This window comes from Ixodes scapularis, unplaced genomic scaffold (assembly GCF_016920785.2).
Source record: "Ixodes scapularis isolate PalLabHiFi unplaced genomic scaffold, ASM1692078v2 PGA_scaffold4__175_contigs__length_147842914, whole genome shotgun sequence".
In the NCBI taxonomy this organism is placed as follows: domain Eukaryota; kingdom Metazoa; phylum Arthropoda; class Arachnida; order Ixodida; family Ixodidae; genus Ixodes; species Ixodes scapularis.
In genome coordinates, this window is record NW_024609879.1 from 132,868,294 (window position 1) to 132,980,807 (window position 112,514).

Genomic DNA, 112,514 nt, shown 5'->3' on the forward strand with positions numbered 1-112,514 from the left:
TTTGTCATCTACATGATGGCTTGAACAGGAAGCTGTATACAATATACTAGTTGCCAGGGGCATAATAGAGTCAATATAACAGGTAACAATAGAGTCAATAAGACATGTAACATGTAACAACACTGTCGTTCGCAGGGGCACACTAAGATAACAAAAATCACGACTTGTGGAACATTAAACATGTGGTCATGACTTCCGGAACATAAAAAAAGGAAGCAGTGATTTGCGGTTGATCCGTTTCAATGGAGTAGTGGTAACAGTCAAACGTGTTTTTATTCCTGTACAGGTTAGTGGTGGGCAACTAAGTGTGCACCCTGGATTTGCCGCCCAGTGGACTGCCGTTTCTCCGCCGCAGTACCTCAGTGGTGCTGGCTTTGGTCCAGCAGCCTATGGTGCTGGCATTGGCTCAGCAGCCTATAATGCTGGCATTGGCTCAGCAGCCTATGGTGCTGGCATTAGCCCAGCAGCCTATGGTGCTGGCATTGGCCCAGCAGCCTATGGTGGTGGTTTCGCCCCAACAGGTTTAAGTGCTGGCTACGGCCCAGCAGGCAATGCTGCTGGAAGATTCTTCTCTGGGGGCTTTGGTTCTGGTGTCTATGGTTCTGGCGCATATGGCACCACCGGTGGCCTTGGCTCAGGAGGCGACAATGGTAGACGTCAGAAGATCCAGACGTTCAAGAAGGAAGTTCCGCTTAAAAACTTCGGCGCCTGAAAACTGGTGCAGGTCGTCAAATAAAGACTGAGAGGAAACAAGAAGTTTTAGAAGAATTTCCAGCCCTATACTTTATTTTTTATTTTTTTGTTTATGGTTAGCACGAGAGTCCCATAAACTGCGGCAATACCCTCAGCTTCAGTTTTATTTGTTCCTTTTGTGTATTCACCAGAAATACCGAGTGAAGAAGTTATCTTGACTGTAGCGTGACTGATATGGTCTCTATAATCGCTCTCTCTCCACGTTGAGGCGTCGTCGGACGAGCTTCTTCTGTAAGGCAATCTCATGTATAGCTTTTACACCTTAAATTATATTCCCAACTACGCATGGTTTACACAAAGGTATTTGTTTCGCACTATATAGGATAGGTGGCAAAAAGTTCCTTTATACTGTATAAACTTACGCCTTTATGTCTGGAAACTTTTTTTTTTAAGATCTGCTCTTAGTCAATGATAGTGTGATTTAGAATTGCTAGAACCAAAAGAAACGTGGTTTAACACGCAGGGCGTGGAGCAACGTATTATTAGTACCATTTAATGATAGCAATGATAATTTATTGAATAATTACAGATGACAAAAGTATAAAACAATGGGGCGTTTGTTGTAGCTACGGCAAGCTTTGTAGGGCCTTCTCTAAATATTCGTGTGTCTACAGAGAGTGACGGTCTGCTTGCGCTCAAGCTTACAACCCCACCGATAATACAAACTCAGCTTATTTAAGACATTTTTGAAGAACACCCTCGTTAAAATTGAATTGAATTGAATTGAAGTCTTTAATTCTTTCGGATCAACCGAAAGGGGAACAGAGACTAAAGGCAGAAAATGCCTGACGAAGGTCTCTGTCCCCTCTGCAGTTCGTACATACGGCAGTATACTATACACTCGTGCAGCTGTAAAATATCAGCGATTCAAATAATGTCATGGGTTTATAATACATCATCAAGAGTGGATCGCAACTAGTAATATAGATTATAAAAGAAACTTCTTCACAAGTTCAGAGACAAAAACCATCAATTTGTACATGTATAAAAATGGCTATAAAACAGTGTCACTGTCTACCAAGAGTGTCCTCAACTTTTTTTTTTTTAAATTTAGAAAAAAGTTATTAAAATCCATTGAATTTAATAATTTGGTCACCTGAGAATCTTTAGTTTGCTTTCCGTAAGTTGTACGATTCTGTGCAGGTGGTCTTAAAGAGTACCGAAAGGTGTATCTATGCACTACATCACTTGTAGTTATATCATAAAGTTTCTCAGTTTTGATCAGTTGCATTAATTTGAAATCATAAATTTGGTTAGCCTTGAGTATACCCTGTTTTCTAAAAAGTGGCACAGATAGAAGGTCTTGCATATCTCCCGTGTAACTTTGAAATAGCCGCAAAATTGTCTTCTGTAATTTAAGAATCTTAAGAATCTTATTGTAGTTTGTGAGCGTTGTTGTACCCCCATACTAAAATACAGTAGCATAACTTTGAGTAAAAAAGAGTGTCATATATTTGTTCTTTTAACCATGTAGGGATCAGGTTTCTTATTTTATACAAACACCCAACTGCCTTAGAAAGCTCAGAAGTCAACTTATTAACGCTTGCATTCCAGCTAAGCTCCTACTTAAGCCAAACACCTAAAAGTTTTTGTTCGGGGACTTCTTCTATAATTGTTTTTCGAAATATAAAGTTATTGGAGTATTATCATGTTTGTTTATTGGAGCAACAATTGTATAGTTGGTTTTCTTAGAATTTAGTTGCAGTTTATTTTTATGGAGCCACACTGCTAGTTCAGCGAGATAGCTATTTGCCAATGACTCTAGGGATGCTTTGGAGGCAGAGCCGAAAATTGCGTTGGTATCATCTGCGTATATATTCAGTTCTGGAGATCTAGGAATAGCAATACTGTCATTTATATAAAGGAGGAACAACAAGGGGCCTAGGATAGAACCTTGGGGAGCACCATATTTTACTTCCAACGTGGTTGAGACAGAGTTGTTAACTTTGACGAATTGAAGGCGGAAGTCATGATATGAAATGCGGAAATCAAGAGATTTTAATACTTATCTTATATGGTCGATCTATGGTCGACTGGTCTTCAGCGTCTCAGTAAGGCTATCAAGTAGTTTTTGTTCCAAGTTAAGGTTCACTTGATAAGCCGATAAGGTTAGAGATGACGTTTCCACCCTTTGTCTTTAGTTTCTGGCGTCACAACCTTCCCGTAGACTGTTGCAAATATTTGCGCCCCGCCACCTTTGTTATGGGCTGTGAAACGCGAACTGCTCGAGGATGCACAGTGGGATGTCAGACGCAGTGCACGCACCCACAGCTCAGTGACTCGGCCTTTTTTACCTTAGAAATACCCGTTAAAAAAGTATATACTTTTTTTTAATTGCCGTTCAAGCGTTGTTATTTTTGTTTGCTGGGTTGTGGAACACTTTCTGAAGATGCGTTGTTGCTCTGTCGTGTGCCTCCTGCAATCGTAGAAGCTGTCAAATATTTTTCTTCCGTGTTCAGTGTTCTAACCAAATCAGATAAAACTGGGTTGTTTGCTTTGTTTCTCTTGTTTTCTCGAATTAGCTAACTGAGCAAAGATCAGGTGATTCTCCAGAACGCGTCAACTCTTAACGGGGTTCGTATTGGCAACCTGCAATGCTGTTTGGTTTGGCGCTATTTAGTGACTGAAGCAAGAAACATTGGGTCTGCTCGGGAATGGCGGCTGCATAGTTCAAACGTGAGCTATTACTATTGTGGTGCCCCTTATCCTATCTTGTGGAGCGAAAAATACTGGGTAGGCCAGGAATCTGTGAACGCATAACATGCCAGTACGCCGGAAGCTACGGCCCTGGCGGGCCAATCGGTACGTGACTATGTATCAACAGAGTGCGCTTTTACTACAAAGAAGTGTCAGGCTTTTCGCTGCGGCATGCTCCAATATGTGTGCGTTTCCCTCGTTTACGTAGCGCATTTCGAAGCCTTTGGCACGCAATGTGGGTATCGTTCACCCTTGGTCAAGTTACAACGAGACAGGGCATAACCGTGGGCTGTCACTCTGTTGGTACCGCCTGGCTGTTGCCGGCTGGCTATAGACCATTACAATGATGGCCTTCTGTGCTCTGACACCTTCGTTTACTGGGTTGTGAAGCCTCCTTCTGGGCATGTGCAGTTGCTCTCTTCGTCGCGAATGCGTCCACAACTCAATGACTCGGCAATTTTCGGCCTAGGTGATTTAGCGCTGTAGAGGTGTACATGCCAATGCTGCCAACCTTAGGGATTTTTCGCTGAATTTAGGGATTTCCCGTCACCGTTTCGGGGCAAAGAGAAATTTGTTCAAATCTAGGGATTGCTTTTTTTCATTCATGGCTTTCAGAGGGCTTTCGAGACACGTTCCTTCTCTTTTCTTCCTCGTGCCGGCCGAGCGCAGCGGGAAGAATGCTCCTTTGTATATTTTCGGGGTCAGAGAGAATGCCCCAGTGGTAGCTACAGTGATTTTTTTTTTTTGGAGGGGGGGGGGGGCACACAAGGACAAAGTGACAGTGTTTAATTATGTAAAAAGGTTTCTAACGAACCGCCCAACTGCAGGAATCTATTCTTAAGCTACTCCTTAATGTTAGTCTCTTAATATTGACGGAAATTAACACATTTTCTTGAAATCTAGGGAATATTTTGATAAAAATCGCGGAAGAAACGACCATGTAGGTTGGCAACACTGGTACACGCACTGCTTTCTCTTGAATCGAGATAATCTCCCCAGATTCTCGGTTGAGCAGGTTCAGCGGTAAGTAGTTTTTCTCGCAAATTAAGAAGGTAACGCGTTGTGCTTTGTTACCCATTCTTCCAAAAACCAGGTTCTGCCTTCTGTTTGGTCTTGCGTGCCTCTGGAAGCATGCTATGATAGTTCGCGTATAATAGTTCGCCAGGTAGCCTGTCCATGTTCTTGAGCAGGTAGAGGTTGATGTTAGAAACTTACCAACACCGCTGTAGCTCCAGCTCAATGAGGGATGTCGTATGTAAAGGTTACAAATAGGCATCGTTATCTCGTATCATGTTGTGGCAGGAGATTCGTTTGCAATAACTCTTCTTGATTTGTTGGTTGATAGAAGCCCGTCTTGTGAATGAAAACCAGGTTTCCATGTCAGTGCTGTATCAAGCAATGTGTCAAACCCAATTTGTTTTTCCATATTTTGCTTTGGTTGAGGAAAAAAGGTTCAGGTGCATTTAGCATCACATGATAAAATAATATAGGTTCATATCAGTTCAAGCCGCTTAATATTTGCATGCTAAGAAAAAAAACTGAAGGCAGTAAAAAGAAAGCTACGTTTATTTCTACCAAAATGTTAAATATTAAGAGATCGAAGCTGGAAACTGCTATAAGCTGTGTGGAAGAAAAGCGATGAGCCTTTTTGGTGCTAGGCGTGATATGCACTTGAGGAGGCAGGACCCGCAAAGCGGCAGCTGACCTAATTTTCGGTGCTTAATTATTTTTGTCATAAATAGAGTTTTTTTTTAACTCTTTTAGTTATTTTTTTTTTCTTTTTCAACTGAGCTTCCAAGACTTAAAACGTTATCCGAAAAAAAAATAATAAAAAATTTCCTGCGTTGCATTGCAGTTCGTGACATACTTATTTTTCTTTTCAACTGATGTCTGTTTGGTTCGGCTTCGATACTAGAAGAAATAATATTAACCTTTCTGTTCAATAATAATTCGCAAGAAACGTTTGTGTTTCCTGTTTTCGGTTCCGGTCCGGACCGATATCCTCCTATCATGTACACCTGGCGGCGGATTGTTTTTTTCTTTTTTTTCACCTGGAACCTCGAACCAAATTTCTTAGGGGCACAAATGAAAGCGAATTTAAACATTTATATTGCATACAATTGAGGAAGTATATTTACCACGCAAATTCAGCGTGAAACAAGCTCGCTTTTTTAAAACGCCCTGACGACAAGTTCACACGTTCCATTGACCGCGTGCTCTGCAATATTGTAGCCATTTAATAATAATAATAATAATAATAATAATGCATTTTATTTCCATCAATGGTACATCAATGGAGGAGACCATGGAAAAAAGCTGTGTCGAGACAGCTTGACGAGCCCATGGCCCCCTTATTGTAAATGAAATACAACCTTGGTGGTGCAAAAAATGGTACAGGAGCAAACATGGAGAAATTATACAAACATTATTTCGAGGCTAGTGGTCCATCACAGTTCGTGTGATTTTTGGTTTTTAACCAGACACATATAAGGGAGAGGTAACCGAAAAAGTAAAAAAGTTCAAATTGAGACATTTGGAATGCTTCCATCAATCGTCTTTTTATTTATTTCTTTTATTTTAATTTTATTTTAACGGAACTCGGTTTCTATTTGGACTCGCAAGATTGTGGAGACATAAAACAATGAGATCCGAGGAACTACAAGGTGGTCCATAGAAAAAAGAGTCGTGTTTCTTGGCCCGGGTAAATAAATCATGCATCGGAGGAAGCTCAAACTCCGTGAGAACTTGACGCTCGCGGTTGGCATAGAACGCTGAAGTCTGTAAATATGGCGTTGCCTAGGTAAAGCAAAATAATTGAGAAAAAAATGAAAAAAAGCCTTTGAGCTGACGTTTATCCAAGCTTAATATCGACAAAACAAGAAATGACATTGTGGGCGCCTGTAGCATCTATTTCGGTGAAAAAACTTGTCGGCCAGAAGGAAAACTATTTATTTATTCTCTTTCTCGCTGACCAGTTTATTGTTTGTTTGTTTTTTCACAGAAATAGATGCTACAGGCGTTCCCAATATAATTTCTTGATTTGACGATATCGGGCTTAGGTGGGCTTTGTCTCATAACAAAACTGCGCCTTTCTCAATTTTTTTTTTTTTTTTTTTTTTTTGATACAGGTAAAGTTATGTTCTCGAGCTTTACCGTTCTGTCCCAACCGCTTGTGTCACATTCTCAAAGAGTTTGAGCTTTCTGCGATGCGTAGTTCATTTACACGAGCCAAAAAAAAAAAAAAACGGTTCTTTTTTCTCAGGAACGCCCCGTATATTTTATTTCGCAAATAAGCGTTCTCTTTAAATGATGTGTGCAATTCAATTCTCTTTTTCAGAACGAAAAAAAGAATCATATGTTGTAGCCTGGCATTTTCATGCTCCTCTTCTCCGTTAGAGGATCACTAAAACACTTTCCGCAACAGTCAGTGGCCAACACTCAATTTATGGGCTCTAAGCATACTATAAAAGCAAACGCTACATTATTGAATGACCGATTTCTTTATTAAAAATGGTAAAGTTGGCATTCATTTTGTTTTTCTTTTTTATCGTCCTCTCGGAGCCAGTGGTGACGTTGTCAGCTCACTAGATCCTATATTAGCAACACATCCTGCCGACCGTACTATTTTTGTTAGGGATTTTAATTTGCCAATTTTAAAATGGGACGGAAATATACCATCCTGTGGAATTGCGTTCACATTTTTAATGTAATTAGTACATATGATCTTGAACAGTACGTTTAGACTGCGACACGTGAAGCCAATGTTCTTGATGCAATTCGATGTAATGATCCCAGTGTTGTTCAATCTGTGAATGTTTTGCCTAACATTAGTCATCATAATAAACTGCCAAATTGATTGTGCCTCAGTTGGTCCCCGCCAATCACGATGTTAAGACAGTGTACATGTACAGCAAGGCAAACTTTAACTGAATTATTAACGTACTAAAGGAAGAATGAGATATTTGGCAAGATCTTTGACTGAAGATGCAAATTCTTTGTGGATTAACTTTAATATCAACCCTTGTGGAGCAGCATATTTATTTTAAACATCTGATAGACGAGCCAACGCCTGCTGAGCCTTTAATTAAATCACTCGGTTAAAGGAGTGGTAAAACAACGCTCACGTATGTATAAAATAATTTTAAAAATCTTTGTGTCAACTTTGAGCTTTGTCTAGGAAAGCTAGACTTAGTTTACAAGAACGCCATATGTAACACCAAGAAGGATTATTTTTCTGGATTAGCCAAGTCTATCAGCTGAAATTTGAGAATTATCTTTAGAAAACTCGAAAGAAGAAATCGCGCATCATGAGCATTACCGATTCCAATGAAGTAATAACTGACAATTACACAAAGGCTAACCGTGTAAGCGACTATTTTGAGTCAAGGTCTTCCAAAAGCGGTAGCTACGGATTTTTCACCGACCCCTGCAGACCAGGTAGACAATGTAATGCCTTCAGGCATTATCACGACCGAGGGAATAAGGGCGTGTTTAGAACCCCTAAAAGAAGAAAAGGCAGCTTGCCCAGATGACATATCGCTCAAGGTACTAAGATCCTGCTCGTATATTGTCAGAATATACTTACGCAAAATATTTTGCAAATCTCTTGAATATGCACTAGTCCCTAAAGAGTGGAAATGCGTATTATGTACGAATTCATAAAAATTTATCAAAATCGTTTGTAGGCAACTATAGGCCTGTTTCACTCAGTTGTATATCGTGCAAGGTATTTGAGCATATTGTGTATGGTAATGTTATGAATCATTTAGAAGTAAATACTTTTTTCTGTCCAAACCAATATGGTTTTCGCGAATGTTTCTTTGGCTGCGCTAAATTAGTAGAAATTTATAATGATCTGGTTTGCGCAGCTAAAGACAAACTAAAAAGAGATGCACTTTTTTTTCAATCTTAGCACTAGTTTTTATTTTTATTTTTACTACTTGTCATTGCACAAAGTTAGCGCTCTTAATATTGCTATTATTTTACAATTACCAGATGGAAGGAGGATTAGCTTAGTGAGAGAAAGCAGTGCGTTGTTCTGAGAGGCGTGAAATCTAAATTTGTGGACGTAACCTCAGGAGTACCTTAGGGGTTGGTTTTGGGGCCACTATTATTTTTAATTTTTATTAACGATATAATATCCTCTATACTTCCTCTAATATCAAATTATTTGCGGATGATTGCGTCATTTACAAGACAACAAGTACTAAGTAGTGTTATTGATGTCGCGTGTTTGCAAGAACACTTAAAATGCATCAGCTTATGATGCCAAAATTGAGATCTACGTTTATACACATGCAAATTAGTTCATGTCCCATCTAGTAAAAAGACTCATAATATTGATTAGAAAGATATTATAGGACAAGACTCATTTCGCAAAGCATCTGAAAGTAAATACCTAGTTGTCATTCTTTTTCCGCGAACCTTTTGTTTATTCAGCACATAGCCATGATCTTAAATAAAGCTGCTAAAGTACTTAGCTTAGTGCTCCGAAACCTCCGTAAGGCTCCACAAATTATAAGAAGCGGTATATTATTCACAGGTAAGGCTACATTTAGAATAAGCAAGCACTGACAACCTGTCTGCCTTCGCTGACCCGAAAATTCTACCGGAAGTTCGTCAGCTACGAATTAGAAGTTTCTTTCTTTCTTAATTTCATTCTTCTCTTACTTTCTTTTTTTTTATTTGTTGCCCGATTGACCGGGAGGCGGGCAGAGACGAAAGCCTTGATGACTGACAAGATCTCTGCTCCCTCGGCAGTTGGCAACTTGGCAACTTGGCAACTTGGCAACTTGGCACTTTACAACAAAACAAATAAAAAAATTTACACCTCGGAAAGAAATATACAAAGATATGTACATTATTATGAAATAAGAGCTAACAGTGGCTTCAACAATAGTTACTATTGCAGTCAAATTAAAAGGAAGATACCTTTTCTAACATATGAAACCATAAATACCAAGCATAAACGTGACTTGCACCAAAATGAAAATCAAAAACCAATGTCACTGCCCACCAGAAGCGCCTTCAGTTCCTTTTTAAATTGGATCAGAGAGCAGTGAAAGTCGATTAGACCTTCAATATTGTTAAGGATGTTCGCCACTTGAAATTTGTTCCTATGCTTACTATAATTCGTGCGTATTTTGGGATGTCGTCTGATTTTGTGTCTAAAAGTATACTTATTTAGATCATCTGACGGAATCTCAAAGAGCGCTTCGCTGTGTATTTTTTGCAGTAACTTAAATGGGCACTGACAAGTCAAAATTATATTTTTTTTTTCCGAAACGATTGAAGACGATGCTTGGAAATTACCCTCAAAATTGGAAACTTGGGAACTCAGAATTTGTGAAGCAAAAAGACAATTTCCCAAAGCCGAATTCGAAGTTTCCGCGTGATCCGCGCCAGTGCAGTGATGTCAAAGATTGAGTCGTCCTGCAACTTGAGTTTCTCTCACGCCTCCGAACCGTCCCGACCCAAAATGTCGTGTTCATGTTTGCTAGGTTTGGACACTTTGTACGAAATTGGCTACTTTTTTAGATCTATGGCTACTGAAAATTGAGGCTGGCGACTTCGCTACTTTCTGGCTAATTTTTAACGCTGGCAAGTGTTATTGCAATGGACAACCCCCCCCCCCCCCCCCCCCCCCCCCCCCAGTCCGAACTTTGACAGTACGACACCTTTGCATGAACGTTTTGAGTGTTTTGAAGAAACTAAAGAGCAGTTGGGGCAAGAAGTTGGTGGAGAACCGCGGATCGGCAGTTAGTACCGCGTGTGCAGAAGAGCGACAGCGTGTTATAGCTTCAGCCGCTTCAGTCAATCTCATAAAGTATCCGAAACAAGAAATCACCGTAATAGTGTAACACCTAGCGATCAGCAACGGGTGGGTGATGTCGTCAAGCCTGCTACTCGACTTATACAAAAAACAAAAATGGTTAGTTCTGGAGATTGCTCCGCTCGCCGCCCATAAAGTGTCTGCGTGAACTTTCGGAACTACTGCACTTCATCTTTACTCATATATTTTATGTAGAACTCGCTGTAATGTACTATTTTTTCTTGTTTATGAATTATTCCTACTGCAGCAAAAAAGCGAAAACATTGTTGCTCTCTTTTTTTACACACACCAAAAATAATAACCGACATTTTTGCGCTGTTTGCGTGTGCTGGCTACTGCTTGGCTACTAAAGAAAAATCCTCGGCCCCAGTTGACTACTTTTTTGGCAACTTGTAAAATTTTTTTGGCTTGTTTTTTTTTTTCAAAGACTTGACAACCCTGGTCGTGTGCGCGCGCGTCCCGCGGTCAACCGCTCTCTTCCGTGCTTGTCGCCTATCGCTGTGCGAAGACGACGCATCACTTTCGGGTTTGAAGTTATTTTATAGAGCCCTTTGAGCGATCTCAAATTCTTTGAAACGGTGTGAGGACAAAGAGAACACGCAGTGAACTTTTCTGAGCGACGAGAACGGCCACGTCGCGTCGGTTCGGCGTGAAAGGCTGTCCCGGCGGAGTCACAGCCGAAACTACGGTACACAGACACCAAACCCAGTTGTTTTGACCGTTTGACGATTTCCTTTTCGAAATCTGAAAGGTCGTCGGGCACCTAAAAAAAAAAAAAAAAACACTTCGTCCGATTCCTCGACTTACCGATCACCCTCTGCTCCATGCGTCGAACGCCGCCATGTTTACCGAGGGAGGGTAAGAAGCTAGGAGGCGACATCACACCGGACTCCGATTTTCGGTATTCCAAAAAGAATGACCGTACAGTGCGTTCGCAATTGCGTTAAAAAACATATTTTGCGAATGGCGTTATTAAATATAATGGAAACGTCGCTTACAAAGCTAAATTTCATAATCGATTACGTCATAAATAAAAAGAAGCGAGGAGGTGAGAAGGAGAGAAGGGAGCCAAAGATTAAAAAGCCTGCGCGCGCGTAGGGAATTTTTTTTAGTTGTGGTGTTTTTTTTTTTTTGTTTGTCTATGCCTACAACTTGCATCGTGTTAGAAAAGAACAAAAAATACGACCTTTCGGGCGTTAGTGTTCCTTTAAAGTTATAAATTTGATTAACCTTTAGTAGATCATATTTAATGAAAAGTGGCTCTGTCGGAATAACTGGAAACATGCCGTTGTAATTTTCAAATATTTGTACTATTCTTTTTTGTATAATGAGCAGCCTATTTTAATTCGTTGACGTCGTCGTGCGCCATACTAAAATACAGTAACATGGTTTTGAGTAGAACAATGAATAATGTATATATATGTTATTTTAGCCATATATGCATAAGGTTTCGTACTTTGTGTATGCCTCCAACGGCTTGCGATCGTTCATTGCTTAGCTTGTTCATGTGGATATTCCAATTGAGCTCTCGATTGAGCTCGAATTGAGCTCTCGGAGTATCCTTGACTCCCACTAGTGCCAGTAATCTCGTGTATAGTGAAAAACATTCCAACTAAATATCGTTGCACAGCTCCTTTAAAGGAGCGGTGCAACGATATTCAATTGGAATGTTTTTAGCTTGACACCAGCTTACTGGCACACCTGGGACTCAAGGATACTCACACGCAACGCCACCGGCCAAGAAACTCCTTTGTTGCGCTGTAATTTCAAGGACAAAAGCGATCATTTTCATTCAATCTCTTCTTTGCAAAATTTCATGACGTAACGTGGGGATCGCAGTACTCCCATATGACGATATTTGAATGCTGTTCATAGATTGGACCCGAGCATTGCGTGGCCACTCGACTTGGGCTCGTGACAATTGCTAGCTCGAAAAGCATTCGGGTAGTGGCCCGTGTCCAATCGCAGCAACGACGACAATAGCCGAGCCATAACAATGTCTGGAACTCAGCGCGTGTCCTGCGCTTTGCCAACCCCAGCGCGTGGCTATGATCAACACTGGCGGCATATAATCGGCTCCAGATCACGTGGCCGCTTGTTCTGGCTGCGAGTTGATGGGGTGAACGCTGCTCGTTTTTCTTTAATTTTTTTCTGGGACTTCTATTGCGTAGGGTGAAAAACGACCGCGTGTTTCATAGGTCATTAATGTCAGGTATCCGTTCTAAGCGGTATTTGCGCAAAGTACAAAAATTGTTGCATCGCTCCTTTAATAGCTGTTATATCGTTCATGTAAAGAATAAATAGCAAGGGTCCTAAAATGTACCCCTGTGGAACACCGTATTTAACTTCGTGTGCGTTCGAAAGAATGTTATTAGTGTTAACATACTGCACACGATTTTGAAGGTAGTTTTTTTATTCAAGTCAAGGCGACGCCACGTATGTCATATAGTTGGGGTTTTATTAGTATAACATATTGTATTGTGTCAAAGGCTTTCCTAAAGTCTAGGAATAACCCTAGAGTGTATAGCTTACTTTCAATTTTTTTTTATCTTTTACATTACGGAGTGCCTACTCTACATATCTGGATTATTGAAAGCCATGCTGGCATTTATATGTTACATTAAGTTTTGTAATCAATTTATCTAGTCTGGTATTTATAACCATATGGAATATTTTCTGAAAGTATGAGCATAACTGGTATCGGTCTGTAGTTCTGTGGCACTTGTTCCCCGCTTCCTTTATAAACAGGAGTGACCTTGGGAATTTTAACCTTGTCAGGAAATATCCCTGTTTTTTAATGTACGATTTAAGATGTACGACAGAGGATGGCATACTGTAAACGACTAAATTTTCGTAAGGACCTCATTTTCGCAAATTTCGCGAGTCACCTACAATTCGCAAAAAAATACACCCCGCGAACAATTCTGGCAATATGTGAATGCTACGGAAGCTACACTCGATTCGCGAAAATTAACCCAGGAATAATTTCAAATTTTCAGCTTTGGCCCCATTCGCGAAAATTTAGGACCGCGAAAATTAAGTCAATTATAGTATATGTTTCGAAACATATTTGATGGGCACTGGGTTGAGGTCGTCAGTATTAGCGGCAACATTATTTTTTTTTAAATTTTATTTATTAGTTTTTTTACTTCGAAAGGTGTTGTTGGTGGCAGCATTGTCGTGTTTGGCAATGAGGTTATCGCATTTGTGTCGCAATACCGTGATGTAGTTTCGTGTATTAAAGGTGAACCAATTTCTACGAAATGCTTATTCATTAAATTCGACATTTCCTGGTCACTCACGTTAATATCGTCAGCAGTTACACTTTGCGTTCTTTGGGAGCTTCTTTTTTTGCAAGTGATAGCGTATCGTTGTGAAATCTCGAAAAAAGCTTGTCGTCTTGTCCTACTCAAAGACAAGATAAAACTAACTAAAACTCAAAAGATCTCAATTTTCGTCGAGCCACAAGAGTACGCGAAGCGTATGAACGGTCGGGAACTAAATTACTGCGTTTCGTGAGCAAACATGAGACAACACATATGCTGCTAGCAGCTGTTGTACATACGTCGAAGGAAGCCGAGACCCAAGCACACACGTATCGCTCCCCGACGTCGGTTGGGCTCGAAGATGGCGAACTGGGGCGTGCCATGGCGTTCACGTGATGTGTCAGTGACGTAGTTGACGAGCTGTCAGGCAGGACACGCCCGTTGGCCAAACAATCCATGGGCTCCGCTTTTCGTCCGATGGCGCCCTCTGGTGTCAGCGATAGTTTCGAGGTAATCGATTTTTTATACCGATTTTAATAATTGAAATTGGCCACGCAATAATGTAATGTTTCTTTTCTTTTTTTACTAAGCTTAGAGCCCATAGATTGAGTTCTGTCCGTAAGCTATAGACTATCGCAAGCATGGGTTTAGTGCCCCTTTGAGACATGGTTCACACATTTGACAATGATCAAGTGCTTTGCGTTCCCCTGTAACCACTTAACCTACTGGAATCCTTGCGCCATCTATGCGGAAAGCAAGTTCGTCTGCTTGTTGCACAGAACTTGCGATGATATCAGAACGCCCAGCTCTGATTGGCGGATTGAGACAAATAACGGCTAGACCTCAAGGCGTCTAACATTACGGTGTACGCACTCTCCTTGCAATCAAAGGCAATCAAAAGATGGCGTCGTTCTGACGTCACCTTAACCCCTGCGCAAGAAGCAGACGACTTGCTCTCCGCATTGAGTAGAACCTGGAACACTTCCGAACCTGCAGGTGTATGCATTTTATAACTTTGTGTGCATCATTATTCTACCATGGGCTTGAAATAATTCTGACAATGTTATGAGCAACTCCTTCTCACAGACAGCGCGGAGATTTGATCTTGCAGACGCCGCAAACAGTCCAGTCTTGTTATAGGCACACGCACTGTTTATAAATTATTAACAAGCATCAAACCGGCATGCGGTCCTGTATCACTCTGCATGATGCACGTTAAAGACCCTAGGCTAGCGGTTGTACTGCACTGGCTAAATTTCTCATCCACAGCTGGGATACTCGTCGCCCGTTGAGGCAGACCAAGTTGTAGGTTCTTTAAACATACACAAACCCAATATTTTTATTTATTTTTTAACAAGCTTGCGTTTGCCTACTACGAGAAATCACAGCGCACCTGGTCACAGACAAACGCGAATGTACACCAGCCCTGAGTGCGGATGTCATGCGTACCGTGTGTTAGTAAATAGGTGTTACAGGAGTCATGCACTGTACCACTCTAATGCTCTTGTGTTTTTGTTTTGTTTTTTTCATTTTGGCGCAGATTAAAGGCTTCGGCAGCATACAAACCATAGTATATGGTGTGCCCCCTCCCATCGTGGCTCCTCCGCTGCCTGTGCCCAATTTTGGTTGCAACGTAAAGGGAGCGCAGTGCCTCCAGTACGGTGGCCTGCAGCAGGGTAGCCTGCAGCAGGGTCGCCTGCAGCAGGGTCGCCTGCAACAGAGTGGCCTCCAGCAAGTTGGCCTGCAGCAGGGTCGCCTGCAACAGAGTGGCCTCCAGCAGGTTGGCCTGCAGCAGGGTCGCCTGCAACAAAGTGGCCTGCAGCAGGTTGGCCTGCAGCAGGGTCGCCTGCAACAGAGTGGCCTGCAGCAGGTTGGCCTGCAGCAGGGTGGCCTCCAGTATCCAGGAGCGTATGGGGGCTTCGCGGGAAAAGGCTTCAGTGGCGGCTCCAAGGGAGGCTACATCAGCGACGTCAAGGGCGGTTACCCCGGCGGCATCAAAAGAGGCTACATCAGCGACGTCAAGGGCGGTTACTCCAGCGGCATCAAAGGAGGCTACTTTCAAGGACCTGCGTTCGGTGACTACGTAAAAAGCGGGGGCACCCAGAAAGGCTACATCAGCGGCGTCAAGGGCGGTTACTCTGGCGGCATCAAAGAAGGCTACGCTCAAGGACCTGCGTTCGGTGGCTACGTAGGAGGCGGTGCTGGAGGAGGCATTACCGGTGGCTACGTCGGAGGCGGCGGCATAGGACAAGGAATATCTGGTGGATACGTCGGAGGTAGGGGCGTTGGACAAGGCATATCCGGTGGCTACGTGGGGGGAGCTGGCATCAAAGGAGCCGGTATCAAAGGAGGCGTGCCCGGTGGCTACATGGGGGGAGGCCAATCCGGTATCTACGTGAAAGGAGCCGGTATCAAAGGAGGCGTGCCCGGTGGCTACATGGGAGGAGGCCAATCCGGTATCTACGTGAAAGGAAGCGGTGTCAAAGGAGGCGCGTTCGGTGGCTTCATGGGTGGTGGCGGCATTGGGGGAGGCTACGTTGGTAGCGGTCTAGGAGGCGGTGGCTACGTAGGTGGTGGTGGCGTCGGCGGAGGCTTCGTTGGAGGCGGTACCGGGGGCGCATCCGGTGGCTTCGTAAAGGGCGGTATGCAACAAACGTACACAAAAGAGGTGCCCTTGAGCAAGTTCTAGAATACTGCGGTGAACAGACATGGATTTTCGAATAAAGCATGGGTGGGAAACGACGAGCTCGAAGAGCATTTCGTGTCGCACTTTTTTGTTCCCGGATCTGTAATTCTGTTATCGATTTCGACACTTGGGGCCCTAAACTCGTGAAGAGCAAAGTTGGAGCCGAAAGTTCGCGGAGCGCGCCGATTGGATCTCGGCGAAAAAAGCGCGAAGTCATCGTCGTGATAGGCCATTCGGTGCGCTCCGTCAACTTCGGCCCCAACTTTGCGTTTTACGAGTTCAGCGATCCTGGACTCATTTCAATTGCTGGGCGAAGAATAACGGTTGACATTATGCGAAGGACATGCTATTTTACAACACAATCTGTGTTGCATATCTTTGCACTTTTTTATATTCTCTACGAACATTACATCAGAGGTTAACAAAAGAACCTATGTAGCTGGCACAGCTCAACTTCCTGCTAAAGCGGCAAGACTGCTGCACTAGAAACAGCCCCTTATCCCGCTCTTATTACTGCTGGGAAATAAAAATGAAAGACGTTTACAACTCCCTGTAATGCCGAATTATAGCGCATCTCTTGAGGACGAGGAGGGGAGTGTACAGAGGGGACGGTATGCCCTTCCTCCTCATCCGTACCCTCTCCTCTTCCCTCGTCATCTACTCCTCCCGTGCTCCTTGCCTCCTCCCTCTTCCTCCTCCATCCTCCTCCTCTCTCTCTCCTCCCCCACCCCCTCCTCATCCCTCCCTCCCGCGCGGTGCATTATGGGACGTTTCCCATAATGCACCGCGCGGTTACGCCAAGAACGACGGCGCGCCGCCGACGCGTTACGGTTACGGTGACGCTGACGCGTTGTCGGTTACGGCGACGCCGACGCGTCACGCCGATGCATTACGCCGACGCGTTACGACGGCGACGCCGACGCGTTACGGTTTCGGCGACGCCAGCGCGTCACGCCGATGCATTACGCCGACGCGTTACGGTTACGGCGACGCCGACGCGTCACGCCTATGCATTACACTGACGCGTTACAGTTACGTCAATGGCGACGCCGACGCGTTACGGTTACGCCGACGGCGACGCAGACGGCGAAAGCGACACCGACGCCGCTCAAGCCGGAAACGGGTGCCAAAGAGCTGAGCTCTAAAGGTGCTTTTATTCCACCCAAATATGCAGTGGCGTACCAACTTGTTTTCAAGGGGGGGGGGGGGGGGGGGCAAATTAACCCCCCCCCTTCCCCCGGGTCGCATATTTTTACTATTTTAAAAGTGATGGACCGAACTTTTGCCGAATTTTGCCGAACTTTTCTGAAGATTCGGCACAGATTCGGCAAAAATACTGTTAACAGGTTTAACGTTGATATTTAGTCTTTTCTTACGAAAAAAATTTTTTTTTCTTAACTTAAGTACAACATGTAGTGCCTATTGAAACAGTTATTACTAAATAAGGTAATAATCTGCAAGATAATTGTATCGGTGTCGCTTTTGTGTGCTTACTTGCAATTTTAGTGCCTGCTTCCAGAAAGTGGCGTGACAACGAGGTTGGGTATAGTAGCCGGCGCAGTCATGAATCACGCTGAGAGTTTTGATTTTGAGACTTCATCAGCGCACGATGGTGCGGGGCTAGGCAGATAGGTGAAAACTCTTACGCAGAGCGCCTGCCAGGCCGCCACCACATGTGAAAAAACGAAACCGGTTTATAAATGTACAGAATATACACACTACAGAAAGTGCGTAAAAAGGAAAGAAAAGTAGGGTGAAAACATATATCACATTATGACGAGGATGCCAGCTGCATCCCATATATTCTGGCAAGCTCTCGTGACTCTGCCCCGTTTGACGGCAGTGAGCTGCGAGCACTGAGCTTAATTGTCCAGTTGTCAGTCAAAGTTTCGACTATACATCGTTTCAACAATGGAAAGGTAAATGAAAATCACGTTATCCGGAATGCACCGCATCATCTGTCACTTCCGCAGTGGACTGCGTAAATTACTGGTCGATCATCTGCTCTTGAGGCAAAAAATATTGAAGAGAACCATACTCGCAAAAGCTCACAAACGCACAGTTACCGCGTCGCCTATTCCACACCACGCCGTAACCGCTGGCTGTACTAAACCGTACGATGGTAACCGCGCGACTGCGCGGCGTCCATCTGCAATCTATGGCCTCGTGGCGTTCGTGCGCGTGCGCAGACATTTGCCGAATTTTTGCCGAACCTTTGGCGAACTTTCCTTGTAGATTTCGGCATGTACGGAACTTTGCCGAATCTGAAGTTCGGAAGGTTCGGTCCATCGCTTACTTTTACGATGCAGGTGATAGACCCCCTAGCAACGACGCTCATGCCGGATTGGCTGCATGCTCGGCAACGCGCGTAAACTTAAAAATTGGATTCGGACGACGCGTGTATCACTCAAAGGGCGTTAACCCCCTCCCTCCCTCCCTCCCCCCCCCCCCCCCCCCGCCCACGTCCACGCCGCTTCGCGGCCACAGCGTGCGGCTGCTAATTACAAAACTATCAACCCACTTAGTACCCCCCCCCCCCCCCCCCTTTTCTACCCCCGTACACACCGCTTTGGAGCCGGCAACCCAAGCCCCGCTGTCCCCCATACAAATCTGTAAATAGAGTCCCATGCGATTTAGTTCAGCGCGTCGATAACATTCATTTTCTCTTTTTTTTTTCAGTGTTAATCGTAAAAACGAAATGTCGTAAATATCACCAAACGCCCCGACAAAACAAAATGTTCGAGGAAAAAAAAAAAAAGTAAACCCACACCGTGGACAGAACCCGGGTCTGCTACGTATGAGGCAGACATCTTACAACTAAGTTACTCTCTTGCTTTGGAAACTCGCATTGTAACCACTGCCTATGTTGACGGCGGCAGCGCCTATCTCTACGAACCAGCCAATCCGGCCTGAGTGCCGTTTCTAAGGTTTTTTATCGCCTGCGCGTTAAAAATATGCCCCCCCGTTTCGAGGGGCCGGTGCCCTTGGTATTCCTTGGGCGCCGCCGGCCGGTATTTGCCCTGCCCACTGGCGGCTGTTTCAAGGAGGGGGCAAAACACATGCCTTGCCCCCCTACTCTGAGAACTGGGAAAACAAGCGCCCCCTTGCCCCTCCCCCCCCCCCCCCCCCCCCTCCACCGGGTTGGTACGCTCATGCAAATATGTTACGAAAAATATGTTACGCGTTTCCTTTCCTAGAAATTTCTTATCTGTTACATCTTCAGGAACAAAAAAATGCAAATAATGGGTTACTTATACCAGCAGCGAGTCCCACAACCCAATGTTTTAGTTGTCGCTGTCGTCAATGCGATTAATCTAATGGTCCTTATATGTGAACCGGCGACGACACACCACAGTCAGAGCGATGGCCTAGTTCCTACGCATTACTCGAATTAAAATCGTCATCAGACGGACTAAGTTGACAAAAAGCGACTCCGTAAATAAAGGTGCTGTCACGCTAAACAAGACACCGTAGGTATGTGTTTATTTATGTTCAAAAAGATAGAAATCCTACCACATCAATAATGTGACACTCAGGGCCATGAAGTCCACGTCACGGCACGCAATCCTCACATCTAAGAAATCACACTTACCCGAACGAATTTTGAAGCACTTTCAGCCAGAGCCTGAACGATTCTAGTATTTACCTGTTCCCATATTGGGGCGCGATGGTTCAACGACCGGGATACGAGAAAGAAACCGCTGATGATGAAAGCGGTCAGAGGTATTTTATTGAACAAAACATTTTCGAAGCAAGGCTGTCTTTCAGTTTATTTTAATGATTTAAGCACCCAATACCTGTGATCTACATTATACTGATGTGGAGCTACGATTGGACGTCGGCACTATACGTCATCGTACTGCGGTACATTGATAGCCAATCGGTGAACTGCATGTGTCAAAAGGGGTGCGCGTTGAAGTGACGGGAAATGCTTTATAAAGGAGTTCTGGCGTACCATCACTGGAAGACACACGACTCGGTACCAGTGAAAGCTAGTTCTCCCGCGCACGCTTGCCTTTCGTAGGAAAAGATGCAACTGCAGAAACTAGTTTTTACACTGTACCTCGTAGCCACTGTGGCTACAAAGACAACCAATGATGAGTGCCCTTTCTGGAAGGAGATTGTTCAGTTTCCTCCGTTCATGGACTACGTAGTTGAGTTCGCCAAGATGGGGCGTGTTGACATTGCTGTGCCTCCAGAATTCGGAATGGAGGAGTCACTTCACCTGACCTGGTTCCTCAAAAAAGCGCCCATTTCCAGCAGAATCCTGAGCACATCCCAAACACTCTGTGCCTCCTGGAAGTGTCAAGCGGTGGAGAATGACCGCTACGTCGTGCTCATTCCAGTCTGCAAGTCGACGCAGTGGAGACTAAAATACGACGTAGTCTCTACTCATTACGTGATATACGTGTACGTTGTTTGCACGGACCTGAAGATTCCTACCGACGTTGACTGGAACTTCATGGTGACCCCCCTCGACCAACTTCGGTTCAACCAAGGGAGTGGTGTATTCGTATTTTCTCGTAGAAATCGTAAAATCTGGCTGACCGAAAATCAGAAGGTCAAGTGCCTCAACTGCAGGCGGAAGGTGGATCCCCGTGAGCTCTTCAAGGACAAACCTCTTCGGAACAGCAAGATAACTGTTTTGTGCCGCCATCCCAACTTTTGCGAGAGTCACAAAATCGGGGCCCTGGAAAAGGTAATAGTTCACAGGAACGCTTCATTCCAAACCGTCCCTATCTTTAACTACGGCGAAAAAAAGAACATTTTCCTGTCTCTGAAAGCCTTGAGAGATCCAACCATGCTCTTGTACTCGCCCTCGTTTGCAGATAGGCTGCCTTTGTTCCCCAACTTGTACGCCCCCTGCTCCTACGAAAGCATTGGTTTTGTCTATTTTGTGAAGAACCGAGTTCCTTTGCCGAGAGAAATGGTACTTCTTTTGCCTTTTACTGCGGGCGTCTGGCTTGCCCTTTTTGGATCCCTTACTGTATGCGTTCTGGTAAGTTTCGTCATCACCTCAAATTCTTTGCGAAAAATGGCAAATGTTCACAGTTTGATTGCTCTCTTTGCGGCTTCGCTGCTGCAACAAAGCTACCACCTCAACGCGCACAACGTTCATAACCAACCGCTTAGAATCATTCTAGGATTATGGTCTCTTGCTGTGACGGTACTTGCAACCGGATTCAAAGGAGCACTCATATCCTTGCTGTGGAACGTTCCTCTGGATGGAGCAATTATCGAGTTCACGGCTGAACGGGGTCCGGCTTTCTGGGGATTCAATGTCTGTTTCCTCACTTCTCCTGAAGACTTCGCGGAGAGACCTCAAATCGAGAGGGGCGTCCGCGTAAGACCGGCAGCCGAGTGCCTAGATTCGTCCGGTAAAATAAAGATTGGGCCACAGGGAAAGGACACCTTTATCTTTCTCGAGGGAGCCCTGAATTCGACGGAAGTTTTCAAACGACAGCTTATCACGCAAGGTTACATTGAGCTGGAATCATTCCTTCCCAATTTTATCACAGGTCCCATGATTAGGTGCACATCTCCGTACAGGAAGGCCATTGGGAAGCTTTTGATTCAGGCATTTGAGGCGGGTCTCTTTGAAAGTTACAAGTTGAAGGCAGAATTCAACCAATCTGTGAAACGGCAACAAATTTCAAGACGTGAGATCGGGGAGGAACCAATGACGCTGACGGATCTACGACCATGTTTTTTCATACTGGGTACTGGAATAGCCTTTAGTAGCCTGGTGTTTTTGCTGAGTTGGATTGTGTACAATACAGTTACTAAGCGGTCAGCTGCAAAGCGGTGTACCACACCGCACGCCTAGTGTGGATTTGGACTTTTCAGATTGTAAAACACAATTGATTACGCTTTGGCCTAGCTACACCTGAATCAGAAGCTTTAAACACTTTCTCTTGAGGTGAAGAAGCTCGATCTCTGCCAGTATGCAGTCGCTTTAAATGTTGTCTCAATCGATGGTATTTTTCAATAATAGAACGCTTGAGACACAGTTCCATGTTAATTGTGTGCTGCACTAGCTATCAGCTATTGGATATATTAACGTGTTCTTCATTGTGTATTTGAAGTGTTTCAGCTGCTTGCCAAGTTACTATATTTGATATAGAAGTCAGTCTGTATTATTTTCTACCCAATAGTACAGGCCTTAAATTTCTGTTTAATACTACGAGACAAGCGACCCATTTACACCTGCTATGTCTTTTTGATGCCTCAAAAGCTGTTTGCACATAAAAATGCGCGAGCATTGAACATTTTGCTAGATTGCATATGTTGCATGAGTAGGAGACAACAGTCGTCTTGTTGCAGTGCCTTTGAATTTGGAAAGTCCAATTGATGCCAAACGTCGGGCAGCTTCGGTTATCAAAATTAAAAGCAACTGCACCAGCACCTAATATTAGAAGAAAATGTTCTTGAATAAGCGAACAGTTTCTGCATGATGCGTGTGTTATCACGAAATACCGCACCTCTTTGCTTAACAAGACAGTACTTGCTTCATGTAATTCATACATTTGACGAGTGTACGTGTGTTTACGAAGATGCATGTAGATGTGTTCATCTAGTTTTATTGCAATGCAGTAATTGCGGACGATACAGCCCAAATACTCGTCTGATAAGTAACCCTTCTTTGCTCTTCATAAACTTACACTGTTTGTTTACTTTGCATTACGAGTGATCCTTAAAAAATATGCTAGGTTTGTTGCGATAGAGTTTTTGTTACCTTATGCGATTCATTTTAGCGTATTTTCAAAATACATTTAAGAAATAGTCCTTCAGTTTAAACACTGTTGCTTTATTTTTTTAATTGCTTAAATGAAAATTGAAATAGTTTAAAAAAACACTCATTCAGTTTCAATACTATTAAACTCGTGCTTAGCATATAACTGACAAATGATTGCTTTGGGAATGGCCCTGCGGAAGCAATGTTTGGTAACCGCTGCTTTAGTGGCTGATGCATGACAGACATATGCACTGTCTAAGAAATGTGAGAATTACAAGGAGTGAACAAGTAGTTTACGACATCGTGTGCACTTGCAAATAAAAAAAAAATTCGAACTGACCTCGTTTTTTTGGGTTCCAAAAGCCTGTGCGAGTGAACTAAGAAATTTGCCATCATGTTTTTGCAAAGATATATCCACATCAGCCTACAGCGAAAACTGCATATCGAAACGCGGGCGAAGCTTAGTATCAAAAACGAAACGTTTCCCATTGAGCTATACGACAAGCAACAGCTTTTTATACCGAAGGTAGGCAGCGACACGGTGTTCATGAATGGGGTACCGCAAATTTGTCATTGTTTTGCTGCTCGGAACGCAATGTAAACGAAAGCGACGCGAGACGTTCGGTCGTCAGTTACCTGCATGCTCGCCATGAGCGAGCCGGGTAGTTTAGAACAAGTGCGAAGCTACACGAGGTCTGGATCGAGAGCCTGCATCACAGAGAGTTTCCAACTTATCGATCGGACTCGCGTGGTTTATGGGCAGCATTTGCAATACGAGCTGCGAGGAGGTGCCAAAAGCGTTGGTCGTCTGCGAACGGCTCCGCCTTTTTTCCCGCTATCCCCCTCGCCACGCGTACACACAGGGCATGCGCGCTAGCGACCGATCGCCACGAAAGGTGTCCGCCATTAGATTGCAAACGCTCCCCATGGTCTGAGATGGACCCTCTCTTCGATCTCGGCTCTCTAGGTCTCGATAGATACACCCAACAGCGCCTGGTAATTCAAAATCACAAAAAGCGAAGGAATTTGATTGATTGATTGATTGATTGATAACTTTTTATTTAAGACATAACTGTACAGAGATGTCCCAGGTGACATGGCAAAAGGCATAAATGCCTAACGGGGCCATGCCACCCTTTTGGCAGCAACGGTAGCAAAAACAAATAAATGAGGAATGACACAATTTCACTCCAAACTAAAAATCTATACAAAACAAAACAAATACATCACAAAACATGACGTGAAAGGACAATTGCTACTTATCATTCCAAGCATTTTGCTTAAAACACATACGGTTTTATTCCCCTGTAAGTAAGAATTCTTTTACAATATTTTTATATTAATAGAGTGATCGTACGCACTCCAATGAAGCTAAAATATATGGGTATTGGTCTAAATAGTCTGGTATCAAAAAACTCAACCTCTGGTCTCCATAATTCGTTCGCGAACGCGATTTTATTAATAAATGACACCTTAAATTATACGGGCTATCTTTCGCGTGGTACTTAGCATGGAACACCAATTTATCGAGCTGAAATTGCCGCCAAATTTCAAGTGATAGTTTATATTTATGTAGATCTCTTACGTTGAGTATTTGATATGTCCTAAAATATGGTGTGGCACTTTTAAGAAGTTGTATGTTACCAATTGCTCGCAATGCTCGCTTTTGTATGGATACAATATAGTCTAGATTTGTTTGGGATGTTGTTGACCACACTAAAAGGCAGTAACTTATGCCGGATTGCACAAGAGCAAAATAAATTTGACGTTTCACTTTTGTTGGAAGATAATATCTCAATCTATTTAAGACACCAACAGCTGGACAAAGACTTGTTCTCAAAGAATCAGTATGTGGCGTCCATGATAGATTTTCATGGAATAAAACCCCCAAGAATCGAATGGTTGAAGATGGTTGAATATAAGAGTCCTGGAATTTTAATTGCAAATTGGAAGGTGGTACCGTTCCTTTTGGTCTAAACAGTAAGTACTTTGTTTTTTCTATGTTTAAATAAAGTTTATTAGATCTAAGCCATAAGTCTAATCCCCACAACCACTCTTTTGCCTTTCCAAAGAAATCGTCGATGTCGATGAGGGCAGATCCATGTCCGCCAGCAAATAAATGTCGACACAACACTCCGGACAGCTACCGCCATCTATGAGCGACGGCGGCAACCTTTTTTTAGCATTTCCACTCTGGCTTGTCGATTTGCGGCCGGCCATTACTTCATTCCCACCATAGTGCAGCTTCGCTGGTCTTCCTTCTTGACAAGAGTTGAAAGGCTGAAAGTTTTCATTTGAATTTAGGATTACGACTGTTCTCAGCTAAAGCAGAGTCCCTGAATTACAAGGTCTAACTTTTTTTTCTTCTTCTCCATATTGTGTGTAGTTTTACAAATACACCCCGGCTCGAAGTTTTTTTGGGGCGTGTACGGCAAAACCGAAACTATCTGCTAGAGGGATGAAAACACTGATCATCAGCCGTACGGCTGCGACGTGACGTCACAAGGGTGGTGCGGTACGCGCAAGGGGGATAGTAGGGTAGGAGAGGGCACGACGTCAGCCGCTTAACCTCCACAAGCCATGCTCCCTTGACGCCTCGCCTCTTTCTCATTTTCCTCCTTACTCTCCTCACTTATGAGCCCAACATGACCACATCACGTGACCGTAGCTAGCCTTCGTCTAGCCTTCGATCTGATAAGACCTACCGGACGGAGCGCGCGCAAGCCTGCAAGGAATCCTTTTACAATCAACCATCTCGCACGTGACATGTCACGCGCACCAATCGCCAGAGAGATCTGCGGTCACGTTGGGCACAATATCGTTTGAACTTTTCATGACTAGGCTTCACCAATATTAAAACGTGCGCCCTCCTAGTACTTATAACCACCTTGGGTACGCAGTACAACCAGTCAGTCGCATCTCCACGGCAAAGTGACGTCACAAGGGTGGCGCTCCAGTGTTCCTTGACTAAAAGCTATCCCGCTCGTTGCCCGATATATAATCAGCTGGTCGCATCTTTAAAATCGGTTTTAGAGGACGACGCGGCTTCATTTTGACGTAATATTTCTGCTTTCGATCATATTTCATTTTGGTTTCGTTTTCGACGGAGTTGCCCTTAAAGGAATCAAACATCAGCAGCAGCCAGCAGTACAAAAACAAGTTTGCGCATTGTGTGGGAGGAAAGGTTTATTGTATTCCGCTAACGTGTAAGAAGGTATACATCGGCGAAACAGGCCGGTGTGTAAACGACAGATTACGGGAGCATGCATGCACCGTCAGGAAACTTGGCGGTGCACTGCGATAGGTGCGGGTGCACTTCTGTCTTAATTGATACTGAGATTCTGGCCAAGCATCATCAAAAGATGACTCGACAGATTGCGGAAGCGTTTTTTTTTTCATTTTTATGTACAAAGATGGGTGTGTCAGCACTCCCTTTATTTGGTTATTCGACAGTGAACTTGCTTTCATCAGCACATTCGACACAATGGTCAGTTGATATGACGTACGTGATGTAATATGATTGGATATATGTGGGCACGGCGGTTGGCGTCTTTTTTTCAAAATAAACGAGTTCAAAGTAAGCGCTACGTTTGTGTACTTCTTCCTGTCCATGTCTTTTTGCGCTACTTTACCCCTGTAATAATAATCTTTATTTGGGCTCCTTGAGTCGCGGGTGAAGGGGCAAAAGGTAAACAAACTTTACCTGACGAGGCCCCACCACCCTGTACATAGCTCAGCAGCATACAGTAGTAAACGCAAAGAAAACTATGGAGTCAATACCGTGTCCACAAAACAATATTCTTATACAAAAAATACAAAAAACAGTAATTATGAAATTACACACATCTAAATATTAATATACATGATAAGGCACTTCATAAAATTGACAGTAATATATTGCTAGGAATTTGTCGCTTACAAAGCCAAGTATCGGTTAACAAGGATGAATACAGAAAACAAAAAAAAACAGATAATCAGCCCCATAAATAGACAGAAAATGATTAAATAAACAGTTTCACAACACTATTGCCGCGCGCAGGGCTGAGAAAGCAACGCTCGGCCACGGACCCCTAGAAAGTTCCCGTTTATTCATGCAGCGCACGTAACTTCTATTATTTATATCCATGTATCTTCTGCTTTTGTTTTCTAGAAAGTGCGTGTTCATTCTCGCCCCGATCACGCGACGCTCGAGCCGCTTTCGCCGAATCTTCGAGATAGCGACGCACTCTAGATAAGAGGCCGCCCGCGACATTGTCGAGTCAGTCTCGCCCCAGCGTTTGATCGTGCTGCTTCGCCGCCTTCGACGCCCGCGACCGTCTGTTGTTATCTTTCTTTTGTACCCTTTTATTTTTGGCACAAGTTCGCCACATTAAACGTTTATTTATTCCTGTTTATTTCTTGTTTATTAGTCACCGCCCGTGACATTTTGGTGGAGGTGCGGGGTACTGCATGCCCGTGCAGCGCAGCCCTCCAAGTTCCCGCACTACAAGTCCGAACCCAAGCTCCCGAGGACCCAACGAAGACCAGATCGAGACTCGATCAAGTCGCCGAACCCAAGGGCTACACCCGGAATACGGACTTTTACCACCCAGGACCAGGCAGCCGACGATGGCCAACCAGTCGCAGACCCCCGCCGCTCCTGCCGTCGTCTACCTACCCGTCGCTCCTCGGACACCGGCTCCATTCCACGGCGAGCAGTACGAAGACGTCGAAGACTGGATTGACCAGTATGAACGCGTTGCCCGCCACAATTGCTGGACAGACGAGCAGCGCCTACACAATGTCTATTTTTCGCTTGAGGGGACTGCCAAGCACTGGTACGAGAATCATGAGTCCTCCCTGACGTCGTGGGACATTTTCAAGAACGATCTCAAGGCTACCTTCATCAACCACCACCGCCGAGAGAGAGCCGAGGACCTACTGCGAACCAGAACCCAGGGCCCCAACGAGAGTGTCACCGGCTTCGTAGAGGACGTTCTGCGCCTGAGCGCCCGCGCCGACCCTCGGGCTACAGAAGAGAAGAAGCTACGAATCCTCATGCGGGGCGTGAGAGAAAACATCTTTGGTGGCCTTGTCCGCAGCCCTCCGACAACTGTCGAAGACTTTGTCGCCGAGGCAACGAACATCGAGCGTGCCCTGCAAGCCCGAGCCAGCCACTACCAGAGGCTACCCGGCGTCAGCGCGGTTCCGCCGTCCGCTTGCGACCTTGGCTCCAGCATCCCAAGCATTCGCGAGATCATTCGCGACGTCGTCCGGGAGGAGCTGCGAAAGCTACTACCCGCCGCGGACCGACCAGCTTCGCTCTCCATCGCTGAGGTCGTGCGGGAAGAGGTGCAGAGAGCCTTTCAACCAGTGGCTCCCATCAGCGCACCAGTCTCCGAAGAACCCGCGCTAACTTACGCCGCAGTGGCCCGACGGCCACCCCCTCCTCCTCGCACCTATGTCGCGCCGCCTCGACGCCAGTCTCCTGCGCCGCAGCACGACCGACGCCGCGACGACCAGCCCCAGTACGCCAGCCAGGAGCCCCGTGCACCCCGGAAGACCGATGTGTGGCGAACGCCCGACCGACGCCCTCTGTGCTTCCACTGCGGGGAGGCAGACCACACCTACCGCCGATGCCCATACCGTCGACTCGGGCTGCGCGGATTCCACCCAAGCGACCCGCGCCCCCGGTTTGGTGAACGCCCTCGGGAAATCGACGAGTACCTGCGACGACCTCAGTCCCCTGAGCCAGCGTCCCGCCGAGAGTTCCGGTCACCGTCGCCACGACGTCCAGCCTCGCCGATGCACCGACCCCGACGTGAAAGCCTGTCGCCCCTCGCTCCACGCCGGGGAAACTAGGCGCGGCAACCCCTGGAGGTGGAGTTGCCGAAGACGACCGACGTAAAGAGCCTCCAAGAACGCCGGAGCGCTCCCACTCTCTCGACGCTACGCATCACAACGACGTCCCTGCATCGGTGTCCAACAACCTACACATCATTATCGACGGCCACGACGCATCGGCACTCGTGGACACCGGAGCAGACTACTCAGTCTTGAGTGGGAGGCTCTCTCGCCGCCTGCGAAAAGTGACAACGCCGTGGGAAGGCCCTCAAATACGAACCGCCGGTGGACATCTCATCACGCCAGTCGGGAGATGCACTGCTCGCGTCGAGATCCACGGTGAAACGTGCCCTGTGAAGTTCGTCGTTCTGCAAGACTGTTCGAGGGACGTTATCCTCGGAATGGACTTTCTCTGCGAGTATGGCGCCGTCATCGACGTCGCGGCAAACCAGTTGACGCTGCGGAAACCTGTTTTACCGCCGGTGGAGACCAACACGACATCAACCGCGATCCGAGTTATCGCCGACCATGTGAACCTACCGCCGCGGTCGAGTGTTTTCGTCACCGTTATAGCCGACGCAGCCATGCACGGTGAAGCTCTTCTGGAAGGCAGCGTCCAACTGCTCCTCGAAAAAGGAATTGGCGTCGCAAGAGGCGTAACGGATCTCCAAGAAAGACGTACAACTGTTCTTGTGACGAACTTTCGAGAGGAGCCGCAGCACCTAACGAGGGGTACCACTGTGGGCCACGTCGAGGAGCTTCAAGCGCCAGCGGTGGTCACCGCAATCTCCGAGGAAACCTCGTCGCCACAGCAGAAGAGCACGACGCCGCCGCCGCTCGACATTGACCCCGAGCTCCCAGCTACGAAGCGCCGGCAACTGATTGATCTCCTTGCCGAATACAGTGACTGTTTTGCCACGACATCAAAGATTCGCCAAACACCAATGGCGAAACATCGCATTGTTACCGACGACGACGCACTTCCTGTCCACCAGTCGCCGTATCGGGTCTCCTTAAAAGAAAGGAAAGTGATTCAAGATCAAGTCCAGGAGATGCTCGATGACGACATCATTCAACCCTCAAGGAGCCCTTGGGCGTCCCCAGTCGTCCTTGTAAAGAAGAAGGACGGAACCCTGCGGTTCTGCGTGGACTATCGTCGACTGAACGCCGTGACAAAGAAGGACGTCTATCTGCTCCCCCGCATCGACGATACGTTAGACCGACTGCGCCACTCCCGATATTTTTCGTCGATGGACCTGAAGAGTGGTTATTGGCAGATTGAAGTCGACGAACGTGACCGGGAGAAAACTGCTTTCGTCACTCCCGACGGACTATACGAATTCAAAGTGATGCCGTTCGGACTTTGTACAGCACCAGCCACCTTCCAGCGCGTCATGGACACCGTGCTGGCAGGTCTGAAATGGCAGAGCTGCCTCTTCTACCTGGACGATGTCGTGGTATTCTCACGAGATTTCGACGAACACCTCAGACGACTTCGAGCCGTCCTTCAAGCCATCAAGACCGCCGGCCTGTCACTCAAGCCAACAAAGTGTCGGTTCGCCTATGGGGAACTAAAGTTCCTTGGCCACGTCGTGAGCATCAAGGGTGTTCTACCTGACCCCGAGAAGACCCGCGCCGTTGCTGCATTTACGCCGCCGTCTGACAAGAAGGCCGTGAGAAGATTTCTCGGACTCTGTGCCTACTACAGGCGCTTTGTTCGAGACTTCGCCAAGCTATCCGCACCGCTGACACACCTCACGAAGGACGCCGTAAAGTTCGAGTGGACAGAAGAACACCAGAGGTCATTCGACGAGCTCAAACGAAGACTCCAGACGCCCCCGATTCTTGGCCATTTCGACCAGTTTGCTGAAACCGAGATCCACACCGACGCCAGTAACACCGGACTGGGTGCGGTACTAGTCCAAATGCAGGACGGAGCCGAGCGAGTTATCGCATACGCAAGTCGGACGCTGTCTAAAGCGGAGAGGAACTATTCAACGACCGAAAAGGAGTGCCTCGCTGTCGTATGGGCAATAACAAAGTTTCGCCCATATTTGTATGGAAGTTCTTTTCGCGTAGTCACAGACCACCACTCGCTCTGCTGGCTGGCGAATCTGAAGGACCCCTCCGGACGCCTCGCTCGGTCGAGCCTACGACTGCAGGAGTTCGACATGACCGTGGTGTACAAGTCCGGCCGGAAGCACAATGACGCCGACTGCCTGTCAAGGGCCCCAGTCGAGGCCGGTCCTGCCTGCACCAAAGAGGACGACGATGAGTGTTTCCTCGGCGCTCTGGATGTAAGCGACATGGCAGCACTTCAACGAGACGACCCTGAGCTTCGAGCACTCATCGAACACCTAGAGGGGCAAGGAAGCGCCGTTCCCCGCGGTTTTGTACGAACACTGCCAACCTTCTTCATCCGACAAGGCGTACTGTACAAGGAGAACTTCAGCGACAACAACACGGCGTGGCTGTTGGTGATCCCTTCCAGTCTTCGAGAAGAAATTTTTCAAGCCTGCCACGATGACCCGACGGCGGGACACCTTGGTTACAGCAGGACTCTTGCGAGGATACGCGAAAAGTACTACTGGCCCAAGCTTGCGAAGACAGTGCACCACTACACCCGATCTTGCCACGAGTGTCAACGAAGGAAGAAGCCACCGACGAGACCGGCAGGACTTCTTCAGCCTATTGCGCCGCCATCTGCCCCATTCCAGCAAATCGGTATGGATTTACTCGGACCTTTCCCACCGTCGACGCAAGGAAACCGATGGATAATCGTCGCAACCGATTATCTCACGCGGTACGCCGAGACAAAAGCCCTTCCATCAGGAACGGCTGTTGAAGTCGCCAAGTTTTTCATCGAGTCCATTGTCCTCCGGCACGGCGCTCCCGAAGTTCTGATCTCAGACCGTGGATCATCATTCATGGCCCAGCTGACGCAAGAAGTCCTTCGTCTCAGCCACACCAGCCATCGTCGCACCACGGCGTACCACCCGCAGACCAACGGGCTGACGGAGAGACTCAACAAAACCATCGCCGACATGATCTCCATGTACGTCGACGTGGAGCACAAGACATGGGACGAGGTGTTGCCGTACGTCACATTTGCCTACAACACGGCCGTACAAGAGACCACCGGAGTGACACCCTTTCAACTGGTGCATGGGCGCAAAGTAACGACCATGCTGGACGCGATGCTGCCCCATGAGCCAGCTGACAGTGAGAGCGACGACGCCCAGGTGGTTGCTCAACGGGCCGAAGAAGTCCGCCAGCTCGCCCGACTCAGGATTCAAGACCAGCAACGCGTCGACGCGGGCCGCTACAACCTTCGTCGCAGGGACGTTCATTTCCAGCCCGGAGACAGGGTGTGGGTTTGGACGCCCATCCGTCGCCGCGGCCTCAGTGAGAAACTGCTGAAACGGTACTTTGGACCATACAAGGTACTTCGTCGCCTCGGCGAGCTGAACTACGAGGTGATGCCTGACGGAACACGAACATCGTCACGCCGCCCACCACGACCTGAGGTCGTCCACGTCGTGCGCCTGAAGCCGTACTACGCTCGATAGGACTGTGGACCTTATGTGCTCCAAAAGACTCTTTGGTTTATCGTTCTTTTTTATTTTGTTTTGTTTTACACTGCATCGGGGCGATGCACTTTTAAAGGGGGGAGTAATGCCGCGCGCAGGGCTGAGAAAGCAACGCTCGGCCACGGACCCCTAGAAAGTTCCCGTTTATTCATGCAGCGCACGTAACTTCTATTATTTATATCCATGTATCTTCTGCTTTTGTTTTCTAGAAAGTGCGTGTTCATTCTCGCCCCGATCACGCGACGCTCGAGCCGCTTTCGCCGAATCTTCGAGATAGCGACGCACTCTAGATAAGAGGCCGCCCGCGACATTGTCGAGTCAGTCTCGCCCCAGCGTTTGATCGTGCTGCTTCGCCGCCTTCGACGCCCGCGACCGTCTGTTGTTATCTTTCTTTTGTACCCTTTTATTTTTGGCACAAGTTCGCCACATTAAACGTTTATTTATTCCTGTTTATTTCTTGTTTATTAGTCACCGCCCGTGACACTATTCATAAAATGGCAGGAGATAACATTTCACATTTTTCTTGAAGGTGAAAAGTGAAGTAGAACTTTTTATTAACTCAATGTTATCGGGGTGGTTGTTTAGGAGCTCGGGTATTTTGTAAGCTATTGCTTGGAAACTGTAATTGGTTCGTATCTTTGGTTTCATGTAAATTTCGTTTCTCAGATTATATGGCGTTGTCTTCGGGTAGTAGGTCTCACTAAATGTATTTTCATCTCGGTTGTAGTCAGGGGCGGATTTAGAGGGGGGGTCCGGATGTCCTGACCCCCCTCTTGATTTGCGCATGTGTAAAATTTAGGGCGTGGAACGAGGGAGAGGGGGAGGGGGTTCCTAAACATATGGTACGCTGACCAACAGCTCACCCCCCCCCCCCCCCCTTTCAGGAAATTCCTGCATCCACCCCTGGTTGTAGTCACTATATATATATATATATATATATATATATATATATATATATATATATTGCAAGTTTAAGGATAAAGAGGCTTTCAATGTCCAAAAGTCGGTGCTTTGCAAAATATGAAGCTGTATGATCAGTGTAATTCAGGTTCTCAATACAACGATCTGCTTTCTTTTGTAGACCAAGCATCCTAGTCAAATTAGATGGTTCCCCAGACCAATAAACGATAATGAAGATGGGATTGTACTAGAGTATAGTAGAGCTGACGCTTAAGCCAACAAGGAAGGATTTCTTTGAGTTTGTATAAGACGCCAATAGACTGAGATATTTTCGAGCGAACATGATCTATATGACGCGTCCACCTTGGTGTTTCTTCAAACCAGACGCCCAAGAATTTAAGGGAGGATACTCGTTTGAATTCCAAGTTTTTAAAAGTTATTTTTAGATTAAGATTACTACGAAGTTGCTTATGACCCGGTTTAAAAATACTATATTTCGTTCTGTTGACATTCAGTTCTATTTGATTGGAGTCTAGCCAGAGCGCTAGTTCATAAAGCCACATATTTGACAAATCTTCTACCACACTTAGATCCTTATCAATAAGAAATACATTGGTATCATCGGCATATGATACCAATGTATCACATGCAGATGATCTATAAACAATATCACACAATTGCACAATATCTATAAACATGGATATTGCGCAATTGTCAAACAGCCAAATATTCAATTTGTTCATTTGATTTTTTTTTTTCGACCACTGTATTATATGTACTCCGTCGTAGTTGCTGAATCGGGGGCCCGAAGCCTCGTCAAGCTGCATTTCTGCAGCTTTTTCTCCGGCCTCCCATTCACCACTTGTATTTGTGGTGAAAAATAAAATTCGTATCGTATCGTATATAGGTTTATGTCGGGAGTGCCAGGTATGTTAACTTTATCATATATATATAGCAGAAAAAGCAATGGTCCGAGGTTTGACCCCTGGGGTACACCATAATTTATTTTTCTTGGTTCAAATTCGAATTCGTTAATTTTTACGTATTGCGATCTGTTCGATAAATAGCTGCAAATTAAATCCCAAGCTGTGCCCGTTATACCATAATGAATAACTTTTTCTTTAGAAGGATGTCGTGTTTAATCGAGTAGAACGCCTTGCGGAAGTCTAAGAAAATTCCCACGGTCTATAGCTGACTTTCAATACTACTGACCAGTTTGTCTCTAATATGTAATAGAGCCTTTTCTGAAGATTTATTTTTCTGAAAACCATACTGTACCTTCACTATTATTTGCCTTTCTTCGAGATATTTAGAAAGCCTAACATTAATTACTTGTTCCAGGATTTTAGAAAATAGTGGGAGTACTGAAATTAGCCTGCACAAACTTTTTTTTTTTTTTTGTGGAAATGTACCAGCTCATAAAGCAGTGTTGCAAATATGTGTCAGTGGAAGAGTGATAAGACGAGAAACTGCTTTTATCGGTACTGCTTTGACATCGCCTATCCCAGCTGCTGTGTTATTTTTTAAGTTCCAAATAATCTGTATTATCTCTGTTTCTGTCGTAGGGCAAAGAAACACTGAGTTCGCATTTTTAACTGGTGACAGGTATAGACCAGAATTACTACTCAATGTACATGATGAGGCAGCAGCATCTAAGAAATGTATGTTAGATTTGGTTGGCCAAGCACATGTTTAAATATAAATCACCATCAATTATTAGTTCATTAGGTAACGCATCGTGGGGGGTCCGAGAAATAAGACTTTTTAGGTTGTTCCATATTTGCTGTGGGTCGCTATAAACTGACGCCCATTTATTCTCATAGTACTGCCTGCGATATTTTTTTTTAATATCTGCATTCAGCTTATTTCTAGTCCTTTTATATTCCCGTAATATCGCTTCATCTCTCGTTTTGATAAAAGTATCCTAAAGTTTATTTCGATAGTTCATTTTTTTTTTACATATCCTTATTTATCCATGGTTTTCTTATTTTCTTGTGTTTTCTCACATTTCTGAATTTACCAGTCTTGGGGTAGTAACGCGTGACTGTAACTTCGTTACTTTTTCGGCAACTTGTAACTGTAACGAGTTACTTTTTAAGAATTAACTCGTAGCTGGTTCTATTACCTTTTCTGAGGTAACGATGAAAGTAACGACGTTACTTTTGTCGTTACTTTTTAGTTCTTTATGAATAATATATCATCGAACGAGTATAATCTAGCTATTCTTTGCACTTTCCAGATTGTCTGTTCCGACATTTCGAGTGTCAGTTGGCCTTGCACATACTTGGGAATACGTTCTTTCTCGCGAGTCACGACCCGAATACAGCCACGTGTAGATTTGATTGAAAAAAAGAAAAGAAGAATCTAGTTATCTTTACGCACGTGCTTGTACTTTGTGACTGACCACTTACATCTTACCACCTGAAAGCACTATCTCTGTTGCGTTTTTTTTTTTTTTTTTTTGTTTTCTGCGCACGCTTTTTAATGTGTGAATCAACCGTGAAACAACAATACACGCGGACACTTCGTATGTTTTGTATTTTGATTTGCGCCCCTACTCCGGCGTGGTGTCAACATGGAGGCGAAATGTACAGTTGTTTGCGCGGGGATTGTTTCTGGCTTGCCGTGTACGTACTGAAATATGTCCAAGGACTCCATGAACCCAGCGCAACCGTCAACGAGCAAGCAATGTGCTAGTGCTACTAAGGATAGGGATATTGATGAGAACAAAGATCTAGCATGAACGGAGCACAGACAGTATTTTGCTGTCATGAAGGGGGTTGCTAACAATTGCACTGCAGTATGCAAACTTTGCAACAAGGAGTACTCCAACAGCAAGTCTATGTGTTCAAATCTGAGAAAACACATTTAGTTGAATTTTGGACATTATTCTTTCTGTAATATTGACTAATTTTCCAGTTAAACTATAAAGTTCGAATTTACCGCTACGGTGGAAGCCTGACTGATTCGTGTATATATATTTTTTTTTTCTTTCAGACACTAGTTTTTCCTAACTTGTTTGTGTTATCGAAAAGTAACGTCGTTACTTTTTGAAAGTAACTGGAACTGTAATGAGTTACTCTTTTGCTGTGGTAACTGTAACGGTAACTTCGGTACCTTTTTCTGAAAGTAACTGTAACTGTAACGAATTACTTTTTTAAAAGTAACTTACCCAAGACTGGAATTTACCCCTTTAAAACAAAAAAAAAAAACAAAAAAAAACAGCATTAGAAGTGTGGCTTTGGGGGGCGAGGGTAGGTACTACTCTTACGGCAGGCCCTGTAACCGCCAGCCACCCCCAACCCGCCCCCCAACATGCACCAAAAAAAAAAAAAAGTTCCCATCCATCCTTATTAAATTTCTATAGTTATGCGTTATGGTTAGGGACTCCGCGAAGCCGCCTAAGCTCGCGTTCGACCAAGTTCGACTTCTTCGACCTTCTCACATTTGACAAAAGTTCGACTGAAGTTTGATTTTCGCACGCACGCGCAAAATTGGAAAACAGGTTAGCGCCACCTGACTGAAGAAGAGTGGTTTGTTTTATTGCGCAGAACGATTAATTGTGTCACATTAACCACCAACTATATCACTAAAACTAGGTGGATATGTGTTGTCTGTGGTTGTTTTATATTGGGTAAATATTGGTGATCACTTTATCAAATATAAACTGACTTTTAAAATAGTTATTCCCCAACACTTAACATTTTTGTGTAGAAGTTAGGCAACACTGCCCTAGTGTTGCCTAACTTAGTCAAATTTCGACCAATTTCGCTACAAGGGCGAAGGTTCGCCGAGCAAGTCCAACATCTAGGTTTCACGTCAAGCCTCAGGTGCGACAAAAATTCGCGGCCTCCCTAATTGCGGTTGATATTAATCAGTCGGTGCAGATTCAGATCTACCGCGCTTTATTAAACGCACAGATGTCTTTATTTTTAGTCGTCAGATGGCGCCACTGCGGTGTTGACGCCCGTGAAGCGTCGTATAACATTATCGAAAGATGGCAGCACCTACCTCACCTTGCCACGCCGGCGATACCAACGTGGCACGCTTTTGTTGGGCGTCTGCTTTCCGTGCCAGCTTGGGGTCCACAGTGCACGAACGAAGGGGTATAATACCGAAAGAAATGTGTATACAATGTAATTCTATAAGAATATTCACATTTTTGCCATGGTGGACCAACTTCAAGCGTAGCCGTCTTGCATTCGCCCTCGGCGCAGTCGTTGATGAGCAAGTAAAAATATAGGGTAAACTGTTACATTATTTTGTACCTTTTAAGCACCACTTTGCAAGTTGGCTATGATTCATATTATATGAAATAATGGGTGAAGTGCCGGGCAATGTAAATGCAAACACGACTTCTTTTCTAGACATCATTTGCACTTCAAGCTTCTCCAGAGCTTGGCACAGCTTATGCGGCTCGCAAATGTCTGTGCGTGTTTGAGTGTCCGCACCCGTAAACCTACTTTCCGTGTTCATGGGCGGGAGCAAGCTTGCTTCAAATCTACCAACAATGACAAAAAAAAATTAAACTCAAGACGCTTTGGCCGTTTCAACCACAGTGATTTCAACAGGAAAAAGGAGGCGGCCATTGCTGGTCAGCAGACGGAGGAACGTTAAAGATAATGGGATCTGTTTTGTTGCTGTTGTTTTTCTTTAGGGGCTCGTCTAGCTTTTTTTATATATATGTACCGGCCGGAGTTGGAGATAGCGACCGGCCTTACCGCGGCGCTGCCGTGCGAGCGTAACTCGGCGATGAGTCATAGGAGGGCTGCTTCCCGATACCGTGCGTTTTTACGCCCGTCTTCGCTACCTACGCCTTTCTTCCCGGGCTCGTCGCCACATCGTTTTGGCCTCCGAGGTCTCTCTCGGCCGTTCGCCCACTTACTTTTTTGGGAAGCGCAGCTTTCCGAAAAAGAAACGCCCTGCAAATTCCACGCGAGGTTCCTTCTCTTCGGACTTCCTTCGTTTGTTTATTCCATTTTTTTTTTATCGCGAGTTGTATTTCTGTTTCTGACGTGAGCAGTCAGCGGCAGCAGTTAAAACTGGCTGGAGCAAACTACTACAATGTGCTAGAAAAGCAAAGTGCACAGAGACAAGAAAGAAGTGCATGCACAGCATTCAATGCAGTTTAGAAAGTGCGGCTAGGTTTCAAAGGATCGCCAATGCACATAAAAGCTTTATAGAGCCCAGAGTGGTATGACTATTGTTATAAAACAAAAAAAGTAAAGGTTAAATACAAAGAACAAACAGAGGTGTATTCTTTGCTTGAAGTTCAAAACCGACGTATGCCATCTGTTTCCGTGGTGTAGCGGTTATCACGTGCGCCTCACACGCGCAAGGTCCCCGGTTCGATCCCGGGCGGAAACAGTTTTTTTTAATTATTGTTTTTATTTTTGTTTTTAATATTATTTATTGATAACTATGCTGTCGCATTCTCATCCACTTACTTTTTTGTACTTACATAATTTACTTCACTGACGCGTTAAAAAAATTAAATCTAAAATATATTTTTTGTTTGCTTTTTTTTTAGTCTACAATTTTTGAAATTGTAGACTAATTGATTGAAATTGTTTTTTTTTCTTTCTTTTTCAGTGTTTTTTGGTTTGCTATTAAAAGTTTCACCGGTTTCGCTTGGTGCACCGCTCAAATCATTCTTCCCTTTGCAATCGCCCCGGAAATCTCCTGAAATCATGTTTTCTCCTAAAACTCTTTAGGTGTTTTTTTTTTTTTTTTTTTTGGTCAAATTTAAGCAGGAGTGTGCATTATGAAAAGACACAAAAAAAAAATAGTAGGAACAGGGATAAAACGAGGGATAAAAAACAATATTTCACCTAGATGATTGTTGACCAGTTTGCGTTCACTACTACAGATACCGTCGAATCGCCGCCTGATCGTTGTTGCGCAGGGGTGTATGTACTTGTACATCACTAAGGTGGAAAATACCGTACAAAATAACCTTTATGATCCCTCTAAAGGGGCCGCGCAGCAATTTCGTCTTCTTTCAATCCAAATTAAATCATGACGTCCATAATCTACGAAACTCACACTAGCTTTTCTCAACACGCGTAGAGAGTCCAAGAACAGGATTGGAGAAAACCGAGCAGCGTTAACACTAGAGCCACTAAACAAGCTGCGCTTAGAGTATCGGCACTCCGTTCCCCGACATTGTTGTGGGCGCCGCCATTTTGGCTCGTATGCAGAACAGACGCAACTGCCGATCGTCATGATTCAAATGTGCGACTTCCTCAGCTTTAGATTCAGTGTTAGGAAGGTCATGCAATATTGCTTTGCTCTGTCGCGAACGGTTTACACATTTGTGGAGGGCGGAAAAGCATTTCCTGTGATTTCAGATAAAGCTTCAGATAACGGGCAACCATGATTTTAAGCCACAATATGGCCAAGTGTCGTTACTCTGAAGCGTAGCTTATTTAGTGGCACTAGTTAACACTAATTCACCCCATTAGCTCGCAGCCAGGAAAACTCACGTGACACAATCGGGTGCTAATTACATTCCGCCAATGTCCATCATAGTCACTTGCTGGGGATGGATGGCAAAGCACTACGAACGTACCGGGCTTCAGATATTAGACAGTTTTAGTATAGCGTTGCTGGCTCTTACGTACGCAATACGCAATAGTATAGCGTACGCTAAAAATGACCTGCTCGGACCGAATTTAGTTGTACGTTACGTTTTCGAGTGAACACCGCGCATGATCTTGGTTGGATTTGCTAGAGCTACAGAATTCTGCGTGCTTATAGCGCAACCATGCTCCTGGAAAGAAATATTGAAAATGAAAACGTGTACAATGATTTTATTTCAAATTAAACCAAGCCGCAGCTGCCTCGTCAAGCGCGCTTTTCTGCGGGGTACAGAGGCTGCGAGTAAAGGCCGGTTCAGACACTTGCGCTTGAGTGCGTTTGACTGCGTTGCGTCGAGAACCGAAAGCGAGTCACCGGCACATCTGTGCTTCGTGTGAAGCGTGCAATCCAATTCAAAGAATCATCTTAGCACGCGATATAAGTAACAGGGATGTCCTGGTGCTGCCGCAACGCAGTCAAACGCAGTCAAACGCAACCAAATTCGATCACGGAGCCTCCGTCAATCTTCCCTTTGAAACGTCACCTTTTATCAATGCTATCGCGGAATGAAATTCATGACCTACTGATGTCCAGTACATAGCGAGAACTTCGGCGATTTCTTTTAGAGTCGCTCGTCCGTCGGCGATGAACTGTGCCAATAGGCTTAGCGTTGAGCAGATCGCAGCGTTGACGCACATTCCAAGCGGCGAACATTTTCACAGTGCACTCCTTCAGCTGCACGGCGATCTAATTCGACCGCCGTAGGTCCCGGAAAGCATTGCCGAGCTGAACACCACGCAATTTCACGTAACACAGAACTTCGAAAACACCACGTCGCCTTTGCTGCGCCAGTCGAGGTAACCACCATCTTGAAACTGGCGCTCTCGTTGAGTCCGAGATCTCTCGAGAACGTCCCGCAGAGCCCGCTAGCCCGCCACGCAAAATCCCCAGCGTTGCGTGCGTACGCAATACTCTAGCTCTTCTATTGCGTTCTGCGCACGCGCACTCCCGACCCGCAATTTTATTGCGTACGCAAGGCTTTAGCGTACGATCCACTAAAACTGTCTATTGTTAGAGTTCGGCTATCGTCTATTCGCATGGCAGTGGACACAAGCCATTGCTAGAATATTTGCCGAGGTACTGGTTGTCACAGCTTGAGGGCTGGACTCCAGGGAGCTAAGAACGTGACGAACTTCGTCCGGACTCCGGCATCCTGAGTGGTCGCTCTGCGGGTTGTGCACTGCGCGCCAGACGTCCCGCCGGGAGAAGTTCGTGACTTTCTCGACACATATTCGCTCCATGGAGTGCTTCCGCAGTTGTCGTGTCAAATTCATAAACCGCATTCTACTATCGTCACCGAGGGGTAATTCCCGTGACTTAGCTCTGCGAAGGAGAGTATGAAAGGATTGGTCGTTTCTCAAACTTGAAATCGTCAAAGATGTTTCGATAGTTCAGCGGCGTACCGTGCGAGTATATTTCGATCTCACTGTCGTCAGTATGCTTGTGTAAAGTAAGAAGCCATCCAACTCAATACCGCGTTGCACGGCCCCTTTAATATATATTTAATCACTAACAACCATAGATTTCGAAAGTAGGAAAGTGATCAGTGTACAAAACGTGTGTTGAAGATTGATCCAACACACACACACACTAACACGCACACACACACACACACACACACACACAGAAAGAGAGAGAGAGAGAGAAGCAAATCAATGTAGTTCTGCTTGTCTCCTTTTTCATTTAGTGTGTTCAATGTTTATATTGTAGGCGCTTTCTTTAAACATTATTGTAGTGCTTTGGTCTGTTTGGGATTACACACCCAAGAGCCGCTACAGTGATACCAAGATCTCGTCAATTTGCTTTTTGACGCAGCTTGAGAGGAACGCTTCAAAACAAAAACTGAAATGCGGATTCCAAGAGAGACACCACATGCATATACCATTAAGAAAAATTTGAACTCGTGCATTACCGCACTCTCGGTCCCTCATAATTATCCACGGGGAAGACGAAGTAACAAGGTGTATATAGTTTCATGCATATATATAGGACGCCGCAAAACGGATTACAATATAAACCTGGCAAGAGTTGTCCACTGTGCGTTGCTATGGTGCCTGGAACGCGTCTCCGACTGGAACGCGTTTCCGACAGTGCAAGAAGCATACGACTTGCCCTTCGCATTTCACCCTTGAACCGTTGTCCCGAAGTGAAAACAAACGACGTCACGAAAACCGGAGTATCATGCTTTTGGATGTCGCGATCCTGGTGGCTGGTCGGAGAAGTTCCGGCAAAAAGCACGAGCAAAAGAAAGTGTCGTCGCAGCGTCCCAAATGCTGGCTGCAGAAGCTTCCGCGTACTGTCCAAGTGGAGAGTGACCTGCAGCAGAACAGGCGTCTGCCACAACCATCACCAGTCAGAGGCGCGTTCCAGACACTTTCGTTCCATATCTTGAAACGAGTATACCCGTTACAAGTTCCACCAGTGGTTTAAAAGGAACCAGCTCCACTAATGTTTCTAAGACTGGAACATGTCGTCACATTAACGTTACACAGTCGCGTGTTGTAGCGAAATATCGCGCAGGATAATTCGTGGATACAATAAAGCGAGCGAGGGAAAATATCAACATCGAACTACGTGTCGTGTGGCCCCGATCACATATGTTACACTTCCTCTGGTACACTTCCCCGTCCCTTCAAGTCAGAGGTTGAAGAGGTCGATAATGAAACGCCGAAATTCCTCCTAGATTCTGCTAAACTAGAGAAAAAGGGAAGCTGTTTCATCTGCCGTTTCCTCAAAAACGTGACGAGTTCCCGTTGCAGTTTCACCGACGCAAGATGGAACGATGGCGTTCCTCCACTCCTCCTAAAAAGTACGCGTTCCAGGAACTTCGTTCCAGTGGAACATTGCCAGAAGCCTAGAAACCTTGAAAACAATAATACACACACACGGAAGTGAATGGGACAGTGCTATGCATGTATGAATGGTTCAGGTCTTCTCAAATAATCTTCAAACTGGGGAAATACTTGACTTATAGTTATAGGGGTAGGGATAGCAGAGGATTAAAATCCGTGCTCTAAACGTAGATTATTCGGGGGTTATTTCTGTATATTAGAACCTGGTCGAAATGGTCCCAGTCAAAACGTCCCTGGTCAAAATAGTCCCGGACAAAATGGTCCAGGACAGAATGGTCTCAACTGCCGACCCGGACAAAAAATTTGCAGGTTTCTATATTTTCTATTTTTGATGGATACTATTAAAGACTTAGAAAATAGTTTGTGAAATACTCGTCAAACCCAACGCTAACCCGTGAACGACTTTTTGAGGAGTGTGGGAGAATACATTTTCGTGTTAGGCTTCCTCTTAATTGGTTCATGTAATAAATACCCTCATACTAGCGAAATCAATTTTTAATTTCTTTAATATAGATTGTTCAGAAAGAGCAATGTTGTTTCTGAAAAATGGAACACGGTGGTACGACAGGTTCATTTCAGAAAACCACGTCAAGAACCGTTTTGAACTTCAGTAGCGCTAATTTGAAAACAGGTTTGGCGATAAAAGATATTGATTACACACGGAGAATGTATCGGTAGAAATCAAGAACCTTTGAGAAGTTGAGCTACATGGTATACATAGAACGTACTTAAAATTTGTTTTAAATGATTATAATGCCAATGTTGATATTATCCTTGAACGTGTGTCGAAATAAATTTCGAAGTACGAAACCATTTTGTCCTATTAAGAGCGTTCGAAGTATTTATAAATCCACCTGGGACCACTTTGTCCGGGTTGGCACTTGGGACCACTTTGTCCGGAACCATTTTGTCTAGGACCATTTTGTCCGGGACCATTTTGACCGGGACCATTTTTTCCTAGAGCCCTGTATATTTCATGTACGTGGTTGCTGAATTATCTCTCCATGCTCCTGTTCTTTATCCGAGGTGTCTGCGTGCTTCGTCACTGGTAGCAGGCTCCTGAAGGACGAAATTAAACTACAGGCCAAGGTCTGCCCTCAGGAGGCAGGTGAAACTTTTTTCTTTTTTCTAGTCTTTCACAAAAATAGCATCCGTCAAGTTATGCTTGGAAGGGCATGCGGTTTACTTTCCAAAAGGACCTCCCATTCAAGCTTTCAACAGTCCGTTAGCCTTCAACCACCGCAGCAGTCGCACCTTCTCTTCGTCGTTCGCTTCATTTTCAAGGACTTGGCGTTCACTGTCAGTGTCACGTGTGCCCTCCGACCGCCGACACGCCAACAAATCACGCCCGGGTCCAGAGTCAAGTTCAGCGAAGGTTAGCGAACTTCTTCCACGCATACCGACATGGAGCCTGGAGCCATCCATGCTCGCGGGACTGGCAGGGTCGTTTGTATCGTTGACAGCCCCACGAACCGTTACCTAAGACAACGGCCTGGGCGCTGCAGTTTGCGGCTTGGGCCACATGCTGTGGTCACATGGTTTAGGTTCATAGGACACCAACGCAAAAAATAAATGTGTTTATCCTTGTTTATTCGGAAATTAAAGAAATATCACAGCTTATTTCCGGAAACAGTCACTGCCTGCGGAATCGACACTTAAACGCCAACTTTTTTTTTTTTTTTTTTCTAGACGAGTTATTTTTAGCATGATATATAACAGTTTGTTATACATCATGGATTGGAAGACGTTCGACTCTAAAGCCGGGGGTCACATTGATCCTACATCATACAAACGACAGTCTGCAAAACAGATTCGAACGCGAGTCGCAGCGAGATTCGTGTTTCAAACGCAGCATGCCAGTGAGTTCAAGCAGAAACTGACCCGGCACGCGGTATTCGAACCACGGATATTGAGGTGAGTCGCGTTTGCAGACAGTATGTTTGTATGATGTATCAGCAGTGTGACCCCGGGTTAGGGATTCTATTATATAATTGGTTAGTATTCTTCCTGATTATTTATTCATTTATTGTAGTTTTGTGGAAACTTTATTTTGTTTGCGAGCAACTTAGCTACGTACGTCACACATTAACGACTGGATAAATTAAAAAAATTCTTCAATAAATTTTCGAGCTTGTCCATGAATGCGGTTATAATTTTATAACTGATGTGCTCATAACACGTTATATAATGAATGCCGATTAGGTAACTGATCGCCTATTACTAGTAACACACATATACGGTATCATGAAGAGGATAACCTTATGGTCACTGACATTAAGGCACGAACGGCAATGCGTCTCTTTCGAAAGCTCTGCCTCCAGCACGCGGCCCTCCTTGCCTCTCGCCGTGCTTCTTTGAAGTTCTGCTGTGAGTGTGCACGCTCAAGGATGTAGTCATGGTGATGTATACACTGAGGAAAGAAAAAGCAATGAAGCAGACTTATGCGCAATTAGAATACAAGGACGCTATGTGCTTAAAAACATGTATGCCGAAACTTCAAGAGGCAGCGTAATTGCATTCACCCAGGTGTAGACTCTGAAACCTCAGGTTTATGCGAAAGAGTTAGGCAGATAAACGACAGGGCTAATTTTGTTTTGTTTATCGATTAGATAACCTTTGCGTCGATTCAACAGATTTTATCAAACAACTTTGGCGTTTGCCTTTTTTTTTTTTTTTGCAAAATTGCAGAGAGTAAGCAAATTGGAGAAGGAAAGGAATAATAATTTTAGTTCTTAATTTCTAAGCAAGGTGGCGCAAGCTACCGCCCGTCACAAAGGGATGGTGTCATCCATCCATGGGCGCGAAGCGTGTGATTGGATCGGATGGAGTCCTCGCCGAGCGCAGATGATGCACCGGTTTTGGATAGGAGCCGAGTGAAGTTCACGCGAAACTCTGACTCAGACTTTTGTGTCCAACCCGTGCTCACAGTACGAGCCCAAACACGTCCCCTTCTCCATCGCCTTGATCACTGACATCGGCTGCTTCAAATCTGCCATTTGCAAACATTTTTTGTAACCCGGCTGCTGTGCTTATGTTGATTTTGTGTGTGTGTGTGTTTGCTTCATTTACTTTTTTTTTTTTTTTTTCTGTAATGCCTCGGCCTCGAGAGTAAATAGATAAATAAATGAAAATAAATGGCGGAACCGGATCATTGGCGCCGCGGCTACCAGATGGCGCGCACGGTTTTGAAAAAAAGGCCTATTGGGTCGCCGAACCTTTAGAGGAAGTTACAGAGTATAGCGGCTATTTCAGTTGGAACATTCTGCCCTGGAATGCAAAACATTCCGATACGTGTGTTTCTTTCTCTTTTTTTTCTTTTTTTGTCATAAAAACGGAACCGCTGACGTCTCGCTAACGTGTATACCGCTCTATTTTGAACGTTACGTTTTCTGGACTTCTCTTCTGCTGGCTCTACAGCAAAGGGAGGGGAAGATATGAAGCAGATGGCTAAGGGGAAATGACATAAAGAAAGAACTTTTTTATATTTCTTTTTAAGACAGTGGCTAGGCGGAAGGGCGATCGATCGTTTCCAGATGCTCACACGTTTTCGGAACGTCTTGAAATTCCAAAGTCGTACCTTTAGAGCTTTTCCGGTCAGGCTTGGCGGCGTTCTAGTGCCGATACTGGATTAATCCCTATTTCTAGAGACGCTTTTTTTATTATTATTAAATCAAATCAATGCATTACCTTCATAATCCTGGAGGAGGTGATCGAGAAAAAAAAAAAAAGAAACCTCCACAGGGTAGATTGACAAGTCTCTGCATACTATGAAATATGACAGCCTTGCGAGCACATGAATTGATCAAAGTTGCACAAAATCAGGCACATAAAAAATGCAGCGCAGTGAAAGTCCTACACATCCAAGCCTCAAACAATCTCAAACGCAATCGGGGCGTAAATAATGATAATAATAATAATATAACCGATACACGGAGTGCATTAAAACATGCATCATACAAAAGACAGTCTGCAAACACTAGTCACCGTAATATCCGAGGTTCGAATGCCGCGTGCCCCAGTTTCTCCTTGAACTCATTGCCTTGCGGCATTCGAAGTACGAATCTCGCGGTCCCTCGCGTTCGAATATGTTTGCAGACTATCTGTTGTATGATATATAAGCGATGTGACCCCGGCTTTAAGGTGGTGCATTTATCATACTAATTTTTTACGTAGGTTACAAAAAAAAATGTGCCTAAAAACATTTTTTTTTTTTTACGCACAGAGAGGAAAAGGGTAAAAAACATTCTGGTTGACACTGTTACTCAGAGATGGCACAACACAAAGCAAAAATATGAAAAAAGGTCCTTTGAGATGAAGACCCGAAATCGGATCCAGCAGATCCGAGCGCGTATAGTATCATCCCTGAGTAACATCGTCAACCAGGCTGATTTTTTCCATTTCCTTTCATTTATTTCTCCTTAATGGCCCCTTGGGAATTACATGAAAAAAAAAGGGGGGGGGGGGGGGGGGGGGGTAATACACAACATTTTGACACAAGTATAGAAAAAAAAGAAAAAGAAATCGAAGTCAAATCCGTAGTCACAGTAATGCATTCCCTCTTGTTCAAATTTATTGGATATGTGGAGTCACTGATTGGTGAAAAGTGGATGGGTGAGTAATAAAGATTATTTCTTCAGGAAGACAGTTCCAGATGTTTATAGCATGAGGAAAGAATGACGTATTAAAGGCTAGCGTTTTGCTTGTTATCCGTTTGATGTAACGGCTGTGATTGAGGCGTGACGAGATTCTGGCAGGAGGTGATATCAGGGAGTTAGATAAGTTGGTGCCGATATGGTAAAATTTATGTGCGCGATATAATCGAGAGACCATTCTGCGGCCAGAGAGCAGTGGAAACTCGAGAGTAAGTTTAAGCTGCGTTCCACTGGTATCGCGGGAGTATGCTGATGAAATGAACCGGACTGGATGAGTTCGAATTCCTTCCAGACTGTCGGCGAGACAAGCTTGTGAAGGACACCAGATGGACGAGGCATATTCGAGGTTGGGGCGGACGAATGTCGTCTTCGCTAGTTGCTTTAGGTGAGAAGGTGCTGATTTTAGATTCCGGTAGCCGAGAGTCAGTGAAGCATCAGCAGAGATGATGTCGATACGTTGAATCCAGGGAAGTGTGGAAGCCATGAGATGAATAAGGAGGCACTTGTATGACGAAGTAGAGTCAACTGAAACGCCATCAAGTGAGTTTGAGTAAGAAAGAGTAGATCTTTTTTTTCCGCGTAAATGATACTAGTTTGCACTTCTCGTAGTTAAGAGACAAACCATTGATCGCACCAAGCGTTGATTCGTGTTAGATCCCTCTGCAGGGTGATATAACCTGAGAAGTTGCGACTGGACGGTAAACGACGCAATCGTCTGCGAAGAGCCTAATTTTGGAATCGATGTTATGCGAAGATCATTTATGTAATATGAGAAATAGGAGTGGGGAGAGTCCTGCTCTCTGGGAAACGCCTGATGTTACGTTATGATGATAACATCGCTAGCAACGTTATTATGATGACATTGCTAATATTTAATTGATGATTGTTAGCAATGGTGAACTGAACTCCCGACGTAAGAAAATCCCGAATCCAAGAAATTGTGGCTTTGTCAATACCGAACACTGAAAGCTTAGAGAGGAGGCGATTATAAGGAACTCGGTCGAACGCCTTGGAAAAGTCAAGGAATATGGCGTCTGTTTGATCATTGTTATTCATATTAATATGTAGGTCATGAGGGAATTAGCAAGCTGGGTTTCTCAAGAATGATTTTTTTAGGAAACCACGGAGTCACTTTTTGATCCAGTGCAAAAAAAAAAAAAAAGCTTTTTCTTCTTGTAAATTACATTATTAAAACTTGAATATATTACATGCACCGCCTAAAGACACCTTTGTGATACGTTTGAATGCATTCTTTCATTAACTTAATTACACGTTTTCCTTTTTTTTTTTTTTACGCCCGAGAGCGCTCGAGAACGCCCTGTATATCTATATACTCGCTGACACCTTAAGAAACGCAGGGCGTGGCGATTCCCGAGCATCTCATTACCGTTTGGCAGCCAATCAGATCGCGGCATTAGCCGATGGGACCGCGGAAGAACTAATCAGGAAGCAAGTGGCGTAAATTAACATAATGAGTCACGCCCTGCGCTCCTTACAACGTTCGGAAGTAGAATTCACAACATCCTGGGGTACTTTTGAAATTTATTCTCAATGACCTGTTGTCTTGTCGGACCCTTTCAATTACTAACAAGTTCGATGATCGTAGATGGAACAGTGTAATTAAGCATTGCCAATTTGTAATTTGTTACGGCATGCGGCACTCTCTAAGAGCCTGGACTAAGCATATGATAATAAATAGGGTTTCGAATCAGTAATGCACAATCGATTATTAATCTGTTATGATGATAAGTAGTATTTTCGCATGTCTGAATTAATTCGTGCGTATAAAATCAACCAAACAGATCGTCTTATATCTTTAAAGAAAATCCAGACATCTTATTTTTTATGTTCCGATCTGGACGATGCTATCATGCTGTTGTTCACGAATTAGCATTCGCTTGTACTACAAACAACAGCCTTACATCTTATTTACTAATTTTTTAGTGTGTATACTTACGCAAATGTGGCGTAACTATGTTGGACACCTTTTAATTTTGAAAAAAAAAAGTAATGCAATTTAATTAATTGTGCACTTTTGTTTTGGAACTTGTTAATACCAGTTAATTCAGAATGGCATGCACTGCCGTACGGACTGTCGTACGTCGTACGGCAGTTAGGTTCACTCCACACTACCGTGGACGTTCGGAAACACAGACCAAGAAAAAAAGAATTGGTGAAACATTATTAGCTATTAACTAAGCCAGAAATAAAGACCAGCTTGCCATTAACGTCTTGCGAACGCAACGCCAAGTGCCCAACGGTTAGCAAAAGTATATCATTGCTTCAAACAAAAATTATATCGGGTAGTCCTGTATTGATTCAGGTTTCCAAGGCGATCTAAGTAAAAAAAAAAGACTTGTAGCGCTCAGTGACGCCTCGACGCGAAACTTTCCGAAAATTCGAATTCATTCGCCTGCGAAAGAGTTACATCGCTCGCGCGAATGTGACTTGCGCGATCGCGGGCAACATTACCTATTGTAAAATCTGGCAATTTCAGCCCCTTGGGTGAGCGAGCGAGCAAGCGCGCGTTCGCACGAAAAGCGCTCGCGCGAATGCGGGCAACGAACGCTCTGCGCCGGCGCCGGAGGAAAGATGCCCACCAAAACCACGTGGTTCTTCTCCATCCTCCTCATCGTCTCTCCAACTCCCCGCGCTCCGCCTCACTCCATTCTCCTTCGGCACGAGCCAACCACTCGCTACTCTAACGTTGCGCCGGGAACGCGCGCTCTCCTTTCAAGCGTCTGCGTCTTGCCAGTCCCACGGGTTGAACTGTACCCCTCGTACCTGAGGACATAGAGTTTACCTTAGGTCCTCGCAAGTTGGCCGACAACCAACGTAATCATATTTAAGCTTCTCGTATCGGCGTTCATCCTTCAAGAGCTCCGAAGATTCCGACGTGGTTATCATCCTGCGTCTTCGAGACACGACACGTCTTCGATCTGTGGTTCTTGAGGACATCGTGCACAACGCTGCTACCAAGGACTGGCTGGGACAAGGATCATCGGGTTGGATTCAACTCTGCTCTGATTTCTTCGAAGCACCAGGAAGGCACTGCCGGGGCGCACGCAACCAGACGTCAGTCATCCGGTTTTGTCATCTACTATTCTGGCTTTCTTCATGTCGTTCTGTACGGGACTGATGTGGAAGTCGGAGGTGAGCTGAACGAAGATCGTCTTTGGGTGCAAAACCTGTGCCCGGCGCGCTCAGCGGGGTTTCACTCGGTGACCTTGAAAGAAGCTGTTTTGAAGATCGATACTCAAGCTCCTGGAATAAGTGTGATCGCGTGCCAGTCTCTCACCAGCTGCCTCAGGTCTCGTGGTACCCCGCAGCTGGCTCTAGTCTGCACTGTTCAGTGTTGACAGCCTCTTTGCAAAGTCATGTTAAAGGACCTGGTGTGAACGGACGCACCTAATCAAGCTTCGTGTTTTAGAAGCAGCTCTGGAGAAGGCACCAACTCTGGTCGCTGAGCGAAGTTCGCCCTTGGATACCTGAAGACATTGTCGGAAAAATATTGACACGTCAAAACAAATAATCATTTCTGCTTCGGTATCTTTGTCTTCAAGCTTCAGCTCTTCAAGCGCTGTCCACCGGATCCGTTCCGATGATAATGAAAATGACTCAGTTGTCTTCATTGAAGATTGTCGTCCTCGGCAGCAAGCAAGTCGGAAAATCAGGTAAGAGTTGTTTTGCCTTTACATGAACACCATGCCCGTGTTTGTACATTTTGCTTGCATGATTGATCATAGTATGCATATCAGACTTTAGGAGTATACGTCTCCCAGTATACGTTGTGATGAAATTCACCTCTTAGCCACAATTAGCGCGTACGTGGTCCCGTGAGATAAAGTTATAAAATTTCCGTAAAATGATTGTCCCTCGGATAGTGCTTTTCTATGTATTCATTGTGGCCAAGATATCTAGGCAGACATTCAAACTTCAGTAATGTCTGGACGTCCTCAGTAATATGTAGCCGTAAATTTGATTATACGGATAATTTATCTGATAGCCGAATTTCAGTCATTTAAAGCGGCAATAGCGTGAGACCCAGCCACTTATACGCGAGTTACCAAACAGGGGTCATATCGGGTCTTCTATATACAAAGGCCGTAGCATTAATTCTGTGAGGTATTTCCGTGCAACGCGGTGTGACAAGTCTATGATAAAAATAAGGTCCCGCTGAAGGGCATATACTGAACAATATGTTCTTCAACTTGATCAAATTATGAACCATATTGAATTATTAAAAGTTGCGTTATAAATTATTTTCAAACGATGCTTCACTGAGTACCACCATACACTCGTTTGCGCGCCCATGTGAGAGTAAATTATTTCGAACATTTCATGTATCTCCACAAACGTAGAATAAATTCTTAATAAACAGATTCTAAGCACTATAATCCGCAAAAAAAAAAATGAAGCGCCACACTAGTTCATAAAAGCGCGAGGCAAAAAAAAAAAAAAAATAGTGGGCAAAACCGAGTCGTGCAGAACAATCGCCTCCTTGTGGCCTCTTTTCTTCTCGTCCCTTTTCCGAAATACCCCAGTCTCGGGTTAAACAAAACTATGGTCAATTCACCTTCGCTGTTAATATTGACACCAAAATAGATGCAGACTTCTTTCCGCTTTCAAACTTCGTGAGAGACACATTGTTTGAAAAAAAAAATACAATGGAAAATCAGTAAAGCACACAAAGTACAAATCATAAAAAAAAGAAAAATGAGGGTCGAGAAAGAAAAAAAAAAAAATGTGTATACGGGACACGTAGGAATGCCTGGGCGACACGGGCCAGGAACGCGCCAAATCTAGAGAGGCCAGGTTTAAGAGAGGAAGCAACTCAAACCATGGAGGGCCCATGCAACTTAATGACGGCAGACGCCTCCTGGACAAATTTGTCGCAAGTCGTTGTCGCGTGTCGAGTAGGAACGCGAGTGGGCAAGGCGGAGGCACTTGCAGACGATCAAAACTTTCGTCACCTCCTCGCTTCTCCTATTGCTTAAACTAGACCCATAAGTCACGTGACCCTGATCTAGCAGTAGGCAACACTCTGAAGTCTAGGCGCACTATCCGAATCCTCAGGACGGAAGACACCCTGCACCCTAAGAAGGGTCTATTTCTTGTCGCGAGGGATGCGAGGACGGTGTACGCTTTTAGAGCGACTGTGTCTGTTACCTCTTCGCCAGGAGTGCTGTTCCAACATGATTTATGTGTCTGGTTAGGAATATTTAGTGGTGTTCTTAGATTGCTTGCGTTAAGGGGGAGCGTATGTATAAATTGCGCAGTTCCACGGTGTGATAACCAAAGATGTGTCTGATATGTTCTAAGAACCACCACTCTTTTTTTCTTCCTGAACGCACTATTTAAAAACGTTTGTGAGTTTACTGTCTTGTAGAAGACGTCGAATCACGGCTAACAATGCAAGGATCCCTGCGAATAAATAATATAGGAATACGATTAGACAAAAAAAAAAAAGCGATGTGGGTTATGACATTGAGCTTGTCGTTTCATTTGCTCTTTGTCCTTTCGTACATAGGATTTTTAAGAATTAATTTTATTATAAGTCTCGTCACTTGCTGGAATCCTTTCATTGTTTGCCGTGATTTGTTTGTCTCTGTGTTCTGCAGCAAAGTAAACTCACAAATCTTTTTCTTGTAGAGTGCAGGTTGAAAAATATTCAGCTTTTGTTTTTAACCGTCGTGTCGCAATTGCTAAGAAAACATTTTATATTAAGTTATATTACTCTTTTTTTACTAGGAATCAGAGTTTTCCATTTTAAATGAAGCACGAAAAGGGCGATACATCTACGTGAGCTCAGTCAATTTAACTGATTTTGAACTTTAGCAGGGTTCGAGTCATTACTCAAATTTGTACGTTCCCGCAGGAAATGAATTGGGCTCGACGCTAATCAAGTCGTTTTTGAACTTTGTATACGATGATGGCGATCTATCGTTTACACGTTTTATCGCGCGTGCTTATACGAGACCAATTATGCTGCAATGGTGCTTTTAAACCACACAAACCTATGGAAAACGCAATACGAGCCAGCCACGATGTGGTAACCTACCGACCGTCAATAAAATCACTAGAGTCGTAAAAACAATGGCTCAACAAAAGCAAAATCTCAAATACTTTATGCTTCGATTGCAATACCCCATTGCATTGAACCGGGATGAGCTTTAAGGGGTACTTCAGTTTAACATTCTGGTCTCAGAATTCAATCAGTGATATACCTAAACATAAAATCAAAATCATTTTAAGACATATCATTATCTACTGTAATTACGCCTGAACTTAACATGCACGTTTCATTTTGGTTGGAATGGCTTAATAATTATATTTTTATATTGTAGATGAATTATTTTCATACCCTTCAACTCATCAGCAAACTGCCAGCTTTTCATGCCCAACTTGTTCCTACTTTCTGTTAAAAGTAGAAAAAAATTGCTGATTCGTAGTGGCATGCTGAATAATTTGTGTCAATATTGTTAAAGGGTTTTTCTGTCAAATGTCTATATCGAATTCTTCTGGAAGATAAGAAGTTGAACTTTTTTTTCGTTTGGGGAAAGGGGGGGGGGGGGGGGTTAAGACTCGGAGTCCTACAGGTCCAGATGGTTTCCATTAATTTCATATACATAGTTGAGGCGTGTCAAATTTCTTATTTGCTTTTGCCCATAAAAGTCCAAACACCTTTTTCTTCTTTTTTTTTTTTCATTTAGGCTTGAAGATTAATGGTCAGAACGTTACATTAGGTTGTATAATTGACAGGCCTTTCCCCCCTTGACGTTCTTTTGTAAGGTCAATACCTTACTAAGCACCCCCCCCCCCTCGTCTGGTCATATAAGATTGTTTCTCTTGTTTCATTACAACCTTTTAAACACGCTCATTTTTATTTTCATTGCTGATTTATATTAAAAGAACAGTTGTTTAACTAGCATGCTCCTAATACACTATGAAAATTGCTCTATGCTACTTTTTTTTGAACTATTGTAATCAAAAAGTGATTTTAATTTTAAAAAAAAAAAACGTTAACAGCGCTATATGCTATGCACCTTCAAGATGCTGCTGTGATTGACACAAAGTAATAGAGCTGATAGCACAAAATGTGCCGGGTAAACAACTTCGTCCCTCCCCGCAGTTACGCACGTCTGCCAACAGCAGGTTAGCTAAACGTCTTACACAATTAAGCCGAAAGGCGTCACGCCACGATTATGCCAGCCTTTGTTGACGTCGGGAAGCCGCCTGTCAATCGACGGTGCCTGAGCCTCGGAACCGATTATCTGCAACTAATGAGAAAATACTGGGACACTTGTTGCCGGTGACTGCTAGGGCGACAGATTATCTTAGCGAACATTTTGTTGCTGTTCTTGTCACTGTTGCTGTTGTTGTTTTCCCCTTGTGATCAAATGTTTACTACCGCAATTTTTTCTCTTTTGTTGTTTTTTGTTCGAAGTATGCAGAATTTAAGACTGGGACTTGTTCTAACCGAACTAGTCTATATTTATAATACAAACTTAAAAACAAAAAAAAAAATATATATATATATATAGCGCGCACATATTTGAAATTTTTAACCTTCGTTACACTAACCGGATGTAATTTAAGAATGTGCAGGTATTGGCCTTTTTACAACCGCATTGCTTTTGTCGTCTCTTCCTTGTACATAATGTGTGGCTAAGGTACTTTTTATCGAACCATATTAGACTTTAGTAATGCGAGCTTAACAAATAATGGTGTAAAAATGACCCTATCTTTCTGACCTGAATATAGTATATGGATTTAATCATTAAGCTTTGGACGACTACCGCATTAGTTATGTCGATTTTTATTTATACTGTTACACAATGGGGACAGAATGCATCTCTTGTGATGCCTTTTGTTGGGGAGATCGGTGGCCGAGTGGACTAGCGCACACCAGCTCGGAGCACGCGTGGATCGAAACCTCGCGCGGCAGTACCCAGGGATCCTGGGTTCAATCCCCAACCTGCCGGTTTCGATCTGGATGAGCATCGTTCCGGCGTGCGGTCGTGTATCACTACTGCGTGGTGCACGTTAAAGACCAGTATCTAGCGGTTGTACCGCACTAAACTTTGCTCACCTACAGCTGAGAGAGAAGGCACCCGTTGAGGCAGACTAAGTTCAGGCTGTGTAAACTTACACACACCAATTTTGTTTTTGTGCCTCTTGCCTACATACATTTTAGCATAAAGCATTTATAAAGAGAGGATCAGTGCTGAACAAAAAGAGCAGTTGTCGACGAGAAACATCATATGAGACCATTAATCTCGTGCGAGAATAATTTTTTATTCAACCGGTGGATGTACTGACGCGACTGTACAGGTTTTTTCAAACTTTGTTCTTTAGTTTCCTGGAATTTGTGCAGCAGATTCGGTTTCAGTCACCCGAGGCACCCTTTCCGTTTTCCTCTGGTGACGCCTTTTGCTGATACAGTTATATTTAAGCCCCTAATTGGGAGAACCCGACACGCAAAATTTAATGACAGCAAAAAAAAAAAAAAAAGTTGCATGCACCTAATATTTTAAAAAGTTGATTGCATGTAATTTCGCTCGCTATAATCTTTTAAGATTTGCTGATGTACTATATATGAACGCCCTTAACTATATTCTGCTCCATAATCCGGTTCACCTCACTTCCGGGCACAGCTCGGAAGTCAGGTGATCGTTCCCATCACCACGGGGGTATGGGACCAATCAAACAGTGTCAAAAGCGCGTGTCACTGGGCCTTTCCTGCACGTGATTGGTTCAGCGATGATAGAACACGCAGAGAAACATGACGAACACTATGTTTGTACGCTTTTGACGCTGCATGATTAATTCCACCAGCTCGCAGCGTTGGCTGCATCAAAGCTTAAAGGGCCGCTGAAAAAGAAAAAAAAAAAATATTTTTAAACAGTTTGGTGGGATGACACACGTGTCGAGAAATAACTTTTATGCGAAAAAAAAATTAGAGCAATATGGACGGTGCGAGATTCGTTTCAAATTCTGCGCACAAAGTCGACGACGTCACGGAATGGTCATACACTCTCTCCACCTCAACGACGTGAAGGCCAAGCCGATCCACCTCTCCTCCATGCGCCCGAAATGTCGGGAGAGGAAACAAGTGGAAAGGAGGTGACTACCGACTAAATCGCGTCTCGCGCCGTCAATGTTGGTTTAAAATTTTGCGTAAAACTTATTTTTTGACACGCGTGTCCCAACCAGACTGTTAAAAACAATATATTTTCAGTGGTCTTTCAAGGCGTAACGAAGTACAGATGATGTATACTCCACGCTTCCAGTGAGCCAATTCGTATCCTCAGCACGGATATGTGCTTAGATGAACCCCCCCCCCCCCCCCCCCCGGTCCCCCCGCGCACAGACAGGCAGAAAAGTCGAGCTGTCTTCAAGCTCCACGGTGAACGTTTACAAGACACAAACAAAACATTTTGTTTACAATCCTTTCCGAAGTCATAAAACGCGCACATACACAATCGCTTTATAACGTAAACCCGCAAAGACGAGCGGTATGCCTGCCAAACCTTTAAAATAATAATAAAAAAAACAATATTGCATGTAAAAAAAAAAAAGTCAATGTCCGAAGCGAAGCAAAATAGTAAATAGTTGAGAAGCACAGTTTATTTAGTTGAAGTCTACGTCAATCTACATCGAGTAAACAATGGAGAAACCCCAACGAAAGTAATAGGAACAAAAAGGGAGACACTTGGAGGAGCTTGAAATGAACCCGCGAGCGCTCAAACCTTCAATGGCCCAACGTTTCAAAGGTCGTTGTCCCTCGTTTCCCAGACGTAGCACACTTCAAAGTAAGTTTCTGTCCGACATTGATCCGACTTCACTTACAGGTCAAGTAACTTTAAATCTATTTTTATACCTACTACTTTTATGGAAATACCGGGTGTTTGGGAAAAAAAAAGGTAACTCTATATTTCTCACATTAAAAATAAACTACGCATGCCATATGCTAGCGGTCCGCTTATCATGTATACGATAGCGATAGTGGTCCGGATCCGGACCACATAGCGATAGTGGTCCTACGCATGCCATATGATAGTGGTCCGCTTACCATACGATAGCGATAGTGGTCCGGATCCGGACCACATAGCGATAGTGGTCCTACGCATGCCACATGATAGTGGTCCACTTACCATACAACAGCGATAGTGGTCCGGATCCCGACCACATAGCGATAGTGGTCCTACGCATGCCACATGATAGTGGTCCACTTACCATACAATAGCGATAGTGGTCCGGATCCGGACCACATAGCGATAGTGGTCCTACGCATGCCATATGATAGTGGTCCGCTTACCATACGATAGCGATAGTGGTCCGGATTCGGACCAACTAGCGATAGCGTCCGGACCAGATGTCAAAGCTTCCGAACTTATCGTTATCTGATTCCAGTCACAAGCGATTTTTGAATATTTTAAATGAAGAAATGCCGATTTACAGTGCTCACGATTAATGGCAAACGCGCTAACAAAAAGGCGCCTCATTTTTCCATTGAAAAATTTGTAAAATAGTTAATAACTTTGAATCAAACAAAGGCAAGCTCGGAAACTTTGCCGTCTAGCAAGAACCTCTAACGTTACGTTTACGAGCAGACTAAGCTAGGATGATTTTGTTTTAATGATAAGAACACAGTTCTTTTTTGCTTGAACACCCTATATATATGCATTCCACGTCCGGAACGCTTATCTTGGCTTCAATGATTGAACCGTGCACGAGTATGATATTCGCCCGCTCCATAAACAAACACGCAGTTCGCGACATGATCATGCACCCTTCGTGGAATCCTTACAATACTCCCGCGAAACCTATGAACAGAGAGGGAGCGAGAGATGAATGCGAGAGACCCTCAACAAGCTCCCGGAATCGAGTTGTTCAAAGGTTTCGGCGTCTCGCACTGGTGGGCGTATAACCACTTTCCCTGTTTAAACGGTCTGTACACGTATTGGAGCCGGAAGAAAATGATTGTTCCGAATATAGTTTCCGAAAACGTTCCGCAGATGACAACGAACTCGTCTGAACACAGACCGAGGTGCACTACATCGGGGCGTTCGAATTATCGTAAACTTTTATTGGAGCGTTGATGAAACTTGCGTCGGAATTTCCGGCAGGGACGCTGTCCGGTCAACGTCAGGAGTCCGATTGATACGAGTTAAGCAGCCGAACATACAAGATCAAATTATTTTGTAATGCCAAATTTTGCCTGAAATTGTTTCGTTCTATCTAATAAATATTTTAAACGCGACATCACCCTTGCATTTAATACATATATTTACTTGGAAAAGCGAGTTACCTAATAAACATTTATACAAAACACACACACACACACGGAATTTCGTTTATTGTCACTAACATGTATCTGTACGTTCCAAGAAATATGGTGTCTATTTTGCGACACAGTACGTGGAGACCTAATCGCTACAATCGCTGCAACCCATGTGCGATTTACAAAGATGAAAATATATTTAGACAAAAAAAAAAAAAGAAAAGAAATAAAGGAAACGTCTGCGCTGTGACACTAAGTTTGTTACGTGATTACTTTATGCTCAGTTTTACAGTCGCCAGACTGTCCTTTGAGACCTAACATATTTTCAGCGTCCTCAATCGCCAGTCACCTCTGTAGCGCATTTCTCGAAGAAATTATATATCGTTACCAAGGTGATCGATCACTTCTAAACTATAAAATACATAAAAATAAAACAGCAAAAACAGTTTACCTATGAAAATTGCTAAGCGAGGTTCCCTCGTGAAGTCTCGATGAAGAAGCCAGAAGGGTTATAATTAGGGCTGAGCAATTGATCGATTAACGTACTGATTACTTGATTAATGCTTCAATCGCGATTAATTGTTTTAACCGGTTCACCGGTAAAATTTTGGCGAACCAAAAGAAATCAGAAATTAAATGCTTTCACCAGGCAGACGTGGACGAGTACACCTGTATGTAGGGCAAACTTTAGCTAAAATTTTAGCCTAAAGTAAATTGAAGGGGCTCCATTTGTAACTGCAGAGAAGTGCGGAAGGTTACACTTGTCTCCCGACCGCTTCAATGTCGTGCGAGCGTCACTTTAGTTCAGCAGAGACTATTGTGCACAATCAAAAGAGGTCGCCCTTGCCGGAGAATACAACGAACCTCTTTGTCTTATGCAGCTGAAGTAATAATCTACGAGTGTGGTTATCTTTGAACTGTTGTCAACTACGCATTCAGGATGATTCATAATCAAAACCCCTATTTCACCGTTTATCACATATTCAGCAAAAAAAGAAAAAAATATATATATTTCTATATAATATTACGCACAGAAATGAACGAAACCAAGTAATAGATTAATAAATTGATAAAGGGGATGTGATTCATCGGGTTAACGTTTTTAATCGACACGCCCAGTCCTATTTATAACTTATAATAGAGTTTTGCAAAAGCAATGATTTCCTCGTCTGCGTTTTGTACGCACTTATCGGGTGAACAAAGCATTTGTCGTAATCGGTAATCCCGCAGCAAAGGCCCTCCAAGGTAATCGTATCGCGAGAGCTGATAAAACCAGATCCCTGTGTGAAAACACGGCGGAAACCTCCACTCCCTGCATCTTGTTTTTGGATTGTCCGTCGCTTTGATAGAGGTGTGGTGATAAAGGCCAAAAGCAAACAAAAAAAAAAAAATTTGAGGACGTTCGAACTTCGCCTTTAAGAGTGGAACGCGCTAGCGAAACATACAAACATATAAACTCCCGCTCGTTCCCAAGTTGTGCAAGCGCGCCTTGCGAGGCCTAGTCAATATAGCGTGTCTGGAAGGGTCGTAAGTTCGAATCCCGCCTAAAATTATTCAAAAATTTCTTCAAGGCAAATTAATTACTTTATGAAGTGAAATCCTTTTAGACATGGGGCGATCTTTAAGTCGCATTACATCTCATGTTTTTTTAGTCACTTTCATTTTACGCGTGACGTCACGCGGGGAATAAACGTCACGTTTCACGTGAGCGTTGTGGGCTGTTTGAAGTTCCCGCGCGAGGTCATGTGGCTGTGACGTGCGTTATCACCTCGTCGACCAATCAGGATTTTCTCTGCACGCCACCGATCTTCTGCCGGCTTTTTTGCCACGCCACCGATCTTCTGCGACACGAGGTGCTTAACGTTATTGCGTTAATTTATATTTGAACAGCCCAATGCCGAGCGTTCGATAAGCGATACATTATTCATTGTAGCGTATCTCCACCACATAATATCACTTCACCATTTAATATTACCAGATATTTCCGTATAATATTGCAGTATATTACAGTGTACTCATTTGTGTACTATTAACATTTAATATTGGTGTATACGACCATATAATATTACCGGATAGTATCGTAAGTATAATGTTACTGCATATTATTGTATACGATTTTGTGTACTACCATATAACATTGCTATATGTTACCCTATAATATTACAGGATACTAGCATATAAAATTACTGAATATTGCGATAAAATATTATGTACGCTACCTATAATATTCCTGTCTATTATCATATACCATTACTATATATTACCATATATGATTACTGTATATTACCGTATACCATTACTATGTTTCACAATGTAATATTACTGTATAGTTACCGTAGACTATTGCTGCACAGGTTATAGTCTTCAATGCTTATCACAATAATTATTCAACTACTCCCCAGAAACCAGAAAGATTCAACACTCGCAATATGTGGTTTTAGGCGTTATTGGGTCCGCAGACATTTTATGATTAAAAATGCACTCCCCCCCCCTCCCCCTCCCCCCCCCCCCCCCCCTACCCGCAAAAAAAGAAAGTATCACAGGAATGTATGGTAAATGAAGTTCGTACCAGATAAACGTCAGATTGCAGGCTAACTATTTTCGTAGGCGGTGAGGTAAATAATTCATAAATAAAAATGCCCTGATATCTTTCTATGCTAAATTGCTCATATAAGAAAGGTTTGGAAATTGTTCATGGTTGTTGAGATATTCTACAACCAAAAAAAGGGTAACGCAAATCAGGCATTTTTTTTTTCTGATTTAATTGGCGTGACGTTGCCACCGGAATGCAATTTCAGAATGGGCGCGTTCTATGCCTGTAACCGTAGCGTTTCGGGATAAACTATTCTCGTGTCCATAAGAAAGCAATAGCGGCCAAATCCCTTCAGACGAACTGGCATCAAGTATAAAAAAGGAAGTTTTGCTCATATGTTGTCTGCCGCACCCTATTTAAACTTGGTGGCTGTAACATGGATAGACGAACACGACAGCATCTCTATTTTGAATCGGGTTGCGGGCCGCAACCCGATTCAAAATAGAGATGGCGGCTAGTGCCACCTAGCCATTTACTGGATGGATGGATGAATGAACGCGGCCGGTTCTATCGAATTCTTTCCTAGCCTTTTCAACAACGTAATTGCCACCTAGCAGATTTCGAAAAGAAAAAAATTGCTCCTGCGTGTATGTTGCCACACAATGCACCACCAATCAATGATTTTTGTCTAAATCAGTTTAGTCAATCAAAAGAGCGAGCGCGGCGTCACACCCCGATGGCCATGGAACCATCTGGTAAAAATAGTGTCCATCTATTTTGCCCATGAAACTGCGTCGAGCATGACACCGATCGCCTTCCACGTCGAATGAATGGCGGACGAGCTAATGGTGCTCAGAGTGTGTTGCGATGCAAAGAATACTCTCAGGGACTTCTAGAGACCGTACGCACGCGCATGTTTAATACGCGCTGAGCGGGCACGAGAACCCAGAAGGGTCGGGAATGCCAAGGAGGAACGTCCTCGCTGCGGGACCTTGCGGAGGCGCAACAACATAAGAGAAGTCTTCGAGGCCGGAGTCGGTCAGGCGCGCCTTGCAGTCGCCTCGCGCGGGGGTCTGTCGCCTCTGTCAGCAGCCAACAGATGGATGACATGCCGCCACTCAAAACGCGCAATCTTCACCATGGGCCCTTTTTTTATAAACCGACTCTGCGGCGCGTGCGGACTCTTACGGCTCTTGCAGCAATCTAAAGAAACCTGTGAGTTCGCCTTCCCGCGGAACACGGAGTCAGTCAATTACTCAGCACGACGGATGGATCCCTGCGAATGACAAAACTCGAAATACAATGTATATATACTAAATATATAAGCGCCGCCTTCTTGACGCGGGTACCGGCAGAGTTGATATGTTTTTTTTTCTAAACTAAAGAAATTAAACTCGTAAAGTAACCTTCTCGAGTGATTCAATCAAAATGACAACTGGCGTTTTACTAAAAAAAAACAAGTAAAATTAGCAATTATTCGAGCACTGAAGAAGTTTCGGCCACCATACGAATTCTAAAGTTCACCTGAATTGCTTTTACATTTCTTCCCGTCCATGTTTCTGCCCACCTCGTGCATTTCAAATAAAATTATATTCCATATGTCACACGTCATGAATCATTACGTCACGCTACAGCTCTCATGCTCCCACAAGAAACTTGTTCTTTAAATTACCGAGATCTAGAGTTGTAGAGTAAGGTTTATTAGAAGTTCCAGACATCGGACCTTTGAAAGGAACACACCATTGTCTCGGAGACGGTCCATTCGTTTTGCTCTAGACGATTTTATTAAACTCGGATGACCTTCGCCCTGCATGTAGAGTTAGCTTGATATACAAGATGAATCAATTAAGCCTAATTAATTCTCAAGAATTAATTACGAGAAATTACGAGAATTAATTACGAGTCGTACGAGAAAATGAGAATCAATCGTTTATGGTCATAAACGATTGTCATTGCCTATCGCTCAAAGGACAGCAAGAGCTGCATTCATTAAACGCGAACAAGAGTAATGATGTCTCTTTCTTGCGCTTTGTGGTCGAAACGACCCATCACACCGACCCTAAATGCACTGCCCTGTTTATGGACTGTGAAAACTTTAGAAACGCAAGATATGGCAAATCCCAAAAATATCATTATAGCTGGGCAGTCAATCAGCTTGCGGCATTAGCTGATAAGCACGTCGAAAAACCAATCACTAAGGGAGAACCATACGCAAAATGAGCCACTTCCTGCATTTCTTGGGTTGTGAGAGACGATAACTGTTCACCATCATCAGCATCATTTACTTCCTCGGAGACCCAAAAATATATTACGCAAGGGGTGAGCATACTTATATACAAAATAACAATCAATCAACGCTAGTTGAACAGACGCTTAAAACACTGAAATCTATATAGTGGGTTTAGAGATGAAGAAGGCAGGTGGCAGCTGCAAATATGTTAGCGTCATTTATGGAAACAATGTGGTCAGGTGGTGCGTTCCGCCCTTTATGGCCCATGGTAATGTAGACATTTCATTAGAGACTGTGGATGATGAAATTACACGCGTAATTTGCGAGAATAATCGAGACGTGGGAAAACTTCGGTTAGCAGGTGATGGCAAAAATTATTTGAGATGCTTGTTGTAATAAAAGGTTCGATGAAGAAGAAAGAGGCGGGACACATCCCTGTTGAGAAAAAGTCTGTCCAAGTTAACTGACCAGCGTAATCCTAATATGCTACTATATGCAAAGTGTCACTTAATTGCGATTGCCAGGGGGACCACATATTGGGGAAGCGTATTCTAGTTTGCATCACACCAACGTAGTGTAGGATAGTTGTTTTACTCGGGGCGGCGCTAGTCTGAGGTTACGGCTTAAAAATCCTACAGAATGATTAGCATTAGCAACGACAGAGGTTATGTGAGTAGTCCATGATAGATCAGAGTTCAGATGAATTCCCGGGTATTTGTACGACGGACAAGGCGTCGCTGGGGTGATAGCAAGGTGATAGAGAATGATGCAACGAGTAAACGTCGTGAAAATGTGAGCGATTCACATTTATTTACATTTAAGGTCATTTGCCCTTTTTGGCGCCTAGTCGAAACAACTATGTAGTCACTCGTTCTTCTGAGCTATTCTCGGCGAATGCTGCAATCGTCACATCGACTTCGGGGCGAAAGTCCGATGCTCAGAAGTTTCCTCTCCCAGTATTTGTTAATCTGTCAGTTACTCTAGTCGAAACGGCTCATCTAAACGACTCATTTTCGACTCTGCCGTGTCTAGTCGACTAGCCGTTGAGTCGTCTGATCTTATGGCGCGTTAGCATGCTCCTGGTCGCTATCCGGCGAGGTTCCGTCGACGCGTCACGACCTGGGTACAGGGCCGGCGCCTCGGTGGCGTCTTCCGTGTTGACGACGACGACGCCGATGATGTGAGAACCCTTGGGAAGGCGCGTCGATGCCCGGAACCCTTCGAAGGCAGCCTCTTCGAAAATAGGTTTCCTTCTTTCCCCCTGCTTTCCAAATGTGCCTCGCCTCCTCGCCCGCGAAAAATACAGGCGGGCCTGTTACGTACTTGAACTTGAGGCCGCCGGCCTGCCGCTACTTTTCGGTTCTGCTTGTTGGAGTTGGACGGTTGTTCTTATATATATTTTTTTTTTTTAAGCGATGGCTTTATATGGGGATCTTGCACGGACTTGTTGGGTTGCAGCAGGGTGTCAGAAGCAAGTATACAGCTGTTGGTTGGACGTCATAGACCCGTCATGAACGCGAAGTGTCGAGGGAAATCATGATGTGCCGTGACGTCCTTGTTTCAGCTGATCTCATGGTGCCACGTGACGTCGCCGTGTCATGTGATGTCACAGTGTCACGTGATATCCCTATTTTCGCGCTATATCTAGGGGTGAAATATCTTCGCTTAACTCCGCTGTACTTCGTTAAGCTGAGACTAGAAGCTTCGTCTTCAACGCGAGCTTTCTTCCCTTGCTAACACATGTGTGAACGCGCAGGCAAGCGCAACCAAAGTACTGCGGAAGGCAGCGAGCTCCCTCTAAAGGCGGAGCTTCTAGTCTCAGCTTAAGGGTGAACGGAGTACAGAAAGTGCTGCTCGTGAAAAACCTCTCAAGTGCTATCGCATCTTTCTTGCGTTTGACGGAATGACTAATTCGGGTGGTCTTTTTCATTTGGAGTATTTTTGTTACTTGGGTGTTTCTTGTTTCATACATCACCCTGAGAAAAAACAAACACACAAAAAACTGACATAACACACACATGTTGTTTGTTTGTTTTCTTGTTGTTGTTGTTTTTTGTATTTTCCCTGGCTCGGGTGGGAGTTTAAAATTCGTTCATCAGCTTCCCTGCGTTTTTCTTTTTGCTCTTTCCGTGTTTTCCTGTGCTTGAAAAGCGTAATAACAAAAAAATTAAGAAATAATTTTTCGTTTTGTATTTTCGCCGAAAATAACCCGACCCTTAGGTGCTTTCGCTCAATCTAACTACACACAGGCACAAAAGGCGAGGGTGCAGACGAGCTGGAGGGCGTTAATCAGAATGAACCCAACCCCATGCCTGGCCAACACGCACACAACATGGCGTAGGTTATATTATGCGAGTTGTCGCCAGTTTTGAGGTTTTGTTAATTACGCTGAGCCACACTTCTCATTAGTAACGTGTGCAAACAGCGAGAGAAGGAAGATCAACTCGAGCAGTAAGCCTCCCAGATGTCTCAGGTCGTGCATGGCTTGCTCTGACGTCAACGTCCATGGGGTGCTCTTGACGCCTTGCCCGTGGCTTCTGCAGCTCACATTTCGCACCGTGAAAACTCCTTTTTTCGGCAAAGAACAAGCAGAAATTCCCATTAACAGGATGGTTTTACATCCCATGGAATCCATGTATGGTAGCCGTTGTATATCACTAAAAGATTCGGCTGCTTCAGGAGACGTAGCTTCTGAAGAAGTAACTTAGCGAAACATCGGTTAGCAGTTCGAGGCTTCCAGGAACTTCACCAATATAGGCTTGTATTCGAATACATTACATTTAAAAGTATCAAATGTTTACTGCAAAACATCATTGAATGTAACGCATCAAATTTTGAGGCCATATATCATTTGATGTATGGTCGCTGACCACATACAGTTGAGCGATATATATATCATCGTAGCTCTGAGAAAAATTACTACGTGGTATACGCTTTTGTCGGGTAGTTTTCAGTGGTTTGCCTCACGTTTAGCGATAGAATGCATGCAACGACATTCTATGTGGAGAGTCTCTCCCGCAACAAGTTACAATCTTCAAAAGTGAAAGGACGTATCTTCGTTTCACCACACGACGAGCCATCGAAGTCAGTTCCATGCCGTGTGAGTGTCACACGACATCGGGGATATGTTTACGTGTTACGTTCACAGCATCGGACTGGCCATGAGATGACTTGCAGCGTCGGACGCAGTCCATTGTAAGGTGGACGGTGGTATAGCAGGAACAAGCAGCAATCTATTTGTGGATCATCGATTGCAACAAGCGTTTAGGTTTTGGTTTCTTTGTTAGTTTACGCCAATACTTGGCAAAAACAACCCCGACCCTTTGCTTCATTTGGAGGGAAAGGTAAAGTGTATATATGTGCCCGTTTAAAATAAAAAAAATATAGATTGTTTCCTTAATCGACGAAAAAAAAAAAATCAACGCGAAGCGCGTGTTCGTCCGCTTCTTCTGCACGGATTATGTAGACGTCAAAACGCCGAGCTCTGATTGGTTAGGAAAGAAGGCTAGTGGATAGAGCTTGCTTTGAGGTCTACCCACTATCCTTCAATCAGAGCCAATCAGAGATCGGCGTCTTTCTGACGTCACTGCAACCCCTGCGCAAAAGGCAGACGACTCGCTCTCCGCAGAGATCCTTTTCAAAGCCCCATCACGCAAGCAACATTGGCAGTCGCCACTTCTTGGGCATACAAAGCCGTTGATAGGACCCGCGATCGCTCGACGAAAGCCGAACCTGTCCTCGTTCTCGATACGAATTAAGCCGAATTCACACCGAACGCTGACGAAATCCTCGTGTCCAGTAGACGCTCAGGGTTAGTGATCAAATTATGGAGGGCTCGCGCATAATTTGCGCATCAGCTATTATAGGTGATGCGCAGTTTCGAAGAGGGTCTCTTCCCTTGATTTCGACAACCCCTCTCGTTTATAGCTGCTTCGGTGGCAGTTTACATTGATGCTGGAACAGTTTGGCGTTTTGGTGACAGTCTCGCCTTTCTTCGATAGCACAGTACGGTGCCGGCGTTTCGTGACACCTTCTGTAAAGGGACGAGGGTGCCAGCGTTTGCATTACGCGTCGATAACGTCAAATGGCTGACTGACCACATTTGGTTTTTTCTGCTATCAGACTAGTCAGGAGTGACTGCGGGGAATGGTCGGAAGGATCCTAGACTCTCCCATGGTACAGTTCTCCAACTCTTACCATCCAAGCGGAAAAATGCCGAATGCTGCGGACGTATGCACGCGCTAGCTATTCCATGGATGTCTGCCGTGTACGCTCCGAATTTGTTCCCCGGCTCAGTAAACAAAGATGGCAACGCACAGAAGGCCATTACAGAAATGGCGTGTATACCAGCATCCTTGGATGAATCCGTTTATGCCGTCACATCGCACCGGCTGAGACAGAAAAGACCACGCGCGGCGGAACCACGAACACACCGCCGCAGAGAAGAGTCTAAAACGGTTCAGTTATAACTCTCCCGTGTCTTTTTTGGAGGCGTGAGCGGCGCCTGACCTCGCTCACGCTGCCACAAAAACAAACAAAAAAAAAAAAAAGACGAGAAATGCGCGTTTAGAAATAATTCCGAGAAATCGCATCCCGAGTCAGCCGATCGGCGCTCGCCGGGTTGGGGAGAGGGCGCATTCGAAAGAGCGTGTCTCTTTCGAATGCGCCCAGCCTCCGGTCAACAACACCATAAAAGAAAAGGCCCTCCCATGACGTCATCGTTAGTGGATTCCCGACCTGGGTCCAAGCGGTGGGAACGCTGAAACTCGCTAAGAGTACGCCGCAAAACGGCAGACGCGTACGTGTGGCGTCGCCGCGTGATAAGTGTCGTCCTCGATGTGAGACGCCGCGAGACGCGCTAGCGGCGACGCTGACGCGAGCTATGCGGAGAGCAAGTCGTCTGCTTCTTGCGGAGGAGTTGCGGTGACGTCAGAACGACGGCGTGCTCTGATTGGTTCTGATTGAAACGATAGTGGGTAGACCTGTATACGCTATATGCCTTAAGGTCTACCCACTATTTTTTTTTTTCAATCATCCAATAAGAGTTTGGCGTTCTGATATCATCATAAGACCTGAGCAAGAAGCAGACGAACTTGCGTTCCGTACAGGTGGCGCTGCCTGCATCAACAAGTAATGACGTTTAGAAGGGGTAAAGGCCCAGGCCTCGTCGTTTTAGGTGGTATTGGCCGAGGGAACCTTCGAAACGTTTAGTGTAAGCGTTTATTGTTTCTTTTCCGGCACGACGGAATGCGGGCGTCTGACAGCCAAGAGAGACTCGCCTCATCTGCAGCTCAAGGTTCCCACAACAAACGTAAAGCTAGAATACAGACCTTCCCCTTCCGCCTTCCTCCTTTCTCACCCATACTTTAAAGCCCCCCACTGGAATCGGAAAGCCCGGGGGGGGGGGGGGGGGGTAAAAAGAAGATCTACGAACTTTGCGAAAGAGAGTAGCAGCCACGGAGGAAGTTTGGAGGTCTCTCTCGGTTGATTTATAAAGAGCGTTGGGAAAACTGGGCCCGCGCTGAGAAAATGTTATCCCAACGTCGCGGCGCCGGTCCCCCAACCCGCAAAGGCCTTATAAATGTGAGCGACTTGGGCGTTTCACGATCTGGACCACAGTGAACGATCCACCGCCGTGATCGTGCCACGTGACAACACGCGGTGCGCGTCGCTGCCGACTCAATCCCCTGCTCGTTTCGATCCCAATGGGCATCGTACAAGTGTGCGGCCGTGAGTTTCTCACTACTCCGTGAAGCACGTTAAAGACCCCAGGCAAGCGGTGGTGCTGCACTCGCCGAATTTCGGCGCCAGGCGCCCATTTGAACGCTTGGTGTGGAGAGCAAGTCATCTGTTTCTTGCGCAGGAGTTCTGTTGACGTCAGTACGACGTCGAGCTCTGATTGGTTCTGATTGAAAGGGTAGACCTCAATGCTAGAGGCCTTGAGGTCTACCCGCTATGTTATTTTTTGATCAGCCAAAAAAAGCTCAGCGTTCCGACAACAGTACAATCCCTGTGCAAAAAGCAGACGAACTTGCGCTTCGCATAGAGTGCGAGTGTCACGTGACCTCGTGGAGGGGTACGTAGCCACGTGATGCGTTCACAGCGCTGGATTGGCTCGGGATGGCTCGTAACTTCTCTTGCACTCCATCTTTAGGTGACGATCGACCTTTGGCCGGATGAAGCTCGTGGAGGGATGTTATTAGAGACAGAGAGGGGAAACCGTGAGAGGAAGTGGTTCAGCGAAGCCATCCATCCATATCCTTGGCGGGACGACGCAACACGAATGTAGGAAGTAACTCCTTATTGGGCTGTAAGTTGAGGCGAATGGCTCTTTTATTGATTCCTGGTTGGCCCGGCACACACCTCTCCATGGTGAAAGTTGCCTCGTAAATTCTTTCTTTACGGGTGTTTGCGTCAATAAGTACGCCGGTGAGAAAGTGTATACATCTTCTTGCACGGTTTATTTTGAGAGAGGTCCGTAAAAGACACGGGCGATACTCATGCGTCCCGATTCTTCATGATGAAGGTTGCTTGCGACCGATCGGGCTTTAAGTGAACTGTATATGTTCATTGGTATCGTTGGCGTCATTGTAAATATTATTGGAAGTCGTGGCAGTATAGGAAAAGTAGTTCGTCGCCGATTGTCCTTTTCTTTTGTGTGTGTGCTCCTCCGCGTGCCGTGTGCTTACGCTGTAGAGGGGGTGGTGGCAGTTATAAAGCATGGAATAGTTTACAAGAAAACCCCCTATTATCAGGCACTTGTCTGTGCGTCTGTGCATCTGCGAATTAAAACCTTATGGCAGGACATGCCAGCACAACCGGTTTGGTTACCATGACAACGTATGCACAACGAATTTCTAACAAGCGCTTGTTCGGGATTAAATCAGTATACACTCATCCCCCAAAAGCATTCGAACCCAGAACCGCTCTGTCCGAAATACAGCTTTCTATATGGACTTTTTTTTTCTTTTTCCTTGAGACTTTTTTTGTGAACCGGCTAAGAAGTATCCTGCTAGGGTTACCTTTCAGTTGCAAACGATGATGTTGCAGAGAAAGCCAAGGAAAATTGTAATAAACAATACGTTCTTCACTCATCGAAAGGAGTTTCCAATCTCACCGCAGCCATCTGAAAATAGAAAGAAAGAAAAAAAGGTATGATATGTAAAATTAGATATTCAAAAGTTAACTTTCGAGCACACGCGTATTTTGTTTGTGGGCATTCTAAAGTAAAATAGCCTAGTCGTTGCTGGATTCCCAGCTATACTCGTTTTCACCGCAACAACTGTACTAAAAAAAAAAAAATCGGTTCCTCGTGGAGTTTTATGAATTTCGACCTTTTTGTGGGAAATGAAGATATGTGTAGGTGCGTCTTAGATTAGATATGTGTCATCTTATAAAGACGTGGACGTTTCAAACACTGAAGGCAGGCATTTCTTCCTCCGCCAACCAAATCTTGTGAGAACGCGTGGCAGATGAACAATGTGCAAAATTTGTTTTATTTCTTGAGGTGTCAACGTCACAACGAGTACAGACATTAACGATTAAGCGTTTCATATTTATTTTTATATTAAGGCTAGGAGAGTGACCATTTTGTTTCACCTACACAATGGTATATTAAAGAAGTGGGCGGGAAGCCTCTTCGAAATTCTCTTGTTAAAGTGTTTCTGGAAAAAAAATATTTTCTGGTGCAAATCACTTACTTTTTTAAACAGATTTTGAAGGAAAAAGTCAGGAAAGTTCTTGCTTTTTTTTTATAATAACCCTGAGTATGCTAAGCAAAATGATCAAAAAACCCGTAGCAAGATTTTCTCGTTAGTTATGTAATTAACTAATTTATTCATTTCTATAATAGCTTGCCGTACGATTTTTAAGGACGCGGGAGGTATATCAGCAAAACCACTTTTGAGCTTATATTTTCATTTTTTTTTTGTTGCATTAAAAACCGGTTTGTAGCCACTCAAGATGACTAGTATACTTGAAAACAAAATTAAAAAATCGCATTGCATTCCACTGCATCATTGTTTATAGGACTGCGGAGATAAAAGCCGCTGCCCACCTTTTTATTGTCTTTCCTTCTCTATTTCTCAATATGCGCATCATCACAAGACGTTTCCCGACCCTGAGCCCCTTCAAGATAATTTAAGAATGTTTTGTAGTAGATAAAGCCATATATTTCTTGGGTCTCCACATCAAAGGCGACGCTAGCTATGTATACGTGAAATCAGTCATTTACGTCAACAAAGGTGGACTGTCGCCAAGTGCGTATCATGTTCATCTTCTAAGTAGGAATACACTGAATAAAAAAAAATGCGAGTGCGCAATCTAATTGCGCACTTTCGAAAGTCGTCAATACCTATGTCGTAATACGTCTTCTTAACGAGATTTCTGCAATGCATAGTTTGCATCAGTCTCAGCTTGTATTACCCCTAAATGCATCAGAAAACCGACACACAAAAAAAAAAAGAGCGCGAAGACCCAAAAGGGGCAGCTGCCGGAACCTACTGGATGGGAGAAAAACAGAACCCAACTGCTGGCTGCAACCACACTAAAAGAAAGAGAAAAGAAAAAGCTGGGTTTGAGAGCTGAGATTCGAGGTTCGGGAACGATTACGAAATGACAGGAACCCTATGCGGATCCTTTTATTCGTGCAGACCTTATATGACGAAGCCCCGTGCACGCCACAAGCACAGAAAAGCCGTTAGTTTGTCTCCATGGCAACACCTGTTCTCTGGATTGTTGTGCAATCGCAGAAAGGAAATTCGGCTCCTTAATTGCGTCTATAGGGGACATTGGAGCTTTCGTTAGACAACCATGCTCCTATACATGGCTTACCTGTGACGTCATCACAACCGGCTGGTGGTCGTTCCTACTCGTTTCTGCCGAGAAACTAACACATCAGGTGGGGCGAAGTGTGTGATGCTAAAATACGCGCGCAGCAGCAAGGCCACCGCAATATTTGCTGATGTGACGTCGGTACAATGCTATGTATAGGCTTTCAAGCAGTAGCTTGATGCGGCCAACCAACCTGACGAGCCGCGTGAGCACGAAATGTGCAGGTCGGCCAGCTAATAACCACTAAACGATTTCGAAAAAAAAAAGGCAACCGGTAATACGGTTACTGGCGTAGAAAGCGAGTGCGCTGCTAGCTGAGTAACGGACCCAGTACGCAAGAAAGGAATGAGCAGAAGCGGGTGGTGTGCGAAAGCGAGCGGAGCGGAGAGGGGTGGAAAGGGCAAGAAAGAGAGGAGCAGAAACAGGTGGTGTAGAAAGAGCACGCGGAACGAGGAGGACCGGAAAGGGCAGGAAAGCGCGCTTCCCTTCTCTCAGTGACCCTTGACATTCAGCGCAAAGGCATTGTATCCGGGTGTTGCTGAAAGGAAGAGCGCGCAGCGTCACAAAGAGACCAGCTGTGTGTCGTAATATGTTGCCATACAAAACCCGACCCTAGACACCACCCACCCCAGACACTGAGAGACTTGATTGAGTGTACATATATGATCGAAGACGCATACATTAACTAGAAACGCTCTACGTGCGATGGCAATCGAGTCACCGCGATCTACGAATGGCTCATTCAGAGTTGGGTTCGAAAATTTTCTAGCCGGAAGTACGTCACAATTAAACCACCCTATGGTGAGGTCTATTTGTGTTGCATACGTTTCCGCACAAGCACCCCTTTCGAGCGAGACGTCACGTCAAAAGCCTAGCTCGAACACCTATAATCTACATATGGCCACCAAGCAAGAAGAACGTCCCGCTCACTGTTCAGACGTGAATTGCATTTTTTAGCCGAACCGCACGTGGTTTGAACCAGTTGGCGCTTGCTGCAGCATCGGTGTGCTCAATAGATCGCATTGATTGACTCGCCACGCGGAAACCAGGTTTCCCCTGAAAACGGTAGAGTCCGCATGGAGGCAGTAAACACAGCCGCGCTTCACAGTATCAGTCCTTCAGCCATCTTTGTGTATAAAATCATGATTTTACGTTATCGGAGGCTTTATCTAAAGCGTCAGGAAGCGGTTTTTTGACCTCCAGAAGTACTAAAGTTGATGCTTGGGCGAGTTGGCACGACATGCAAAACCACTGCAACACTGCAACCACTTAAAATAGATCTGTTCGAATAAAAATCAAACATCCCGTATACGGCTTCGATCTCACGCGCCTTCACCAGGGGGCCACTATATTTTTGGACAATGAGTCGACACGTCCTGTGCGCCCTTTCCGCAAGTGGAGCGCCGGGCATCAACAAATTCCGCAGGCCGGCCATAAGTGGACCCGAGTTCCCACCAAACGCGGTCGTAACCCTGCCGCTCTGTAATCACCTCTTCGGAGTGGCCGCCTTCGGTATATACGCCTTCAAGTGTTTTCTGCCCGGAGCTCGCGCCCCTCTCTGCAAAACTCGCGTAGGCGCCCCGTACGCAATGCCAGTCACAGGACGTGGGGTGGTTGAGTCTATCTTTAGGGGATTTCGGAAAGCGGTCCCTTTTCATTCTGTCGGAAAGCCATACGGCCCCTACCTGCTCCTTCTCCTTTATTAGCTCGCGATGCGTTCGCTCTTTTATAGTGCGTGCGTTTCGCACCCACGCGTGCTAGGACGTGTGTACAACACACTATAGTTGTAGCGTATATAACGGAGCCAACGGGCTGATGAGGCGAGCGTCTATATTTAGATTTTGTTAGAGGGATTGTTGCGCCAACAAAGCGCAAGTGCATCAACGGGTTCCGACGCTTCTGCCGTAAAGCACGCGTTTCTAAAGTGATTTTATTCACACTGAGCTCTTACTCCTTATAAAGAGGGTGAGTGAGTGGGCGGTCTATACAGGTTAATAATCTCTGTGCCTCCCCCCCCCCCCCCCCCCCCCCCAATAAGTGTAAAAAAATAAACACGGGCATGTGCAGAACAAGAAACAAGTAAAATGACAGAAGTGCAAACATCCAGTTGCAACAGTCAGCCGCCACACGCCTCCAAAGGCTCAAAAGTGTGCGGCGTTCATAACGGAGTTCGGGCCTCCGTGCAAATAAACAAAATCGTGTATAAACTTTGTCCCTTTGCGCCACGCCATTGAGGAGAAGGCAGACCCTGCGAGCGGGTTGGCTATGCGGCCTGTGGCAGCGCGGAGGACGGCCACTTTTTTTTTTTTTTTCTTCCAAAGCGTTTAAAACAGATAAATCTCCGCAGAGTTTCAGCAGAACCCGCGGGACCGCAAATATAAACTCGCCGCAGCTACACCCGCCTCGGAGCGGCGGCCGTCACTTTTTCTACAAGGTTCCCTTATGAGATTTTCCGCGCAAAGCGAGAGGAAGGGCAGGACGAATGACGGCACGATAATGATTCATGATTTCTGAAAATGGAGTTATTTGTAGGTGGAAATTAAAACGTCACTCACGTGGTCCCCGAACACTTGGCGTGGCGAGTCCGGCCATCCTATTTTCACTCTGATCCTCGATGGTACTGTGGGATTTTCCGATAACTAGGCTCGAGTCCTAACGCGGCCGACGCTACCAGATAATGGGACCAATCAATCAAGTATAAGGTTAAAAGCGCAGGTCGGCATGGGCCTGTTTCGCTCGGTCAGGCAGCGCGTTCAAGAGTCGCGACCAGAAAAAAAAAAAGGAGCCTCTGCTGTAGTGTCCGCGGGACGGGACAGTTAAATTCTGTCGTGAAGCGGCGTTCTAGCGTCCCGTCACGTACGATCCACGGGCGTAATCTATACCGTCCCTCAGCGTCCCCCAGCGTCTGTCCACGGACACTGACAGAGCGTTTGTTTGCAAGGACGCAACGTGACGCACAACAGAAACGCGACATAAAGACGACCTATTTTACTCGCCAGGGGCGCTGCTCAAACCTCGAGAGCTACATCCCTATAGAGAGCTTTCCAAAAAAAGGATCCCGGCCGCCGGTTCCATTCTCAGTGTTCGTGCGTATGGCGCGTGATTTGTTCGCTTTCCGAAGCGACGAACATGCGCATATACTGGGCCAAGGAGATTGCACGCTGGGTTGAGGACTTGTAAATATTGGAATGGTGTGCAGCAGTATGACTCAAAAAGCGAGCAAATGTGTACGCGCTCTGTCTCTTCAATGCTGCGGGGAACTTGCTAAGACTTCAACGTCATCCTGCCGCCAGCCTCTCGAAATATATTCATTTGGGGCTTGCTCGTCATCGGAACTTTGCAAGCTGGACGAGCGACCACGATCTAGCAGTGGAGCTATAGAGTCACGTGGAGCTATAGACGAGGCTGCTCACGGGCTTCGATTATTTTAGGCGATGTTGGCCGGACACGCTAACAACAGTTCCGCCGTAACACATAGTAACACCTCCAGGTTTTCAAGACAGGAAACTGGCGCCGAACAGCTCCATCAATAACAGCGCTTTCAGAGACCCAAAAGATGAACGAAGCAGAAGCCGAGATGCCAGGGCCCGGAAAGAATGTCGGGCTACGGACCTCCTGGTAGCCCCCGTGCCACCGGCTGAGGCCACCGAGGGAAGACTTCATTCATTCATGTCTCCAAAATAGCCCGAGTCGGCCTTGACTGCATGCAGCAGATCGCGCGGCTCAACATGGGAGCCTGTAACCGCTCGGTGTTGGCGCCTGGAAGGGGGAGAGGATATATGCCGCTCGTGCGTCCAACACGTCAACTTGTTTACCGGCTCGCGGTGAATTTGAGTCTGAGGTCACGAAACTCGTCGCCCCGAAGTCTTCCGGAAGCCGGAGGAGACACCTGTGTGACGTTGCGTAAATATCCGTGGAAAGAAGGAAACACGCGCTCGTCTATTTTTAGACGGGCACACACACACTCGTATCGTCATCTCAAGCGGCGGCCTTAAACGGTCTACAAATTAGTGTGACTAAAAATAAACTAAAGAAAAAGGCCTTCTGACGCCGTCGTCGTTTTGTCTGGCTTGGGTCATTAGCTCAAAGAAGGAAGCTCCTGGAATGAATCGTTCTTCAAGAAGAGTTCTTCGCATGAGCGCCCTTCTCACGCAGCAGAGAAAGATGGAACTACGGTTGGCGTCCGGTATGCGTGGAGCTGCGTCACCTCTGCGGTTGGCTTCCGGAAGGGGGTTCTGCTTCCTCCGTCACGAGTCCCAGAGGACATGAAAGGTAGCGCAACTCCCCTTTTGCGACGCCAATCGGACTTCGAGCTTTCTCCGCTTGGCGTCGTTTTTTTGCGTCGAAAAGCGCCTTCATACAAGGCGTTGTATACGAGGGCTCCAGAGAGGTCTGTCCTCAGGGTGCAAGCCGACTTCCCTGTGAGACTCTTGTCGAATATTAGCGACTGTCCCTTTGGGGCGGTTCCTTTCCGCTTCGCGAAAAGACTGGAGACACGGTCGCATTGCTAATACAGCACACAACAGACACTTTGCAGACATCTTTTTTTGTTGTTTTTTTCTTTGCCTGGAGGTCTTGCTGCAATGGACATACAAAAAATGCATGGAGACAAGTTCGAACCATACATGCGGTGTGAAACAGGCATCCTTCGAATGTGCCCGAGGCGCGTCCATCGATAACTCTGTCCTAGATGTCTGCGGACACCCTAAAAAATGTATGTGCGTCTGCTTTCCCGCACGACACTCGGAGAGCCAATCACCGCAACTTACGGAGGCAGCTCAGCGAATGACGATGCCGAAACATATGTTTAGACCCTAAAACGCACGCAGTCTGAGTTTGGACATTAAGCAATGCAAGCGTGACGTTTTGCATTGCTTAATGTCATAACTCAGACTGCGTTTTTTGGTCTAAACATATGTTTCGGCATTGTCATTCGCTAAGCTGCCTCCGTAAGTTGCGGTGATTGGCTCTCCAAAGTCGTGCGGGAAAGCAGACGCACAGACTTTTTCTAGAGTGGAGAACGCCGCGTCTTGTGCATGATGTGTGAGCAAGGCGACTGCGACTTGGGCTTTTTGCGGGGACGTCACTAAGGAGGCTTATTGTCCTAAGAAAGCTTCGCCATGGGAATCAGCCCTGAAAAAGCTGACTCTCAGTGCGGATCTCAACTAACCGATATATCTGCAACGTGTCGCAAAAAACAAAACAAAACAAAAAAAAAACACATTGTTTTTTGTTGTGTTTTTACCGCAAAAGTAAACTACGAATCACCAAACGCTCAGTCTCCGCCCTAACGTAGCGTTAACGGTCTGGACCAGATACTAAAGTTTCATAACTAACCTTTATCTTATTCAGAAGTTAAAGGAAACTTTCTGCGAAATGTAGTTTATTTCTGAAACAAAAATGTCACTATTTATTTGTTTTTTAGCAAGAAGGGGGAAAGAAGGGGGGGGGGGGGCGAGGGTGCGTTTTGCATTTCTGCAAGCTGCAAGGCAGTTCGATCTGCACGTTACGAGAGCGAACGTGCAGCGAAACATGTAAAGAGTCAGCGATCGTACCACTGGCACGTGGAAAACAAACTTCGTTCGTTCTCCTCTAATGAATCAACCTGTCATCTCATAACTATACGCGCAAGAGCAAGCAACCTCAATCGAGCTGGACGTCAAGTGAGCTATATAGAAGTTAGACCATGGGCAGCATCCGTGAAAGTTTGCGATAATGCAGCTGTCATAAAAAAAAATATGTGCTTACGGGAAAATGGCTGCAAAAAATAATGAAAGCCGTTTACAACTCCCTTTAACGCCAAATTAGAGCGCAGCTCTTGAGGAGGAGGAGGGGAAGGTACGTAGAGAGGGCTATGCCCCTCCTCCTTTCCTGCTCGCCGCCATTTAGGGGAAAATTTTCCGCTAAATTTAGCGGAAAAAATTCCCCGCTAAACTTCGCGGGGAAAATTTCCGCTAAATTTAGTGGGAAAATTTCCCGCTAGATTTAGCGGGGAAGATTTCCCCGCTAAATCTAGCGGGGAAATTTTTCCGCTAAATTTAGCGGGGAAAATTTTCTGCTAAATTTAGTGAGCAAATTTACCCATCATGCACCACGCGGTTACGCCGACGCCGACGGCGACGCCGACGCCGCTCAAGCCGGAAACGGGCGACTAAGAGCTGCGCTCTAATAGGGAGTTTTCGTATATGGTTTTCGGCGTCCCGCAACGCACTACGCAACTTGATACGATACCCTCAACTCTACAGTCAAGACCATCGGCGAGCAGGCGCAGTAACGGCTTCTTCGTTGCGGAGGGTTTAGCGGAGGGGCCGGGAAACGCGGTCTAAGAAAACTCCGTAATAAAGAAGTCAAGTTACGGACCTTTCAAGAAAGGCTTCTGATAAAGTGGAATGTCCGCTTACTCCCTACAGGCGCCCGTCTTATTCAACGACTTATGAAAAGGGTTGGCGACGCCAGGCTCTTTCATGGCATTATCGGCGTTGCGTAAATACGGAAAAGGTAACACACGATAAAAAATAATTACATATTGACCACACAAAAAAAGCCAGTCGACGGGAGGGCTGATCGCCTTTTTATTCCGTATTCCGTAACCGTTTCCTTCTAGAAGAAAAACAAATAACCAATATACGTTGAGGGGCAACCATAATCTTTAGGTTGTATAACCTGCCTATTGCTCCGGAATATCGTTACTCAACGTCTGCGGGAACCCACGAATTGTTCGAGGTTGCCGGGCTTACGAAAAAAGTCTCGGAATAAAATAGAAAAATATATATATCAACGTACGAAGCCCTTCGCGGCGATGCGTCTTCATCATAAATCAAAAAGTTCCGAGGAATGAAGTCCCCACAATGCCGTATCGTTTTATAGTTACTTACATAGTCCAATGCACCAAACTACATTTCCTGCACGCTAGGCAATTTCCTCGATACAAGAGTGGCCCAGATTTCAGAAGCCGCGTAACCTCGACAAGCCTATAAAAATATCTCCACTATGGCACTAAATTTATATTCCCTTCAGGATAGTTATGGCATTGAAGCAAACAAGGACCCGTAACGTCGCAGATCAGACGGAGAAACAACGCTGGCGCCTGTCGCCGCCCGCAGAATCTCCGGCCCCACGTTGGGCGCCACAGATGTGACAAATGGCGACGGTGGCGCCACAGCCGTGTTTTCTTTTGGCGACGCTCGCGCTTGGCCACAACGCGTAGCCCTTTTTTGTGTGGGTCTGCCGGTTCGGAGTGTTGGCAGTTTTGAATAAATGCGACATCTGAATAAGACGCAACTTGATACAGCCGACTTTATTTGCGGACGGGTGGGCAATAATCAGCGGCTATGCGGGTGCAGTTTCACCAGCAACAGATTCCAAAGTATTGCCGCAATACGAAGCGTGTTCTAGCCATAGCGGTGTTGAACGAGAACAGTGAACTATATAAGGTCGTCTGCTTTTTATCGCGCTTTGATTTGGCAGTGGGGTTGGAACTGTACAGAAGGACTGGTTAATGGGCGGCTTGGCTTCAAGTGTCATGAAAATGTGACGTTTTCTCGGTATTGATTGCCTGATATTTTGTATTATGTTTGCGTAATCTTGTGACTTCTAAAAAAAAAGGCTAGACTCATGTATTGGGGGTTTGTGGTGGACACGATTAGGGACGAGCGTAGTCGGAGAATGCCGAGTGTAACAAGAATAAAAATAACATCGATAGCTTTATTAGCCAATATGCATACTATTATCCGTAATGCAGTCAAACGATGATGTCAAACAGTACGAAGCAGAGTCTTGTTCCAAGATTAAACGGACACCGATTTATAAACAAATTGTTGATCCTTGTGTCACAACTCGTTAACACAAAAAGGAGAGAGCGACAAAACATCAAAATTTGTAATAAAAATATCGTTTTTCTTTTTGATTAAAAGTTTAGTCACACACATCATAAAGAAAATTGTTTGCAGACAGGTTTGAAGCTTACGTACGCATGAAGCAAACACATATGCTTCGAGAATGCTTGAGTTGTATCCGCAGATAACTATGTCATTCTATATGTTTGCGGCGTACGGATCCTTTCTTTTTGTGACGCATCAACGAGTATGAATACTATTGTGACCATGGATCTTGTGTTTCTTCTTTCTAGATCGGGCACATGCCGAGTGTCGCGGGCTTTATGTTCTCGGGGCTTTCTTTGCGCCACTAGTGTTCATGTTGACGTCCGTGTTGATCAAAACGGAACACTTCCGTCGGCGCCACATGGGGCGCGTCGTCGAACCCACAGCGTCCATTCCACCGAGGCCGCAACGTGTTTTCGCATACAACGCCATAGCAGCGAGCCCGCAACCCCGACCCGGGACCGTCCTTCCACGGAGGGGGGCGAGGTTTGAACCCCCCACCCTCCTTTCGGCGCCAAATGTCCTGTCGCCGCGCCGGGTCGGAATGGAAACAAACAAAAGCTTGTGTTGTGTGCGCGCGCGCGTGCGAGTGTGTATGTGCGTGCGTGCGCGCGACGCGCCAGAACTGTTCTCGTGCGGACTCCGGAATCCGGGCGTTCCAACCCCCAGGGGGTCTGAGCCCGGAGCACGCTCTCTTTTGAGAGGAAGAAAGAGTCGAGAGAGCGGCTTGCGGTGTTCGTGGCGGCGCCACGGGAACCTTCCCCCATTCCAGCGAAAAACCTCCGTCGTCCCGGCCAAGGTTTCGACTCTTGGGCAACTCCGCAGCGGCACCAGCCGACGCCGGTTTGGTTCGCCAGAAAGGACTGACGCGTTGGGGAAGTGTCTCCGACTCCGGGCGTTGCTTTCGCAGAGGGGATATATGTCAACACACTGGCTTTCGCTCGATCTCTTGACCGTTTTGCTGGTTTTTAATCTTCATTCGATGATTTGCGTACCCTTTTGTTATGGTTAGGCCGTAGATTTTTTTTTCGGTTTTAACGGAAAAACGCCGATAAATATCCGTTGGTGTCAAGAATACAAAATCGGTTTAAAAAAAGTGTTGCTAAACAATCGATGGCGTCAGAAAATACAAAAATCTGTTAAAACCGGGAAAATTGTGGCGTTTTTTCTCTTTTTTTTTACCTTATTTTATAGATTTTTGGTTTTTCGTGAGATATTGCACTGATAATCGCCGGTTTTGGTGTCCGCCCGAAATATATATCGACGAAATAGGCTGATATTTGAAACATGCATGAATAAACACGTGAAACTCTACGACCCCGTTGCGATGCACTTGATTTGTTGTTTGATCGTGTTCGTGTTCTTGTGGGGAAGCAAAACGGAGTCTTGGGCGTTTCTTTCCGCTTGGAAAGCCAGGATTGGATAGTCATTTAAAGTAACACTAATCCCTCCCCCCTCCGCCACCACCTGAAAAAAAAAAATGTAAGCGATTTAATGTCAGGAGATTACCCCATCAACATTTTGCTACAGAATCACGTATGTTTTTCATAAAGCCAAAATAACTCAACTTCTCGAAACCAAAACCGAAACACAAGCACGGAAGCTCATGGCCGGAAATCATGTAGCTACATCCGACCGCGTTTTTTTTTTTTACGTTTTTTTGGCGTGTGAATTTGACGAAGTTGCGTACATGTTTATCGTGCGATTTTTTCGAAGTAGCGGCCCCCCGTCCGTCGCAACGTTGGGCCGTTTGTGCGCAAACATCGCGTCGGTCCAGCCCTCGGTACGTCGCCATATTGAGACTGACGTGTACATGTACTTCCTGTGATTTCCGCAACATTTTTTTTTTTTTTATCAACGCTTTTGCAGCTTTTAGGAGGCCAGAGAACTGGGGTGCCTTGGATGACTTAGTGGATTCGACACAGTACACAAGAAACGAAAACCAAGGAGAAGGGTGTGCACAGGACAAGCGCTTGTCCTGTGTATACCCTTCTACTTGGTCTTCGTTTCTTGCGCGCTGTGTCGAAGCAACTAAGCATGAACCAACTATAGGCCGCATCGCCACTCTTAGATGACCCACGACTTCGAACAGATTTGATACACATATAGTTGGAACGCCACGTGACAATGAAAAAGAGAGTGAGGGCGACTGAAACCGGCCCATTCTCTATCGGCTGTTTTCGGGAGGAAAGAAAAGGAATTTCGAGCAGCAAATTGTGTTCTTGGTAGTTGGGCTCTTATACGTCACGATCAAATAAAACCTTCGGCGGGCATAGATTCCCTGTCAGTGTCCCTTTAAGAAACGCAGGGTGGAGCAAGTTCCTTTGCATGTACTCACTAATTCTTCCAATCGTAGCTCGGCGCCACCCTGATCCTTTTCTCCCACAGTTTGTCTCCGTGTAGTCAAAAGAAATATCCGAGATCATATCTCCCGATTATGATTCTCCTGGTCAGGAAACTAACTCAAATAGCTAATTGAGTAATCAAAAAATTTGTTCTGGGCCCGCCAACGTAATAAAGAAAAAAAAAATGTCACGGTTTATTTCATGCGATGGCGCGAAAACGATTTAAAAGAGGCCGCTCGCGTGAGCGAGCCGGTGCCTCTGGAATCTAGGCCGACTCTTCCGGCTGTCCCTTTTATTTATTTAGTTATTTACTTTTTTTGCTTCCGCTGCTGACATGTTTGTTCACGGATCGTTCGTTAGGCGACGAAGACGACGTTGGCGTGCCGTTCTTTCAATTCAATACGTTTCTCCCCGAGTGTGTTTGTTGGTCCCCCGCTCGAACCGCTACGAAGTCTTTTTGGTGCGTCTCCGAAACAAGCTCGGCTCCCCGTGGTCCGGGCTCCGGTTATAGACTGACCCAGATGCGGCCGTCAACGGAAACAGCCGTTTCCGTGACAGGTACATGTGGGGTTTTACAATCTCTGTTTGCTGGGTCACTCGTACCACGGAATAATTGCTATACGCTTGCACTAGATCGGCGCTCTATTCTTCGATTATTGCTGTGAACGCCGCCATTTTGATACTCAGTGCAGCGCGGACGCAACTGGCGATAGTTGCCATTCGGAAATGCGACTTCCGGAGCTTTATATATATAAGTATAGACAGACTCAACACTGTGACGTCGTGCCACAGCGGTGGCGCTGCTGTCGGCACTGCGCATGAGCAGATAGATGCCTTGCCTCAGGCGAATCTGGTATCTGCGCACGCGTCTCTGCCCATACCTGGCGGGGACAAACGCAGGCATGTTTGTAAATAGTGTGTTGGTCGATAACGGGTGGTAGAAGGAAGCTCAGGCGATAAAGATTTTCCCTGCCGCGGACTACTTTTTTTTTTTTTTTTTTTTTAGATTTTTAGGGAACGAACGATTGTCTCCTGCGATTTCAGATAAAGCTTCGGACAAACGAAAACTCCGATTTTAAGAGACCAAAATGGCTGACGGGTCGTTACTTTGACGCACAGCTTAATAGAGCCACTAAATAACCTCTTACGCTTCACAGTAATAATACTTCACACATCTTGATGCTCCAAATCGTAATTTATCTTCAGCTTTGTCGGATTCAGAAATCACAAAATAATGCCTGTTTTTTTTTTTTTTTTTTACCCGGACGGGACAGGAAAACACAAAACCCCATATTCCCTCTGTTTACCCCGCTCCCCAAGGTTAACAATGTCAGTTCTTTCTGAGCTAGTAGCTCTAGAAGAAAATAAGATGTCTGAATTGTGTCGTTACTCTAGAACGCTTACATGGTTGCATTCATTTCACCCAATCTCGAGCTCGGTGCTGCTCACATTTGCGTTTCTTGGCTATTCGACAGACTGACTAGCAGCCAGTAGAGCGCGTACAGCTACTCCCGTCAACCGTACAGAGCGTCTTGTTCACTGGACTGCCCCTAAACTCGCCGATGCAATAAATAAATTCCGAAGAAAACGAAAGACAAAACACGCCGAAGTAACGCGGTCGAAACGCCAAGGATGAAATGCGTTTCTCGTGTTTAGAGAATCGCGCGAGCACAAAAGCACAAATCACAACGTTTGATAGAATCGTGCTCGCGCATACAGATCTTTAGGGCCAAGGCTACGGGCGCAGAACAACAGAGGCCCGCCTGCACAAACAACCCGAGGTCCCCCGAAGCAAAACAGAGAGCGGGATCTCGGCTGCTTGCGATGGGCGACTGGCACTTGTCCAACTTTACAGCGGGGCAGAGCCCGGTGTATGATTTTTTTACCTCTGGATACTATGTCCTTTTTCAAAGCTCAGAGCCATCTAGTGGCAGTCCCAGGAGTTCCGAACCTTCTCCTCCAGTAGTGTCTGGAGGCCAAATAGAATCACTAAATAAGCAGGTACGTTTCGTAGTAATGACCCTTTAGCCACCTTAGAGCTTAAAAACACTGTTTCCAGTTGTCCAAAGCCCGACCTGAAATCCCAGAAAACGCTTTTCCGTCGTCCAGAAATGGTAGAGCAGACCGCAACCCGGCAAAATGATATCACAGGTCGGAGACATCATGTGGCAGTCACAGAAACTGTAGTAAGCCTTCCGCTGCAATTGGTGTCGGGAAAACAAAATCGCCCAAATCACACGCCCTGAACTATCTTAATCGAAGGCGACTTTGAACGACAAGGGCGATGCAACCTAGACATTCGGTTTACCAAGCAGTGTCGGGTTTGATTCTGGGCAGGTTGGCGATAGGGATTCTGGAAGAAGGTTCAATCCCCTTCCCTGGCCGTGTCCGATCTGGACGAGCATCGCGCCGGCTTGCCGTCGTCTATTACCGTGATACGCATTAAAAGCCCCATGCTATACTCCGTTTCGTCTTTTGTGGAGAGCAAGTTCGTCTGCTTCTTTTGCAGGGCTTGAGGTGACGTCAGAAGGCCGGGCTCTGATTGGTTCTAAAAGAAGGATATAGAGCTTGCTTTGAGGTCTACCCACTATCCTCCAATCAGAGCCAATCAGAGCAGACGAACTTGCGCTCCGTATACGATGAACTGCCGCGGACTCCACGAGCCGTGTCAGCCAATCCAGCTCTCTGAACGTGTCACGTGACTGCACGAACCGGGCGTGGCGGCGCTCCTCGAGAAGGTCACTCGTGTCACTCACGCGGCTTTGGATTGGCTTTGATGGCTTGTATATCGTCCTTCGCAGTCCACCCTAAGGTGATACGGTGTATCATACCAACTCAGCACTCTCTGACGTCACATCGCTGTGGGGGCGCTGCTGTCTGTGTTGCGCATGCGCGGACGCTTGCTCCCAAGTAAATATGGTTTCTGCGCAGGCGGGTTGCCCTCAACTGGTGAGGGAAAACGCGGACTTGTTTTGTAGACCGCCGTGTTGGTCTATAGAAGCCGTACTTCGCTGGTCCGTTGCATATGTCTACGCATACAATAAAAAAAAAAGTTATACATTTTTATTTTTTAAATTGAATTTCGCTCAACATTCACATAAGCCGATGAGGCTTGTGCGCTGGATGCGACAGGTCAAAACAGATTCCTTCAATTATGTAACGCATTCTGTTTGAATATATTACGCCCTAGACACTATAACTCATACTATGAGTTAAAACGAATATACATAGAAAGGTTTGATTAGGCACAGTCCGTAAATACTGTAAACGACTTAATTTTTGCGAGGACCTAATTTTCGCGAATTTCGAGAATCGCCTACGATTCGCAAAAAATAGATCCTGCGAACAATTATGGTAAAATGTAAACATATTAGTATATATATAGAGATACGACCGCGTCGCGAAAATTAGAACCCGCGAATTATACAAAAACTTCAGCTTTGACCTAAAACGCGAAATATTAAGCCCGTGAAAAATAAGTCGTTTACAGTATATAAAATAACACAATAACAGGTGGAACTAACCAAGATTAGTAGTACACTCTCCGGCAATAGGAAGGACCCACTGCGAGCGCATGGCCGAGGCGGTGGATGGCGGAGGCGCTGCGAGCGCTCCGGGCAATTCCATTCTGCTTCAAGGAAAGGAGCTCACTCGGGCTCAGCTAAAGCGAAACGCGCTTATCAGATTGTGCTGAGCCCCGAGTGAGCGTGCTCCCCTCGAAGCAGAATGGAATTGCCCGGAGCGCTCGCAGCGCCCCCGCCAGCCACCGCCTCAGCCACGCGCTCCCAGTGGGTCTTTCATAATGCCGGAGACTGTACATTCCTGCAGCTGTCCCTCGGTCCATATCTACAAAAAACAAACTCAGGTCGCAATATATCCGTAGTGAGGATCGAAGGAAAGGACATTTTTAATCTATCCCATATGAATCATCAATTTTTTTTCTGCTGCGCACTGATCCATTGTCGTGGTAGTTTTTAGTGGCACAGGGATTTTTGCATCCAATCAGATCATCGGGCAATTCGTTAAAAATTTGGGGCGCATAATACATTCTTGCAGTCTCACCATAGTTCGTGCTTATTAACGGTACAGAATATTTCTTGTTGGGACGCAGCGTTCTTTCCTTAATAATTTATTTTTTATGACAACTTTTGAAAGCATTTCTTGTTATTATATTATATTTCAATTGATCCCTAAAGCATAGTAATCCCCGTTATTTCCACATATACTCTGTACAATTGCTTTCTCCACTTCGGTAACAAACCTTTAGAAATATATTTTTTTGAAGAGTTTCTATTTTTGTTTATAGATATGGAGCACAGTGGTCCATAAATCATTATTCCATATTGTATTACGGATTTCCTTAGTGAGTTATAAATCATTCGAAGTACAGAATCATCTTTTGATCATTGTGAAATATATGAGCCGTCAGTACCCTTAATTCTTGACACACTTATTCAACATGAATGTTCCATTTAAGATAATTGTCTATGTGCATTCCATGGTAGTTGACATTTTCGGCGTACTCTATTGCTGTGCATGAACAGTCAATACAATTTTTTTGTGCATTTTAATGAGTAATTCAGCTAATAGTTTTTTTTTTTTTTTCTGGGGTCTCTAAAGCACATTATTTTAGTTTTTGAGGTGTTTACAATAATCTCATTTTTACGGTACCACTGAAGAATATTGTGGATATCCTTTTGTATTTCCCTAACGGCCATCTCATAATTTCTGGGGGCAAATACAATTACTGTATCGTCTGCAAACTGAAATAATTTACTTGCTAGTTTGACTTGAGCAATCTCATTCACGTATAAAAAAAAAGAGGACCTAGTACTGTTACCTGGGGTACACCTTGCTTAACCTTCATTCCTATACTGTATTTCGTCCCTAATCGCACTACCTGATATTTATCCAGAAGATTATTTTTAATCAAGTCATATGCCCTACCTCGAATCCCTATGCTGTAAAACCTGTCTAAGAGTATAGAATGATTTATTGTTTCAAAGACCCGTGTAAAATATATGAATAACGCATCTACAGCGTGAGCTAGTGTCGCCGTACCCAGAAAGCAGACCAAAGACCTATCGCTGCCTAAATATTTAACGTGCCATTTTCTACCTCGGACCGGAGACAATTTTTGACAGGTTCTGACTAGTTCGTGTAAGCTGAGACGACGAGCTAGTTTTCGCTTTTTAAGCAAGGTATAGGCGAAAAAAAAACATATGCATACCTAAAAATCGTTGGAAGAGAAAGACCAGTTTTGGCATTGACAAAACTCAATTTTCACGGAACGCTTGTTTCGAGGAGCTCTATTTATAACGGGATAGAAAAGCACTCCATTTAGCCGGATAATGCGCGAAAGAGACGATTTTCGCTGTTGCTATAGTGTTCTTTCTTGGACAAAGAGCAGCACATCTGCTACATCTCAGAAGCATCTGCATCATCAGCATCATCATATTTCTTTCTCGCCTGTAGTAGCGATGATGATCGTGACGTGGCATGGTCGCTCTTCCGAAGGCATCAGGCGATGTGAAAGCCATAAGGTTTTGTCACGGACCAACTAAAGAAACCTTGTATTTTTAATTAAACACCCTCACGACGTCATGCGAGTCGTGGCCAACACTATAGAGAGATTATACGAACTCTTCGACAGCCGTACCACAAAACACGGATGTCGCTATCGCCCACAAATGTCAAATTCCCATTAGCCCAAGAATACGTCGTTTATGCTACCCACACTTCGTAGTCGATTTTAAGTATAGTGGTGAACTTTAGCAATGATGAAGTGTATGTATACAGTCCTGGACAACTTAATAAATGCAGGGAGTGGCTCGAGTCCTGAACACATCATTATCGCTCCTCGGTCAATGAGGTTGCGGCGTTCACCGATAAGGATCCTGATCGACCAATCACAAAGCAAGGAGCGTGAAGCCACGCCCATCGTTTCTCAAGCTGTCGGTGACGTCAACAGGAGCAGGCTGGGCAAAGTATTGCCATGGTTGAATTCTTCACTGGACAGTGCGGTCCGCACGTATGTTTGCAGTAAGTGACATTAGGAGTGGCTGAAAAAAAGGGGCAAGTGCAGCATTTTTTTTTTTGTAATGAATTTATTTTGGCATAGCGGCCAAAGAAATTTTAAAATGCCGTATTTTCCTTTCTTCTTTTTTTTTTTTTTTTTTTTTTGTACTTTTAAAATGACTTTTTCTACAAATTTCAAGAGTTATATGCTTCCATCTGGCTTTCTAGTTTTCCGAGCTGGCAGCACTCAGTCATGGCATATACGTGGGTGAACCACGCAAAATCGATTTCCCCTTTCATCACTTTCACTACATTGCGCGTGGCTGGAGAAAAATAGAAAAGTTACGTCAAAGCTATTTTTATTCAAAGCTGCGGCCATCTTGAATCTACGAGCTAAACTAAACCACTTTTACTTTTGCGTCGATTTCTTTTTTTTTTTTTTTTTTTAGCACCCTGCACACCTTCCATTCGAACCAACCAAAAATAAATAATGCCGTGGCGTCAGTCATGACGTCAGCGCGGGGCTCAAGGGTGCCAACAATCGCGGTTTTACCGGCTAAATATGACGATGGGACGAGCGAGAAATATATGTCGCCATCATTCGTCTCAGTTGCCTTCGTCGACCATTCCGGTCACTGGCCCCTCCGGGAAGTATTTCTGTGCTGCGAAAGCGTGCAACCGCAACCGCAACGCGACGTCGCCGAGACGGTTCAGGCGACGACCATTTGACGCGCATAATGGTATACCGACACCTGCGCCCATGGGATCGCTAATTATAGCGTAGCGCTGTTGCGAATATAGCTCCGTCTCCTCCATCTCCGGGGCTTTCCCTGCCACTTTGCTGCTTGGGTGTCTGTAGTCGGGTTCCTGTCGAGACAACGTTGATGTTAATCGCGCGTTTCAAAAGGACGTTCGTAGACCTGACCTCGGAATCGTAACTTCAAGTCTCTGGCCGAATAATTATCAAAAGAAAGCTGTGGTGCGCTCGGAGTGCCAACGTGCTCCAGTATTTAGTAGAGCTTCATCAGTCTGCGTGAAAACATTGGAGGGAAAACCAGCTTGGCGTTCGCTGTCAACTCTGATGGGAAAAGTCGTGTACGAGATGTACGGTGTCGTCGGATTTGGAATATGCTACCCTAATTCAAAATCATGAGCCATTCCACTCTGTGAAGGTTGTTGACCAGCGAAGCTGTTTAGCACACGGCACAGACGTGACACAAATTGTTGAATAAAGGTACGAACACATTTATTCCATTGATCGGTGGTCATTGTGACGAAAGGTACACACACACATGTCAAGGACTATATCGCCGCTCCGAGGAGAGAGAAGGAAACTAGACACGCGCGACGGTACCACCACCCGGCGGAAGGAAAGGAAACTAGGCACGCAAGCGTTTGGAACGACAGGGCGGTGCGAGCCCTCTCTGAGTTTTTGTTGACGCGCACGAAAAGTCCACGGAACCCTAGCCATCAAAAGCTTCGCTGTAAGAAAAAAAAAACATATCCCTTTTTGGCATTTTCTAAAGGCGTTCTGCATGCATAGTATTTAGAACAGCTTTTTCTTGTGTCCGCCCGAAACCACATTACGTCGCACAAGGGCGCATCCCAGGTGTAGCCGCCATATTCCAGGCGCAGACGCGAAAGCGCCGAGAGTTTGCCTTGTACGCATTTGAAACTAACATACTTAGGACGCCATGACGGCAGTTCAAAGCGGAGCGATTGGAAGATCGTCATTTGCCAAAGACACATATATCTCGCAGATTATAATATGCACCATGAGCAACTGACTTCTTGTATCCATTGTCATACGGCTTGCATTCACGTTACATCAGCGGCCACTGCGGTTGCCTTGCTGCGGAGCGCGCATACCTTCCGCAGCATATACATTTCATGCCACCGACTTTATTTTTGTCACCAAGAAGAAATAGGGATGACTCAGAATGACTACCACCACAGCGCGATGACGTCAGATGAAATCCAGATATCGATTTGAGTCACTGGGTACCGCGCGCTGTAGTGACGCGCTACCGCGTCAACGCCGTCAGCCCACTCGAAATTCCCGAAACAAACAAGCAACAACGGACAAAAAAAAAATAACTCGAATCATCTCTAAACAGAGACTTGGCCGAGGCCGGGTCCCAAATTCCCGCCTAATTACAACCGGCCCTGAAAATCCTGACGCCGTGGAAGCAGAGACAGCTGGATTTCAAAATGTCCGCGATGACAGCACCGCAAGAACCAGCTGAACAAGATGGATGGGACCGCAGACGTCTATACTACGATTCACCTCGCGATGGACCGCTTAGGACTTGACGAGTGATCGGAGCCAATCCCAGGACGTTTGAGTGCCACGTGACTTTCGGGGGAGACGCAGCGGCGCACGGGCGCATAATGGCGTAATGCGTTTCCAGTGCTGGATTGGCTGCAGGAAGGCGCGATTGTCTGCTACAGTCCATGTCGTAAGACCAAACGGAGGATGGTCCTAGACAGGGGCGCTGCCATGCTGCAGACCGATTTCAGGAACAGATTGCGGGCGTGGGCTAAATAGGCGCTCCACGCGAATTCGAGTTGCACACGAAAGCGGACATTCCGTCTACAAATAATCACACCAGCTACTCAAGGGAATGGCAGCTCGAAACGTCTTGCAGGCTCCGTGCGGTAAGCGTGATGGGCGCTCGAATCTAGCAGCGACCATGCATTGGCAAGGTCATGCATGCTCCAGTAGATGTACATGTATAGGCTGTCCACAACGGATACTAGCACTGTAAAACAAACCTGAAAAATCGGTGCCTGTAGCAAGCTCGAACATTCGTCAAATGTGCGTTTCGGTGGTGCACGCTACCTGGTAAAATCTCATGCCGTAGCTCCCTCTCTGTGAAGAATCAGATCAACGAACTTGTGAGGGGCAACCCGGACGTGTTCGTAGACGATCGATTTAGCGATGGTAGTAACTTGTGGGGCCATCTTGGGATATACGCAACGCGCAAAAAACAAAATGCGTCGTCTGCTCAAACTTATTTTTTATGGGTTAATTTACATTTGCTGTTGCTTCTCCCGGTTAGAAGAATTCGAAAGTGAAAACTTTGAAGAAACGACGTGTGTTGCGAAATGCCGTTAGTTGCGGATGTTCACTTGTCTTTATCCTATCCGAAGACAAATTCAACAAGGTTTATGTCAGAATTGACCATTGAATCTCCATGAACGAAAGGTGACGATACTTAACATTCCTTTGAAGAGCAACTGTGGCGCGTTCCTTTTAAAAACCGCGGCAGCACATGTAACGGGAACTGGTTCCGAAAGCGAGAAAGAACAAGGAACGCGTTCAGGAACGTGCATGCCCCAACACGGCTGACAGAACGCGGCAGAACCGGAATTCAGGGTCCAGACCGAGGTCCCAATCTGAGGAGCGAGATATCGCAGTGGAGTGGTGTGCCAACAACAACGGAGTGGCCTCGACCCTTTGTTGTCCTCTGCACACCATTGATTCATAGCTCTCTTCGCGCCTCGCGCAAAACGCAGCTCTGCAAGCAGCGGGCGACATCTGCTTCTGTAATCGCCCTGAATCGGAGGCGGCTACACTCCGACTAAAGCCCCTGGCTTTCGTGCACGTGTTGCACAACCAAGAACATATGGGTCAAACGGTGACCGGTTCAAACATGGACGCGATACATTTTGAGGTCGGGTAATCACCGGACGTAAAGAAGCGAGATAGATGAGTGTTGACGACGTTGCTTCATGCATTTTGAAGGAATGTTCATTATTTGCGAGTTTTAGGTTAGCTAGTGCACGCTGAGGATTGCGGGCCTTGCGGACGGGTGTTCCTTCCGCGCTTCAAAGTGACGTCACGGGCTCCGTGGTCAAAATGCTAAACTACTCGTTTTTCTCTGTAATTGGTGGACGCCGGGGACCATGCGAAAGTAGCAGAATCAGGCAGGGGAAGAGTAGATAAGGAAATAACTACATCTGCGTCCAGTAAGAAGAGAGCTTGGGGGAGTCTTAAGCTTCGCCTTTAAGGAGTGGAACGCGGTAGCGTTATCGGGCTCCGTTCCCAAAGCCTTCTCATTAGAGAGTCTTCGTAGATCGTTTCCGCTGTCCCGCAACGCTCTCCGCAACCCCCTACGATACCCGGAACTCCTCAGTCGAGGCCATCGGACCGCGCAAGCGCAGTAGCGGCTTTTTTTTTTTTTTTTTTTGTTAAGGAGAGGGCTTTGCGGAGGGGGAAACACGGTCTACGAAAACTCCCTATTAAACACACGCTCGTTCCCAATTCGTGCAAGCCTATGTGCGTGGTCTAGTCAGTAGCGTCACGTGTCGTATGACGTCACATGCTTTCATTGGAATTGTCCCGCTAAATTTGGCGTGAAACGTTTTTACTGATTTTGGCGGAAAAGTTTTCCGATAAACTTGGCGGGAAAAATTTTCCCTAAACTTGGCGAGAACATTTTCTGCTAAATTTGGCGGGTCGAAAGGGTCATGACGTCGCAGTCACATGTGACGTCACACGTGGCAGCGCGCGTTGCATTATGGGATTTTTCGGTCCCGCCGACCCCGACGCCGGATTTTTCGCGACACGAGCTCCTAAACGGAATCGCGTTAAAAACTCTGCGCCTACGTGCTACGATAAACTGCAGCAGACGCTACGAGCCGTCCCAAGAGCACGAATCACGTGACTGAGCCCCGCGCATCGCTCCGCCCTTCCAGAAAGCCACGTGTCACTCACATTGCTCGGGATTGGCTGCGATGGCTCGTAAGATCCTCTGCGGTCCATCGCATGCTGAAACGCGCTGTATACGCGTCGAGCAAGCGTTTAAAAAATGCGTCAACGCTTTCTCGCCAGTGGGTCACAGAGTTGTTACGGATCAGCGGGACCTGTGCATTTCCGGGTAAAGAAGAGAGCTGGGCCGGCAAAGGAAACCATACGCGATTTTCAGCCAAGTCGGAAATAATTCTGTATTTGTCGGTCTTGAAACTCTAATGCTATACAAATTACATCGATCCGCGACACAAGGAACATCTCGATAACATGTTTTTGCATTATACAAAATGTAATTCAGAGTTAACACAATCGAACGAGGCAGCATATAAGTATCAAACCGAAACGTACAAAAAAAAGATATATTGTGGAACCCGTCCCGCTCTTTTGTCCACCGTAGACCATGACAGTATTTAACCGGAAAACACGATATCTGCCATCTCCTAAAGGCCCAAAAGTCGCACCATATGGGCAGGGCGATCGTCCCACCTCAACTACAAGGCGCACACAAGCAACCGTGAAACAATAGTTGTACTCTCTTCTATTGTCTTCGCGGGGGCCGGATTCCGATGTCAACGTTCGGGTGGCACCAGTTCCGAAAACGACCATGAAGGCAAATAAAAGAAAGCAAAAATACGCAGACGATACAGGGAAACAGTGCTAGGCTCCATTAAGCTGGCTTTTCGCCCAAACTCGACACGAGGTCGCAGTCCTCTCGTGGATGGTGAGACCACGCACACGCGGGGTAGAACAGGCACCTTATTGTCGGCGAAAAGGAAGAGCCGCTCCTCCTTGTCCCTGAACAAAGAGAGCGTCCCTTAAGGGGTATTCACACGAGGGAGAAATCCCGGGGATTTCTCCCCGGCACGCGCATCCCACGACGAAAACGACAGGCTTTGCGATGTGCAAAAGCCTCGCGTTTTCATCTCGTGATGCGCGCGTGCCGGGGAGAAATCCCCGGGATTTCTCCCTCGTGTGAATACCCCTTTAGGGCTATAGCTTCCGAAAAAAAAAATGGAAGTGTACTTTGAAGTGTTTACACCCAACAAGAACCCCGCGTCGAATTGGGGCGAGTATGTAGCGAAGCCCGTTCTGTAAGCACAAAGCTGTTGTCCCGAAAGCGTCACCTAGTGATGAAGCGGTGCACGTTTGTATTCTCCTAGCGCACGCCGGACCTGTCCGCCTGGTGCACATGATGAAGGGAATTCATGACTCTCCTCTCCTTCTCATCTTGAGTGTGCTGAATCAACGTCTTTGAAGTTACGTGTTTGAAGGCTTCTTAAACTTGCGCCTGAGTGTGCTCCCTCGCGATAAATTACAACGAGAGAATTTACGTTAAGAATACAAAGAACACACTGGTGCCACGCTGGCCATATTATGTCGCCCTGCAACTGCGCATAACTATCTGGAGGTTTTTGTGGCGTTTGCGAGATGAAATATACGCACTATCTCTGGGAAGGCCGGTCGCGTATAAGTTCGTCAAAAAGCTTTTCAAATTCACGATGAAAGGTGCGCAGAACAAACTAGGATAAGATACAGTCTCAAAATGAAAGTGGTCCGGGGTTACCCGACAGATGGTAGCAGTGTGTTATCTCATCGTAAGCGGTCGCATGGAAGCACAACACACTCGCGGTGACAGTCAAACCCGAGGGTGTGACCCCGTCTTTATTCCGGCATTCACTCGGCTAATTTCACCTTCCAGTTCTTTTCGTCTTTTTTTTTTTTTTTTTTTTTTTTTTTTTATTATTTCTCAAGCGGTTGTTTGGTTTCTGCCGTCACGATGGTTCCGGCCATGCCAGGTACTCAACGCATAAAAAAAAAAAAAAAATTCTCGCCTTCGAGCATTAATGCCATCAGAGGCGAAGTCAAAGGAGTATTCACTGGGCGCCATATTTGTGGGTGCTGTCTAGAGCGCATGCTCAGAACAAGCCCTCATTAATAGGCTGCTAAGACCGACACTCTTGATGGTGCGGAATGCACGTTACAAAAGAACTGTGGAAGCTCGCCATCAGCACGCGCTCAGCAGTCGCGCACAGAGCTATGGCCGCCAGTGAATACTCCCTATACCTTACGCACAAATCCCAAGAGCATGATCAACATACGCACCTTGATCAAGTGAATCGAAACGCTGTGACCGAACTGAAGGTTTGCACGAAACGTGCACTCTTCTCTAACAAGTTTCGTGCGACGCGCTCCCATCGGCACACACGGGACATCGTATAGTTCAGCAAGACACTTCGGTCACACAGATACAGTCGTGTGCAAGAAAAACACATTTCAGTGTTTACGTGTGAGTATAATACTATAATTAAGATTGGGCACCATTGCCATGCAGCATTCAAAGCACGCGGATCTCGCGTTGAGTCGCGTTCGAATCTGTGTCCAGACTGTCTTTTTGTATAATTCATATAAGCAGTATGAGCTAAGCTTTAGGGAGTATGAAAGTGAGACGGTTATAGAGTGTGTGATCCCTAAGTTTGACAAAATTCTATCTCGTGGGCTTTTAGTAAGCTTTTTGGATGTCTGCATTCGAAGAAAAACTTGCTTTTAGCAGCCTACGAGTGCCTGTACTTCGATGCGTTTCTTCGGTTTACAAATGGGAAGGTACGGTTCGGGTTGTTCTTTGTCCAAAACTGCTTCTGAAAAAAAAAAAAAAATATTTCGCCTTTTGAGCTTTTCCGAAAAAAAGATCTCAAAGACAATCCTTCTTGGGAGAGTGCAATGTTTCAGCACACTAAAGCCCTCGTACTGATGTCAGCAAATCAGCATTGCAAGCAATGTAAAAAAAAACTGACCATAGGTTTTTTTTTTTTTAGCTACTGCATATCATTATTTAGGGCGTTCGAGTGGTGCCTTCCAAAAGAAACCTTCTTTTCTTTACATTACCTAACTTTAGGGTCTCCTCTTACACGGATCTCAAATAGTCCGTGGTGCGTTAACGAATTCAACGCGAGATTATTTTTAGATCACGGAATGGTTTTAACGGAACTCCTGATAAAAACCCCCCCAAAAAAAAAGTTGTTGTTGATTTTTTTAAATTAAACTAAGACATGCTTTTTACAACAAAAAAAATTACGCGAAAAAAATTTTAGAGCAATAGTGACGGCGAGAGATTTATTTGAAATTCAGCGCGCGAAGTCCACGACGTCACTGGTCATTCCGGAATGACCATCTCGGTCGTGAAGGCGAGGCCGATCCACCTCACCTCCACGCGCCCGAAATGCCGAGAGAGAAAACAAGTGGAAAGGAGGTGACTGCCGACTAAATCGCGTCTCGCGCCGTCAGTATTGCTCAAAAAACTTTTTTTTTTCTTTTAAGGGTCCTTTAATCTCAGAAATGTGTTGGTCCGTCTGTCCGTGGATTTACTCGCTCAATCTATAATAGAGAGGTAATGGACCTCACGTCACGTCACGTCAGCGTACGTGACACCACGACATGACACAGCGACGTCACGTCACGTGACCACATCGCGTGACGTCAGATCACGTGACGTCAATTTCTTCGCTAGACTTAGCGGAAAATTGGCGTCACGTGACACGATGTGACGGTACTTGATCATAATGTCGATTTCGCCGCTAAATGTAGCGGCGAACTGAAGAAACAATACGTTTTTCACTGCCTTAAACAGCTGAATATAACATCTTCTAAAGAAATGTAAACTATCGTTACTCTAATACTGCATTCCACGCATTGTAGGACTTTATAAAGGTAAGGGTCGCTGGAAGTTAACAAAGCATAGCGAACAAACGAAAAAAAAAAAAAAAACGGGCACGCTCATAAACGTATTTAGTTCAAATTCTTTTTTTTTTTTTTTTTTTTTTTTTGTGTCTTCGTCTGAGAACTTACTCGTTGCGTCGCTTTTGCTTACTTCCAAGTAGCAGGCATGAGCTGCAACATGTCCCCTGATGAAGTGATGCCGTCCAACCCAAACCGCGAGCGTGCGCCAGATGCTTCCCGCCTTGCCGAGACGCATTGCGGCGTGATGGTAACCCACTAACGCCTTCCGTGACTGATGCATCCCGTGGGGCGACGTCGGTTGGCGGGAGGTTAGGACCGGGGAGCAGCTGGGTTAAACGGCGAATTTGTCAGCCTCAAGGTTCGGGGTCTGCCAAGAATTTTTAGAAGGCTGCCCTGCCCGGCGTCTGTATACCTACGGACGCGTGAGGTTTGGCGCCTCTGGTTGTGGTCTTGTGGGTCGGTCCGAGTTATGTATACATAGGTTTCGACGTGTTGTGGTGCTATAGCCTCGGCAGCAGCGGTCGACGGCGCGTGAAAGCTTTGCCTGCGTTATTCATCATTCTTTAGACGGTGCCTCTTGGAAGGGGGCTACGCGAGTATATGCGCAATTGCACGCAATAAAATAAAGCGTGGACTAAATTCCGCGGGAATGTTTGTTCGAAGCAGAAAAAGATAAGATGTCAAGAGTTACCTTTATTTAAAAGAGGAACAACTCCGACTAAGAGACTTTCAAAGTGCACGAGCAGGACTGGGAAGGGACTGCAGTGACGCCACGCAGCGGGAAAAGGAAAATATGAACGAGAGAAACGGTAACGTGCAAAAGGCTGCACAAGTAGTACAGGCTTGCGTCTGTCAAAATGAATAGATGTTTCGACAAAACCCTTCGAACTGGGGGGCGATGCAGCGAACACGGGCGCGGCCTGGCGGACAAGGTTTGAATGAGTAAAACGGGGATAAAAATGCGCGAGATAGAAGGTGCGAATATCTTCAATGTAATTTTAATGCACGTAAGTTTTGATAACTTTGGTTTAAAGAAGAAACGGATACTTTTAGGTAGGTTTCACTACAAATAGACCGTCTTCTTGTAAGCACACTCCCGTAAACAGCCAAGAGTTGATCGATCGACCTGAAATATACGTTGCTAAAATAAGCACAGAATTTTTTTCTTTTCTATCAGAAACGGCGCATAAAGCTTTAAAAAAAAAGTACGCGTGGAATTGTGAGGTTAGATTGAAGCGTATACAAATATACGTTAAAACTAAACTCACAGTAAAAATAATCAAACGTTTGCACGCTGCGGCGTTCAGCAGATCCTGACATTTTCTATTTTTCAATCTGCAAAACAACAACAACGTTGTTGTTTTTTGTTTGTTTTTTTGTAACTTCGAAACAACTTTTGTAAAGTTTGAAAAGCAAGTTTTCAAAAGTGATTTTCTTTCTGCTGATACATTAATCAGACCGCGAAATTTGTGCGTCAGTTTCGCGCGCCCTGGTCTGAGCGTCGAGTCTTCAATCGGTCTCGGACCTTGGCCCGATCCCGTCATCCGTCACGGAAACGGTGGCCGGGCTACGTCGGGCTTGCTCTTAATCGACTACTCGTCCCCAAATAAACTCAGACGGCGCCCCACGTCAGCGTTGCGTTTGTGCGGGGGAACGGCTCGTTACTCGAACGAGTCGGGTCATGGCTGCCACAACCCGCCGAAACAAAACAAGGCCGACCATGGGACGGGAAAGCTTGGGACGAGTCAGTTCATCAACCATGCTGCTTGGAGACGTGGCTCGTTGTGGCATTATAGTTTGTTTCACTTCATATGCGAACGAATATCTAAAACTACGCAAGATCCACATAAAGTACTCGAAATATAACTATTTTGTATAATCGGTGCAGTCTTGAAATGAAAACGACAATGTATATTTCTTCAAAGAAAGCTTTAGTTGAACTCTTTTAATGCACACGATTGTTTGATTCCTCTGATTGTTAATAGCGACGTTAGATAGCAATTGCTAACTGCTTTGATTTTTATTTCCAGCTGTCATCGTAAGGTTCCTGACAAAAAGATTCATCGGAGAATACCGGTCTAACTCTGGTAAGTTCCACAAACCTAATGCGTCCGTGCTAAACAAAAACCAAAGCTCGCGAGTCTCTTTCCCTCGCATTCATGTTGGCGCAATGCTACCTAAGCTGAGAACCGAATCCATTTGAACAGCTACGTGATTTACTTTTCTGTATTTCTCGCGCAGCCCTTGGCCGAATGTGGAGACGTAAAAATTCCAGTTTGTGGTCCTTGCGTTGGGTAAACACTGAACTCTGCGGAAAACAAGCTGAACAAGGGCTGTCTGGGCGGCGCCATTTTGTTTTACTGCAGCGCCATCTACATACATCCGACCACTTCAACGGAATCGTCGGGATGAAAGGGCACGTGCCCGATCCTGATAGCAGACGACAAACCGGTCGTCCACCACAAAGGTTTCAACCGATTCGGCAGGGTAGAAGCACCATGCTCATCGATTTGGCGGCTCCCTTGGGCTGTTGTACCGCAGGAACCACTCGAAAACCAGGCAAACATGGAGGCGCTCATTTCCCTCTATCCTCTAACTTTAGTAGAATGGGCTCTGGCGTAACGCAGCTGTGGTGGCGCTGGCGTCGCCACGGCGCATGCGCATGCACTCCACTTCGCGCGAATCTGGTTTCTGCGCACGCGGAATGCCCACACCTGAACACGGATTTATCCGTAAACAGGATCAATTGTTCGGCCTCCTTGCAAATACAAGTATAAGGCACTCTCGTTCAACGCTCGAACTGGGGTCATTCGCCACGGCAGTTGGTAGACAATTGGCGCCTACCACGCACGAGTGACACTTATGAGACAACGACATGACGCTCATGTATACGCAACGCGGCCTTCAGAGCACGGCCCGTCGCCAAAATCGCGACAGCGCCACGCGCTCCCGCCGCCAAAAATGAAACAGCGCGCACCACTCAAGCTCCAGTGTCCTTAAGAAGCCTATCGACCCTGACACAATAAGCATGTCGCGTGTACGTGCCGCAGTAACGACAGACAGACGCGAAGAAACAAACAAAAAACATTAAAATGGCAACTAAGAGGATTGTCAATCTTCTCTTCGGCACATCAGTAGCTGACACGAGCCAAGTCAAGACAGCCGTAAGATGTTAGTCGAAAACGAAACAAAAAAAAAATATATATATTTTTGGTCGAGGCGGGGAGGAGAGGTTTGTTTGCGTAACCCAGTGAAGAAGCCGCTTCCAGCGCTGACAAAGATACGACGGCTCCGACCCCGTTCGAGGGCCCCACCCTTTCATCTCGGCAACTCTAAGTGCTCGTATTGTTTGTTGTTGTGGTGACTTCCGTAAGATTATGCGTGCAGCTGTTACGGAGAAAAAAGGGACGTACGAATTAATAAATGTTTCATAAAGCTACACCGAGTCCTCTTGAGTCATCTACGTCGGACGCCTGCAGGGATGTAGTGGACGTAGCCAAAAGGAGGGGGGAGGGAAGCGACGAAAAAATGCAATCGCCGTAAACTGATAAAATATTTTGAGTACTCATTTCCGATTTCTATCCGTGGAGCCCTCAGTGCCGCTCTTCTCAGCACCGCCGCACTGGCAGATGTCATAATACGGGGCAAGAAACGTTCCAAATTAGTTGAAAAACGCCATCCGCTGCAAACAAGGACACAAGACGCGCCCTAAGTCGGATACCCAGCACCTTGGAGCACCCAGCCAGGGTACCCAACGCGGAAGCGGCGCTGATGGCACCCTCATGAGCACTTTCGCCAACGTTTCTTTCCAACCACTCAGCATGGATGCGGAACCTGACGCTCGCTAGATTGCGCTACAGTATTCAAAATGGCGCTAGCCGCGACAAAAACGTTCTAGAGCAGAGTTAAAGCCAGTAGGCAGGCGAGCTGGTTAAAGCTAGACACCCTGCGTCCCTTTTTGTCTCCTAGCTCCAAAGTTACTGTGTCTAGAGCAGAGTTTTTATTCCAATGGTCACGGCAAGGAGAAATGTCAAGAGTACACAGTTTTCTTGTCATGCCTTTTCTTGTGTTTGGGGCCACTTTGGGGGCAGTTTGATTGTTCATGGGGGTACTAAAGTTGAGGTCACGTGTTCGGATTCGAACGTCGAAACAAACCTTCCCATTAAATCGTTAACAACACTCTTATCCCTCGCTTTCTTTGAACAGACTGGCTGTACAAGCAATCGGTTGCCTGCGATGACGTCAAGACCAACATCGAGATTCTGGACATCTCAAGATGGGCCGTAAGTCAAATGCATTTATTTTTTTCTTTTGCATTTTATAAATTTTCGCAAGATCTCTGCATCGAGCACAAAGTATGCCGCTTCATGGTGTAACGTCGCATTCGCTAGGCCACAAAATGGCGGCGCCCACAAGCTATTGGTGCGCAAGAGTGGAGACGTACAGTGATTTCCTTATAACCACCCTCTATGAGGGGTGTACACCCCCTACCCTTTCCTCTATTCTCAACGCCCCCTTCTCCCCCCCCCCCCCTGGCAACGCCACTGCTACTGCATGGGGCACGTGAAAGACCCCAGGCTAGCGGTCGTACTGGGCTGAATTTCTCATCTACAACCGAGACACCAGACGCCCTTTGAGGCTAACAAACTTTCGGCTGTACAAACATGCACACATTAGTATTTTCATATTACGTAAAATTCAATCAACGAAATATTTAAATATGATAAATTAAACCCCATGTAATCAACCCCCCCCCCCCCCCCCCCCCTTGCCAAAGTTCCTGTAACAGGTATAGGTAGAACAAAAGAAATGCTTGTCGGCAGGTAACGCTCGACATTGGGGAGGAGCAAACCACCAATCATGGTTGGCAGGAAGTTTTGTGGGAGGTGCTTATTAAAAAAAAAAAATCGGTCATAAAGCCAAAAAACAAAAATGGAAACATTTTACATATTTTACGCTTGCCATTCGTATTTTTGTAGCTTTGCCCACATTATCAAGCTGAAAAAAAAAACGAAAAAAAAACTGACTTTTCAACAGAGCGGTTTTACTCTAATCCTGGTACTTGGGATGCACCACACATAAGGCTTACATGTATTTCGTCATTTCGAGCTTTTTGTATTCAAGAATAAAGTGTTATCTCACAGGAGTGCCAACTAGATTCTTCTACACTTCTTCCAGGACGATGTGCTGCCTCCGACGGACCAGATGCGGTGGGCCGAGGCATTCGTGGTCATCTACAGCATCTGCAACCGCACCAGCTTCCAGCAAGCCGTCGACTACATCGAGGCCGTCCGTCGCTTACACACCCCGTCCTACGTGCCGGTCCTCCTTCTCGGAAACAAGCTGGACCTCGAACACTGCCGTCAGGTGTCGGTGGACGACGCCCAAGACCTGTGCGCGCGCTATGGTTGCCAGTTCTACGAGGTCTCCGCCGCCGACGGCTGCGCCGGAGTCGAACAGGCCTTCCACAACTTCCTGCGGGAGGCACGGACACTCTACTTCCACAGGAGCCTGCCACGGACGCGCAAGTTGAGCATCGTCGCGGTGTCCAAGGTGTTCGGTGCCATGTTCGGCGGTAGGGGCAAGATGGCCTCCCCGCCACCTCAGGACCAACAGAAGAAGAAGCGACCGTCGCTCTCGCTGTGAACGTGTACGTCGAGACCGCCGTAAACTACGGGACTCAACGACTGCAATGCGGTCGCACCGGACTGACGGGGAAAGGGATCCGCGGGAAAGTGGTCGGGACTCCCACATACTGTCGCTGTACGGTGCAACGTCGTGTTTCTCCCGAACATGTATTCCTTCCATTGCATGCACGTAAACATGGGCTCCTCAGTACATTTGTGCCACTCTGCCCTTTCGGTTAGGGAACAAGAAGACATGGGCGAGAGGCGAGATTCAAGGGACGACTAGAGCCACTAAATACGTTACAGTTAGAGTAGTGACCACTTCATTCCCCAACTGTCCTGTGGGCGCAACCATTTTAGTCCTTAGTGCAGAGCCGACGCGATTGGTGACCGTTATGATTCAAAAGTGTAACTTCCTGACCTTTAGATACATCGTCGGAAAGCTCAGCGGACAGTTTTAGCATTTTTGGAGGATGATAAAGCGCTTCCTGCAATTTCAGGTATAGCTTCAGGCAACCGACAACAATGATTTTAGGCACCAAGATGGCTGTAGTGTTGCTCTCTGAGGGAAATTTTATTTAGGGTATGACAGCATGCTGTAGCACATACATTGCCTCGTTGACATACAGTTAACATACGGCGAAGTGACTCGGCCCTAGGCAACCCTATGTGTCAGCACTGCAACAGACTGTGATATGTCATGAACAAGAGTTCCAGCCAGCATCATGAGCCGCCAAGAAGGAAATATATGTATGTAAATAACCAGCACGACATTGTTATCATAGATGTATGTGACTCTACAGTGAGAGTGCAAGTGATTGTTAGAGTGGAGATGCTATGTTTCACATTTTTTCATGTCATCACACATCATGTGCATAGAGAGGTGTAGTACTCTCGGTTAGTTCTGTTGGTCAGCATAGAAGTCATCACTGTTTGGTTCGTACCAGGAACAAATGAAGTCAACTATTTTTTTGCCTGCGCCCATCAACAAACCTTAAGTGAATCTCGAGACACCTATAAACTAGTCTTTGATAGGCACTGGCAAACATGGATAACAACTAGTCATACTAAAAACCTTGGTACAAATGTCCACACTAGGATCAAGCCCGGCCGTAGACTATTTTTGGCACGCGCCATGAACTAAGGCAACATGGTTCACAATAATTGTGAACGGTACTGTACTTTTCTGCAAAGTTGCACCAGTGCTGCACAACAATAAAAGTGTTGACCTGAAGACTGTCTTGCTCGAGTTTCATTTACAGAGAGAGAGAAAAAAAAGACAAAGAATTTAGATAGTCCTTAAGTAATGATAATTCTCCATTAAATAGGCAAAAGGAAGTGTAATATCAAATTGCAACTACATAGAAAAGGATTGTCCTTGCAGTAAGGCCCCCGTCTACAACAACCCCCCCCCCCTTTTTTTTTTTTTTACTTTAGGAATTATTTATGCATCCTTAATCGCTCATTTTCCACCCAAATGTAGCGATAGCGGTCCGAACAAAATGCCAAAGTTTAAGAACTAACCATTCTTATTCAAAAGTTTTTTTAAACGATTTTTTCGCAAATTTTAATGGGAAAATGGGGTCCGTTTTTTCCCGTTTTCGGTCACTGCTGCCATTCAGCTCCATGTACTCGGGAGCGCTGTTTGGCCGCCGTTTCCCCGTCGGAAATTTCCGAAAAAATCATTTATAACTTTTGTATAAGTCTCTTAATTAGCGAAGATTCATGGGAAGTTTACTCCAAAACAACACGTTTAAAACAAGCAAAAGAAAAAAAAAAATGCTGCCAGACGTTACGGATCCCGAATCCATAACCACCCACAGGTGTCTAAATGATCTGGCCCTTCAGACTCTCCAAAACAGTTTTCGATAAATGCAAACCATTTATCGAAAGGCTTGGTTTTTCTTCTGAACCCAGGTTAGAATAAAATAAATACTGATTTCTTTTAATTTTTTTTTTTTTTTTTTAATATTTGGGGGAGATTTTTGTGAGTCGGACTGAAGGCCATCCATAGTACTACTTTGTGTATTGGAGGGTTTGGCGTTTTGACTGTTCAGAGGATGCCCCTTTGTGTTGGTGGCGACTGGCTGTGGGCTACATAAGGAGGCGGACTAAATAAACCTGGTAGCTGAGTCTGAGACGTCGTCCTGTCCTTTTCTGTTCCTTCAACTTATGCGTTCATTTCTGCCCCAGTCTCAGGTTTATTCAACAAGGTTAACATTTACCAGCTCGGCGGCACCCTCACTATATTATCTCTAATAAATGCAAGGAACTGCTGTGGAGTCGATGTCGGGTCGGCCAGTGCAAGTGCAGGCGAACGCTCTTGCTCCCTCCGACTAATATGAGTACTGCAATGGCTTCATAAACCTCCGAGGTATGACCTCTTATTATTCGACTTTCTGTCATACTTCCAAATGGCCGCTAAGATTTAAATTACTGCATTTAGAAGAAACAAGATTACTACTGAAACTACTCGAAATATTTCCCCCTTGAAATAAACAGCATTAAACTTTAAAAAAAAAAAAAAATATATATATATATATATATATATAGAGAGAGAGAGAGAGAAATTCAATTGTCATGCGATTTTTTCTTTTCGTGGAAATGAGCTTGATCGACAGTGGTCAATGTATTAGAATCGCGCCCAATACCTCTTATTGTTTAGGTGTAGAATGCCGTGTTTGCCTCTGCAGGGCGTGGACAAAGTGGCATACTTACGCAACCACCGAAATTTCTTCCTTGCCTGTGTTTCTCCCTTTATTGTTCGCGTCTGTAATTATTTATATAAAGGGGCAGTTAAGAAACTTCCAATCATTCGTGAAAAAAAAGCTCTCTAGTTGTTTTTTTTTTTTTTTTTGAAAGCCGCTGGATATGAATGAAGCATCTAAATATTTTCCCCGATATTTTATTGATTTGAGTTTGTTACCTAAGCGGCTGATTATTTGCAAAGCAGTTTCTAAATAACACTCAATTTCGCCTCGTTTCCAGCAAGGAAAACTTGAATTTCATTCAATCTACGAATCTAGAAAAAGCTCAAAAAAAAATGATAAAATAAAAAAAAAATATCTAGACTTTACAAGATGGTAAAATAGAGATAGTATTGGCATCGTCGTCGTTCCCTTTAACGTTACTGAAGCAAGCTCAGTTTCACAGCTCCGCCTGCGACGTGGGCTCAGTGGCGGTCGCGAGAACTAGCAGCGCTGCAGTCGAGTCTTACTTCCGGATTGTCTAGCCCACCAAGTTTGAATAGCAATACTTGAGCTTTGGCGAGTTGGTGATTCATGCTAACACTTCACAGCGCAAGGAAACAGGCGCACACAAAAAGAATTTTCAAACACTCACAATGCGCTGACTCTGATCTTTGTGGTGTATTACACTTCATTTCCATCATCCTTTTTTTGCTATGATACACATAGAAGTAAAAAAGAAAAAGGAAGGGAGGCTGTGACAGTGGACACCAAGCAAAAAAAGACAAGTTTTGTCTTTGTTGGAGCAAGACGTGCCCATCTATGTGTGTGTATGTGTGTGCGTGTGTACATATGTGTGTGTACAAGTGAGCGCGTGCCAGTGATTCACAACATCATTCATAGTCACTCTTACTCCCTTTCCCCTCGCTCCCTTTAATTTTTTGGTGAGAGACAGTTCTGCATCCCAGCAAGAACAACTTCTCCCCCCCCCCCTTTTTTTTTTGTCTGTACGACGACAACTCCCCCTCCCCCCCCCCCCCCCCAAAAGAAAAAAAGAAAAGGAAACTACACGCGGTGGTATACTCTTATTTATTTATTGATACTGGAATCTCTGAAAGGGATTTTAGGAGGTGGGTATACACTTGATTCACAAGACATGCAGGCATACAAAATAGCAAACAAGTGGCAGAAACAAAAGAACAAATATTTTTCAGAGGGACAAAAGTAATTTAGAATGAATTCAAATAAAGACAACGATGGCTGCATAAAAACACTTTCAGAAAGGCTATTCCAATCAATCACCGTTCGCGGGAAAAAAAGAGTACTCGAAGCAATTATTATGCGATCGAAAAAAAGTTATTGTTAGCGTATGCCTCTGTCGAGTAGCGTAGCCTGATGAGAAGTTTATTAAGTGAGACAGATCTATCCTACAATGTCCATTTATTAATTGATACAAACATTTTTGTCGAGAATGCTGATTTTTGAGAGATAATGACTTTTAAGTTAGCTCTGGTTAAAAGTTCGGTTATAGAGGTACGTCCAAAGCTTTGTAAATGTAGCGAGCTGCCTTTTTCTGCACACGATCCAGCTTGTCAATGTTTACTTTGGTGAAGGGATCCCAAATGATAGACGCGTAATCTAATGTTGGCAAGACTATGGCTTTATATGTTAGAAGACGCAAAGAAGGGGTAGAAAGTCTTAGCGTCCTTCTAAGAAATAATAACTTTTGAAGAGCATTTGATGTTACGCAATCAATCCATTTTGTCCAAGTAAGATTATGAGTGATCCATAGTCCAAGGTATTTATATTGTGTTACTTCTGACAGAAGAATATTATTAGTATTGTAAACAAATTCCAAAGGATTTCTTTTGTGAGTAATTCTCATAAAAACCGTTTTTCAAAGTTAATAGTCATTTGCCACTTCGTACACCATTCCGTGATTTTTGAAAAGCCCTATTTAACAAAAGCTGATCGGAAGTACTAGCTATTTTTGAGTAAATTATACAATCATCAGCGTATAACCTGATTTTTACCGGAACATCTTCTACTATATCATTAATAAACAACAAGAAAAGGAGAGGTCCGAGCACAGAGCCCTGGGGAACGCCAGAGTCAACCGAAAGTTGTTCAGAGCAATATTCCCCATAAACTACAAATTGTCAACGATTTGAAAGGTATGCTGAAATCCATTTAACTAACTGTGTGTTCTTACATATTTTCTTTTAATTTGTATACTAACTTTTTGTGAGAGACCTTATCGAATGCCTTCGGAAAATCCATAAAAATAACATCAATTTGTTTTCCATTGTTTATTGCCCAGGAGAAATCGTGAACAGTCTCAAATAATTGAGTACATGTTGAAAAACCTTTTCGAAATCCATGCTGTTTTTTGTCAAGATGTTGTGTTCGTCTAGGAATTTTGATAAATGATTATATATTATATGTTCAAGAAGTTTACAGGCAGTTGAAGTCAATGAAATCGGACAATTATTTTGAATGCAGTGCTTGTTTCCGTTCTTATGAAGTGGTTTGACTCTGGCCGTTCTCCAGTCGTCTGCAACCTGACCTTTGGACAGCGATCGTGAAAACAGAACAAACAAATATTTTAAGACCCATTCAGCATACCTGGATAAAAATGCATTGGGGATACCATCAGGCCCAGGGAATTTTTTTAGATACAATTTCAAAAGCATATTCAATATACCACATTCACTAATTACAATATCAGGCATATGCGGATAGTCAGCGTCAAAATTTGGTAACACATCATCGTCTTGAGTAAACACCGATTTAAAATTTTTATTAAATGCGTTTGAAATTATTTTTTCGTCATGGGTTAAGTCACCACCATTTTCGAAAACATCACGATCCCTGGGATGTGGAGATATTACTCGCCAAAATTTCTCCGGTGAAGTAGGTATAAAGTTTGGCAAAGATTCGCCGAAATACCGACTTTTATCAACTGTAACTTGGGTTTTAAGTTGCAAAGAAAGATCAAGAAATTTTTCAGTCAGTTCACACGAGTCATCATCATTATCATTTATTATTCTTTGAGGGCCCAAGGGGCATTATACAAGGGAGTGAACACTTAAAAAAACAAATAAAAACAAACAAATAAAAAAAAACACTTGCTTGTTTTCTTTTTCTTTTTCAATCGTTTTCCAGGGGTTCTCTTTATTCTGCTTTTTTATAATTACTGGCACAAAACAGTCAATACATTCACTTACAATGATTTTAAACCAATTCCAAAGATAATTTACATCACCAGTACTGTTTACGAAATCGTCTAAATTAAATGAAGGCGTGTCTATAATAGAGGCATCATCTGCACGGGAAAATTTGGATAACACTTCGAGTTGGTTTTTCTATTTACAGAAACATTTTCTAAGGTTAACAATACTGCATTGTGATCAGAAATACCAGGGATTACTTCACATCTAGATTTAGACGAAATTGTACCGCTTCCGAAAACAAGGTCAAGTATAGATGCAGAGTTTTCTTGGATTCTCGTGAAATCCTCGACGACTTGCAGTAAGTCAAATTTAAAGGCCATGTCTAACATTGCTTCCCCTAAGATATCATTTTGATGTTTCAGTGAAAAATTTGACCAGTCAACGTTTGGAAAATTAAAATTTCCTACCAAAATAACTCGATCGCCAGGCTTCACATGTGTATCGAGATACTTTTCTAAATTATCAAGAACAGCCGTAAAGGATGCAGGGGGTCTATAAAATGCCCCAATAATGTATTTACATTTACCATCGTACGCTTTGCAAAACATACACTCGGTATCAGGTATTTCAGGCATGCTCACTATATTTAGGAAGTTCTTAAAAAAATACGCACCACCACCACCCTTATTACCACGGTCTTTCCTGGGTGCACTGTAGCCAACAGGGACAAATTCACTGTCATATATCGTAGCATTTAGCCAAGTCTCAGTAGAACGGCGATATCAGGATCACGACAGAGCAAAATTCTTTCCAAATCTGTGGCCTTGTTAAGGACGCTTCTACAATTGACATTCAACAAGCGCAATGACCGAGAAGCACTTCTACACCGTCATTTACCTGTTTTGCTCATCTTGAAGCTTTAACCCTCCCCTTCATCCCATCCAAACAGCACACCGTCCACATTCAGCTTATCATAAACTAGTTTAACTTTTGCTCCGTTTTCTTTCTCTTTAGCCGCACTTTTCCATAATTGCTTTCGAATTTCGCGAACTCTGATTGGAGAAATCCTCAGATATCGATAGCTTAGTGCCTTTTAGTTTATAAGATGACCTTAATATTGCTAATTTTTCCCGGTTATCGATGAACTTGAGGATAGCTTAGCTTGTTTTCAACTTTTCGGCCAAGCCTATGGCATCTCTCAATACCGGAGATTGTTATTCCTAGTTTTTGTAGAAAAACCTCGTTTTTTACTTTCCTTCAAGCTCTTCAACTGTCTCAGTATTAGACTCGTCTATACCATAAATTATCAAATTATTTCTGCGGCTTCTGTTTTCTAAATCATCTACTTTAGCATTGATTGAAGATAATTGCGTGTCAAATCCTGATACTGCTGCTTCCATGTCTTTTATTTGCTTGGTCACCGCGTTTAAACCGGTTACCTGTCGCTCCAGCCCATCAATTCGTTCAGTTAACGCAGTCATTTGTTTGTTAATTTCATCTTGAGAGGCAAGAACATTTAGAACAGTATCATTCATCTTGCTCTGGCTGGCAAGAAGTTCCAACAAAAGCTCTCTGTCGGTGGGCCCTGGATTTGCCTTCACATCACCCCAGACCAACAAATTTCGCTGCCAAGAAATAACAGAAGTAGCAAAATCTATCAAGCGTTTTACAGTAAGTTGGCAAGGTTGGCAAGGCAGCAGCACTAAAAAACGGTTATCACTTCGATAACCGCCACAAGGTAAATATTCACTAACCTGTACCAGAAAACAAAATGGGTTGCTGAGCATGCTGCCGGTTGTGCTTCCGCCAAGCCCACTGAGAGAGTCCGGTGTCGTTGGCGCTCTTGTAGCTTTCAGGCGAACCACGTGATGGGACGTCACCGATGCCGGCACAAACGAAGACTCGCTGATGAGGGGCACGAAAGGCTCGACGATGACGCAGCGATCGCCCAGAGCAGAAGATTCGGAGTCAAGCCCGCCGTTCCTATCGGGACTTGTCGCTTGAAAGCAGCTCTGTTTCATCTCGCTAAAAGTGCCCTGCAAGGACTTTTTTATTGGTCTTTAATTTGCACCGAACCTGAGCGCACTGCACGTAGTAACTTAGTGAAACTTTCCTTTTCTCAAAATTCGCTTTATTTTAAAAGTTATAGGCAAATTAAAATCACAAAAACAAGCACAAAATAACTTCCCTCATGGGTCATGACGTCCTTGGTTGCTTGAGTGACCGTGAACTAGAGGAGGGGTAGTGAGCTCAGCGAGCGCTCACGGCTGCCGCACTCCGAGTCGATGGCGCGAGAGGGCGCCACTAAAGCATGTTCTGGATAGGCTGTATGCAGCGGGCAGCCAGAGCGGCTCTCATTGCATTTGCTGCACGATTAAAGACTAATTTGGCATGACACTTCATTGGCGACAAACAACAGCAAACGCGGGGTAAAGATCAGTTCAAAATGGGAGCCACTTCGCGTTGCCATACCGCGAAACGGCCGGACCGCAAGACAAAGCTTCTCGCCAAAGGCATTCAGAACGCTCGGAGCCGCTCGGATCCTCCGGTTGATATGACCGCAGCGCCGCCGCGTATATCCGGGACCTTTCCATTTCGGCGCCTGATCCCACTACTCCTTTCTAGTGTGCACCGCCTTTTCCACCGCTTGGTGGCGGGAATGTTGACGGGTCATTTCTTGTTTACGTACTTTATGAACTGCATTCACTCCTTTTCTGATCTAAAATAGTGAACAAAAACTACTTTTATAAATAATTGAAACGGTGTGCGGCCACTTATATTTTGTATTTCGATTAAAAAGAAGCTTTTAGCGGCTCTGACCAGTAGTAAGCCCAGGACCAAAGACGTCAAATTTTGCGCGCTTTCGGTACCGCGGGTCGCCCTCGTCGGTGGAGGAGGTTTCCGCGTCGTCCGGTTAAAATATGACGCACTGGTATTTAGTTCCTCTCTCCGTGCCCGCTGGCTTGCCCGAACCCCAAGAGACATGGAAACTGCAAAAAAAAGTAGACGCTTAAATACGATTGCAGGGCCCCTTTAAGAGCGGCTGCCAACGCTATGAGCTCGCGCGCGCTGCTAGCCTTCGCTGCTAGTTCTCGTGACCGCCACCTGGGCCACTCGCCTCTGCAGGCGAGAATAGGGAGCTGCGAAACTGAGCTTGCTCCAGTAACGTTGGTTACCGCCACCACCATCATCGTTACCATGGTAACTACTATTATCATAAGAAGGGCCTTAGCTCAGGGCCCAAAAATCCCTGGGCCTAGCCCAGGGCCCAAAAATGCCTTAATTTGGCACTGCGCTTAAAGATGCCCAAGAATGCCTTAATTTGGCACTGCGGTTTAAATTATGGTAAGGTAAACCATAAAAAAAAAAATCGAATTTTCAATTTTGACACAAAAAACATCGCAGCCGCACGACCTACAGGCGCAAAAAAAAGCGTTGGTTTGGATCGCGCTTTAGGAACAAACCCGCACAAGCGCAGCCTCGAGCGCCCGCTTGAAGCGGTTTAAATGTCGCGCCAAAACGTGCCGCGCGCCCTGGCGTTTAAAAATGACAAAGGGTAGTCGGAAACTCGTTTGTTTATCGTTGTTTTTCACTGTTCTCTTCATTATGGTGGTGTCTTTTTTTTTTTTTTTTGCTTGTGTGTGTGTGTGTTAGTAGTAAACGATTTGTACTGAAATATTCTTTATTTTTGAAATATTCATTTTTATCGCAGATACCGCTAGTGGTGCTCTTGTAGTTTGTCTCGAGAAGCGCTTATCTTACGCATATGGTTCTCTTGTGATAGCGCGCTATTTTATATTGGTGAAATAAAGGTACCTAGTTTTTAGTTTCATAAACATTCATGGCCACATTTCGTAAACATGTAAAATGTTTGGAGAAGTTGGAGGGCGCGCAGGCAACACTGATATAAAGTCGTTTTCTCTTAGCCATAACTAGTCACAACAATCCAATCTGATCACCCTTGCACGTGGTTCGTACTAGGGGT

General features: G+C 45.1%; 2 protein-coding genes and 1 non-coding gene across 3 annotated transcripts; all 3 read left to right on the forward strand.

Moving 5' to 3' along the window:
* Positions 1–15,028: 15,028 nt before the first annotated feature.
* On the forward strand, positions 15,029–16,237 carry LOC120839653 (glycine-rich cell wall structural protein-like). The gene has a single exon (XM_040209959.3). The coding sequence runs from the start codon at positions 15,029–15,031 to the stop codon at positions 16,235–16,237; it is 1,209 nt and encodes a 402-aa protein (XP_040065893.2).
* Positions 16,238–38,577: 22,340 nt separating this feature from the next.
* On the forward strand, positions 38,578–38,650 carry Trnav-cac. The gene has a single exon. It is a non-coding gene; the product is annotated as a tRNA-Val (tRNA).
* Positions 38,651–50,053: 11,403 nt separating this feature from the next.
* LOC8027205 (ras-related and estrogen-regulated growth inhibitor) lies at positions 50,054–104,449 on the forward strand. The gene is made up of 4 exons (XM_002407476.5): positions 50,054–51,100; positions 99,073–99,129; positions 101,249–101,325; positions 102,221–104,449. The coding sequence occupies exons 1-4, from the start codon at positions 51,028–51,030 to the stop codon at positions 102,686–102,688; spliced, it is 675 nt and encodes a 224-aa protein (XP_002407520.4). The 5' UTR covers positions 50,054–51,027; the 3' UTR covers positions 102,689–104,449.
* The last annotated feature ends 8,065 nt before the right edge of the window (positions 104,450–112,514 follow it).

Coding starts and splice junctions, on each gene's coding strand:
- LOC120839653 (XM_040209959.3), top strand. CDS start 15,029: ATGCACTGTACCACTCTAATGCTCTTGTGTTTTTGTTTTGTTTTTTTC.
- LOC8027205 (XM_002407476.5), top strand. CDS start 51,028: ATGATAATGAAAATGACTCAGTTGTCTTCATTGAAGATTGTCGTCCTC. Junction 51,101..99,072: donor CAAGCAAGTCGGAAAATCAG/GTAAGAGTTGTT, acceptor TTTTATTTCCAG/CTGTCATCGTAAGGTTCCTG. Junction 101,326..102,220: donor TGGACATCTCAAGATGGGCC/GTAAGTCAAATG, acceptor CACTTCTTCCAG/GACGATGTGCTGCCTCCGAC.